Raw genomic sequence first — 121,896 nt, forward strand, 5'->3', positions numbered from 1 at the left:
TCGGGCTTTTTATTATGGCCAAGCTCGGAACCAAGTTGTAGGCTCGTTGGTTGGGGCCGAGTTTGGGCTCGAGCCTAACAAAATCCTATTTATGAAGAGTAAAAGCCCAGTCCGAGCTCAGCTTATCCCGGTCCATGAACAGGTCTAGTTGAGGGGATGAGGTTGAAGAGACCGAGTAGGCTGAAGTAGAAATCCTAGATGAAGAACCCGAAGTTCCCCTGAGGTTTAGGGAGTCTTTCACCATGGCTCCTTGTAAATTGGTGGCGGAGGACATGCTTAAGGGAAGCATATAGCATCTCTCCTGTGGAGAGTTTGATCGCGAGCCTAAGGTTTCCCCAAGATAGTGGCTGGTGACCGTGCTAAGGTGGCACCGCATCTTGCCTGTCTAGTTGATGCCGAACTGCTTCTGATACATGGTTGGGCTCCTTTGCTTCTGCATCATTCATGGCATTCTGATCACCTTACCCATGTTTATGTATTTTCTTTATCTAAAGAAGAACCAACCGGGCTATTAATATTTCTGAGCCCAACTGAACACCGAGGGGCTTGTCAGAATTCCCTCCTTGGTTAAGTACTAGAAGGAGGGGTTTTTCTTTATGAAACACAAGAATGGATGGCCTTTTGCTCCCAAGATGGTCATCCCAAGGACAAAAGTGAAGGCCTTGACAAAGGCTGAGTTGAAGAAGGAAGAGATAGTGGCCCTAAGGCGAATTACGAAGGTGTATGTTAAGTAGTACACCTCATCTACCATGTTGATCCGAGCTGGGATGATGTAGCCCTCGATTGGTCGGGCTTCACTTTGTAGGAGTTTGTAGCAATTTTCTTTTTATACTTGCTTTTTCCAAGTATTGATTATTTTTCCGTACCATGAAAACGCAAAGATGGACCCTCGTCATCGAATGCAGCCCCTTCCTAACGTCGACCTGAGGAGGTTACTCCTTGGCCATCGAAGAGGCTGAGGGATTCGAGGCATGAGGTTGTCAAAGTAGATGTTGAACAGGTGCTTCCATCACATGGCCACTCCTTGGCGACTCCCCAAAGGAGTCTTGAAGGGAAGATCCTTGTCATTGTAGAGGAGGAGGCCAAACCATTAGGGTGTACCATTGAATTGATGTGTCTGCCCTTGGGACATGATAGAGACTTAGGGAATGGTTGAGTAGCTTGCCCAAGCCATGTTGCTATCCGAGATCCAAAATGAGGTTGAGGATCATACAAGCAGGGCACTAGAGAGCTCAGCCATCCACAAGATTAAAGTAAATGTTTGTGTACTCATTTCTACTATCTTCAAGAGCTTGAACTGACGCCATTCTTTGCTTTGTAGGTCATCCGGTCAATTGTATATGTACTCTCTAGAGACTTTCCAAGCATAAAGAGATAGAGAATACCATGTTAAAGGCTGAGAAAGCCAAGGTGAAAAAGGTTGTGGAAGCCAAGGAGGACGAAATGAAGAAAATGAAGAGTTGCTTTCATAAGGCGAAGGAGAAGGTGAAGAAGGTTGTAGGGGAGGCCGAGGCGAGGCTTGCTCATGTGAAGCGAGAGGCCATGGCTGAGTTTAAGGCATCTAGCAATTTCAGGACTAAGTTGGATGACTTCGCCACTGACTCCTGGCAGATGGGCTTCGCGCAATGCAAGAGGAAGGTCATGCACCTATTCCTTAAGATTGCCCTTGGAACCACGGGGTGCCTAACAAGCGAGCTGAGGACGGAGGAGGAACCAAGGCTGCTAATCGGATAGGCATCTAGGAGCCTTTCAATGATCCTCCCCGCCGAGGAGTGACACCGGTCAAGGTCCTTAGGCATCTGCTTCATCTTTTTCTTTTTGTTGTCTTTCTTGTTGCATTTATCCTTTTGTTTTTTGTACAGCTCGGTATGCCAAGACCAAACACTTGTATAAAATTATCTTGTAATGAAAAGTTGCTATTTTGCTTTGGGTTACTATTTTCTTTGTGTTTAATTACATGTTTGCTTTGTAGCCTCAACCATTGGGTTACTGAGGTCTTTGCCTTCATGTGTTGATGATTAGGGTGTGGTCTCAGTCTTCGGGTAGCCAAGGTCTTTAGTTTCAAGACACAACTATAGCTTGAGTCGTTCCAAGCTGAACTGGCCGAATTGCTTCCAGGCTATCAGATGATTAGGGAGCTCAGCAGTTCCTGGTCACTTAGGACTTGGTTAGAGGTTCTTCAACAGGCCAACTGTGGTCCTCAGTCGACTCGGCCCTGGAACCAAGCAAGGTAAGACTTCATGGGTCCTCAGCCCTGCAAGGCCATGCCAATACCATTGGGCAGTGTTCATCGACCATCCTCTTGCCATGGGTGGCAAGGATGTCGTTCCCGCCATGCCCAACCCGAGTTGGGATAAGTATTAAGCCTTAACCATTGGTGATCAACTAGGTCCGAGCGTATTGTGCTCGGTGTGTAGTGTCATGGGATGATGCCACATGCTCTCTTATGAAAAAATAACTTTGTGGCTCAGTCAAAGAATTGCAAAATTCTCAGCCACCGTTTGCTGGTAGTACATTCTCAAATTACAAGAGTTCCAACTTCTTGGTATAGGGTTGTCATCAAGGTCCTTAAGCTTGTAGGAGATTGGTTCCAACACTTTGCTCACTTTGTACGATCTTTCTCAATTCAGCCTGACTTAGTAGAGTTGTAAAACAGGACATGTTGGGCTGGCATGGCACGACCCACATGCAGCCCATGCAAAGTGCGGGCCATGCCTTCCTCCCTTGGGATATTTTGGGGGTCAGCCTGGCATGGCCCATGGCCCGAGCCCGTGCAAGCTCATGTTGTGTCGTGTCGTGCTACAAGCCAAGCTGGTCTGTGGGCTAAGCCATGGACTAGGCCAAAGTTATGAAAGGTTTATTTAAAAAATTAAAAAAAAACTTAAAATTTTTATTTTATATGAATTTTGATGTATACAATTGTTTATATATACAATAATTATATAAAATAGTATAGTAAATTTGAGAATAATTGTTTATTTTATTAAAATATTATGTACTATATATTATTATATAATTATAATATATAGAAATATATACATATATATGGGCCACACTAGGGAAAGTCGACACGTGGACACAGCTTGGCGTGGTCCCATAGGTCTAGAGGATGTTGGCAAGCTCTTCTACCCACCTACCTTTTGCTCTATCCAATCGCAACTTCATGTCATGCAATAGAGTGTGGTTGGTGACTTCAGTTTGACATTTACTCTATGGACAGTGGACTACGGTGGTACAATGATCTATTCCGAGCTCAGAACAATACTCATCGAATTTCCTATCTGTGAACTAGGTGCCCTTGTTGGTGATAAATACTTGGGGAATCCTGAAGCGACAGATGATTGATCTCGAAAAGAAACCTTAGGCATTTTGGGTTGTGATGCACGATAGGGGCTCGACCTCGATTCACTTGAAGTAGTCAACAACCATGGGGAGGAATTTCTTCTGCCGAACTGTAGGAGGGAAAGTATTGAGGATGGCTATGCCTCTTTGAGCGAAAGGCCAAGGACTGGTGATCGATGTCATGGGGACCGCTAATAGTGCAATAGATTGGAATGCCTCTGACAACTGTCACACTTTTGCACGAGTTGCATAGTGTCTTGCTTCATGGTTGGCTAAAGTATCCTTGTTGGAGAGCTTTATGAGCGAGGGTCCAAGCACCGAGGTGGTCAGAACAAATTCCTTCCTAGATTTCCCTGAGTATGTAGTCAACTTATTTTGGGGGAGACAATTTAGATAGGGAAAGGTGTGTAATATTCACTAGAGATGTCCTCTAATGATGCAATACTAAGTTGCTCTATGTACTAGCTTCTTAGCTTTGCCTCGATCTTATGGGACAATGCCATCCTATAGATACTAAAAGATGGGATCTATCTAAGACAGTTATCGTTGTACTGGAAAGGTGGCTTGGGTTACCTCAACGATGCTCGAATGGGCCAAGGGTGTCAACTCAAATAGTTCTGTCGAGGTTGGCTTGAGACAAACTAGCAAGCTTTAATAAGGCATTGGCTCGAAGATTCTCGGTCCATGGTACCTGTTGTATAGCAAAATGCATGGAGCGATGAGTTCTTGGACCTTCTTTAGGTAAGTGGTCATATTGGGCTCCCGAGCTTCAAACTTGTTGTTAACTTGATTCACCACTAGCTGGGAGTCGTGGAAAATTTTGACACGCCTTACGCCGAACAACTGAGTGAGGCAAAATCTGGCTATCAGGGCTTCATACTCAGCTTCATTATTGAAGGTTTTGAAGTTAAACCTGAGGGTGTACTCAAGAATGTTGTCTTCTAATCGAAGTAGGAGAACAACACTACACCCCTACTGGTTGGAGGACCCGTCAACGTGGAATGTCCATGTTGGAGACTCTTTGGCTGGACCAAGGATTGATAAGGTGCACTCATGGATGAAGTTGTCCAAGGCCTGAGCTTTAATGGCAGGTTGAGGAGTGTGGTCAATGTTGAATTTGTTAAACTCCATGCTTTACCTTATCAAGTGACCTGATGTTTCTAGTTTTTGTAATACCTGCCTGAGGGGCTAATATGTGAGGACGTGGTTACTGTGGGCCTATAAGTATGGTTGGAGTTTATGGGTTGAGATTACTAAAGCTAGGGAGACCTTCTCCAGGTTCGGGTATCCGGTTTCCACATTAGCAAACACCTTGTTGGTGTAGTAAATGAGCCTCTATACTCTGCCTTCTTCTTTCACTAGGATTGAGTTGACCACCTCATTACCGACAAATAGGTACAGTAGTAATTGGTCTCCTAGGCTCGGTTTTTTCAATAAGGATGGCAGTGCTATTTCAACTATTGGAAGGCCGGTTACATTTCTAGATCCATTGGAATCTGTTCCATAAGACGTTGCATTGCCTTGTGCATCTAAGGAGATTGCATATCTAGGATGGCCTGGATCTTCTTAGGGTTCACTTCAATTCCACTTTGGGTCACCATGAATCCTAGGAACTTGCCTGAGCTGACACCAAAGGCACATTTGGTCGGGTTCAATTTCATTTTTTTCTGCCTAAGGAGGTCGAAGATTTCTTCAAGGTTGACTAGGTGCTGCTCGAGCTTCTTGTTCTTCAATAGCATGCCATCAATGTACACCTCCATGTTTCAGCCAAGCTGTTATCTGAAGATGTGGCTCACCAACTTTTAGAGGTCGTACAAGTGTTTTTGAAGACAAAAGGCATGGCCTTGTAGTAGTAGAGGCCTCAGTTAGTGATGAAGGTATCTTCTCTTGGTAGTTAGAGTGTAACTTTATTTGGTTGTAGCCTGAGAAGGCATCCATACAGCTGAGGAATTCATGTCATGTCATTGCATCGACGGGTTGATCTATCTTCGATAGGGGGAAACTATGTTTAGGGCAGGCTCGGTTGAGCTCAGTGAGGTTGATGCAAATCCTCCATTCCCCATTGGCCTTCTTCACCATCACCATGCTCGTAAGCTAGTATAGGTAGGTTACTTTGATGAAACCCATGTCGAGGAGTTTGTTTACTTCCTCATTTATCACCTACCACTATTTAGGGGTGAAGCTCCTCTTCTTCTATCGTACTGGTCGGTAGTGGGGGTCAGTGTTGAGTCAATAAGTTATAACCTAGGGGGTTAATCCCTAGAACATCTATTGTGGAATAAGCAAAGCCATCAGTGTTAGTTCTCAAAAATTGAACAATGTTATCTCAGAGACCGTCCTCCAACAGGGAGTTTGCTTGGACGGTTTTCTCTGAGTCACTGACAGAAAGAGGTACTTGAGCCAAACCCTCAATGGGTTGCCTACATTATGTGTGGAGATCGTCCTAAAGGTTTAGGTCATTGGTGGCAAGAGCTTCTCAAGAGGCAATTTTTCCTTTGCAGACCGCTATTATTACTATTAAGTAGTGCATTGATCTCCTCGGGTGATGTTGGTGCCACAGTTGATGGGGAACTTCACTGCCAGGTGATAAATGGAGATTGAGGCATGAAGTGCATTTATCATAGGTCGGTCGAGGATGACATTGTATGGTGACTGAACCTTTACCAAAGTCTACCATAAGTGTGATCTTCTAGGGGTCGTCTCCTTCCCTAGTGTCATTGACAGGGTAATCTTTCCCTTTGGTATTAATGAATCACTAGAGAATCTGACGAGGGGTGTTCATGAATTGTAGTTGGTCAAATCTGAGCTTCATTTTTAAGAAGACCTCTTTAAAGATTATGTATGCTAAGCTTCCTGTGTTTGAGAGCACTTGATGCACTTCAAAGTTGGCAATGTTCACCATTATCACCAAGGCATTATCATGTGGTCTCTAAATTCCTTTGAGATCTTCCTCGGCCAATGTAATGGGTGTGTCAACCTTGGGCTTCTTCGGTATCCAATCTTCTACCTGATTGAGGTGAGCATAAGACTTCTGGGCTAAGGAACTCTCTCCCCTGAAGCCATTCTTAGAGGTGTAAAGTGGGTCGTGTCGGGCCGGCACTGCACGGCCCATGGGCAGCACGCCCTAAAGGCGGGCCCTACAGTGCTGGCCCGCGGGCCGCCACAGGTCGTGCCGTCCTCCCTAGTGGAATTTTTGGGGGTCGGCCCGACACGGCTCACAACACAGGCCCAAGCAGGCCCGTGTCGTGTCGTGCCGGCATGTGGGCTTGGGCCGGGCCGGGCTGCAGGGCGTGCCGTGGGCATGGACCATGCCAAGTTGGACCACAGGGTGGGCCTTGGGCCTAGGCTGAATCGGACTGCATTGTTATTTTTTATTTTTTATTTTTTTTTGAAAATTTTGATTTCTTTTCTAAGTAAAATTGTAAAACTAAAATATTTAACTTTCCTATGAACTTTGGGAATTAGGAACTATTTAAAAAATTAAGAAATGAGAAGTCTAAGTTATTTAATACATAAATGAAAAAAATACTTAACCAAATTGAAATAAGAATGATGGAATAACAAATTGGAAGAAAAATAGGAATTTTATTTCATTTAAATTTGAATGGTACAAATTAGTGAATTACAAATACAATGATTGGATCATTGCATATTTGGATGAATGAAATATAAAAATGGAATAAATTAATAAAATATAAAAAATACAATATGGTTACAAATTGAAAACACAAAATTACAATGTTAAAAAATTTTAAAAATATATCAAATAATTTAAAAAAATGAAAAATTCTACTAGTCAAATTCATGAATCATCAGTCATGACTTTCATCATCTGATTCGGCTGAAATGTCCAGTGTTGTATCATGCCCTCCCTTGCCTTGTAATCTATCTTCTACATCTAGCCAATCCTTGAAGAAGATGCACATCTCTATGCTCTCATCGTTCTTGCAACTTCTTTTGTCATCTAGCACCTTTGTACCTGCACTAAAGCAAGACTCTAATGGAACTATAAACACTGAAGGGGTTAGTAGATCACGTGCCATGGCGGTGAGAACCGAATAATTTTTCAAGTGTTCACTCCACCAAGCTAAAATATCAAAATTATTTGATACTTCAATTAAATTAGAAAAATTTGCTTGCAAATAAAAATTAAGTTCAGTAAATGAACTTGTTGTAGAACTAGCAGATTTCTGCCAAAAGCTTTTTCTATTCTACTACTGGGCTCAAAGTCAGAAGGAGAAGAAGAAGAAGATGAACAAGTTGTAGGAATATTTCCTACAATTTCATATTCGTACAAACTGTACATTTCAAATAATAAATTATTAATTTCTTCTTTTCTATTTCCTATATCAATATTCATATTTTCATAATATGTTTCAAGTAAAATATCTAAATCATGTTTCCTAATCATAGGGTCTAATATTGTAGCTAAACAATAAAGGGGAGAAATGTTCTCCCAATATTTTTTAAATTTGCTTTCCATAATTTCAACAATACATTAAAATTGTGGATTATTTTTATATTTGGAAAAACAATCACTAATTACCATTAATTGATACGGTAAATTACAACTAATTGGATAATAAATTCTAGATAATTCATTTGTTGCATCATAAAAATGTTTTAAAAAATCTCTTATTACAGGCTACCATTTCCTAGTCTTCCTAAAAAATCATATCATTAGGCATTTTTAAATTATAAAAATCAGAAAGAATTTGTTTATGAGATATACAATTTTCTAACATAGCATAGGTAGAATTCCACCTATGCTTTACATCTAATATAAAATGTTTATATTTTAAACCATAATTTTGGCATAAATATTTAAATTCTTTTTTTCTTGTCCCTGAACTTTTTATATATATAATACAATTTCTAATTTTTGAAATATGATTTGAAATAATATTCAAGGCATCTTGAATACATAAATTTAAGATGTGACATGCACATCTAATATGAAATAATTTACCATTTAAGTATGGTTTTAATTGAGATTTTAAAACATTTATTGCAGAATCATTATTGCTAGCATTATCAAAACTAATAGAAAACAATTAAAATACTTGCAGCAATAGCTGGGGCCATTCAAGCCTAGTAAAACTTAAAATTCTTTTATTCAAAAGTCAATTTTCATCAATGAAATGGCCGATAACACAAATATAATTAATATTAAATTTGGATGTCCAAACATCCAAAGTAATTGCAACTTTAGAATTAAGATTTGCTAACAAAGAAATTAAATTTTGTTTATATGAATAAAAAATTTTTAAAGCATCAGTTCTTATAGTATTCCTAGAAACTTTTTTATATTGTGGGTTTACAAAACTACACAACCATTTTTCTAGCTAATATAAATGGTTGTTCTGCATGTATAATATACTTAGCAAGTTTTTGTTTCATTTTTTCTTGTGAATATCTAAAAGTACCAAAACTAGTCCCCCTCCCAATCTGTGTTTGGGTTGTTTCTCTCCCTTCATCTTCCTCTCGCTCATGTGTGAGCAGATGTCTATTCAAATGACCCGTACCACCCTGGCTACAATAACTAAAGTCTTTCCTACATTTTTGGCAAACGACCCTTTTCCCCTTCCCCTCAATATCCTCTACTTTGAAAACTTTCCAAACCGGGCTACTCAGCTTAGAAGCCCTCCTTTTCCCCCTAGTATCATTACTACTGGGGGTGAAAGTTCCATTTCCATCGACATCAAACACATCGGCATCAGTGCTAACACTAATACTATCGTGATGCTATTGAATGTCATCCATGCTGAACATGTTGGGGAATCGGTTTTGAGAAGGGCCAACCATTTTTTTTAATTCTAAAAAGAAAAAAATTAATCTAATTCGACTTACCCGGATTGCCGGTTCAAAATCCCAACTTGATTTCAATGGTTAAAGCCTTTCAATGTCCAAGCCTCCCGAATTGAAAATTGAAACTTCGATAAAGTTGAGACTTGAGAATTGAAAAATGCAGAATCAAATAATCAACTAATCAGAATTTCCCATATTGTAGATAATTTAGAATGTATGAGTATAAGAGAGAGAGAGAATTGAGAAAATTGTTGAATTGGTGTGATGAGAATGGTGGAGGATAGGGCTATTTATAGGAATTGAACATAATTCAATTGCCCAAATACCCAAAAAACTATCTATTATTTAGTTGTTGAGAATGGTATTTTGGTCATTGTAAAGTTACTTATAACTTTACCCAAAACGCCCCCTAAACTAGTTGTTATATAGCTGTTGGGGGGCATTTTCAACCCCCATAAGCAAAATATAGAAATACCCCTCTAATATGGCTGTTTATAGCTGTTGGGGGGGTATTTCTGTAAACCCCCCAAAAGATGAAACTAGCCATTGGACCCCTTTGGGAGGGGGGGCCCAACGACTATATTCCCGAGTGGGTTGAGTGCGGCTCGTTACGGGCCTGGTGGGCCTTACCATGCCGGCACGTGGCGGGCTGTGCTTCATGTCGTGCCGCGGGCTGGGTCGTGCCGGCACGCAGGTCATGGACGACACGACACGTGTTGTCGTGTCATGTTGTGCCGGCTTATAGGCCTCGAACCCCCGGTCCAACACGAAATGGACCTCCATGCTGGGCCTAGCACGGCCCGTTAGTCGTCGTGTCGTGTTGTGCTGGGATGGTTCATCATCTCTATCTTTGCATTTTAGGTCGCGTCGGTCCTCCTAATCCTATTGGCATTATGTTTGTGCTTCTTTGGCATTGATGTACTTTTGTGTATGTGCCAAGAGTCTGGTTATGTCGACATGGGCCTTTTTCTGTAGCAAGAAGCTAAAGCATGATAGCATAGATTGTTGAACCTTTCCAAGTACTTTCTTAGAGACTCCCCATCCTTTTGCTTCAGTTGCATGAGGTTGGTCGATGTCTTCCAATGTTGTCGACTACTAGTCAATTGTGCTAAGAACTTTTTCTTCAAACTCATCCGTTGTGACTATGGACCAGGGTGGTAGTATGGAATACCATTTCCGAGCTACTCCCTGTAGGGTGGAAATGAAGATTTTGCACATCAATGCTTCTGAGGTCCCACGTAGTAGCATTGTGGCCTTGAATCCTTCCAAGTGATTTATGGGGTCCAAGGTGCCATTGTATTTCTCAAACTGAGGCCTAAGGTGGTTATCACCCCACAGGAGGAAGCTCTCTCTTGTGTGAAGACGGGCTCTTTGTAGGGGTGAGTTCCGGAGGTAGGCGCATGGAAATTGAGATGACTTCTTTCAAGCTCTTTCAGGAATTTGTGCACGCCTTTAATCTCGTTTCCGATGTCAGTATGCTTGGACGGTTTCAGTGGTGCGTGTGGTGGTCCCTGACCGAGCTTGATTCAGCTTGTGAGCACAGTTGTTAATGTTATTATGGCTGTACCTGGGGCCCAATCTGCTCCTTGGTAAGGATGTAGGTGCCAGAGTGTTGGGATCCCCATGAATGAATGTCGTGGGCTCAACTCTAGGCTTGAGAGCAAGACCTCTGAGACAGCTGAGGCCGCTCACGTTCAACTTTTGGCCTCACTGGGTCTTTGGGGTCCTTGACTAGAGGATCGGCCTGAGGGGGCACACGGTTAACGGGCAAGGTTGTTGTTGGGATGCCTCCAGGCTGCATTATCGACTTTGTCATCACAACAAGCCAATTGACATGTCTTTATAGGGCCTTGAACTTTTCATGGGTCACAGGCTTTGGCTACCGAACCTCACAAGGAGGGGAGGTATGTCTAGATTGGAATCCTCGGGATGGGGATTAAGCACTAGAGTGGTCGGAGGTGTTCTTTAGAGACATGGTCGCTGGTGCACAGAAGAGTAAAGAAACTATAGGCTTTTCATACTAGCTTCCATAGATGGTGCCAATCTAATGCTATTTGAATCGAGGTGAACGCACAACAGATGAAGCTTACCAACTTGGACAAGCCATGGTGGGAGGACGATGAGGTGCACTTGGCAAAACCTACAATCAAAGCATGGTTAGAGGTCCCTGAGGAAGGTAATTCGATGCTCAAGTTAGTAAGTTGTGGGTAAAGGTCGGTCAGGCCGAGCTATTGAGGGCAAGCTGATCTAGTCCGAGGAAGGTAGAGGAAGTAGGAGAGCAAGGGGATTGAAGAGTAGGAGCGATTAGAGATAGTGTACCTTGAGGGGAGATTCCTTTAAATAATTGAGTGTTGTGGTGCACTTGGACCTGTCCCTTGTGGGGCTTAAGGGAGGAGACCACCCACTAAGGTCTTCAAATGGCTCCATGTTCCCAGATGGGGATGGGGATGCTTATCGGTGAGATAGATCATGTGTCATGGTTCCTTTTGAGGTTCTCGCTTGTTGGACCATCCGCCGACCTTGGTTCATGGTGTGTTGGCCCCCTGATGTGGCCCGAAGAGGCTAGATGAGCCTGAGACAAGATAACAGCCACATGACAACTTCAACTGGCTAGGGCACAACTCGAACAATTCTCAAGGGAGGGATGCGAATAACGATTCCCTCAAATGGAAGAATGCCATTCCACCAAGAATGAGAATTAAACTCTGATTAGGGATGACAATTTTCCCCTTCCCCACCCTGTTGCCATTCCTAATTCCCAATTCCATCCAACCCAACAGTAAGTCAAATTAATTAAAGCATATAAAATATGTATCATAATGATTCTTTTGATCTTTTGATCTTGTATCATAACTATTGGACCCATGGCCTATTTGGACACTCTGGGTGCATCACCATCTTCTAGGGTTTGGTGATTATTTTAGTTGTACGCATTTTGATTGATAACAAATATACATGCTCCTTCATTGGTTCGAGCTTGTCCCTTTGTCTTCACGCTTTCATCTCAAATGCATTTTTTATATGATTGGTAACCGGTGATTTAGAGGAAAAAAAAACCCATGCCTTCAATGGTGAAACAGTGAAAACTTGATCGTTACATTTGAATATTGTGGTGATGGAGAAGAAGCCAGTAATCGTATCAAGAGCCACCCAAGGGTTGGCTAAATCCGAATCGACTTCCCTAAAAAATCCAACTCCACGAGATACTTTACTCACTTATCAGAAATAGGAGAAAGTGTATTCCTTTAAAACAGGGGATTATCTTTCCAAGGCCACAACCATCCTCGTAGGTTGTCTATTTGTAAGCTCAGAGAATACTTGCGTAGAACCCACTATGGATTTGGACCGGGTTGGATTCCTCAAAGGCATGTTAAAGCTGGTTATAGCATTTTTCATGGTCTTAATGGCATTGGCTTCGGCGAGAATACAAAAATTGTGTTTGGAGATGGAGGTGATCTATTTGATTGCGAGGGCCTTTCTTTAGTTATCTGTCATCCGCTTTGTCCTTCAATTTATTTTCAATCAGAACAACGACAATTAGATTATTCTTACCTTTCGATCATACTTTTTCTCCTCTAATTCTCTAACATGCATGAATGTTTTAAGAGGTTTATCCAGGCAAGTGTTTTCCAGGTAAAACTTGCCTCGACAAAATTATTTAGAAATATAAGTTATTTAAAGGCAAGAGAGAGAGAGAACATTATCAACATGTGGGTAAGTTTTCTTAATGACCCTCCAATAGGGTTGTGACCCAACATGAAATGTTGAGGACCTGATAAGGTCTGTAATTTTTGGACCCGGAACCGAACAAATCGGTTATCAGGACAGTCGGGTCTGACCCTACAAATCCGATTATAATAAATAAAAAAAATAAATATTTATGTTCTTTTAGATGCATCGGGTAGAGAAAATCCCAACTCCATGAGAATTTTATAATTTCTGCATTTATTAATGATTATAAGAAATTAACAATTTGAACCAGACAGAACTTCTTGGAGAGATCAGCTACATGGCTTTTCAAGGCCCTATCTTCTATCTAGTTAGATGCCTTCTTTTCTCAACAGTGACGGGCTTAAGAATTTTAATTTGAAAGATTTTTTATTCCAGTGCTTGAATTCCAAGAGGTAAAAAGGCTAGAAGGCAAGTGATTTAGTGAAAATAGTTGTAACGTGCGAACCACCTCTGGATGTTGGTTTAAACTAAAAGACAAACTAGGGTGTCATAACTATTGTTCCTAACATATTTCACATAATTTTTCTTTTATGTTTCAACTAGCAGCAAACAGAAAAAAGGGTTTTGCAAATCCAGAGAGAATTGGTCTAATTCGATCAATTCTTGGGTAGATGTGTGAATGCCTAATTACCCAGTTCTTTTAGAGGTCTAATACATGCAATTGAACATAACTCAATTGAGCCTCAATTCCAAGATTTGGTTACATGAATCCTGTCCCACCATTGTGTTCTATCAAGAGTTAGCAATGTTTTCTAATGCCCTGTCATTGAAAAAAAAAAACAATTTAGGATTTGTGTTCATATTGGATTGGATAAAGGTTTTTATGTTGGTTGCCAACCTGACGTAGTCCTCTTTTACATGAGCTTGAACCAGTCCTTTCATGGTGGTTAAAATATAAGAAGAAGTCTAGAATGTCCAAACTGTAAATCAGCACCAAGGGGTTATCTTCATCTTGTTTTCTCCTTTTTATTTTTCAGTTAATAGCCATTTGAAAACCATGTGGAAATGCTATCACTTTATCCTAGTTTCATATCATTTGAAATCATAGGCTTGTGTTCATCCAAAATGATACCATGGACCAAATGCTAATGGAAAGCTTGGTAGAGTGGCTGAATTTGTTTGATCCTTCTATGCTTCAATCTGGAAAAGATATTCAAGAATGTTATCAGATTTAGACCAGTGAGAAAATTGGAATGCTCACTAGGTCATGGTTGTACCAGTTAATTGGCTGGTTAACAAACCACAAAAAAATGTCATTTAACCAGGACTTGGAAAGTTTATTGTATCACTGGTTCAACCATCTGGTCCACTCTGCTGGTTGGTATTCTGTTCTTCTCATCCTCACATTATTTCTTTCCTTGGTCTTTAGGTTTTGGATACAAGGAAGCTAATTAGGACATGATAATACTACATTACAGAAGAATACGTGCAGGCACAACTTCAGCTATTCTTTCACAGCAAGATATTCTGTCAAATCAACCTTACCATTATCAGCTTTACATTGATTTTCTTAGCAGAAAAGTTAGTTATATAGTATTTAATTATGAAAGTAAATGAAATCAATGATAACAAATGCCTGTACAAAGGTGCCATATTTTAGTATAAATATTATATCCAATACCAATATCCAAAAATACTACAAAGAGTTTTTTATGCACCTTGGAGGCTTGGGTAATGGAAAGTTGGTCTAGATATACTTATTTGTGGCATATGTTTAACATCTTTCACAGTTTGAGAAGTGGGTTGATCGGAAGTGTGGTTGATCAAGCCAAAAATCTAGGCCATAAGAGTCATCTCTTAAGATAAGTGCATTTATCTCAATGATTGGAATCAATTTGGGTGATGGGATACTGCACACTGTAGGTGCCTCTTAGGGAGACACAACCCCTTGAGAAGGGAAGAAGGGAGAGGGAGACAGGTATTAGGGTATGTATTGACTTTTTCTATTTGGATCAGGCCTTATATATAGCTAGCAGAGATAACATTTTATGTCACATGCTCATCATGTACTCTAAGAATCCACATAACAAATTGTTTCAGTTAGTTAATCCTATGTGGCTTTCTAGAATATACTCAAATAATGGATGGTTGGGCAGGGACTCCTAGAGTTGGAGCATCCATGTTGGCAAGAACTGTAGCATTTGTATGGGCTGTCCTACTATTGGGTTGGGCCCTATCAACTCCCCCTCCTCATGTTGATCCTTGTCCTCAAGGTCAAGTTATAGAAATTTCTGAGTTCTGTTGCAGCATTGAACAAGGCTTTTGAGTAGCATTTCTCAGAAAGTAGCTTGGACAAAAGCCCCTAAATCATTGCAAATTGTCTCTTAGGCCAATTGATAAAAATGACAGGTATGTCATTTGGGCCTTGACCTTCAAAGAGCTCATATTGAAGGTTACTTCTTTTACTTCCTCATAATAAGAGATGGCACACAACGTAGCATTGTTCATGTTAAAGATAGTAAGATGAACTAGTGAATCAGTAAATTGGATAATGATGGAACAAAACTCGTAAAGAAGTAATATAGGTACTGAGTTTATGTTCCAAAATTTGAGGGTCCAAGTTCCAATTGACTGGAGTTCTCTAAGCCAAGCAATCATGTTTCTTTTTCTTCTTGTGGTGGCTTTAAGGTGGAAATATTTTCTACTTCTGTCACCTTCTTTAATTTCTTGGCATTTCCTTATTTATTTCTAATAGACTTCAATTCCTCTAGGAGAAGGGCCCAGTCAAGTTAGCTCTTAAGGTTAATTCCTCCCTTTTCATTTTCCATAGTGGGGAAAAGAGATTAGATGAACTCAATCTAGGGATGTAGGAATTTGGTTTGAGATGGAAGGTTTGAACTTAATTTAGGGCCCAATAAAGTCAGCTCCTTAATGATGTAAACTCCACTTGCAAGTATTGCATTTAGAGAGGAAATCACCACTACAGCTTCTCTAAACTGAATATACATTGTCCTTATTGTAACCAAGTATCTTCGTCCAAGCAGCTTCAAAACGTTGGTTCAGGACCTCAGGTTGACCTTGCATGCATCCTTAAGTTGAGAAGAATAGGGGACTGATCACTATATATGAATGTCTAGCAAATGTTAGACATGTGTATGATGAAAAAATGTGAACTAGTGTGGACTGAAAAAATACTTAGAATGGAGCTACCATTACATCTTTAAGCAAATGTAAGTTGTTATCACAACCTGGCCCAAGCCTCACCATGAAATTAGAATTTGGAGCTACCCATAACCTCAATTAAGCTCCTTATCTATGATAGCTATATAACAGTGCATGGGCATCATATTGTGGCAAACAATTCCAACTTTAGTATATGTTTTATGCCTGAAATCTTGTCAAACTATGTCCTTGTCATGCTCAAGTTACTCAGCCCCTTGTACTATTCCAACAGTGAATGTCCCAAGTTCCATTCAAATCTACTCTTATCTATTCCATAGAAATCTGTAAATCTGGATTAGTATATCTATACTTGATACCCATGGAGATATCTAGTTATATAAATAATAAGAGTTCAGCTCTTGAAAAATCCCCTATGCCAACTAGTTTTGAGTCAGTATACACCATTTCTGTTCCAGAGAATATCTCCAATTTTCAGAGGTCCTAGATTTCCAAGGGAATATCCATCAAATATGGAACTTTTACCATGCAATTCCAAACAACCACTATGTTTGCCCTATGATGAGAAGAGTCTTAATCAAATGAAAAGATAAAAGGATGGCATTTTTCTCTTCTTTGAGAAAAAAGGTAAAGTATAGTATATCATTTCATTAAAATTCTACCCCTGTACCTCTATAATATTGGTCTAGCAAGTATTCAAAATACAAAAAAAAAAAAGGAAAAGGTCAGGCCTGTAAGATGTCAGATTGACAACTCTGCTAACCAACCAACCAACTAACCTGGGGCTTAATGGGTAAGGACAACAACTAAACCATAAAAGTATATAACACCCACCCATCGACTCTTTATTCATTGATTATGCATGAACATGAGTATATAAGATGTAAAATTTGAAATGCATTTACCTTTTTGGAAGGCAACTTAAACAATAAAAGATTTGAAAAGCCTTTAGTAAATTAAAAGCCGTTTCAATCACAACAACATAAAATAATGCATAACAAGAATAGTGATGAGAAAGTGAGCAACTAATAATAAATTAGTCATGCTGCAAAAGATAACAATGCTGCTAAAAAGACACAACTATGGTTATAATAAGTAGTCAGCCAATTGTTTCTGAAACCAGAACAATATACATCCTTTCTGGTAGGTAAGAACCCAAGCTTGGTGTTGTAGTAAATCCTACCTGAAAGTTAACATTATTAAAAATATCTAAATCTTTATGTACACTAAAAAGGTGAGAAAGGTGTCTGAAACCAGAACTGCATGTATCAACAACATTATCTTAAGTTGTGAAAAAGGTGAGCTCCATAGTCCTTTGGATTTCACTAAAAAGGTGTGGTCTACTCCCTCTTATATAGTTTCAATTGCAGAGGTTAGGAGAGAATCCATGGTGATCTCAAATGACCTCTTTCATCCCCATTGTAGTTGTGCATTAAGACTCCATGTGTGTTTGGGGATAACTTAAGCTTTGAAAGAAAAAGATGGTATCCTAGCATATTTTGTCCAAAAATCTAATTTGGTAATATAAATGATAACTGAGCTACATGACCTGTAATAATGCATATGGATTATCCATTAGCCATGTGTCCATGTGCAAAAATAACTAATGACTGCATAACAAATAGAGAGTAAGAAGCTCTAAAGTGAGAATTAAAGTAAAAGGTTCAATTCAATACCTTGCTGGTTATTTTAAATTTAGTTAGGAACAACGCTGGTGTAGGGTTTTAGAGTGTTTAGGATGAAGGTTAGGTTTAATGAAGGTTCTGATCTAATATCTCAGAAACTTCAGGCTTCCTCAAGAGAGAATATAAGAAATTTCATTGACTTGATTTCCAAAGGGAATTTTGGGCTGAAATGTTGTAAGCTTATTAGTAGAGGTGCTTTAAACAGACCAGGATCTGAACAACTGAAATGTTGGGCTGAAATGTTGCAAGGGCTTCAAGGAGAGAGTGAACAAAAGTTGCAATCTATGAAATTCTCAAATACATCTTAATTAGAATTCTTTTTTGATAAGATAACTTGTAATCAGATATCATAACAGCTGAAAACCTGAATTTTGATTTCTTTCATATCAAAACCTGAATTTGGATAAGAAAAAGTTGCCATTATAACTGATAAAAGACAAAGTAACTAAATTACTCAATACTTAACAATTCATATATAAGGCTCATGCAATCACCTCCCCTCAACTTTCTAATACAGTTGCAATTAGACCCCCCTTACTAGAATCTTCTAAAAAGAAGCATGAAAATGTTCAAAATACCCATGCAATTACTATTGAGGCTGGTTTCTATGGAAAAAAGGCAATACCAACTTTATAAACAACAAAAACAAAGAGAATTTAAAGTTGCAGCTTTACCTTTGAGTGATGATATGAAGTGCAATATCAATTTCGATCAAAAAAAGAGATTGGAAGGGTTTGGGGTAGTGATTCATATGAAGAGAAAATTTGGTAAACAAACATTTTTGTTAAAAGTAACTACATGGGTATTTTGGACATTTTCATGCCTCTTTTTAGAATATATTACCAGGGGGATCTACTTGAAACTATGTCAAAAAGTTCAGGGGAGGTTTCAGCAACAACTAGATACTTCAGGAAAGAGAAAGTAAGAGGGTGGATTTGATAATGAGCTCTTTAGAAGAGTAACCTTACCACCTAATGAAAGATATTTTGATTTCCATGAAGCCAACTTCTTTTCTAACCTCTCTAGCACAATCTCCCACACTAGGGATGATGTGCATTTAGCTCCCAAGGGGAGACCTAAATAAATAGTTGGCAAGTAGCCAACTTGATAGTCTAGGACCTCAGCTAACTCTTGAATATTTTCTACTTTTCCCATTGGGATTATCCTACTTTTTTGCCCAGTTAACTTTCAGGCCTGATACTACCTCAAACCAGCAAAGAACCATAGAGAGCACTCCAAACTGCTCCACATTAGCATCAATGAAGCAGAGGGTATCATCAGAAAATTGGAGTCATTGAACTTTCTCTCCCCTCAATGCGGTTTCAGATCCTTGCCACAAGCCCTCATTACCCACTTGATTCACAAAGGTTGTTAATATATCCATGACACAAATAAAAAGAATAGGAGAGAGGGGATCTCCTTGTTGGAAACCTCTAGAGCTTTTAAAGAAACCAGCCGGCTGACCATTCAATAGAACTGAAAATTTAGGAGAAGTAATGCAAACCTTTATCCAGTTCCTCCATCTTTGCCCAAAATTCATTTTTTTTTTCAACACAAAGTCCAAGCATCTCCAGTTAATGTGGTCATAGGCTTTTCCAATTAAAGATTACAGATCAGCCCTGGTTTTCCTTCTCTTTGCCTTGAATCAATCAGTTCATTTGCCACCAAGGCACTATCCAACATCTGTCTCCCTGGCACAAAAGAAAACTGGTTTTTAGCAATCATTGAACTCAAGACCTTCTTCATCCTTTCAGCTAGAATCTTGGATAAAATTTGTAGCTGGAGAATAGAATTCAGACTTTGGAATTAAAATTTGTAGCTGGAGAATAAAATTTGTAGCAATCATTGAGGTCCTTTAAATTTGTAGCTCCCTCTACCTTTGGAATTAAAGAGATAAAAGTAGCATTCAGACTTCTTTCAAGAGTAGTCATAGAATAGAATTCCTGAAAATCTTTCAAAAGATCAACTTTTACCACCTCCCAACACTTTTTATAGAAAATGTCAGATCCCATATAACCCTAGAGATTTATCAACTTCCAAGTTTTTTATCACTTGCCAAACCTCTTCCTCTGAGAATGGGGCTTCTAGCTCTCTTTGTTGAGCATCTGAGATCCTATTCAAGTGTAGATCAAGGGGGAGGGGTCTCCTTTTCCATCTTTCCTTGAACAAATTTGAAATGTAGTAAGTTGCTACACTTTTCAACTCAATTCAAGATTCAGCCACTTGGTCATCTAGCTCTACCCTTTCAATTTGACTGGCTCTTCTTCTTGCATTTGCCATCCTGTGAAATAAACCATAATTTTTATCCCCTACTTTCAGCCAGTTAACTTTTTCTCTTTGTCTCCACTTTAGTTCATCCTTGTAAGCTAACTTATCTAGGATCATCTTTACTTCAAGCCTCTTTTTCCTATCTTCTTCTGACAAAGGACCAATCTCTTCCGCCAAATCAAATTCCTTAATCAAATTCAGGCATTTCTTTTTTCTGATTCTGATTTCTCTTTATAATCTTGCTTCCAAGATTTTAGAAAAACTTTGACTTACTTGAGATCCTTTGCAAGAATATGCGAGCTGGAACTCAGAAAATCTAAATCTGATGGGGAAATTTTCTTACCATTTGAACGACGCTTTATTTGGAAGCTATGCCCTATTGGTATTTTGAAGGGACCTTTTACATGTCTTCATGGCAGTTACTTTTGGTCTTCTAGAGGATCTATTGGAAATACAGAATTCCAAATTAGAAGCAGAGATGAGGGAGCTTGCATTGCCAAGCCGGCCCATAGTGATGTAGATTTGCTGGATCCCTAGAGCGCTGAGGCTGAACTCTATAGAAAATTGTGTTGCTAATCTATGATCAATAAGGATCCTACACATAGTGATGGCTTATTTCCTGAGTAATTCTTCATGGTGGTTGAATTGTCTACTCGTTGATCTTGTGCAGCTTTGTGTATCTCCTCATTATAGTAAACTGAATGCTTTTGTATGCCATGATTTTAAACTGCTAACAAATCATGTATGCCATGATTTTTTACCTTATTTCAGGAATTGTACTTGTACTGCTAAGTTAAATTAAATGCATACAAAAGCCAAAAAAAAATCATGGCATACAAATGGCTTTTCTTTTCTACCTTATTTCAATTATCCTTGTTGGTACTCACTCAACCAAAGGAGATCTTCACTAAATGACCAAGACTAATGAGCAGCATAAAAAGTTTGGAGGTTCTTGTTCTAATTTTCTATGTTTGAACTAAGAATGATAAGCTGATATGTGGATATCTGGTGAAAACTCTGTACCTATGGGATAGGAACATCAGTGAACCACCAGCTTCCTACTAACCATCAGGAAATGGCCAATTGGATCACTTACTATTTATTTTGAAATTTAAAAATACTCTAGTAGCTTCTTAGTTTTCAGCTATTTAATTGATTAAAGAAACTTGTCTATAGTGGATCCAAATTTAAAAAAGTAACTTTCCAGCAAAAAAAAAAAAAAAAAACCTTTTACTTTTGATCCAAATTTAAACTTACAAAGAATTTAAGTACTTTCTACTAATAGCAACCAAAAGTTTTCCTTTTAACTAGGAAAATCCACTATTATGTTGCAGTTTTGGTTGGGTAATAGGAGATTAAAGATTTTCTTTCGGATCTGGAATTAGTTTAAGAAAGCAATAAAATACAGTTTTGTGGGTATTAATGATTGATGCATATCAGTCTTGGAGCCATGCATAAACTAAACAGGTTCAATCAGTCCCAAATTCAATTCTAAATCCATTCTCGAATGAAAAAGTTGAGTCAGAAAGAAGTGAAATTGCTCACAAACATGTATGATCCAAAACATATTAATAATCTTAAATGTATAAGGAAACACAAATATACAATTTCAATCACTTATGGCTATATGTGTGAACCAAAAGAACAGCTATAGATTTAAATCAAAAGTAGGGAAGGTACTTACCTTCTTTATATCACCTCGAGTTTTGATGTTGTGGCAAGAAAACCAAGCCAATGGGGGCATGCAACAGCAATTGAAGGAGCTTATTGCATTCAGGAAAAAAAAATCCATCAGAAATAAGGAGATGGAATCAATTGTCGGCAGTAATTTTCCGATTCATTGGTAGAAAATATTAGAAGGGAGAGGAGATAACTGCAAGTTGAAGAAGAAGAAGAAGAAATACCTGTGGAGTAAGAGATGATTAAGTCTGATACTGATCACGTGCCAGGTGATCCAACGCAAGGTGACTTGAAAGTAAGGTGATGTAGCGCGATTTGGCTACTCTCACGTGCCAGGTGACTGGACGCTGATTTGAGTGATACCTTGTCAGAAGCCGAGGTGTTTGTTATCTAAGAAAGGTAGAGTTAGAGTGTTTGTGCTGTTTTACTTGGGGTGGGCACTCTGATGCTTAAATCAGAGAATTGTTTTTGAAAGTTTTTTAGAAAATAAGAATGCCTGAGAGCCTAATCGCACGTATCCTTACTGGTAGGAATGAGTGCTTTATATAGATGTGAGTGACCTAAGCCTTGTTACAATTTGGTAATTTTACCACACATCATAGTGTTCGTTAACGATATTGGATTTGAATGTATACTTTTGAAAGTTCAGGATATTGATTGTTGCACTTGACAATTATCTGTAATTTTCCCAAAAAGAAATAAAAAGATTAGATGACAGGGATGTTGTTCAAGCTCTAAAGCTATAGGAAACAATTAACAAGTTGCTTTAGGCTTAAGATATGCTTGGTTTGACTTTGATAGAAAATAAGAGAAACAAAAAGTTAATATAAATTGTTAACATATCAATTTTGTGAAAATTTTTAATTGTCCCGTAACTTTTTGTTTCTCTCTTATTTTCTATCAAATCAAATAGAGCCTTAGTTACTTCTAATCCTAACCCTAATTGTATCATTCATAACCTTCAACTCTTCTCCCAGAGAAAACTAAAACACATCTACTTTCAACACGCCATATAGCATCATAGGCCATGTTTGGTTCAACTCTCATTCTTGTTCATTCTTTCCAATAATAAAATTCTAGAATGAACAAAAATAGTTAGAAATAGGCAAAATGAGAAAATGTTATTATGAACCAAACTCTTTTTTTTCCAAAAAAAATAATTCTTTTGTGATAAATATGATCAGAATAAATTTTGAATCCATTTGGTCACAAAGTTCAATTTTATTATTTTTTCATCAACTAAAATAATAATATAGCTATACATACAATACTCACTTGTAGATATATAGTGGAAACATGTATGACCTACACCAATAAAACATAAATCAGTCATGTGAGTCCCACATCCATAACACAAAATATGAAAAAAAATACAAAAAAAAACTAAAAAAGCTTTTGCATTTGTTTGCAGACAAGATAAAAAAGAAAAGTTAAAGGAAGCAACTAGCATCTATTTAAAATTAATTGCTAAATTGAGTAGAAAATTGTGCAAATGAAGAAAAAAGCTTGTAACTTCTAAATCGAAATGGAATTTAAAAATAAAAAATTAAAAATAAAATAATAACAGGCTAACGGTTTCATTAAATTGGTACATTCAATAAGCATATAATATACTAAGAAAGTCATAAAATACGATAAAACAATCATATAAACATGTTCCTCATGTGCTACTTGTTTTCATTCTTCAAAAAGCTCTGTAATGGCGATAATAAATTGCTGGCCTAGGTCCTGGAACTGGCCTAGGTTCAGTTTTCACAGTAGTCCACTAGTAAGTATTTACACTAGTGGTTATGACCGCCAGCATAGAGCTTCTTTACAGAAATTGACTAACATGGGGTACAGTTATTTTTCATGCTATTGGCCACCTCAATTTTGTGCCATAAGTTGAATTTTTATTCTAAAAAGAATCAGGTCCATGGCAAGAGTTTTGTAATCAAACGTTCTAATTTTATTCGTTTTTGTCCAAAATGAGTAAGAGTTGAAAGAATGAGGCCCAGCAAACCAAACCGGGGATGCAATTTGGGTGGGCCTAACCCGAGCATGGGCCGACCCAACCCAAAACTTTACATGGGCTGGGCTTGGGCTCAAGACTTCGGTCTTTTTATTTATTTATTTTTTTTTTTGAACTAGGCTTGAGCCTATCCCTCAAGTAACTTGAACCTAGCTTGAGCTTATCCCAACCTGAGCCCAGCTCGACAATACATATATAAATATGTATTTACATATATACAGACATATTTGCATAAATGCACACATGTATAATTTTAGAGTATGTTCATTGACCAACCCAACCCCGATCAGGTCCAAGTCCAACCTGAATACATCAAATTACATTTGGGTTATTGAGCTAGACCTCAGGCTTGATCTGAATCGGGCCTTATCCCCAAATCTTAGGGTTAGGCATGAGTAGATCATAAGCCCAGCCCAACTTGCCCAACTGGCTGGCTGTTTGTAGAATTACAACGAACCCCATTTTCTGTTTCATTTTAATGTACAAAAAGATGAGATTGGATTTGCATATTTTGGACTCGGGTGGGGTTCAGACCGAGATTGTTTTTATTATGGATATTGGATCAGAATCCGGTCCATTGACAGCCCAATGACTCGTGACTCGACCAAAGTGAAAGAAGTCACTCGATCGGCAAAACGCAAGAGTGGTTAATTGCCAATTTGCCATGACTCAAGTAGTCAGATCCCTCATGCTCACGAATTGAATCAAATCAGGGGAATGATGGAGTCGAAGTGGAAATCGGCAAGCTGTGGTTGTGACTTGAGAGTTAGAGAGGCTCAATTATAAGCTTCTTTTAATATATTTTTATAGTGGCTTAGTATAAGTCATTTGGTTTGTAGGAATAGAGGCATGGAATTAGAATAGGAATGATCCAATCTGATTCAAACTATTTGGTTGAGTGAAATTGTAATCTCATTAATTTCCATTCCTGTTGAAATGTCATTCCTCCATTTGAGGAAATGATCATTTTCTCTCCTTTTCTCAAGAATGAAAATCCATTCTAATCAATTCTGATTTCGATTTTGATTTCAACTGCAAATCTAACAGACCCTCCCTAAAGGGAAAAATTCTATTAATGAAGTAAAACCGACAATAGTTGTGCTTACAAAATAAACGTAAACATAGAGATACCACCACCACCACTACTACTAGTACTACACATGAAAGAAAGCTAAGCGATGACTCTTATTATGGAGTGAGATAGCTAGCTAACAGGGGCCGGCTGGTCATTGAGAGTTCACCACGCATGGCTCAGGATTTCGGGTGCCGTTGAAACTAGGGGTGACGTATTTACAAATGGATCTGGTAGTGTGTCCACCAGTAGCCAGGTCTAAGTGAATATCCTCAATCGTAACATTCTCACAGGGTACGTCCTTGCTGCATGCCAGATTCACCGCCACCAAAGTCGACGACGTCCCTCTGATGTGCTTGAAATGAACGTCACTCAGCTTCACTCGAGATGATCCCTGCGTATGCACATCATCAATCAATTTAGTAACCCTTAATCTTACGGCCCCATTCGTTTCAAATTATTACGTACCCTGGAAAGACAAGTAGAAGAGGGACACCGGGTCTGGTCGATTATGATGGGGTTGGCCACATTGTTCACCACAATATCTTGGAAAGTGAGGTTGGAGGCCGTAGTGCTTTCAGGCGAGTTTTTCCATGTCTTGATCCTAACGCCGTTGGATGTGCCGCTGAGGACGCAGTTTCTCACAACAATCCCCGTCAAATCTCCTTCGCCGTGGTATCTTCCCAATCCTCCAACACTGAAAAGACAAACCAGCAAACAATTAACCAGCCCGGAATATTGAACGGCCGGCAGGGCAGGGCAGGAGGGGGGAGTACCTGATGCCATGGCCTGGTCCGCAAGTGAGACCAGTGATGGCGATATGAGAATTGCCGGGTCCGATGGAGATACAATCATCGCCGGTTCCGATGACCGATTGAGTGATGGTGACACCAGTGGAATGCTCAATGTGAACGCCATCGGTGTCGGGGCTATTTGATGGAGCCGATATTTTGATCGCACTCCCGTGGAAGTTTCTGCAATTCGCCAGAGATAGGTGGTACGACTTGCTATTCAAAGATGTGATGCCTCGCACCACCGTGTTTGTCGTCGATATGAATTTCACATTCTGCTTCGTCATCATTCCCAACCCAATTAAATTAGCCACCTGGATTCAGAATAACAGAATATTGAAATGAGTTTGATACATATATTACCGATGGAAGATATTCGCAATCCATGTCGACGGGGCATTTGTTGAAGCGCCATGCACCAACTCCTTGCCCATCAAACGTTCCACCTCCCGTCAATGTCAATCTGTCAACCCATCCAATTTCTATCCAAGGCGACGTTCCAAACTTGCTCAGCTGGGTCAACGCCTTCAAGTAACCCTACAATGTATCCGTCCATTCATTCACTTATTCATCCAAATATAAAGCAGTTTGACAAGTTTTTATGGGAAAATCTTCTGATAGAAAAAGATTCATTGAGCTTTTGCACAAAAATCTGAATAGTTGAAAATTAATTGGTAGATATACATCTTTTTATGCGAGAATAAAATTCGAAAAATAAATAAATTTTTCGCATCTTTTCAGCACTCCAGCTTTTAACGGCTAAATTTTTCATAAAACAAATAGGAATAGACGGAAAATCGGTCTACCTGACTTATAAACAGCCAAAAGATCATACAAAAAAGCGCACCAAACAAGTCAATAGTAAAAAAAGCCTAAGCCCATAGTAGAAACGCCTTGGACTGGTCGGTGGTCATATTCATCCAGCCGTCCCTTAATTTGGGCCTTGATCAATTTGGGCCAAACTAAATTGCACGAGATTTTTTTTCCATATTAATTCACCTGCATGTCGACGGTGATGGATGTAACATGATGACAGGGTCCCGAAAACTTGATAGGGCCGAGTCGGTAAGTTGCTTTTGGAATCAGAAGCGTTACTGAACCCGAAGATCCGCATGCCGCCTCCCACGCTGCATTGAAAGCCTGTTTGGATTTGGATCAATCACACAGTTCTCAAAACCCAATTAATCTACCATTTTCATTCAAATGGCTAATCCCTATTTTCGCAAACCAAATGGACTAACCTGACTATCATCGATTCTGCCGTCTCCTCTGGCGCCATAACTAATCACATTGAAGATATTGGATTGGACTTCTCCAGATAGCGCTGTATCTGCTGCTATGCTTCTATCAACTGGTTTTGATCTTTCTCCCGAAACAATAACTCCATTAATGCAGAAAAAACACACAAACAAACACAATTTGATATCAAGCCTGGTCATGTTGGCACTGGCACTGGCACTGGCACTGGCACTGGGGGTTAATTAGGGTTTATGTCGTCCCGGATAGGCTTGGAAGACGTGGGCTTTATGTGTGTGAATTTATAGGTTTTAACAACAGATGAGGGAATTGTGGGATTCCTGAATTGTCGCAACTCCCTTCCCCACCGATACCAGATTTAGTAGGTAGTAGGTACACTCTTGTGAGCTTTCTGAGTATACTCAGGAAGAACTCAACAACCAGTTTGTTAACCGTGTGTTCCTGCTTACTTTGATTTGGACTTACTCTACCATATATGTCGTTCATTTTAACCGCCACCATTTCCTCATTCCTCTCCAACAATAAATTGTTTACCTTACATCAAGTGTTGCTTCTCCTTATACCTTACAAAGCAGCATCTAAGGGCCCCGTTTGATTCGTGGGAATAGGGGTCTGGAATCGAAATTGATTGTTTGGTTGGACAAAATTAGAATTTCATTCTCATTCCTATTAGAATGACCTTCCTTCATTTGAAGGAATGGCCATTCATTGTCCCTTTTTGGGGAACAAAATCTCATTTTTGTTGATTTCAATTTTCATTCACATTCCTTTCCGAACCAAATAAACTATGGGAATAAACCATTCCGATTCCGATTTTATAAAATTTCAATTCCAATTTTAACTACAAACCAAATAAACCCTACGACTTTTTTTTTTCTTTTTTGGTGTCAAAGGTGCCTTCCTTCTTCCAAAAGCTTTTTTGACTCAAATCTTAATTTTTAGCATAAAGAAAATGTATATTATATGCAATTAATTATATATTTCGAATATATCTATATAATTTATTTTCTAAAAACATATACTATAAGGGGGCGAGCCGAGTATAAAGTTGGGGTATATTTTATTAAAACCAATTTTACTTCTATATAAATTAGTGGGTCCTTGACACCCAAAATAAAAAAGTCCCATTAAAATGTTAAGGGCTGCTCAAAATCTCTAATGCCCTTAAAATGGTTCACTACCAGAAATATGACATATACCAACGGACAATAACCATCGATATCGATATAGGTCCGACGTCCACCCCAAACATGTGCAAAATACACCGATATCGTTCATCGGTAAAAGATATCCATCCGTACATGTGCAAAATACACCGATGGCTTGGTTTGTCAGTATAGATATACCATACCAATAGTTTTTGCCGTCAATATAGGTCTTATATACATCAAATTACCAATCATTATATCTTTAGGTACAAGTGTATAATTAGGGGTGAACATTATTCAATTAAAATTATAAAACCGAATCAAAATTTTCAGTTTTGACCTTTTTAGTTTGGCTTTACGGTTTATATTTTTAATATATAATATCTATGGTATACATTAAAATATAGATACTGTTGAAATTCGGTTTTAACCAACAAACGAACCAAAAGTTTTGATTTTGGTTTGATTTTCCATTTAAAAGTTTGGTTTTAAAAATTTTAATTTATTCAATTCTGTTTTTAACCAATAAATCCTATAATATAGTAAGGGTTTGTTATAAGTTTGTGATGTACCAACAATTCTGTCCGTCATTTAAGGCGCTATACCAATAAACAATCCTTATATTTGTTTTGATTGTTTTCCCTTTATTACCATTCGATCACTTGTTCCAATTAACAACATAAAAACTAACTAGGGGAGACCCATCTGATGGGCTTTGTTAAAATAATTTCAAGCAATAGAATTAGGGGTGCAAGTTGGGTGTATTCAATTCAACTCGATCCGATTCAATCAAAGCTTTTGTAAAGGTTCGGTTTGAATTTTTGAACTTTAAAAAAAAAAAAAAAAAAAAAAAAAACTCAGGCCTAAACTAAACTCAAGTTGGGCTTAGGTTGAGGCCTCAAGTACTGATTCAATGCAATTGAGCTACAAAGCTCAATATGCCCAAGCCCAAGCCTAGACCGAGTAGGAATGGCAACAGAGTGGATTTGGTGAGGATTTTGTAAATTATAAGCTCTACCTGCCTAGCGGGTTGGATTTGGAGAATCCAAACCCTCCTTGTACATGAAAATGCAAAACCCTCCCCATATTCAAGGGTAGTGGTGGGTTGGATTTAAAACCCACATTTAATTTCCTATTATTCCTTGTTATACAAAAGCAATAAATAAGTAAAATAACATAAATAAATAACAAAATTTCTAATTATTTGATTAAGATGTAAAAGAGCACATAAACTATCAATTATCCTTTACATCTAATTCAAAATATTATTAAATTCACCACCTAGTACATAAAGTTTATATGCATTCCAACAATATGCAAGTTGAAGGGCTCGAGTTTAGCCTAATACCATACCCTACCCGTAACGTACGAGTTGTAGAATCTCAAAACCCAACTTGCCCAAAAACCCATCCTTCAAACAAAAAACCTGCCCCGTCGAGGTGGGTAGGGATAGATACCCACCGAGTATGGTAAAAATTGGCATCCCTAAGCCTGAGATGTTTAGTTAAGGTTGAGTTGAACCTAGGTTGGTAAACTTAGGCATAACCTTGAATTGGACCAAGCTTAAGCTTGAGGTTTGAGACTTTGGATTGGATTGACCCTCAACCTGACCCAACCCACTCAAGTTGCACCTAGTAGGGACCTGTGTGATGCACATGCTTTGTTAAGTGAAAGCTAAGCAATAAAAGCACATAAATGGGAAATTTCTCATATTCCTTAGTCTAAAATATTTTATACTGTAAATTTAAATTTTTAATTTATCTTTTAATAATACCATTGTGATTTTTAAATTTAATTTTTTAAGTTTAAATCTTTTGAACCAACCAACCAAACTGGAAATTGGTTCAAACCAATATAACCCAAGTTGGTTGGTTTTCACTAATGGTTGGTTGGTTTTGGGTGACCAATTCCCCAACCTAGCCACGTCAATTTGGTTAGCCAAACAATGTACAACTAAATCGAACCAACCTGTGAACACTCCTAATTTTAGTTGAACTAATAGTTTAATATCTAATAAATAAAAATAGTTTAATGTCCAATAATTATTGAAAATTTTCTACTAAATAACAAAACAAAAATAGATTTATACATAATTATAGTAAATATATTTATCAATAATATAAGTTTTAGTATATAAGTTTATAATAAATATAGATTAAGATTTTAAAATTATCATTAATAAATATCAATTCCAGAAAGTTACTTTCTAGAATTATTAATTGATCTAAGTGAAATAATGTTTTTATTATTAGTACATTAATAATTGCAATTATTATTATATTTTTTTATATTTTTAAAATCTATTAAAAACATTTTTTGAAAGTAATTACCCATTTTTGTTATTTGAAAGCTCAATACCTTGAAATATTTAATCTATTTTTCATTATTTCAATAAAATTAAAAAAATAAATTATTTATATGTCATATTATTATTATCAAATATTATTAAGTCTATAATATTATTATTATCAACTATTTTGTGTTGTTGATAAAATTTTTAAGGTTATTACATGATTTTTTTATTTAATATATTTTATTTTTTAAATAATATTTAAACTATTATTTAGTTAATAAATTTTTAATATTTTAAATTAGTTATTTACAATATTATTTATCTATTTAATTAATATCATTATTTAGTTATTTCAGCATTACTTATTTATTGAATTTCATAATCCATAAAATTATAAGTTATACTACTATTACATAATTTTGTAAAATATAAATTTATTATTAATTCAAATATTATGAAATCTATGATAAAAATTTTCTAATTTTCATAAAAATTTTAAGTTTATTAATTAATTTTGTTCTTTTAACTATTTAAAATTTATTTATGTTAAATGTTTTGTTGTTTAAAATATTTAGTTATTTAAATATTTAAATAAAATGTAAAATATTTAAAATTTTTATTATTGAAATTGTACTTATATTAAAGTTATTACATAATATTAAATATTTTGTTACAGAACATTTAGCTATTTTTAATATTTTTTATTTATAATATTTAATTATTGAAAATTTTAAATAATTTTTTTAATTTTAAATTTTATTATATGAATAATATTTAAATTGAATAATTATAAAATTATAATTTATATCATTAGTACATAATTTTGTTATTAATTTCATAAAAGTATAAAGTTATTAATATTTTTTGTATTTTTAAATAATTTTATTATAATATTTAAATAGTTCTTATTTTTTTTAATTCAAACTTTCATTTGATAGATATAGATGAAAAGTTGGGGATAGGATAAATAGGAATTATAGATAATTTAGGATAGAAACTATCTACTAAATTAGAGATAATTAGGAATTATATATAATTTAGGAGAAAAATAGGAATTATAGATAATTTAGGAGAAAGTGGGGGATAGTGGTGCCACTTGGATATATGAGATTAGATTTTGGTAGAGAAAGATTTTAGGAATAGTTTAGGAAGGGATATCCAAAGGGATAAAGATAGAGAAAAGAGGGATGGGCAAGGCATACTGAGATGTCAAAATGAGAGTGGGAGAAGAGAGTGATGAGGTGGCTTTATGAGGGAGAAATGAAGGCTAAAATGAAGAGGGGTTGAGAGTTCTTGGTTGGGGTAAGGGAGAAAACTCAGGCCATGATGCTCCATGTTTCTACTTTAGTGTGTATGTATATATATATATACACAAATAAATTACATTTGTACAAAACACTTATAGATCATTTGCAAAGAATAAATAAATAAATAATTGTAATTCCATTAATACAAATAAATTACCTTTACTTTGAATCTTACATAGCATCACTTTATTAAAAAAAAAAAATTACATAGGCACCATAACTTGTCTAAACTCCCCAGTCATCAAATATAATTGCTTACGTTTCTCCAAGATGGGTCTTCCTGCTCGATTCTACCAGCCAACATATTTTGGTAACAGACTACACATTTCTCCTATAAAAAAATATCAATGAATACTAAAATGATACTTAAAATAGATTTCTACAAAATAAAATAAAATAATCATTTTTCTAATATTACCATCTTAAATTTCATTAGATAGACAACTTTCATTAGATAAAATGCAAATCATAGGAGGTCGTGTATGCTCTGGCAGTTCATTAAACAAATGTTGTATGCACATGTTTGATTAAACTATAGGAGAGGTTAAAAGTTGTCCATATAAAATTATTGAAAAGTTAAATACATAAAAATGAATTTTAATATTTTATCGATTATTCTAAAATAATTACTTACAATGTTGGAGAAACATTCAACCTTAGTCTATGTTCTCAGTTTGGAATAGAACCAATGTTACAAATCTAATCTAGGGTTTTTAGCATGTCAGGTTTAGGTTGAGATAGGGTGGTCTCTGTCCCAAATGGATAATTAACCGGGACAAAACCACAAACCCAAAACCATCCAATATGATGATAACACAAATTAAAAGGAAATGTATATTTATACTTTCATATGCACTTAAGAATGCATATTACAATATGTGAATGATTAGCATGAGTTCACCTATACGTAACACGTGTATAAATACACACTATACATTTTATTTGTGAACAAAATATATTTTATCAATTATAAGTACATGTATAAATATATCAAATATGTATATGAAAATTTATCAATGAAACATATACATATTTTTAACTCTTTTTACTCATAAATAAATTCCAATAAAAGATGGATGTCCTAAATAGATTAAAAAAACCCTTGCAAATCCAACCAATCCACCCAGGTCCAATTCGAGCTTGAAACCCAGCATGAGTTGTGTTGGGTTAAGTTTAGGTTGGGCTTGGGGTGGATAATCCAAGCTTGACCTCGAGTTGGGCCAAGCTTGAGCCCAAGGTTTGAAATTAGGGTTGGACTTGGTTTGACCCTCAACCCAAATCAACCCACCCGAGTTGCACCCCTAATGGGTTGGGAGATTTGGGGAGGCATGAATTAAATCCACAATTATTTACTGTAAATTAATTAATTAACAATTAAATCCATAATTATTTATTGTAAATTAAACCCATAGTTAATTCTACTTTAAACTAAATAAAGTTATTACTTTTAATTAACAAAGTTAAGTAAATTAAATACTATAAATTAAGTAATTAGTATTAATTAATCAAAAATTACTGTTAATTAACAATAAATTTTCTTTTAACTATGATTAGGGTTAGCAATTTTGACCCCAACCCATTTGAACCACCCAACCCACCCATCTTGGAACCCACCCATACTCACCCAATCTATTGGTGGGTCAATATGGGTCGAGTAGCCCATTGGGGTCAATGGAAAAGGGTCGGGTGGGTTGGATCGAGGGTACCCATTAGAGTCAGGATGGGTTGGGTCGTGCGGGTCAAAGTCAATTCTATCTTCACTTGCCAAATCTAAAAAATAAAGAAGTTGTAGTGATTCAAACTCAGGCCTCCTAATGTGTCCACATCTCATTATACTTTCAAATCACCATGCCACATTTCATTTTGTAATTACAAGTGACACAAAATAGATTTTATTAATTCTCGTGCTCACATGCAATTTTATAAAGTAATTTTATGAAAAGCACTTTTACAAAAGCACTTTTACAAAAGTACTTTTACATGAAAGTACATTTACAAAAGCATGTTTACACGAAAGCACTTTATGAAAGTACTTTTATGAAAACACTTTGATGAAAGCATAAAAACACTTTTATAAAATTACTTCTATGAAAGCAATTTTACAAAAGTACTTTTACACAAAAGCACTTTTATTAAAGTACTTTTACTAAAACACTTTTATGAAAGCATTAAAGCACTTTTATAAAAGTACTTTTACAAAAGCACATTTACAAAAGTACTTTTACACAAAAGCACTTTTATTAAAGTACTTTTACGGAAACACTTTTATGAAAGCAAAAAAACCACTTTTATAAAAGTACTTTTATGAAAGCATAAAAGCACTTTTATAAAAGTGCTTTTATGAAAGCATAAAAGCACTTTTATGAAAGTACTTTTATCATAGCACTTTTATAAAAGTTATGCATTTTTTGCATTTTCTGTCATTTTTCTGTTATTTTCTACATTTTCTGTAATGTTTTGTTATTTTTCTACATTTTCTAAAATTTTCTGGTATTTTCTGCATTATCTACAATTTTGGTGTTTTCTGCATTTTTTGGTGTTTTTCATGCATTTTCTACAAATTTTTGGTTTTTTTTTTTGCATTTTTTGCAACTTTCTGCATTTATCTACATTTTTTGCATTTTCGGGTTTACAAGTTGACCTGACTCATTTTTGTCATTATTCTCTCAAAATTTATTATTTTGGGTATATGGGCCATCTCGACCCATTTTTGTATTTATAAATGAGGGTAGGTAGATTAGTATGGGTGAGGGTGGTTAAGGGTCAATATGGATGGATCAAGTGGGTCAATATGGGTGGGTCAAGGTGGGTTAGAGTTAGGGTGGGTTATGACCCTTTAACAAGGATTAATGATGGGTTATAGTGGGTTAGTGGGTCAATATGGGTGTAGGGGTGAGCACTATTTGATTAAAACCAAAAATTTCGGTTTCGGTTTTTCAAATTAGATTTTTTGTTAACCGAATTAATCAAAATTTTTATTATTATATTAATATATAATATATAATAAGTAACATATAATATATAATATATTACATATTTATATATTAATATATAATATACTGAAATTTGATTTCATAATATATATTTTATAATATATAATATATATAATAGAATATATATTATTAAAATTCAATTTTAACAAAAAAATTGGGTTTCAGTTATTTCAATTTTTCTAAATTCCAGTTTCAATTCGGTTTTTATTTTTTTTAGTTCAGTTTTTAAAATTTCATTTTATTCGGTTCGATTTTTAACCAAATAAACTGAATGCTCACCCCTATATGGGTGGATTGGTATTCAACCCTTACCCAACCCAACCCAACCCACCCATTTGCCACCCCTAACTATGATGCCTGGGTTTTTAAAAATTTAGGAGATTAAATGGTTAAAACCACTCAAAAGATTAACATGATCAAACATGTCAATTGAATCAATCAAAATGTAAAATGTAATTGAATTAAGTAATATTACCTAATAGAACTCACTAAATACTTCATTTAGTTTTGCAAACGGATTGGTTTTGGTTTTTAATGAAAAAGATGTAGGTCAGGTCATCTAAACCCAAAGCAACTCATTAGAAGCAAATGCTCAACCATAAACCGGTGCAATTGTTAGTTTCCAACAACATTAAAAGGTCGGATATGTGTTAACTGTAAATACAATATGTCGTAAAAATAAGCAATTCATTGTGTAGCGGAATGTGTAGTAAAGATAAGCTCTATGTACAGTTACAATGTTCCAATTTGCTTAGAAAAGGTGATTATAACTCACATAATGGTGTAACAAAGAGTCTAGAAAATAACATTGAACCGCTTCTTCGGGTGACAAAAACAACAGTGGAGTTTTTGTCAAATAAACAAAAAGACTGCAAAATTTCACAAATGCATTGACTCACCTAGTTTGGCAACTTAGCTGAACTCTATTTTCCACTTGGTTTTGAGACAAATGTAATTCACAATAGTTAAGTCATGATATAAAACATCATTTCTATATGTAAAACAAGAAAAAATACAGAGTATTTTTGGGACTTTATCTAAGTGGAATTGCAAAAAGAATAGAGGCATTGCAATGGAAGAAAATCAGATTTACCAAGGACAGGATAATATTTTCTCATCTTATGTACAATCCAAACAATGAATGGGGCAAAGCCTTGTTTTGGACCAAATTTTTAAGTTTCTTAGTGTATTATGATGAAATGAACAATCTTTTGGCAAGTTTCCTACTATTTTACAATGTAGAATGGTGATTGAATGTAAATGAAGTAGCCCTGAGAAAGCAAGTGAGAGGGAGCAATATATGCTGAAGTGGCAATTTGAAAAAGGGAGAGAAGAAAGCTGAGGTGTCTTCATGAGAGAACATCTCTAATTTAGTAGAGAGATTCTCTACCAAACTATCTCTAATTCCTATTTATCCTCTCCCCCATTTTTCATCTAGACTTATCTAAAGAAAGTTTCAATTAAAAAATTCAGAACTATTTAAATGCTATAACGAAATTATATACTAAATTTAAAATATTTATTCAAAACACAAAAAACTAATAGATTTAATAATATTCATATTATTAATAATTCAATATTTTTACAAAATTCATCATGAAATTATGTAGTAACAATATAAATTATAATTTTACAATGATTCAATTTAAATTTTATTCAAATAATAAAAATTTAACAATAAAAAGTAAAACAATATTTCAATATTTCAATAACTAAAATATTAAATAAAAAACATTAAAAATAGCTAAATAATATAACAAAATATTTATTATTACGTAATAAAATTAAAATAAATAAATTTCAAATAATGAAAAATTTTAAATATTTTACATATTAATTAAATATTTAAATAACAAAATATTTAACATGACAAAATTTTAAATCGTTAAAATAATAAAAGTATGTAATAAATTTAAAAAAGTCTTAAAAGTAGAAAAATAATTATAATAGAACTCATAATATTCATATTAATAATAATTTAATATTTTGCAAAATTAATAACGAATTATGTAATAATAGTACATTAATTTTATGGATTATTAAATTCAATAAATAATTAATATTTTAAGAAGTTAACTAACAATATTATGTCAATAACTAAATAATATTGTAAATAACTAATTTCACTTATATCAATTAATAATTATAGAAAATAACAACCAACAAAATTATAATTTTTAGTAATAATTTTACAGCAATAGTGAATATTCATTATATATTTATATATACTATAATTAATACTTATTTCATTTTCAGTAATTATTAATTGTTTTTATAAATTTGCTTCTAATAATTATTTATAAATATATTTTTATTTTTTCTATTTAATAGAAAATTATCAATAATTATTGGAGATTAAACAACTATTATTTAGCTTTTGAAATTTAATTTATTGTATTTAGTGTATTTTTGTTATAAATTTATTTTTAGTAATTATATATTTTCTAGAAATTATAGATTAATACTTCTTAGAGATTAAACTATTATTTAAGATTACACTATTTATTGATTAATTTAGTATATTTTCAGTATTTATTATATTTTTGTAATTATTGTATTTTTATTATATCTATTATATTTTCATTATAAACTTATTTTCAATGATTGTGTATGTTTGCTATAAATTTTCAATAATTACTGGAGGTTAAACTAGTATTATTTATTAGAGATTATACTATAAATTTAGTTGAAATTAGGAGTGTTCAATGATTAATTTAGTTCAGTTGCAAACTGTTTCGCCGACCAAATTGATCTGGTCAAGTTCGTAATTTGTCACTTGAAACCGATTGACTATTAGTGAAAATCCAGCAACTCGGGTTGTATCGATTTGGGTCTATTTTCGGTTTAATTTGTTTGTTCAAAAGATTTAAACTTAAAAATTAACTTTTAATTTCATAAATTACAATGATATTATTAAAAAATAAATCTATGATATAAAATATTTTAAACTAACAAATATGGCAATTTTCCTACTTTCTCATATTAAAAAATTAAATTTAAAATATAATTTTTAGATCTAATTTTTTATTTTTTTTGTCAGAGTGGGTCATCCGTTCAGACCAAACAATTAGATCGTTCGACACCAAAACATCTCCCTATCTAGTCCAATTTTAAAAACTCTGGACGGGGAGTGGGTGCCTTGCCTTAAGCTTGGCTTGGTGTGCGGCATGGCCTGGCCCAAGGCCCGACCCATGGACCAGCCCGACCCACGGCACTACACGGGCCCGTGTGCGGGCTTAAGCCATGGGTCATGCCAAACCGACCCCCCAAATTATCCTAGAGGGAGGCACGACCTGGGATGCCTCGTGGGCTAGCACGACACAACTTGCACTTTGTGTAGGCCACATGCGGGTTGTGTCATACCGACCCAACACGACCTAATTTACACCTCTACTTGAACCTGCCCAATATTGGGGATAGGGCAGGGAGATTTGAGGATTCTCCTTCCTTGATGAAGAATGGGGTACCTTGCCCCTGAACTCGGCTAACATTGAGCCCTGAACCCGCATGACACTGGGGACGGGGTAAGGAAAGGGATGGGGTGCTATATAATTGTTAATTATTAGTGGAATTAATAAAAATGTTAATTTTTATAATTCTTTTTATTTATTTAAAAATTAATCAAAATTTTATTTAAAAATAATAAAAAATAAAAATTATTAAATTACTACAAATTATTAAAAAATATTTATTCATATTCAATTAACAAAAATTATTTTTTTATAAATAAATATTAAATGAAAAAATTATTAAATCTTTCAGGATTATAGCAAAGGGTCCAAAACTCTTAATAAGGGTAAAGGAGGAAGGAGAGGCTTTCTAATGTAGCCTAAACTACTATAGTATAGATGTAGATAGATTCAATAAACACTCATTTTTCAAATAAATACACCAAAACTTACCTCACCTCAACCCACTTCTTGTGACAAAGATTTCGATCACAACGTATGTATATGGTCATCAAATTCTCCACCACCATTTAGATCTAAAAGGAATGAACGAAGACTTGAAAGAGGAGGTTGTCCATGACAAAGGCCTAATTGACTTCTATCTTCTCTATGCCGCGACTCATAAATGGTGAATAAGAATGGGGAAGATGGATGGTGTGCATCTTAATGGGATTTGTGTAGTGAACTGAAGATAGTGTCTCTATCTTGGCCATTAAATGGTGAGGTTTCTTAACTTCTCCAAGCTTGGACATACAAATATATAGGTTAATGGATTTTCCATAAATTATTTACTAAATGGAATTTTTAAACAAATTAATTTCTTCCATAGCTCAGCTTTGTTTCTCCTTTTCTCCCTTCAACATCTACTCAAACGGAAGATAGGCAGCTTCCTTTCTCTATTTGCTTCTTTAACAATGTTAACTCTTGGCCAGTTTTATTTGAAGGCAGCTCATTTGAAGTCAAAAAACCAGACCATCCACATTGGTGTCATTACTGAAGCGAAAAAAAAAACATTGGTGTCATTACTCACCTCAAGTTTCTGTCATTTTCTATCAATGCAACGAATTTGTAAATTTATGTTCACAATTTAATTTCTCTTAACGCCATTCGTTCTTTGGTGTTACTTCTTTTTATTTCAAAAAATAAATCATTGAAACCTGGTGAGGTGTCAATGAACCGATTTTGGGTTGGATTCGGTCCAAATCAAAGTCCATTTAGATAAATTGGACGGATCAATATGACATTGGATTGGACCTGATTCATCCATAATGAATTTATATTGGATTGAGTCAATATCTGATCCATTGATAAAAAATAAGAACAGGTAGGTATCAATGGACCAAGTTTGAGTTGAAACCAATCTAAATTAACAAGAATTTGAACAGATTGAACGGTCTTTAGACTAGTCCAAATTGATCCAAAATATTCATTGGACTAGATTGGACAAGGTCCATCTATAATGGACTCACATTGGACTGAACCGAATTGGATAAAATCCAGTCCAATTGACACCCCCAAGTCGAGTAGCAATCCATTGAAACCTAACATTTATTTAATTTAATTAAGATATTAATTTATCTTGGGGTCATTAGTGCGGCAATAATTTACAAGGTAAATTGACGCTTAATGCTTTTTTATTTCAAGCCAAAAGAAATACCATAAAGTAAAAAACCTTAAACCCTAAATCCCCACTGATCTTCTACTCTGGATTTCATTTCAGCACTTAAAAAGACTGACTGTTTCAAGTTGAAGTATAATTTTATTTGCATTAATTCAAAAGCGAGTGCAAATGAAAAAAATGCAAATTCTCGTCAATTTTATTTTAGTTTCTACTTTATTATGCTTAATGTCTTAATTCGCTTCATTTGTTAAATAAAAATAGATCATTAGTTTACATTCAAATTATTTACTCTCATAGTTTTGCATCAATGCAAATTTATTTGAATCGCAACCAAGCTCAGCTTTAGAACAAAGAAACAAGATCAATACCGAATACCTCCCTTCATCGGGTTTCACCTCCAGGAAGTGTGATTCGGTTGTTACAGTGGAATTTAAATGTGGAGCCCAAATGGAGCAGGCGAGAGCGTAGAAGCATTAACTCGCCTGCAACGATGGACACCGTTGATTTACCAGACGCGTAACTGTATCAACCATTTGGATCATATAGATCTAGGGTGGATACCTGACTAATGTCTGGATCGCCGACCTAAATATCACTGAATATTCAAATAGAAGAGATGGAGCAATACACACAGAAATTAGCTTAAAAGAGACGCAAAATTGCAACCTTGAAAAAAAATAATTGGTATCCAAGTCTTGACAGGGACGACGCCTTTTCGGAGGGGCATCATCCGGGATAGGGGTAAGGCTTGTAAATTCGCTTTAGCTGGTTATGGGAGGTGTAGAGAAACCATAGAAGACCACACACAGAAAAGGAATGAATCCTCCGTCCTCCACACCACATCACCAGCCCAATCCCTTCCAAGTACGAACTACCACCACACAGAAGACAGAACAAAAATAAAAGAAACTGTAAAAAATGAAACAACACTAGTTGCATGAGCAAATGTATCAGATCGAGACAAAGGAGAATCCGTGAGACTAAACAAAGGAATTCACCTGGTCAGATGATCGAGCATTCGATTTGGCTGGCCTTAGGAAGCATTCCATCATGAAACGTATATACTCCGTACATACGCATCAAGACGCCACTTTACCAGCACTTCTTCGTTCTACACGCCAACGAAGAACGAAGAGTGAGGAAGTAACAGAAGGAAAACGAAAGCAAAATTCGTCGCAGAGTTAAAGCAGAGAGGACGTAAAGCTTGAAAAATCTCCTAGGGTTTTACTCCCAAGGCTCGACCGAGAACGAAAGAAGGCGAGGGCGGACAGGGATTTATATAGAAATTAGGATTAGGGTTTCACGGGTTATGGCTTGTGGCTTACAGGAACATGAAATGACGATTTTGCCTATGTGCTTTTCATTTTTCCAGGGTTGGGCCGGGTCAACTCTAGACCAACCGGCTGGCGAAACGGAAAGGTGTGGGTGAAGCCGTGAAGGTACTAAAAAGGAAAAGTGATAACATACACGCTTGCCTATCAGATTAGATTTTTTTTTTTCTGACTACAGCTAGCCATAGACCTTACCAATCAGCTGATTGGCATCTTGCAAATCTATGAGATTATATTAAATGAAAAATGTAAGGAATATAAGAAGGGTTAGGTACACTGCAACTAGACCTGTTTATGGGTTAGGCCGGGCTTTTACTCTTCACTAATAGAAATTTTTCAGGCTCGGGCCCGAGCTTGAAGCCCGACCAGGAGTTTGAGCACCGCCGATGCCCTCTGAGATTGAGAGAATGGTATCTGGGCTGAGTCTACTGATTCCAGGGAATCTAAGAGTGAGAATAGAAACTAAGAAAGTGAGAAGATATAAGATGAAAATAGTGTTGGCCAGAGAGAGAGAAAGAGAGAGCTCACCGCCGGAGAGAGAGAGACAACCTAGGCTAGATCTGGTGGCACCAGCCACTGGTGCCTAAGTTCGTAGAGTGAAAACAATGCGCCTGAGTTCTGGTGGCACAGATTGGAGAGAGAACTAAGAAGATAGAAGACTTAGTTCTAAGAAGAGAGAGAATTGAGAATGAGATGATAGAAGATGAAAACAGTGCCGACTGGAGAGAGAGAGAGAGAGAGAGAGAGAGAGAGAAATGATCTAGTTCTGGTGGCGTTGGTTGTCGGTGCCTAAGTTCGTAGGTGCAGTTGGGTTCGCAGATTGTGAGAGTTTGAGGGGGAGAAATGAGAGTCGATTGAGAGTATGAGAATGAGAAATGATAATGAAAAGAAAAGATTTTAAGAATTTAGGGTTAAGGTTAGGGTTAGGCAGTTTGGGAATTTAGGTTAACTTATACAAAGGTCAGGCCAATTTTTTTTAACAAATCCTGAGCCCGGCCCGCAAAATAGTCGGGCTCGGGCTTTTAGGCCCAAGGTCAAGTTTGCAGGCTTAAATGCATTCTCAAGCCCGTCCGGGGGCCAGGCCGGCCCATGATCAGGTCTAACTGCAGCCCAATGCAAAAATCTAAAATAACAGCCCCCATACTTTACTAGTACCCCCCCCCCCCCCCCCCCCAATTTGGCAGCAATTCGTGGTCCAGATTCATCCCCTATACGGTGGGGTTAAAAAATTCTAACTTGACTGATCAGTCATTCTTCCAAAAAAAAAATAAGTACATCAAAAATACCCATTCATGTCTAAACAGCTAATATTAAGAATTGTTTTATAATAGAATCTACGAAATCATATATAAAAAAAGTGGTATTGAAGGATAATCGTGTATAATCGTCAAAATTTATTTACTAGATTATGATAAAAATGGCATGCATAAATATATACGTCTTCATTCATCTCACCCTCTAAAGACCCTAATAGGGCCCTAATTGTGTGTTTGTTATGACGAAGATAACATACACACTTGTTATATCCCCTTGTAACTCCATTTCCTTAGTTTTGCTTTCCTTCTAATAATAAAAGAAAAGGAAGAAAATAAGAAAGGAGGTTTTCTTTCACTTGCTCACTAAAAGAAGGGTATTACACTTTTAATTCACCTATTTTTGTTTCAAATTTTAGCTTATTTTGTTTTATTGCAGTACAAATAAAGTAAATTTAGACATAAAACAAAATAAATTAAAATCCAAAACAAAATTAAACAAGAATTTTCATTTTTTACATTTGCACTCTCATGCATTTGTACTAGTGCAAATAAATTTGCACGGCAACCAAACATAGCCTTTGGGTTCAATATTCCCTTTCACTTGCTCACTAAAGGAAGGGTTTTACACTTCTAATTCACCTATTTTTGTTTCAAATTTTAGCTTATTTTATTTGATTGCAGTACAAATAAAGTAAATTTAGACATAAAACAAAATAAATTAAAATCCAAAACAAAATTAAACAAGATTTTTCATTTTTTACCCCCCCCCTCCCGCTCCCACCACCACCACCACCACACACACACACACACACATAACATAAATTAGCGGAGAAAGAAGCCTAGATAAAGCACACAATTACAACCAATGAAATGTTCTCTTTCCTCATAAAAAATTGCCTAAAATCTATTTCTCTCTCTCTCTCTCTCATTCCCAATAACCAATGTGCCATAGGCAAGTCTTTTTAGAAAGATCTTCTAGTAGCTTAGTTGGCCAAAAGACATTGAGCTTTTGGGGTCATGCCTTTAAAGACAAAGACTGTTTGGTAAGCAGCTCAGTCTACCGGGATATTAAAAACGTGTTTAGAGGCTTTATATCATGAAGAACGACTAGAAAGCTTCATTTTAAGCTTCTCAAAATTCGGCATTTTCAGTCTTTTAAGGTATTTCTCCTTGCATGCATCTTCTCGTCTTTCCGGTTTTTTGTTACCAAACAAAAAAAAAAGACCAATTTTTCGTCATTCAAGCTTGCTAAAGCCTAGAAGACCACACGGAAAGACTTGCCAAATGCCGCCTAGATAACATCATCTCCTAAAATGTCTCCTAAACTACCTCTTCCATTTTCTCCTAAATTATCTCTAATTCCTATTTATCCTCTCCCCCACTTTTTATCTCTATATCTATCTAAAGAAAGTTTGAATTAAAAAATTAAAAAATTAAAAAATTAAAAAATTAAAAAATTAAAAAATATTCTAACAAAATTATTTAATAATATTAAAATATTAATTAAAAACACAAAATATAATTATAATAGATTTAATAATATTCATATTATTAATAATTTTATATTTTTAGAAAATTCATCACAAAATTATGTACTAAAAATTTAAATTACTGTTTTCTAGATTATTCAATTTAAATGTTATTCAAATAATAAAATTTTAATATTAAAAACAAAATATTATTTAAAAATTTCAATAACTGAATATCTTAAATAAAAAATATAATAAATAGCTAAATAATTATATAACAAAATATTTAATATTATGTAAATAACTTTAAAATAAATAAAATTCAAATAATGAAAAATTTTATATATTATTTAAATATTTAAATAACTAAATATTTTAACTAACAAAATATTTAACATAACTAGATTTTAAATAGTTAAAATTACAAAATTATGTAATAAATTAAAAAAAAAGATCTTGCAACTAAAAAATAATTATAACATAATATTCAAATTAATAATAATTTAATATTTTAAAAAGTTAATATTTATTAATAATAATATTTAAACTCTTAATATATATTTATATATACTAAAATTAATAATTATATTGTATTTAAGTAATTACTTATTTTTTTTATAAACATATTTTCAATAATTATTGGAGATTAAACTATTGTTATTTGATTTTTAAGTTTAATTTATTGAACTTATTGTATTTATTATAAGTTTTTTATAATTTATTGATTAATATTTATTAGATATTAAACTATTATTTGATATTATACTATTTATTGACTAATTTAATATTTTTTAGTAATTATTGTAACTATTGTATTTTTATTTTTATTTACTGTATTTTTATTATCAATATATTTTCAATAATTGTGTATTTTTTGCTATAAATTTTTAATAATTATTGGAGATTAAACTATTGTCATTTATTAGATATTAGACTATTAATTTAGCTGAAACTAGGAGTGTTCATGGGTTGGTTCAGTTTGGTTGTAGGTTGTTTGGTCAACAAAATCAACCTGGTCAGGTTAGGGAGCTCGTCACTCGAAACTAACTGACTATTAGTGAAATCCGACCAACTCGGATTGTATCAATTTAGGTTGATTTTCGGTTTGGTTTGTCAATTCAAAAGATTTCAACTTAAAAAAATTAAATTAAAAAATTACAATGGCATTATTAATAAATAAATTTAAAAATTAAATTTATGACATAAAATATTTTAGACTAAGAAACATGGGAATTTTCCCACTTTCCTATATTAAAAATATAAAATATTAATATATATATATAAATATATGGTTAGGTCTTACAGTTTTGGTTAATTTGCAAATGACCAACATGAAATTGATCCAACCTAGTCAGGTTGGGAAATTGTTGAAACAAAGTCGACCAGAAATACTAGAAAAAACGACCAACTTGTCAAGTTGGTCGGGTTGGTCGGTTTCATCAATTTGATGAACAACCCTAGCTAAACTTAATTATTGTTATTTTTGTATTGTAAAATAGTTATTAAAAGTAGTATACAAAATATAAGAGAAAATCCATTATGAGGGAAAGATATGGTATCGAAAGAGTTTTGACTAATTAAAATCCACCCATGAATTTTGATAAATAACACATGATTGGCTACCATGTTTATGATACCAATTGATTGGTAAAAACTTTTCAGATATCATATCTTTCTGATATCATAGTCGAACCCTAAATATAAATAATTATTAGTTATTTAAAAAGTTAAATATAAAACAATTGCATACCTTGATGTGTTTCTATTGTTTAGCTTTCGCTTAACAAATCATGTGCATCACACGGGTCCCCACTACTACAAATATGTAAGGTGCAAACCTTATATTTTATGTTATTTTGTATGTATTTGTACTATACATATTTCTATTTGTATTCTTCCCAAACTTACATGTCAAAACAACTCGGAAGATAAAGCCAAAAAACAAGGTAAAGGATTAAACAAGCATGCCAACTCTAAGCTTAGATAACATAAATCATTAATGACAATAGTGTTACTAAAATTAGAACAAAACAATGTACTCTCTATTATTTCTTAAATCCAGATAAGAAAAAGAGTGCTGAAAGAATCGAAACGAGAGAAAAATAAAAACCTTGAGAGCTAAGAGGGCTTCTTCGGTCCATCTTTGGATCTCTCGAAGAACATCGATTGTATTTACTTAACCAACCACCCAACCTTCGATTCCATCATGAGCTCAAATAAACTCATCATCATTCTTCGCATGCTTCAGTGCTTGAACAGTCTGGAGTGCTTCAGTGCCGATCTAATCTCTTTGCAAGGGTTTCCTATTTTTGCTCAGGTCTCTAGTAGTGATGATCATAGTGCTCTTGGAGCTAGAATATCAAAGGAATAGAGGGTGAGATAAGGTTTTCAAAATCATTAAAGTAGCATTGAAAGATTTGGCACTGGATTTAGGTTTGAGAAGAATAGAAAGTAACTTTTGTTCACATTGTGCCCCTCACTCTTTGGTTATGGATTTTGGAGTCCCACCCCTCTAAGCTAAATGACTTGCTCTAGTTTAGTGATGTGGAGGAAGGAATTTGTATTAAGGAATGCTGCCAATGCCACACATTAATAACTTAACCTGATACCATGCTCTCCCTAATAAAGTAATACTCTATCAAGATTCAAGAGCAAAGAGCCCTATATTCTTTGGATATTTGCTACTTCACTACTTGAAGGGAGAAAAAAGATAAATTCCCACTCCTCCTATGCCTCGTCTTGCCTATTGTTCCTCTTGTCAGTCAGAGAAAAACAAAACCCACCTGGTTTATTCAATTACAACCATTGATAGTGGTCCAACATCTAATTCAATCTACTTTCTCACACTTTATCACTTATCAAGGCTAATCCTAGGTTCCAATATCGTATGACTTCTATCTCTAACCTATCTTTTCTAGTTTTACCATTCATCCATCTAAGCATTCACATTTCCGTTACAATTATTTTACATGAACAACATATCTGGCTTTGCAACTCTTTATAGAATTTTCGTTTTAATTCAAAGTAGTACTTACCTGTCACATAAGACTCAGGATACACCCATTCAATTCTAGTTCTATGGGCGACATCCACTTCAATCTCTCCTTTATTATGAATCATTGAATCAAAGTAATGGAACATGTCACATTAAGTTATCTCTTGGTCTCCAATCCCAAGTGTACCCTATTTTGCACTCCTATTATTATTAGATTTGCATTACATATATTCTATTTGTCTTACTAATTTTAAAACCTCTTGTTTTTAATGTAGTTGCTCATAAACCTATTTTTGCATTCAATCCTTTATCGGTTTCAATGGTTAATACTATATACATTAAGCACCATGGGACCTCTTCTTGAAGTCAAGAAGAGATTAAAGAATCCCTATTTCAAAAGCTTTGAGGCCGGAAGGCTTGCCAAATTTGTTTTTCCAAAAATGTTAGGATATTGTTGAGCCAAGCATGATTGAAGCATTTAAAGAATTCTTTATATTAGACCATTGTTTTAAAAGGCTCTTGAGGCGAGGCTATGAAAAAAGGCCTGGCCTCAATAACCTTAGATTCCACCAACAAGGCTTAGGCCTTGAATTATTTGAGGCTTACGCCTTTGGGCCTTTGGCTTCAAAATGTCTAAGGCTTAGGCCTCAACTATTCAACTTGTTAACGTGGAATATGAAAGTTTACATAGGGGCAAAAATAAATTTATGACAAAAAAAGCCTTTTTCTTACACATTCTGTATGCATTTGTGTATTTGTGTATTTGTATGTTTTTTCTTACACATTCTGTATACAAAAAAAAAGCCTTTTTCAATTTAAAGAATTCTTTATATTAGACCATTGTTTAAAAGGCTATTGAGGCGAGGCTATGAAAAAAGGCCTGGCCTCAATAGCCTTACATCCCATCAACAAGGCTTAGGCTTTGAATTATTTGAGACTTGCGCCTTTGGGCCTTTGGCCTCAAAATGTCTAAGGCTTAGGCCTCAACTATTCAACTTGTTAAGGTGGAATTTGAAGGTTTACATAGGGGCAAAAATAAATTTATGACAAAAAAAGGCTTCATTTGTATGTATTAATGTAATGAGCAAATAAATAAACATACAAATACACAAATGCATACATAATGTGTAAGAAAATTTGCTTTATTTTTCATGCTTTATTCTTACCCATTCGCCCATATTATTATTATTATTATTATTATTTTGATAATTCCCATTTCTTAGTTATCTCATACTTGATATTCTATTTCTTCTAAAGCACATGCATCATATATATGGTCACTCTTCACTAGTGCATATTAGTGCAATAAGTGAATAGGAATGCCTTGTTCTTAAAATAATGTTGGTTCGTATTCCTAAATTGAAAATTTTGATAAGGAAAACAGTACAAAACTACTTTGGTAAGATTCTAACCCAACTTGTATTGTATATTTGGGGTAATAATACCCCCTTTTGAGCTGTTTTTATAAAAATCTTTTTAAAAATCAGATAATATAAAGCTAACCTTGTAAAATTAAAAAAAAAACTGAAAAAAATTATGCATGGTTCAAAGTGTTGATAATAAATACACCTCTTTTAGCATATTGGGGTGTATGGATACTTTGAACCATGAATCCATGTCTAATATATCATACAAGCCATATAAGATCCTAATTTTATGTTTTCATGTCTTTATTGCTTATGGATTATATCTGATGAGGGGTAATTTGGCACGAGCTAATAAGTAAAGGTCACGTGGACGCGATCTGCCTGTAGAATGACAACTCAACAAGGGGAGCCTAGTCAGCAGTTTTCAGAGTTTGGATGTTCGGCCACCTCGGCATAAAACCACCTCGACATAGAGCCATCTCGGCATAAAGTCACCTCGGCATAGAGTCACCTCGACATAAAGGCACCTTGGCGCCTAAGCCAGTTCGGGGCCGCGTAACGGCATGCCTTATCCTCTCCCCGCTTGGATTGGGCGATGATGAAAAACTTCATTGACTGGTACGTTACCCCCCGACTAAAGCTGAAACGAATCTCATCCACTCAGGCTGAAGATCCCAGAACTGTTTCGCCAGACCCATGATAACTCAGCTATATAAGGGCATCAACCCCTCCAAGGTCCAACTTTGCGCGATTACTCACATTCAAGCTCTCTAGCATCCATTCTAGCTCACAAACACACAGACTACTAACTTAAGCATCGGAGTGACCTCACCGGGTCTTCCACCCCGGTCCCTCTGAGCACTGTTTTGCAGATTGATCCAGCTCACCACGCAAGTACGTCCAGGCGTCGTTTGTGGGAAACGATTGAAAGGTCATCCTGATCCCAGTTATAGTTCTAGTTTTCGCTCTAACCTCAATGGATTCTTCTAGCAACACCGGGAAAAGCATCGAGTTGAATGCAACCGGGGGGGGGGGCAAGATGAGCGATCAACCTTTCCCCAAGGCCCCACTGTATGTATTGGCCAGTTTACTACTCCCCTTATAGCTTTAGGGGTCCTGTCACTATCTGTATCGCAGGGCACCACGTAGGTGAGCGTCCCGCTCCCCCCAGTGGGCGTGAATTTCTCTGAGCCATCCGTGTTCCCCCTCGGAGTCGAGCGCTCCCAATTTCATGATCTTGTTCAGTGCGTCCGGACAATACAGATCCAAATGCAACAAGTCCAACAGTTTCAACAATATCAGCAGTACTACCTATACCAGTAGTATCAACAACAGTTCCCACCACTGCAGCTGAACCAATAGCCAATTCCACCCCGGCACCCAGGATTACGATAGGGCCAGAACCATAACCGGCCCAGAACCAGCCAGAACATCCGCCAATCCCCCCTTCGGGGTGAGGGGACCTCACAGGTGCCAGTCCCTCCAAGGGGTCAGACTCCACCTCATGGGAGGAGGGACGGTCAACATACTCCCCCAGTATCACAAGGAAACCTTAGAAATAGGCCTGAGGATAGCCAGATCTACATGTCCAACCTGCCACGACACTCCCAGTAAGAGAACAATTGATCGCGAGGAGATAACAACCAGCCTGGAGCCAGAGGCACGAACTCGAGGCCAGTCCCTTCCATGCCTTGTGATAGCTGGTGTGAACTCCACAATCAAGAGAACTCGACGAGAAGGAACCAAGACCCACCCCGCGACAATGTTCATGACAATGCCGGCATACCAGACCAGACCGAGGTCAGCAGCACCAACACCGAGCCAGTGAAGAAGCAACAATGGCGACGCCACAAGACTGACGCTCCTCAGCCAGAAATAGCCCGCCAGCGAAGCCAAGCCAACAAGCCGAACAAGTTAAGGAAAAGGAAGAATTGAGCTCGGTAGAAATGAAGACTGCGCCTCCCTTGCTTAGCCGGTCACCTCCTTTGTCTTCCAAACTCCTAGCAACCCCAATGCTGAAAGACTTTAAGGTTCCACCACTGGACAAGTATGGCGGGTCATTCGACCCCAATGATCACATAGATTCTTTCCAGTCTCAGATGCACCTAGCCGGAGCTGATGAAGCTTGCATGTGTGTGGCCTTCTCCACCACATTGGGGGAGTAGTTTGGACCTGGTATAGGAACCTTGCATCGGGCTCCATCAAGAGTTGGGCACAGTTTTCTAAGTTGTTCACTGCACATTTCATTACTAGTAAGAAATGTGCCTCCCTTGCTTAGCCGATCATCTCCTATGTCTCCCAAGCTCCTAGCAACCCCAATGCTGAAAGACTTCAAGGTTCCACCACTGGACAAGTATGACGGGTCATTCGACCCCAATGATCACGTAGATTCTTTCCAGTCTCAGATGCACCTAGCCGGAGTTGATGAAGCTTGCATGTGTATGGCCTTCTCCACCACATTGAGGGAGTAGTTTGGACCTGGTATAGGAACCTTGCATCGGGCTCCATCAAGAGCTGGGCACAGTTTTCCGAGCTGTTCACTGCACATTTCATTACTAGTAAGAAATGCCCGAAGTCACAAGAGAGCCTCCTGAACATGGTTCAGAGGGAATGGGAGTCAATCAGAAGCTACATCAAGCGCTTCAACGACACCTGCCTATAGATATTGGACCTCGATCCAACGGTGTGTCTCATAGTAGCGAAGAAGGGAATCACCCATAGAGAGTTCAAGTGGCATGTGGTAGCCAACAAACCAAAAGATATCACCGAATTTCTTAAATTGGAAAACCAGTTCATCGATACCAAAGAGGAGATTAACCAGAAGACTGATAATCCACCGGCTAAAAAGAGGAAAAGGAAGAATGAAGGGACGAGCAACGACGGGCAGAAAAGGAAGAAGAGTAAGTCCCTGAACATAGGAAGAAGCAGGTCCCCATCACGCGGCCACAAGTTAGGTCGGTGTTTCAAAACTTCGCTAGTAGAGAGAACGAACGACACACCTCTAAATGCTAAGCGATGAGAGATCTTAATGATCATTAAAGACTCCTCCTTTGTCAGATGGTTGCCTAGGCTAAGGGGAGATCTGGCAACAAGAAACCCGAATGTCTTCTGCCATTTCCACCGAGATCACGGACACAACACGGGAAATTGCAGGAATCTCCGTGACGAGATCAAAGAGCTTATTCACCACGGGTACCTGAAGAATTACATCTTGCAAGAGGAGAGAGGGCAGGCAGACCAACAGGGGGATCGTTAGAAGGACCAGAGGAGGAATGCCCCCAAGACTAGCATACAGAATGAGCAGCCACCTTGGCAGCTACCAGAGGAGAGGCCAGTTCGTGGAGTGATCAATATGATCACTGGAGGGTCCATCATCGCGGGATGTACATCAGCAGCTAGGAGGACTTCAGTCCGCAAATTAAAGAATGAAGGTGAAAACCCGGCAAAGCGACATCGACTCGAAGAACCTATCTACTTCACTAAGGATGACGCGCATGGGATCCAATACCCGCATGATGATGCTTTAGTAGTGAATCTAAGGATCAACGACTTCGAGGTGAAACACACTCTAGTGAACTCAGGTAGCTCAACAGACATACTCTTCAAGGAGGCTTTCAAAAAATTACAGTTATAGTAGAGTGATCTGAAATCAGCAGATAAACCACTGATAGGGTTCAACGGCGAAGAGGTCAAGCCTCTTGGTCGAGTCACAGTACCCGTGGAGGTAGGCACGTGGCCGAACATTGCCCCGAAAGAAGAAAAGGTCCACATACCGGTCTCTGATGCCAAACCAACCAGAACTCTTTAGATCGGTGCCTCGATCAGCGAGCCACTTCGATCTCAACTATCAGGCCAATAAGACAAAAGAAACGCAACCTCACCCCGGAACGATGGAGGGTAGTCGATGAGGAGGTCGGGAAGCTCCTCATGGTAGACTTCACCAGGGAAGTCCATTACCCGAGTTAGGTGGCCAACCCGGTTCTGGTGAAGAAGGCCAACGACAAGTGGTGCATGTGCGTCGACTACACCGACCTGAACAGAGCCTGCTTGAAAGACTGTTTTCCACTGCCCAAGATTGATCGTCTAGTGGACGCGACCTTAGGGCATGAGTTGCTAAGTTTTCTGGATGTCTATTCCGATTACAACCAGACTAGGATGGATCCTGCTGACCAGGACAAGACCGCATTTGTAATTGAGCTCGGGCTATACTGTTATAAGGTTATGCCCTTTGGCTTGAAAAACGCTGGGGCAACATTCTAGTGCCTTGTAAATAAAGTTTTTGAGTCATTAATCGGCAATAAAGTAAAATGTTATGTTGATGACATGGTCATGAAGACCCACTTTTTGAATTCTTTGTTAATCGATTTAAATAATGCTTTTCAAATTTTAAGAAAATATAATATGAAATTAAATCCGAATAAGTGTGTCTTCGGAGTCACTTTGGGTAAATTCCTAGGCTACATAGTCAACTGACGTGGTATCGAAGCCAACCCCAAAAAAATAAAGGCAATCCTAGATATGAGACCACCTCAGAAAATAAAAGAAGTCCAGAGGTTGACTGGCCGGGTTGTAGCCTTAAGCTGTTTCATGTCTAAATCGACAGACCGATGCATCCCCTTTTTTCAAGTAATAAAAAAGGGCAAGAATTTCGAATGGATCGAAGAGGGCCATTTCACCTTTGACGAGCTGAAAATGTACCTAAGTACCGCACCAGTTTTAACTCGAGTTGAGGAAGGGGACGAGTTAAAACTATACCTCTCCGCGAGTGACGAAGTAGTTAGTTCGGTACTAATCAAAGAAGTAGATCGGGTCCAATGACCCATCTACTATGTTAGTGAAGTTTTGCAGGATGTAGAGACTAGGTATCCGGAGATCGAGAAACAAGCATATGCACTGGTCATAGCAGCTTGGAAACTATGCCCATACTTCCAGGCCCTCACTATCGTTGTTCTCACCAACAGACCCCTGAGGCAGATTGTGCTCAAGCCCGAGGTGTTTGGAAGATTAACAAAGTGGTCCATCAAGCTGAGAAAATACGATATCCAGTTCGAGCCACGGCTAGCAATCAAGGCCCAGGCCTTGGCAGATTTCGTAGCAGAGTGCACGCTCGATGCACCAACCCCTAAATTGACCGAGCTCACTCACATGTCGGAGGCATTAACCAGCGTGGCACTGGACCCGATCAATGTAATACCGACCAAGGACAAGGAGCCCAGAATCCTTCACGTTGATGGCTCGTCCAACTATCAAGGAAGCGGTGCGAGACTGCTACTGTACGACCCAAGCGAGGTGAAACTAGAGTATGCTCTTTGCTTCAGATTCGAGACATCGAACAACGAGGCAGAGTATGAAGCGTTGATCGCCGGGCTAAACTTAGCAAAGGAAATGAGAGCAAAGCACCTAGTTGTATGCAGCGATTCACAACCTGAGGTCAACCAAGTCATTGATGACTATGATGCCTATGACCCAACTATGGCAGCTTACCTGGCCAAAGTTAGAGAGATCCTGCATAGCTTCAGTTCCTATTTCATCAGGCAAATTCCAAGGTTTGAGAACGCTGAGGCCGATGCCTTATCATTCCTAACGAGCACGAGCGACAACACTATGCGACTATGTACATAGAGGACCTACCTCGGCCCAGCATTCTCGGGGGGTAGAAGAGGTCGCTCCTGTGTTGCAAGCGAAACTGAGCTGTATCGACTCACTCGCCGATTACCTACTCCACGGGACCTTACCGGCAGAACGCAATGCAGATAGGAGGGTAGAGAGTTAATCAGCCGAGTACGTCCTCATAAACGAACGACTGTATAGGAGATTCATCACGCTCCCCTACCTGCGCTGCCTACGACCCTCAAAAGCTAAGCTCGTACTTCGCGACACTCATGAAGGATTGTGCGATGGACACTTGGGGGGCAGAGCCCTCACACAAAAAGTATTAAGGCAAGGCTACTATTGGCCCACAGTGAAGGTAGACGCACTTGAGCTCGTTAAGAAGTGTGACAGATGTCAGAGGCATGCCAATATTCACCATCAACCTACTGCCAATCTGAAGTACCTTAGCAGCCCGTGGCCTTTCGCGCAATGGGGAATCGACATCCTCGATCCTTTCCCATCGGCAACCGAGCAAAGGAAGTTCTTGGTTGTGGCAATAGATTACTTTACGAAGTAGTAGAAGCCGAGCCCCTGGTAACCATCACAACTCGTAACATACAGAATTTCTTTTGGAGGAACATAGTATGTCGCTTCGGACTACCCCGGGTGCTGATATCCGATAATGGGAAGAAGTTCGAAGATATTAAGTTCCAAAACTAGTGTGCCAAGATGAGGATCCAACAAAACTTCACCTCGATGGCACACCCTCAAGCGAATGGACAAGCAGAAGTAACTAACAGGGCGATACTTCGTGGATTGAAAGCTTGCCTAACCCGAGAAAATGGATTGTGGGTGGATGAACTACCCAGTGTCCTTTGGGCCTACCGAACTACTATCAAGACCGCGACAGGTGAGACCCTCTTCAACCTCACGTATGGTATAGAGGTGGTGATCCTGGTAGAGATTGAGGTATCCACATTGCGAGTTGAGGCTTATGACGAGGAAGCAAATGATGACGAGCTCCATACCAACTTGGATTTGGTAGAGGAGGTGCAAGACCTGGCCTACATTCAGATGCGACATACCAGTAGAGAGTAGCTCGGTACTATAACGCCCGGGTCAAGAAGCAACAGCTTCGTGTCGGCGACCTAGTCCTCCAGAAAGTTATGGTACCTGAGACCGGTATGGGTAAGCTCGGACCGAACTGGGAAGGTCTGTATCGTATAAGACATGTGTTCGGGGAAGGCACGTATGAACTTGAGACTTTGGAAGGGAAGCAGGTACCTTGAGCTTGGAATATCGATAACCTAAGAAGGTACTACTTATGAGTCCACGACTCCATGGTAAAATTCCTCTAAGTCCATGGGACCACCGAACTGGTCAAAAAGACGACAAGCTGGAGAGAGGACAATGAGTCACTCGCAAAAGCCTAACGGCCATGGTGCTGAGATGACAGAAGATTTTGACACTACAATAAGTCCTAGTCACCTCTTCGGCATAGGCAGACTTCGTCCCAGTCGCCTCTTCGGCATGGACAGAGAAGTGCTAGTCACCTCTTCAGCATAGGCTGTTTATGATCCAGTTGCCTCTTCAGCATGGGCTCATTAAAACCCAGTCGCTTTGGCATGGGTAGGGCAAAGTAGCCCAGGTGCAGACAGGTCAGGCATGCATACCCTACAGTGTCTGCTCACCCCGACATACAATAACAATTGTTCCTATTCGAGTTTGGGAGTAATCTCGAGTTTGGGAGAAATCTACACTTACGAAAATTTTTGCACACAAGGAGTTTTGCAAAGTATTTGTATTTCATTGATAAAATGCTTCAAGTACATAGTAAAAAAAAAGAGAGAAAGATTACAACTGTTTAGCCGAGCTCAGAGGCTCGGAACATCAAGTATTTACAGGGGGCCAAGAAAAGAGGCATCACTTAGTTCAGGGCTCCTCATCCACAATGAAGGCTTCAGTAGGCAGATTTGTCTCCATGCGATCCTCGGCGACATCAGCCTCCTCTCCCTCTTTCGTCGTCTCGTCATCGAGCAGGTCATCGTCACTTTCTGCCTCGGAGTCTAGATCCTTGGCGGCTTCAACAACCATCTCCTTGGTGATCTTAGACGTGGTGATGGCACTGAGGTCAAGGTGGGGAAATTCACGTCGGGTCAACCACCTACTGAGCTTGAACCCCTTGTGGTAGCCCACTGTCCCAGCATCAACCAATCTCTTTCGAAGTTCCGCCGAAGACTTGTACTCCTCAACCGCCTTGACTTTGGCCTCCTCCAACGCTTGAAGTAGGATTTCAGTCTGCTCTTTCACATGAGCCACGAGGTTCTCATTCTCTCTCTTCAGTGCCGCCTCGCGCTCCTCAAGCTACTTTTTCTCTGCCTCGAGTTCCTTCTTCTCCGTCATTAGCAGAGTCAATAGCTCCTTCTTAACTCACGCATCGTTTTTCAGCTGGTTGATCTCACTACTATATAAGTTGAGCTCGGAGTGGGCACTTCGAGAGGACTCCTCGGCTTCAAGAGCTCGCTTTAAGTTCACCTTGGGCTGATAGGCCAAGACGTGGATAGAGGAGTTCACCTGCCAAAAGAAGAAAATAAGCATCACTATGTAGAAAAATCTAAGGCAACTTGAAAGCTAAGTTTAAGTACATACCACCATACAATGCGTGGTTGCTCGGGCCCTGAGCTAAGCAACTGGCAAGTCAGCCCAATGAGCGACCTCCTCGGCAAACACCGCGTTCTTGCTCTTGAGAAGGCCAAACTTCGAAGTCAAAATGTTCCAGATCAAAGTATCGCTGCCCGAAGAGGTGAAGGTCGTTGGAACGGGCTCTGAAGACGTGGTCTCCTCGAGTACGTAGGGTGGAGTGGCCTTGCCCGGGTCCTCCTCAACCAAATCAATTATGAGAGGCTGTTCAGCGACGGGTGGGTGTTCGGGCGCGGGGGCGGCAACCTCAGTGGTGGTGATCTCAATTTGGAGGCGAGCCTTCTTGGAGGCCCTTTTCTTCTTCTTCCCCTTTTGCATGCTTCCAAAGAGCTCATCGACAGGGATGTCATCCATGGCAACTGCGGCAAATAACGAACTAAGCCAGATACAACACCGAAGTAAAACAAATGGAAAAAAGTACAACAAGTAGCGACCTACCAGGAGGGCTTAGACTGGCTTGGACGAGTTTCTCCTCAGTCACAAAGTTTTTGAACTTTAGGCTGAGCTTCTCCCAAGATTGGACCTCCTCCCTTGTCTTCGGGTCCAATCTGATGTCGAGGTCCTAGATGGCTGCCCTCCAGTGAGTCGGGAATGGCCACCCCTCGGTGTTACGAACCACGAAGTAGCGCCTCTTCCAGGCCGGGACCTTGTTAGGGAGCTCATGCAACAACTTGTACCCAGAGCGAGGAGACATATAGTAACTTTCCTTGTGCTCGGGTAGAACGCAAGCCAAGTTCTTCTTGATGGAAAGGATCGATGAGAAGATGTCAAGGTCTAGGGGACGATTGTAATCGTTGAAAAGGGAAATGGTACCTACGATGTTATGGATGGAGTTTGGGTGTAGATGGTCTATGGCAATGCCAAAGAATTTAACGATTTCGACTATAAAAGGGTGGAGTGGAAGATGCAGACCGGCTACGAGCTGCTCCTCGAAGACCACGATCTCGTTGTGACCATTATCCCAAGGAAAGTTGCCTAAGGGAATACTATATACAAAGTCATTGGGGGGTCTATACCGAGCTACTAAGGATAAAAGCCTATCCGCTGTCATTGTAGACGGACTGAAGTTATTTGGTAGGTGACCTCAATGTGAGGTGGAGGCTGATTTACCAGAAGCTTCTCACTTTCACCGAGGTTAGCCCGCCTCGGATGGATTGGAGTATGCATCCTATGCCGAGGTACCCACCTCAGCCCCAGCGGACTCACCGCTCCCATCTAGAAGGATATCTAAGATAGGGCTAGACATATTAATGAAAATGACAACGGAATCAAAAGCAAAGGGAGACACACTCACCAAAAGAAGACCAAAGAAAGTGAGACGAACTTGGACCCAGGAATAGCTAACACCGAACTGGGACACTTGAACGTAACCTCAAGGATTTTGGATTTGTAGTTTTGTGGTGAAGAAAGTAGGCCCTTTGGCCCTTATTTATAACCAGTATATCCGGGAATCAACGGTCAAGATCTACACGATCCAACGGCTCCTAGGAAAACCAGTTACACACCTCCCAAGGTTGAAATCAGTTTAGCGCGCGTTTTGGCATCCGTGGAGACTATAATCAGCTTGACGTCTGTGCGTACCTAATACACGATCTGGGTCACTTCCTGTTTGAGCCAACAGTCGAACAGGTCCAACCAACGATCCGCCCTCCACATCACCTGGACTTCGTGCCAAATCCACCTAGGCTTATCATGAACTCCTTGCGCCGGGTCAAGAGCCCTGGCACGAGGAGTGGGGGGGCAATTGATGAGGGGTAATTTGGCATTACCTAGTAAGTAAAGGTCACGTGGACACGATTTGCCTGTAGAATGACAAGTCAGCAAGGGGAGTCTAGTCAGCAGTTTTCAGAGTGGATGTTCAGCCACCTCGGCATTGAGCCACCTCGGCATTGAGCCACCTCGACGCTTAAGCCAGTTCGGGGCCCAGGATTTGAGGTGACACGTAATCGATTCTGAAAGCTTCCCAGCGAACTCTGAACATCATGGGATCACGCCGCATAATGGTAGGCCTTATCCTCTCCCCGCCCGGATCGGGCGGCGACGATAAACTTCATTGACTGGTACGTTACCCCCCGACTAAAGTGGAAACGGATCTCATCCACTCAGGCTGAAGATCCCGGAACCGTTTCACCAAATTGATCCCTCTAAGCACTATTTTGCAGATTGATCCAGCTCACCACGCAAGTACGTCCAGGCAGTTCTCCAGCTAGGAGCTTCCAGATCGTGCATCATCAATATCCTTTTCTTTTTGTTTTTTTTTTTTGCTCAAGGCTTACGCCTCAAAACGCCTTAAGGCTTACACCTCGCCCTTATGAGACACAACCGCCTCCCCTCCACCTTTAGCCTTTTAAAACCTTGTATCAAACTGCAACCGTCATGAAGCGTCAAATGTAAGTTTTGAGACCTTGTTTGTGTATGGGCGATGCTCTTTCTATTAATTATGCAGGTGTTGCATTGCTACTTTTTTATGAAAGAATAGGCTTCCTTGCCATTTCATGCAGGTGTAAGAAAATTTGCTTTATTTTTCATGCTTTATTCTTACCCATTCGCCCATATTATTATTATTATTATTATTTTCATAATTCCCATATTCTCAATTATCTCATACTTGATATTCTATTTCTTCTAAAGCATATGCATCATATATATGGTCACTCTTCACTAATGCATATTAGTGCAAGAAGTGAATAGGAATGCCTTGTTCTTAAAACAATGTTGGTTCATATTCCTAAATTGAAAAGTTTGATAAGGAAAAAAGTACAAAACTACTTTGGTAAGATTCTAACCCAAATTGTATTGTATATTTGGGGTACTAATACCCCTTTTTTAAGGTGTTTTTATAAAAATCTTTTTAAAAATAATATAAAACTAACCTTGTAAAATTAAAAAAAAAAATTATGCATGGTTCAAAGTGTTGATAATAAATACACATTTTTCAGCATATTGGGGTGTATGGATACTTTGAACCATGAATCCATGTCTAATATATCATACAAGTCATATAAGATACTAATTTTATGTTTTCATGTCTTTATTGTTTATGGATTATATCATTTTCTTTTTTTATTTTTTTTGCTCAAGTCTTACGCCTCAAAATGCTTTGAGGCTTACACCTCGCCCGTATGAGACACAACCGCCTCCCCTCCACCTTTAGCCTTTTAAAACCTTGTATCAGACTGCAACCGTCATAAAGCATCAAATGTAAGTTTTGAGACCTTGTTTGTGTATGGGCAATGCTCTTTCTATTAATTATGCAAGTGTTGCATTGCTACTTTTTGATGAAAGAACAGGCTTCCTTGCCATTTCATTTATGCCCTTAAAGCCGAGATCTCCTATTGTTGCTCAAGTTCATGCTATTTTGTTAGAGTTATGGTTGATCAAATCCTTGGGAGTGGAAAATGTTATGGTGAATTCAAACTATCCTCCTTTGAGTGACATTTGGGCATTTCTTTTTGGGGAAAATCTATGATGCGTGAAAGATATGGTATAGGAAGAGTTTTGACCAATCAAAACCCACCCATGAATTTTGATAAATAACACCTAATTAGCTACCAACTTTATGATTCTAGTTGATTGGTCAAAAGTTTTTCAAATATCATATCTTTTCCATATCATAGTCAAACCAAGTATATCTTGGCTGAATTAAAGTAATTTAAAATGTTTGTTTTGTTCATGTAACCAAGGAGTTAAACAAGATTACTCATTTTCTAGCCACTCAGAATTGTGAAAAAGGAGAATGGCTTGTGGTATTTCCCTCTTGGCTTTAGTTTTGTTCCAAATCTCTGATGTATCAAGGCATGTTTCTTCTAAATGAAAAACTTTCATTTGATTACCAAAGGAAAAAAAGAAGTTATTAAGGAATTTTACATTGTGTTTTAATTGTATATAAGTTTCCACAGTCAATTACAAATCAAAGATATATCTTCCTTCTCTTGTAAGAATTCCAGAGATCCACCATAATACTTCTTGGCTTCTTGTCTTACGATAGTTGAAAGCCCTGTTTCTCCTTTTGATTCTAAACCATTTATCAAGATTTTAAATGTCGATTTATCAGGTTCACATTCCACCACTTTCATGAGGTGGAAACACTCCATCACAAGTTCAATGATGCTAAAATCCATAAAAGTTTGCAATAGAGCATTGAATGCCTCAAGATCAGCCTCCAGATTGCTTTCCATTTTCATATACAAGAAAACACGCTCAACCATTTCAAACAAGCCATTATTTGCCAACACCTTAATCATACCAGCATACACTAGCACCTGAGGCTTATACCAATACTCCTTTCGAATATCTTCAAATACCTAAATCATGAAAAATAAATATCAGTCATTAATAATGTTAAAACTTATGGATAATGAACTTAACAAGAGATTCATTGTATTCACCAGTATTTCTTAGAAGTACTTGTTAAAAGAAGTATTTCTTAAAAGTACTTGTTAAAAGAAGTACTTATTTTAACAATCACTTAAGATTGTTTGGTAATCCACTTTTTAAATCACTTATTATGTTTTTAAACACTTGTTGGGGTGGGAATGTTTGATAAACTATTTTCTCCATAAATGTTTATATTGACACAAATGACAATTTTAGCCCTCACTTCACTCATTTTCAATTCAGAAAGATCAAATACGGATCTACTCCAGAACGTGTTCTCAAACATTTTCCTACTTAACACAAATGAATTTGTAAGTAGGAAAGTGTTCTCAAACACTACCAGGAAAGTGTTCTCAAACACTACCATACATTTCCCAAATAACACATCAACTCCAGAACGCACAACAAAAAACATAGAAGTAAAAATAAAATAAATACAGCACCAACAAATGCAAAACCAGGAAACGTTGTAAGAAATGTAAAATCGGAAAGATTAAAACACCAACCATCGATAAACAAACAGTTATCGAGTTTATGAACACAAATAGGGGATACCTTTTTCTCGATCCCCGGGGCGGCTTGAGAAAGCTCGGTGGGTTGCTGGGCTTGAAGAAGCCCTTCTCTACGCTTCTTGAGGAGATTGTCCTCCTGTTTGTTTTTTCTTATCTCAACGAGATTGTCTTCTCTCCTCCGCCAAGCCTCGTCTCCATCGACACCAGTTTTGTAGGATTTCTTGCGAACTTCGGTTCGAAGAGATATTGCCACTTGATTTCTCTACCTTTATCTTCTCTCTCTCCCTCGATTACTCTGTATTTGTAAAAATCCCTCAAAGAAATGAGAGAGTCGAGTTGGTGTCTGATGATGCACAATCCGACCGATCTTAGCTGTCAACGATCTTGCCTCTGAACCGGGTGGCAGGGACCTGAAACAGAGGGAGAAGAGAAGCTCCGGGGAGAACCCGGCGTAAGGGCTCCGAAGCTCAAGTTAGAGTTTTTCAAAGGCAAGATAGATCAGATAGCGCAAAAGTTAGCATACCTCGTTTCTGGGGGGTAGGAGCCTTTTATAACCACCTCGCGCACTCACTTCCAGGCTTCCGTCAGATCAGGCATGATTACTTCTGAACTCCTGCTAGTTCGGATGTCATTTCCTCCGGCCGGACAGAACCGCCACTGCTCCTTTTGTCGGAGCCGTCTCTGCGGCTAGTAACGACGGTGGCAGGTGGCGGTAGCAGGAGGCCGTTTGAAGTGCGGCTGTCAGGCGTCAGATCCAAAATCAGTCAGGTGCGTCACCCTTGGATACAGACGTCCTTGGCGTCAGGTACGTTTGGTCAGCCTGGTGTTTCGGAAGCGAAGTGTTGGAGTGGGCGAGGCGTCTTGAGTTCGGTTTGGGGAGTGTTCCGAGCTGCCATGGGCCAGCTCGGGTCACAGCTTTGCGAGGCTTGGGGCCCAATATAGTTTGTGCTCCTTGCAGGGAGCTTGGGTTCTCAGTAGGGAGCTCGGGCTCTTAATAGGGAGCTCGGGCTCTTAATAGGGAGCTCGAACTCTTAATAGGGAGCTCGGACTCCCAGTAGGGAGCTCGGGCTCTTGGTAGGGAGCTCGGGCTCTTGGTGGGGAGCTCGGGCTCCTAGTAGGGCGGTTTGGAGTTCGGGCTCAGTAGCGAGCTTGGACTTGCTTTCGGTGTTTGCTTCGGGCGCTCTACTGCCCCGAGTTGCTTGTTTTTGCCACGTGTCGGGTGATTACGAGGTCGGGCCAAATTCCCCTTCATCAATTGCCCCCCACTCCCTGTGACAAGGGTCCTGTCTTGGCGCGGGGAGTTCGTAAGGTAGCAGAAGAGTTTTGGTTCGTGCTGAGGGCGCTCGCTTTAATTTGTTTTTCAAAAAAGGGCGCGCGTTTGGGAGACGTGACGGCAGTCATTCGAGAGTTGGGCTGCGGACGCTTTTATTGCGAGGAGACGTGCGCCGGCACCCCGTCAGTTTCGAGAAGACGTGCGCTGACACCCGTCCTCTGATAGGACGTGCGCGACGCCTCGTCAGTTTCGGAAAGACGTGCGCTGATTGGCCTTGGAAGACGTGCGGTTTTAGCGCGGCTGTGGGCCGTTGGATTGGCTTCGATCTGGGCCGTCGCTTTCCGGCCGCTATGGATATAAATAGCGCGCGGGGGGGGGGGGGGGGGGGGGGGCGTCCTTGCTACTGTTGTACCTCTTGAGCTTGCGCTTAAGTTTTAGTTCGCGTCTAGGCTCTTCAGCTCGCGTCCCAGGTTCTTTGCTTGTTCGAGCTTTCGTGGTCTACTTCAGTCTTCTTCCCGGGTGAGTGCTTTTGGAATCCCGTTCCATTTTCTGATGTCTAGTTCGGAGGGTTCAGACTGTTCAAGCGGGTCTGACGTAGGTTCTACGAACCGATTTGCGTCCCCCGGTAGTTCAAGTGAGCTCGATGTAGGTCCTGAGGAAGGGGTTGAGCCTACAGCCCGAGGTGCTTCGGGTAGGTCGGCGTCCACCTCCCGTCGTGGCCGGGTTGTAGATCAGTTCGGCCCTTCGACTATGACCCCTGAGGGACTTCAATCCCTCATAGACTACTACGACTTGCCCGGGGAGCACGCCTACTTCATCCCTACGGGTAGCTTCCCTTGGGAACATGGTCCTGATGAGATCGTGATTTTCCGGGAACAGCTTGCTGCAGGGCTGCGACTGCCTTTTCATCCTCTTCTCGTCGAGGTTTTAAACCACTTCGGTGTGACGGTCGGCCAGCTTCACCCGAACTCCATTAGGAATTTAGTGGGGACGATCTCCTTATTTTGTGACGAGAACTTTCCTTTGGATCTGGAGATCTCCTCTATTTTAATGCTGAAAAAGCAAGCGGGTCCCCTTCCTGGGCGTAGGCGGGCATACTACCTGTCTCCTCGCCCTGGCTTCAAGCTCTTACACGGACTCCCTAATAAGGTCCCGGCATGGAAGCGGGACTATTTCGGGGTGCGAAGTGCGCTGGGGTGGCCGTTTCAGACCGGCTGGGGGATGGCCGCTCCCGACTCCGGCCTCACACTCGATAAGGAGACGGCGAAGGGCCTCCGGTAGTGGGCACGGCTTGGGCTGGAGTGTCAACGGTATCTGACGGAGGCCAAGCTTATTGCTGCGGGCCTGAGTTCGGGTAGGTTCTTTCCCTAGCGACCCTGTCTTGCTCTTCTTTTATGTGTCTTACTGATGCCGAACTCCTTTTCGCAGGTACGATGGACTCTCGAGGGACCCGAGGTGGGCACTTGTTCCAGGGCATGAAGAGGAGAAAACGGGTGGCTAAGCGAGCTCGTGCTGAACCGCCCAGGGTGCGGAGCCCGAGGTGCCAGACTATCCGGCGGAGGAGCCCGAGATGGTTCCTCCTATGCAGGAGCCGGTAGGGGCTCCTTATGCTGAAACCACACACATAGGGGCTCCCGCTTACTCCGAGTCTGCCCACACGCGAGCTAGGCCGTCGGGCTCGGAGGCCCCGGGGGGCTTCAGGAGCGTGCTATCGCCTGTTCATGCTCTTCAACGGAGTAAGGAGGCGATGTTTCCCGAGGAAGTTGCGGCGTGGACCGAGCTCCCTCTGCACCAAGTGGCCTGCCGTGCCATTACTCATGCTATGGTGGTAAGTGCTCCCTTCTTTAGAGTTCTTCGGCTTTTATTCTTCTATTCGTTCCTTTAATCCCGTTTTCCTTTGATAGGTGAACTCTTCTATTCACGCCTTAGCGAACCAGGTGGAGAGATGCTCGAGGCAGGCGCGAGCTGCCGAGGAGGCTGCTCGAACTGCCGAGGAGGCTGTTCGTGCTGCTGCTCACCTCGCGCGGTCTAGGCAGGCGAGGTCTCAGAGAGATGCCGAGGCCATGGGAGTGGTGGTGAAGCATATGGCGGAATTGAAACTGGACCTGTAGCACCAGGTCGAGTATCTTCGGGAAGATATCAGGGAGAGGACTCAGATCTTCTCTCAAGGCATCGAAGACGCGAAGAAGAAAGCTGTCAGTGATTATATTGCTTCGCCGGATTTCGATGATCTGATGGTGGACTCCTATAGGAGGGGTTTCAAGCTAAGCCGGTGGATGATCCGAAATACATACCCCGAGCTCGATACTAGCGCCATATCCACTTCGCGCATTACTCAAGAGATGGCTAACGCTGCGGATGCCGAACCAGACTCCGAGGGGGAGGTAGGTCCTTCGGGTGTTGTCGAAGTGGCTTCTGATAATGATGAAGTGGCCCCTGGCTTGTAAAATGAAATGTACACATCTATCTGAAATAGATCTTTTTTTTTTGAATGTACACATCTATCTTAAATGAAATGGCTTTTTGTTCAAGTGCTAGTTGTCCTGTCTTCGAGCTGCGTTTTTTGCCGAACTGACCATTTCGGTCCTTCAGTTCGTTTTGTACCTAGGCTTCGGGGTACTTGCCTTGGTGGTCTATAGGTAGTATCTTCTTAAGTTGACGACGTTCCATGCTCGGGGTACTTGTTTTCCTTCTAGGGTTCCGAGCTCGTATGCTCCCCCACCGAGTGTTTTCTTTACTTTGTAGGGTCCTTCCCAGTTTGGTCCAAGTTTCCCTACGCCGGGTTCGGGAACCATGACCTTACGGAGAACCAGGTCGCCGACGCGGAAGTTCCTCTTCTTTACTCGCGCGTTATAAAACCGAGCTACCTTTTGTTGGTAGGCCGCAGTTCGGATGTGCGCGAGGTCTCTCACTTCGTCCAGTAGGTCGAGGTTGGTGCGTAACTCGCCCTCGTTTGTCTATTCGTCGTACGCTTCTAGTCGCAACGTAGGCACTTCGATTTCCGCTGGGATCACCGCCTCGGTGCCGTAGGTGAGGTTAAAGGGGGTCTCTCCTGTGGCGGTTTTTTCCGTGGTTCGGTGAGCCCATAGAACACTTGGTAGTTCGTCTGCCCACAAACCTTTGGCTCGGTCCAATCGTGCTTTCAGTCCGCGGAGGATGGCTCTGTTCATTACTTCTGTTTGGCCATTTGTTGCGGGTGTGCGACCGACATGAAGTTCTGACTAATTCCCATACTTTGGCACCATTCTTGGAACTTGATATCTTCGAACTGTTTGCCGTTGTCGGAGATCAGTACCCGAGGTAGCCCGAAGCGACATACAATGTTCTTCCAAAAGAAGTTCTGTATGTTTCGGGCTGTAACTATTGCCAAGGGTTCAACTTCTATCCACTTTGTGAAGTAATCTACTGCCACCACTAGGAATTTTCTCCCACCTGTCGCTGGTGGGAATGGCCCCAGGAGGTCGATGCCCCATTGGGCGAAGGGCCATGGGCTGGTGAGGTATTTGAGGTCAGCAGCGGGCTGATGGTGGATGCTAGCATGCTTCTGACACTTATCGCATTTTCTAACGAGCTCGATTGCCTCTGTCTTCATCGTTGGCTAGTAATATCCTTGTCGAAGTGCTTTTTGGGTGAGGGCTCTGCCCCCAGGTGTCCGCCGCACAAGCCTTCATGGGTGTCATGGAGTACCAACTCGGCTTCGGCTGAGCGCAAGCATCGCAGGTAGGGGAGCGTGTAGGATCGTCGGTACAACCATTCGTCTATCATGACGTATTTGGCTGCCTGGCGCTGCACCCTCTTGGCTGCATTGCGGTCCGTGGGGAGGGTTCCGTCTAGCAGGAAGCTCGCGAGTGGGTCAATCCAGCTCGGCTCTGCTTCAGTGACGGGAGCGACCTCTTCTGCCCCACCGAGAATGCTGGGCCGAGGTAAGTCCTCTACGTACACGGTTCTCCTGGCGTTGTGGCTCGTGCTAGCTAGTCGGGACAGGGCGTCGGCCTCAGCGTTCTCTGACCTCAGGATTTGCTTGATGAAGTGTGACTGGAAGTTGAGCAGAGCCTCCTTTACTTTTGCCAAATATGCAATCATTGTGAGCTCGCGCGCTTCGTATTCGCCTGTAACTTGGTTGACTACGAGCTGGGAATCACTGCAGATAACCATGTGCTTTGCTCCAACCTTGTGTGCCAGGTTTAGCCCGGCTATCAGCACCTCGTACTCCGCCTCGTTGTTGGACGCCGCGAACTCGAAGCGTAGTGCGTATTCCAGTTTTGTTCCGCTCGGGCCGCGTAGCACTATTCCAGCCCCGCTGCCTTGTTGGTTCGATGAGCCATCTACGTTAAGGATCCAGGGCTCCTCCTCCCAGTTCGCGCTTGGTCTAACCAGGAGGGATGTCACACTGGCTGTTACTTCACGGGGTTCGGACTCGTTTGGTTTGGGAGCTCCGAGTTCGCCCGAACTGGGGATCTCGGGCTCGACCGGCTCGCGGGCTTCGGGGCTAAACGTGCATTCTGCGATAAAATCTGCCAAGGCTTGGGCCTTAATGGCAGTTCTTGGCTTGTACTGGAGATCGTACTCGCTGAGTTCGATGGCCCACTTCGTCAGTCGGCCGGAAACCTCGGGTTTGAGTAAAACTTGTCTCAGAGGTTTGTCGGTCAGGACGATGACGGTGTGAGCCTGGAAGTACGGGCGGAGTTTCCGTGCTGCTATCACCAGTGCGTACGCTAGCTTTTCTATCTACGGGTACCTTGTCTCTGCTCCCTGCAAGATTTTACTAACATAATATATGGGTCGTTGGACCCGGTCTGCCTCATTTACTAGTACCAAACTGACCACCTCGTCGCTGGCCGAGAGGTACAGTTCTAAGACTTCGCCTTCCTCGGGCCGAGCTAAGGTTGGCACACTGGCGAGGTAACCTTTTAGCTCGTCAAACGCGAGCTAGCAGTCTTGGGTCCATTCAAATCCTTTGCCTTTGATTGCTTTGAAGAAGGGTAAAAAGCGATCTGCCGACTTGGACATGAAGCGGCTTAGAGCGGCTATGCGGCCGTTTAGCCTCTGAACTTCTTTTACTTTCCGATGCGGTCTCATATCTAGGATGGCTTTTATCTTGTCCGGGTTGGCCTCGATACCGCGCCGATTGACAACGTAGCCTAGGAAATTGCCCGAGGTGACGCCAAAGACACATTTGTTGGGGTTCAACTTCATGCTAAACTGACGCAGGATTTAGAAGACATAGTCCAAGTCTTTTATTATTTCTCGTGAAAACCGTGTCTTGACGACCATGTCGTCTACATAGCACTCTATCTTTGTGCCGATCAGGGGCCGAAATAGCCTATTTACAAGTCTTTGGAAGGTCGCCCTGGAATTTTTTAACCCGAAGGGCATGACCTTGTAACAGTATAGACCAGACTCGGTTATGAAGCAGGTTTTTTCCTCGTCGGACTGGTCCATCCGGATTTGGTTGTAGCCTGAGTAGGCATCCAGGAAGCTTAGCAATTCATGTCCCGAGGTCGCGTCCACTAGGCGGTCGATCCTAGGAAGGGGGAAGCAGTCTTTCGGGCAAGCTCGGTTCAGGTCAGTGTAGTCGACGCACATGCGCCACTTGCCGTTCGCCTTTTTCACCAGCACAGGGTTGGCCACCCAGCTCGGGTAATGGACTTCCCTTATGAAGTCTGCCGCGAGGAGCTTCTCGACTTCCTCGTCGACCGCCTTCCAACGCTCTGGGGCTAAGTTCCATTTCTTCTGTCTAACGGGTCTGACTAAAGGGTCAGTGTTAAGTTTGTGAGTTATAAGACCAGGGTCAATACTGGGCATATCGGCCACGGACCATGCAAAAATATCTAAATTTTGGAGTAAAAAACTTACCAGTTCGGTCCATAAGGGTTCTTTGACGAAAGCACCAATCTGGAATGCGCGAGCTGGGTCCGTAGGCGAGGTTGGGATCGCGACTGTTCCTTTTGTGGGCGAGGCTCGTTCTTCGCCTTGTTCCGCGGGCCGCCTTGGTCTTTCCCTTTAGGGCGGCAACGTAGCACTTGTGGGACTCGAGCTGGTCGCCCCGCGCTACCCCCACACCGAAGTCCGTAGGGAACTTCATGGCCAAATGGTAGGTGGAGACCACCGCCCGTAGGATATGCGTGATTGGCCGCCCTACTATGGCATCGTATGGGGAGGGGGTCGCGACCACCAAGAAGTCGTGGTTGAGTCTGACCGCACAAGGCCACGTGCCGACTTCCACAGGCACCGTTATTTTTCCAAGGGGCATGACTTCCTCTCCGCTAAAGCCCACCAGGGGAGTGCTTGCGGGCCTTAGTTCGTTCCTTGGCAGCTGTAGCCGATCAAACGCCAATTTGAAGAGGATGTCCGCTGAGCTGCCTGAATCTACAAGTACGCGCCTAACCTCGAAGTCGCTGATTCTTAGTTTAATGACAAGCGCGTCATCGTGAGGGTAGCGAACTCCTCACGCGTCGTCTTCTGTGAAGAGGATTGGCTCCTCGGTCTTTGGCCTTTTCGGAGGGTTCCGCTCCTCGAGGACCGCTTCGCGAACTGAAGTCCGGGCTGCCGCCGATGTACACCCCGCTACCACCGAACCTCCCACAATTACATGGATGGTTCCCCGAATTGGCCTTTCTACCGGAGGCTGTCGCTGCATCGGTTCGGCAGGCCTGCTACTAGTTTCGGGGGCGTCCTTTTCGTGTTCGCCTGGCCGATCCACTTTATTGCTATTATTGTTGTGCTGTACAAAGTTTCTTAAGTATCCGCGACGGATGCGCCCCTCTATTTCGTCTCGGAGGTTATTGCACTACTCGGTACTGTGACCATGGTCCCTATGGAAACTACAATACAAATTCTTGTTTCTTTCGTTCGGATTTCCCTTTAGGCGAGGTGGCCATTTCACGTACGGGGCGTCCTTAATCGTCATTAGGATCTCGATCCGCCTCGTGTTCAGTGGCGTGTAGTCCGTCCGAACTGGCAGGGGAGCTCGGAACGACTGGTTCGGTTTTGGGTCCCGGGCCGGGATTTTTCGGTCGACTGAGTTAGAGGGCTCGCCATCCCTCTTTCTTTTCTCGTTTTCGCCCTCGATTCGTTGGTTGATTTCCTCCTCAGTCCTCATGAACTTGTCCGCGAGCTTGAGGAACTCGGCCACGGTCGCGGGCTGGTTAGCTACCATGTGCCATTTGAACTCCTTGTGCGTCACCCCTCTTTTCGCTGCGGCGAGCTGCACCGCGGGGTCTAACCGTGGTATCTGTAGGCATGCTTCATTGAATCGTTTGATGTAGCCCCGTATGGGTTCTCCTTCCCTTTGGACTATCCCGAAGATGCTTTCCTCTGCTTTGGGGCACCGTTTGCTGGTGACAAAATGTGCAGTGAAGACCTGCACGAACTGGGCCCAACACTTTATCGACCCGGGGGCCAGGTTCCTGTACCAAGTGCGGGCTACCCCCTTAAGGGTGGTGGTGAAAGCCACGCACATGCATGATTCGCTGGCTCTGGCGAGGTGCATTTGGGACTGGAAAGCGTCCACGTGGTCGTTGGGGTCGAAGGACCCGTCATACTTGTCTAGAGGCGGGAGCTTGAAATCTCTGGGCAAGGGGACTGCCAGGAGTTCTGACGCGAGGGGGGAAGGAACTCAGAGAATCGGGGCAACTCCTACCTCGTCCGAGCTCGTCTCGCCTTTGCCTCTAAGCTCTGACAGGACGCAGGTGGCGGTTCGTCGACCTCGACGGCGCCTTCGCTGCTGAGTGGGCCTTGTACTGGCGCTGCTGGCCTCCGTGTTGCCGAGCTCGATGGGCCCGGAGTGCTGGTAGTCCGCTGCTGCCAGTGCGCCGAATCGGTTTTCCACCAGTGGGGACTCCGGTTTGGAGCCCCGAGGTGCCGATCTCGCGGGCGAGGTTCCCGATCCGCCTGCGAGCTGCGAGGCGGGGATGACTTTTCTTTCTCTCCGGCCTGAGGACGAGGCCTGGCCGTTTGGGGGATTTTGGGGCCTAGAGGCCTTTCCTTGGTGGAGGCGCCCATCCTGCAAAGAGGCCTTGACCGACTTCGGAGCAGGGTGGCGAGGTGGAAGTAGTGGTTGGTTCGGTGTCAGTTGGGGGAACTGCTATTGATAGTGGTACGGGGAGAGGTTGTGCAACACTTGGTGCTGGTGAAGCTAGTGTTGTTGGAATTGTTGCATCTGGGCTTGCATTGCCCGCATGCACTGCATTAGGTCGTCCAACCGATTTTAGCTAGATGCCAGGGAGACGGCGGTTGGTTTAGTGAAGGTAGTCTCGATGGGGAGAGGAAAGGGGGTGTTCGCGGCAGGTAGGTTTACAGGCGCCACTGCTTGTGGCGTATTCAGATTGGGAATTCCGTCCACCGAGAGGGGGATGGTGAACTGCCCAACACACACCACGGGAACTTGAGGCTATTCCCCGGTGGTGTTTGTCTCTGTGCCGCGCCCGGCGTTGCTGGAAGAGGCCATGAGTATTGAGTTTTTTAAAGAAGAAATGGGTATGAGAGTTTTGGAGGGAGGCCTTTTGAAGCGTTCCCACAGACAGCGCCAATTGATGATGCACAATCCGACCGATCTTAGCTGTCAACGATCCTGCCTCTGAATCGGGTGGTAGGGACCTGAAACAGAGGGAGAAGAGAAGCTCCGGGGAGAACCCGGCGTAAGGGCTCCGAAGCTCAAGTTAGAGTTTTTCAAAGGCAAGATAGATCAGATAGCGCAAAAGTTAGCATACCTCGTTTCTGGGGGGTAGGAGCCTTTTATAACCACCTCGCGCATTCACTTCCAAGCTTCCGTCAGATCGGGCATGATTACTTCTGAACTCCTGCCAGTTCGGATGTCATTTCCTCTGGCCGGACAGAACCGCCATTGCTCCTTTTGTCGGAGCCGTCTCTGCGGCTAGTAACGACGGTGGCAGGTGGCGGTAGCAGGAGGCCGTTTGAAATGCGGCTGTCAGGCGTCAGATCCAAAATCAGTCAGGTGCGTCACCCTTGGATACGGACGTCCTTGGCGTCAGGTACGTTTGGTCAGCCTGGTGTTTCGGAAGCTAAGTGTTGGAGTGGGCGAGGCGTCTTGAGTTCGGTTTGGGGAGTGTTCCGAGCTGCCATGGGCCAGCTCGGGTCACAGCTTTATGAGGCTTGGGGCCCAATATAGTTTGTGCTCCTTGCAGGGAGCTCGGGTTCTCAGTAGGGAGCTCGGGCTCTTAATAGGGAGCTCGGACTCTTAATAGGGAGCTCGAACTCCCAGTAGGGAGCTCGGGCTCTTGGTAGGGAGCTCGGGCTCTTGGTGGGGAGCTCGGGCTCCTAGTAGGGCGGTCTGGAGTTCGGGCTCAGTAGCGAACTTGGACTTGCTTTCGGTGTTTGTTTCGGGCGCTCTACTGCCCCAAGTTGCTTGTTTTTGCCACGTGTCGGGTGATTACGAGGTCGGGCCAAATTCCCCTTCATCAGTGTCGAAGAAGAGAGGGAGATGATTGAGTAACGAATTTGTAAGTAGGAAAGTGTGAAATTAAAATTTCAGCTCAGCTCCAATACGGAGAGATCAAAACTTATTTATTATACCTTTCTCCTTGGTGCCATGGCAATGATTTTTAGGATTCTTTTTGATGAATACAGACGAGAAATTCTAGATCTCAAAGCCCGCAGACTATTCTCAAATTTCTACAAATATGCAGCTGGAACAACTGCTGTTAATCCCGCCATTGAAGGAGAAAAAACGCAGCACAACAGCGACAGAGATTTTCTATTTTTCTCCGCTCAATCTACTATGTTATTTGTCTCAAGGTAGAGACGATCAACAGTAGCTTCAATCTGAAACTCAGATCTCCCAACCTACAATGATGGGCTTAAAAATAGGGAAAATGGCGCTTAAACAATGTCAAAAAAAATACCCTCGTGCAGGGGTATTTTGGATATTAAAAAAAATAATAGGGATTGGTTCGTCCAATTTTTTTGGAGCCAATTTGAAGTCACTTTTTCAAAGAAATAATTTTTCCCCACTTTTTTACCAAATAACCATAAATACACAAAAAACCACTTAATGTGTGGTCTCATGTCTTAAAACAAGTACTTCTCTTAAGTGTTCTCAAACACTACTTAAGGCCCTGTTCGCTTTTCAATAAGTTATTTACCCAGGTAAATGTACTTACCAGGGTAAGTGTTTCCTAAGAAAGACTTATCCGGGTAAGTGCATTTACCCATGTTCTTTTATTTTTCATGTAAATAAAAAAATGACCATTTTAGCCATAAAAATCCATTATTAAAAGGAGCATTTTTGTCCCATTCAAGTGTTGACAGTTTTCCTCTCAGGTGGGAAAGTTATTTACCCACCTAGGAGATGGGTATCACTTACCCGGATAAGTGGTACCTAGGAAAATAAACTTTTCTTGGTCTCCACATAAATATGAAAAAAGAACATGGGATTCTTGATCAATGGAAAAACTTCCCCGTCTCAAAATCCAAAAAAAGAACACACCCTAAAAATAGAAGTAAAAAAGAAGAAATTCATCAGTGTTACTATGGAAATGTCAAATTAGTAAGGAACAAACACTTTGATACATCAGCACCTCAACCAAGAAAGGGTGATATAATGCCATGGGCCCTAAGAAAGGGTGATGTAAACACTTCTCACATGCCCCATCAATACCAACTAGGATCTTTTATTTTTTTCTTTTTTAAATAATCAATGTGATTGGCGCTTTTAAGTTGCTTCATCCCCATCCCTCAACACACGCGACCAAGGGAACATGTCCCAATGATAAATACAAGAAATATTTTCAATGCATGCTGAGATATGCATGTGGGGCGCTAGTGGGGGCCGTGGGGCATTGGTGTGATCTCAAATTAGTATGGCTTTAAGGAGAAATGAACCTAGATAAGGAGAGGTAAAATTAATACATATTTCCTCTAAGAACAACTAAAATTGGAAAATGTTAAAGTTGAACCATGAAAAGGAGTACCATCTATTTCCAACAAAAGTACTAATTTGCATTTAATTAAAGAGTAAATAAGTATGTAAGCATCATAAAGATTTCATTTATAGGGGATGCAAATGGATCGGATTGGATTTAAATTAGAGTATATTTGAATGCATTCAATACTGTTCATATGGGATCAGATATGATAGGATTTGATTTGATTTGAATTCGAATCTAATTGATAAGTCGAATCTTCAAATCTGATCCAATCCAGTTTGTTTTCTTTAAAAATTAATAAATTATTAAAAAATAAAGTATACTAATTTAAATAAAATAAAAACAAGAATATAAATATTTTTAATTATTTTCATCATATATACATATATACATGTATACATGTTTTTCATAAAAAAATAAATAATATAAGATGGCAGAGGAATTAAAACGAGAGAAAAAAGAAAAACCTTGAGAGCCAGGAGGGCTTCGTTCTGTCTCTGGAGGTCCCGAAGAACAGCGATTATATCCTGCTTGACCAACCGCCTGACCTTGGATTCCATCACGCTCTCCAATAAATCACCATCGTTCTTCGCACGCTTCAACGCTTGAACGGCCTGGATGGCTTCAGTGCTGATCCGACCTCTCTGCAGGGGTTTCCTGTTTTTGCTCCGGTCTCTCATGATGACAATCATAGAGCTCTTGGAGCTAGAATATCGAAGGAACGGAGGGTGAGCTAAGGTTTTCAAAATCGTAAGAGTAGCATTGAAAGATTTCTGGCTGGATTTAGGTTTGAGCACAGTAGAAAGAAAAGGAATTCGCACTGCAGACGCATACATAGCTTGTATTGACATTGTCCCTCTCGCTCTTTGGCTGTGAATTCCGGAGCCCCACCCCTCCAAAGTCCAAACTAAACGACCTGGTGGACGAAGGAATCTGTATTGAGAAAGCTGCCAGCGCCGTAGATTAATAACTCAAATAACGAAACCCACCTTGTCTGTTGATCTTCTTGCCAGTCAGAGAAAAACGAAAACCACCTTTTTTTTATCCGACTACGGTCATTGACAGCATTCCAACCCTTAATAAGGTTATACCAAATTAATTTAGTCAGATGATCGAGTATTCGATTTGGGTGGTCTGAGGAAGAATTCCATCATTAAACGCATATATTCTGTACATACGCATCAAGCCGCTGCTTAACCAGCATTTATTCCTTCTATACGCCAATGAAGAACAAAAAACGAGGAAGTAGTAGAACGAAAAGAAAGGAAATTTTGTCGCTACCAAGAACGACTAAGGTTTCAGGTTGCTAGAAGTAAGTTACTATATCAGAGTAGGGAGAGGGTAATCATGGACGACGGGTGGTTTCTATGTTGCAGAGTTAAAACGGGGAGGAAGTAAAGCTTGAAAACTAGGGTTTCACTCCGAAGGATCAACGGAGAACGAGAGAGAGAAGAGAGAGAGAGGGCGGACAGGGATTTACACAAAACCAGGATAAGTTTACGGGAAAGTGAAATGACCATTTTGCCTATGTGCTTTTCAGGTTTTTTCCATGCATGTCAACTCTAACTCAGCTTGGCGGAACGGATGATTGTACTTGTTATACTTGTTTTAACAATTACTTAATGTTATTTGGTAATCCATTTTTCAAATTATTTATTATGTTTTTAAGTACTTATTGGAGTGGGGATTTTGGTAAGTTACTTTTCTCAAAAGTGTTTATATTGACACAAATGACAATTTTATCTCTCACTTCATAACCTTATCTTTTGGTTCTTGTTCTGATGCATCTAACAAGTGTTTCTACTTCTTTCTTACTAGTAGAATTGTGATTAGAGCTCTTTACAAGAGCTTCTTCAGCATCCAGCAATCGTTCGCCTCTTCACCTCCATTTGAGTAAAACACCGGCCTGAGATGAAACATCTTCTCTCTATGTTTAAGTAGTGTTTGAAAAGGAAGCAAAATTTCAACGTTCCTGTAGGTTCGAACATAAAGGCTAAAACATCTACTAATGAATCAAGAATAGATGGAATTCCATCAAATTCTTCTTCCTTTTCACCATTGTTTCTGTTGTACGATCAGAAACACATGAAAGAAAAGAAAAAAAAATCCATAACCCAAGAACAAAATAAACCCGCATTCCCCCATAGTGAAAGGACCCATCTCTCTGATGTACCGTAACTGTTCTTTCAATTAACACTTCCATTCCTAGACCAAATCTACCAAAGCCCATCAACCCTAACTACAGATTGGGGGGAGAGAGCACAAAAAATTCTAAGTTCACCAAGTAAAAATGAACCCCTTTTTTGTCTTCCTTTTTCAAATGTAATACTGCATTGTAAACCAAATCAACGTAACCCTAGAACTCTAACCACAAAACAAAATGTCGATAATAGAAAAGCAATTAAAAAACTCCAAAATCAAATACCCACATCTGTAACTCAAGCAAATCAATATAAATATATTAAGCTGAAATGTGTACGTAAGAAGGCTTAGGATGAGGGAAATGGAATCTAATAGTATCTTTTGCCTTTTTTTCTTTCAAATTATAAGAATGCCACTCTCTTTCCTACTAATTCCTTATCTCTTTTTCTTACAAATTACAAGAATGCCATCTCTCTCTCTCTATAAATTACAAGAATGCCACTCTCTCTCCAACTAAGGGAGACCTCAACCCAGCATCTTGGCTGTTAGGGGACCTACAACCAAAGGTAGTTGAGTTTGAGTCGAGCCGAGCTCGAACTTTTGAGCTCAAGCTCAAGTCTCTAATTTGAATCGAACTCAAGCTAGACGACACCTCGACCATTGAGGGAGACCTCGGCTCAGCACCTCGGTCACTGAGGGATATATCAGCTCAACACTTTGACAACTACGGGAGACCTCAGCTCGACACCTTGTCAACTAAGGGGGACCTTAGCTCGATACCTCGCCTGCTAAGGAAACCTCAGCTCAACACTTCAACAACTGAGGGAGACCTCGATTTGGCACCTTGGCAATAGAGGGAGACCCCGGCTGCTTGAGAGACCTGCAATCAAAAGTAGCTAAGATTTTGACTCAAGCTGAGCTTAAGTCTCTAATTTGAACTGATTTGGAGCTTGATAGTTTATGAGCGAGCCCCTACAACATAGGGCCCCCTCCACTAGTCTATAGTTAATAGAAAAGGGAAAGAAGAGAGAGTAGTTACCTTTTTCTTCGGCATCACTGTCCTTGCGCTTCAATATCTTCCTCACATCTTTCTTTATAAAAAGGCTAAACATTTTTTCGGCTACATAGCATATCTCTCTCCCCGAATTGCTCCAACACTTTAGACCCAACAATCTTACGAAACAAAAGAAGAGAAAGTAGCAATTGAAAGGGATGAGAATAGCACTCAAAACTCAAAGAATGTGTTTCAAGACAGGGTGCCATGTGTTGTCGTAGCCCACTTGCCAAACGACAGGTTTGCTGGCCACTGTTCTTCACCTCCAATTGTCACCGGTGGACCTGCAACTGATGCGTCACTACTTGGATTTGAGGTTCGAATGAATGGAGGAGGTATAACTCTCACAGAGATAATTTTAAGTATTTAAAAAAATTATCGAGGAATGGTTCATCCCATTATTTTTTTTAAGTACTTAAAAAAAGCCAAATTGAGGTCACTACTTCTTAAAAAAAAGGTACTATTCCTCACTTTTTTATCAACTACTATTAAAAGAAACTTTTTTATCAGGTACTATTCTCTAGCCCCAAAGTACAGATTTTTTTTAAGTGTTCTCAAGTCTCAACCACTACCGTAGCCGAAGTACGTTCCGTGGATAAACTCAGTCTCTCAGTTCAGTCTCGACCCGTCTGAGCTCTTCGGGGAAAAAAAAGGAAAGAAAAAAGATGGATGTAATTCATAGAAATTCCTCCGTGTTTGCTCGCCTTCATTCACTGATTTTCCTTCTCTTGTTCTTCTTAAAGCCCTTAATCGTTGTTTCAGCTGCAGACGACCCAACGGGGGCGATCACCAGATTCCAGAAATACCTGCAAATCAACACAGCCCATCCGAACCCTGATTACTCCGCAGCTGCAAATTTCATCCTCTCCCAGGCTAAAGCCCTAGCCCTGGAATATCAAACCTTAGAGTTCATCAAAGGGAAGCCTGTGATACTCCTCAAATGGCCTGGTAAAAACCCGGACCTTCCTTCAATTCTCCTGAACTCACACACCGACGTCGTTCCCGCCGAACTTCAGAAATGGAATCACCCTCCTTTCGACGCCCACCTCGATCAGGCTGGCAATATTTACGCCAGAGGATCGCAGGACATGAAATGTGTTGGCATGCAGTACCTCGAGGCCATCCGCCGATTGAAGGATTCTGGATTCCATCCGGTGAGGACCGTTTACTTATCTTTTGTCCCCGATGAGGAAATCGGAGGTCATGATGGCGCCGAGAAATTTGCGGAGTCCGAGATATTCCGTGAAATGAATGTTGGAATCGTCCTTGATGAAGGTAACTTCAGTAGTATTTTCATCATTAATTAACATCACCGGTGATAATTTAATCGAATCTGATTAAACAGTTTTTTATTTTTGACCTAAAAAGGCTTTAGTGGAATAAGTTTTGCTTCTGTGTTCTTACATACTTTTGCGGTTTGACACCATTTGTTTTGATTGTTACAGGATTAGCCTCAACGAATGAGAATTACAGGGTTTTCTATGCAGAAAGGTGTCCATGGTGGCTTGTTATTAAGGCAACTGGGGCTCCTGCTCATGGTTCAAAGCTTTACGACAATAGTGCGATGGAGAACCTGTTGAAGAGCATCGAGAGTGTGATGAAGTTCCGGGCTGCACAATTCGATATGGTGAAGACAGGTTTGAAGGCTGAGGGCGATGTCATTTCTGCAAACATGGTCTTCTTGAAAGCTGGCACGCCTACTCCAACTGTAAGCTTTTGAACAAAGGACAACGGATGTATTGATGCTTTGGTATTGTTTTAGTTTTACTTGAATTGGATTTTCAATAGTTTTAGGTTGAATTTGTAGAGCTTAATAAGTTCGTCCACCTTCTCCAAGATGGGCTCACAAATCCATTTGGGAGCCCATCTTGGAGAAGGTGGACAGAAAATTAGCATTGTGGAAGACCAAATACTTGTCCAAAGGGGGCAAAGTCACTTTAATTAAAAGTGTGCTCTCCTCCTTTCTTGTGTTTTATCTATCTCTATTCCCAATTCTAGCTAAATGGGCTGCAGTGTTGGAAAAAAAGATGAGTGGCTTTTTGTGGAGGGGATGGAAGGAGGAATCAAAATGCCACTTGGTAAACTGGAAGAAAATTTGCTTCTCTAAAGCTAATGGGGGTCTAGGGATCAGATCAGTGAAAGATGTAAATACTGCATTGCTTGGAAAATGATTATGGAAATTTAATGAGCAGTCAGATAGCCTGTGGAGATGGTTAGTTGTAGCCAATTACGGGTCTAGTAGCAGGGAGTGGGAAACAGAAGAGGTCAAATTAATCTATGGATGTTCAAATTGGAAGGCAGTTCAGGAAATACAACCTCAATTTTTGAAGGGCATAGAATATAAAGTGGGAAAGGGCCGGAGGGTTCTCTTTTGGAAGGATCACTCGTGTGAAGGTCCTTTGATGTCCATATTTCCTGTTTGAAATAGCTACAAATAAGAATGCAACTGTAGCTGAATATTTGGATAGACAGAGTGGATATTGCTTGTGGAACCCCCAATTCAGGAGGAACTTAAACAATTGGGAGGTCACTTCTCTAATCAGCTTGCTCCAGATTCTATATGACTCAGAGACAACTGGTTTAGGGGAAGACAAAATAAATTGGATGTTTGAGAAATCAGGTAGTTTTTCTGTAAAATCTTTTTTCAATTATGCATCAAGGGAGGATAACACTTCTTTTCCAAGTGACAAGATATGGATCAAAGCTGGCTTCTTTATATGGTCAGCAGTGCTGGAGAAGATCCTAACCGAAGAGAATCTAGTCAGAAGAGGCTTAGAGATGGCGGATTTGGCTTGTACTTTAGCCATTTGTTGATTAACTGTGAGTATACTCACTGGATCTGGTTAAGACTGTTAGGTCTGTTTGGTGTTAAGCTGTGTTTCTCAGCCGATGTGAAGGGATTCATAAAGGCATGGTGCCTAGAAGGATTAAGTAGGGCCGGAAAGGTGGCATGGAACATACTCCCCTCAGCAGTTTTCTGGGCTGTGTGGTGTGAAAGAAACAGGAGAATGTTTGAAGGAAATCACACTTCAAAGGAAGCAATCTTAAGCAAAATTCTGGGGATGGCTCATTCATGGTTGGCAGTTCACCTTTTATTTAGAAATGGACATTATAGTTCTTTTTTTTTTTATTTTGATTTCCTTTTTGTCAGGAATAGATAGTTATTGTTTTGGGCATTGGGCTGTAATGGGCAGAATTGTATATCCTCTGTTCAGTTTCTCATTGTACAGGGGCTTCATTGTATTTTTTTCATTTTGATTTTGATGAAATACTTTACCTTACAGTTTAAAAAAAAATAATAAATAAATAAATAAAAGACAAAACAATAAGTCACTCAGTTCATTAACATCAGCCGTTATCAAACAGCACCTTGGTCTCACATTCCATCCCCCTCAATTCTCTCATTATTTCTTGGAAAATTCCATTTGACCTTCTCCTGTCCTTTTAAAACATTTAATTTGCACCAAGTCACTCACTTATCATTATTGGTAGCTTCATTGTTTGTAGTTGACTCTTTTATTTCCAGTTGGTACCTTCGGTAAGTTCTGTGCATACTGCATTGATTTATTTCTAATTTTACTCCACATTCCTCATAGTCATGTCAAATATTTCTATTTGTCTATTTCATCATCCTTTTCTTCTTGCTGTGATTTATATTTTTATTTGTGATGGTACATCGTTGATCAGGTATCTTATGACACATAGATTAAATAGTCATTGCAAAAAGTTGGAGCTAGGTTGACAACATCTACAGCTATTTCAATGGCCTTATGTTTCTTGTATTCTTCTTCCATCAGGGTTTTGTCATGAATCTCCAGCCATCTGAAGCAGAAGCAGGTTTTGACATTAGGTTACCACCAACTGCTGATCAGCCATCTCTGGAAAGACGGATTGCTGAGGAATGGGCTCCTTCTTCGCGCAATATGACTTTTGAGGTACTCAGGCACTAATAAAATCTTCACATGTTTCCGATTGCAATTTAGTAGTTGAAGATAAACAACTGTTTTAGTTCAATCCTTCTTATGATAGTTGATGACATAATGATGCTTTTACCATTTTCTATGTGAAAGAGTTTTAACCCCCTTCCCCCAAACCAAAATAAAAAAAAAGAAGGAAAGTCCTTAATATTATGAGTTTCTTCTTAACTCTGTTTTGAAGCTAGGTGAAAATGGAAGCCATCTATGCTGTTAAATGATAGGAAGTCTGTTACTGCTAATATCCATAATACAAGTTACCATTCAAAAGGAAAGTCCATTATATAAGAAAATAAAATTAGGTACTTACCTATCAAAACAAAAAAAAAAAAGAAAAAGAAAATTAGTACTTATAATCAGAAAACCATAGGATTCCTCAAGCTTGGAGGATGTCCAGAACTGTGGTGTTGTATTGCCACTTAAAGTCCATGTAAGCGCCATGTTAGAGTTTTGACTTCATATTACCAAAATCATTTTTGGTTGGGCAGGTTTCACGTTTAAGTTCAAATGTTTGTACTATCCTTTACATAAGGTTATGTGCATGGGCTTGTTGGGAGAAACATCCTTTTAGCATTTCCCCAACAGGGTGGCATTTCCACTTTGGTTGTCTTATGTGGCATCTAGTGGCACTTATATGTTTTAGACTACAATAAACAAATGTGCATTGTATTATGTGCCAAAATACCTTACTTTCCCAATTCCAATGCTATTATTCGGGTACAAACATTAAGACTTACAACACCAAGCAAAGGTACCAAACACCCTGTCAGTAAGCAGAACCATGTCAGCAGGGCATCATATCTGTTCTAAACCATGCTTTATGGGATTAAAGTTGGAATTCATTCTGAACTTGTGCCTAAAATTCTTGAAACATGTTTATTCTCTTAAGGACAGGGCTTGAACAAAAAGATGATTCTCATGGAGAAAATAAAGCAGGTGTGAGGGATTAATATAGTGAGGTTGCTGTTTAGTGCTTTATATTATAACCAATTTTGGGTTCAACCATTCATTCCATGAAAAAAATTCATTTATGTTTGATATTCCGAATATTAGGAACTTCTCTAGTTTGGCACTGCAATGTTACTGTTCCCAATTGTGGCAATATGCTGGAGCTATTAAGCCAATTTCCACCTCAGATCTCTCCTAGACTGAACACCATTAGATGTCTGTACAATCTAACCTTATATTTTTTGCATCTTTTTGACATTTAACATGAAAGGAGAAGTGGATTTAAAAAAGGGTAAACTATTTATTCCCCCTGGGGGTTGTTCAAATACTAAGACCCCCGCTGAAGTTTACTTATTACCCCCATTGACTGTGGGGGTTTGTGAATTAAAACAGACAGAACCAAGACAGAATCACAGAAATAGGTATTTTACCAAAATATCCTTAACAATAAAATATTGGCTTTGCCTCCAATACATACATATATATATATATATATATACACACACACACACACACACACACTAGTAAACATGTACGTGCATTTGCACGTGACAGTATCTCTAATACAATTCATGGACAGTTTTTAAACAGTTATAAGTGGGCAGTTTTTGGAGTGAGAGTAAAGGACATATATGCCCTTTTTTATGCCTGTTGTATGTTGCTTAGATAAGGGGTAAAAATGTCTAATGAAAATTCCAGAAAATGGGGCTATTCGCTCTTTATATATATATATATATATATATATATATATAGATAACCATTTCAATTTTTTTTGGGTAAAATGGACGTCTGAAAAGTTTTAAATGTCATGTTAACACTTCTGTCACCAAAACTGACACATCTTAGTAGAGAGGTGGAATAAGTAACTTACCCTCAAAATACAAGGGGTGAAATCTTAGTATTTGACCAAAATCCAAGGGGATCATAAGCAATTTACCCCTAAGAAATCAGTAGAAGTGGTGCTTCGATTTCATGGATATTGTTGTTATGTTGTAATCATATGACCAAGTGTCAATACATGTAGAATTTGAATTAGTAGATGTCTTATCAGTGGCTGTAATTTGGTCAGTTTAAACAGAAGGTTTCTGTGAACAAGCATGGGAAGCCAATCCTCACTGCTACTGACAGTTCTAACCCATGGTGGGCATTGCTAGAAGAGGCTGTAAAGAAAGCCAGTGGAAAACTCGGTAAGCCAGAGATATTTCCTGCCTCAACAGATGCTCGACACTTCCGTACACGTGGATTGCCTGCAATTGGCTTCTCTCCCATGGCAAACACGCCAATTCTCCTTCATGATCACAATGAGGTTAGTATCTACTTGGTTCTATGTTCTATAACTATACATGCCTTGGGTGTAAGCAGTGGTTTTCTTAAGCCTTTGGGGGTTTATTGGGGCTACTAACATACTTGTGGTGATATCTTATCACCCTATATTGTACTTATGCCCTTTTTTTGTTTTAATGGAAAATTCTCTTTATTCTTTACCAGAAAAAAGGGTGAAGCCATGTAATAAGGTGGGCTCCTTGCCCCCCCACCCCCCCACACAATTTTTTATAAATAAAAAAGCTCTCTCTCTCTCTCTCTCTCTCTCTCTCTCTCTCTCTCTCTCTCTCTCTCTCTCTCTTAAGGGGTCATCATGGGTTAGGCCAGGCTTTACACCTATGATATGGGCTATGGCCTAGGTCCAGGCCTACGTCTTTCGAACTACCTGTTTTTTGGTAAGCGGGTGGAGATGATGGAACTGTGTCATAATTGATCCAATTCGAACTACCCAAATGAGCAACTGGAAAAACCCAATACCCAACAAGTGTGTTTTTGGGTGTGTATTCACACCTAGCTTGTATTGGGTACAGTTGAATATTCCTGGCTCCGCCACTGTATAAAACACCTGCTTTATCATGCAGTGTAATTGCTACTTATGTAAGTAGTAATCTTGGTGTGGCATGTTTTCTCTTTTATTGTGCTTTTTTATCTCCTTTTCTCAATAGCATTTTCAAACCCTGCAAGTGTGGTGTGGAGAAAAAGGAAAAATAGCACCATTGCCTGTATACATATCATGATCCTGTTTCACCATTCCCTTCTCTTCAATGTTATATCTATTGATAAACTATGGGCCATTAAATCATTTCCCACTTGCCATATTCATTATGCTTTAATAAATTGATATGCAATTCAATGTGGACTTTTAAGTGCCTTATCGGTTTTATTTTGCAGTTTCTAAGCCAGGCCGAGTACTTGAGAGGAATTGAGATATATGAGTCAATCATCCAAGCATATGCATCCTACATGAATAAAGATGACGCAAAGGACGAGTTGTAAGAGAGCAGCAGGGGCCTTGTCTTTTACAAGAGCAAATGCTACATCAGTAGCTTCATTGTAATAATGTAAGGGGGGCTACAGATAATTCAAGTTGATAACGAGAGCTGTAAGTGTCAACTGTGTAAACTATGCTAAACAAGGAGGCATGATGAGACTTCTTTCTCACAATCTCCATCCAATTCAATTGCTAGATCATCTCTTCGATCTTGGTCCCTGAAACTTGTAGCTTAATGTGCACGACAATTTAATGCAATATTAGCCGAGTAGTTTTGAGAATATTTAGAAGCTCTTGCAGACTTTGTTTTCGTTGTAAGCTTATTACTAATTAGAATGGGAGTTAAAAAAAACATTTTAGGCTATGTTTGATTTGAAGGAAATAGTAGGTAAAGGTAAGCAAACCTTTACAAAGCTTGTATAGGTTCCCTTACCTTTCCCTTCCTGTCCCTACTTTTTTTTTCAAACCAAATACAACCTTATGGCCTATTCGTTGTTTTTTCGGATTTTGAAAGGGGAAAGTTGGTTAATAGGATTTTGGTTTCCACATATTAACCCTTATTTTTTTTTACATTTATGTGAGGTTTATGAAAATTTTATTTATTTTTTGGGTATTACTCGAGTAAATGATATACATCTTCCAGGTGGGTAAGTAATATTTTTACCTAAACTTTGAGGAAAAAAAGAATATGGATAAATATGTTTATCCAAGTAAATATTTCCCATATTTACCCTAATAAATAATTGGGTTTATAGCAGATAAGATAAGGGCAACTTTTGGCCCTTAATATCAATAAAAGTAATATATTTAAAAAAATTTTAAAAATAGGTTAACTTTTTAAAAATAATATCAATTAAGGGCAAAAACATTGGTCATCTTCTTCTTCTTGCAATCCATTCATTGGCGCCGCCTCTAACAACGTTGCCGGAGGTGGGTGGAGACAGAAGCGGTGGCGGCAGCACTGGTGGTCATTTCTCTACCCAATGCCGCCACCTTCGCCCACCTTCGCCTCCGTCTCCGGCAACATTGCCGGAGGTGGGTGGAGGCAGAGGTGACAGACGGCAGCACCGATGAATGGATTGCAAGAGGAAGAAGATGAATAATGCTTTTACCCTTAACTGATATTATTTTTAAAAAAATAACCTATTTTTGAATTTTTTTTTAAATATATTATTTTTATTGATGTTAAGGGCCAAAAGTTGCTCTTATTTGCTATAATCGCATAATAATTTCCTGAAAAGCGAATGAGACAAGGGAAAAATTTAGAGAATAAGAAGGTGGAGGGGGGTAGGGGAGCAACCAAGTTTGCAAATTCTGAACTTTGGTTAATAAGATGAGGATCATTGTCGAAGAACGAATGCTGTATCATATCATATCAGGCTATGATCGTCATCAAAACAAGTATTACTATGGGCGGTGGGCACAATATTAGCATGCATTAAACTTAAATCTACACATTACATGCCAGCCAACAGCACAAGGTCTAACTGCAACCATTCAGAATCAGAGCTGCGACTCATCCAGGGAGCAGACTTAGGTGATCGCTTATAAGACATATTATAAGATTGTCATTCAAAAGAAGATGAATCATTAATAGGACCCGTTTGGTATTTAGCGATAAGTAAGTAGGACAATCAATAAGTTGACCATGAATCCCGTATTTATTTTCTACTATATTGAGTCCTATGGTATTTAAGGATACCAGAGAATCATGTGGATAAACAATTCATCCCTGTTAGAGAATAAAATCTATTTAAGGATTTAACAGCTTAAGATTTTAGGTTGAACGGTTCTTTGAGATGGTATCAGTCACTTTGACCAGGTAGTCTACTATTGGATGTCATCGTATTATAATATAAGGGTAATTGTCCAAAATCCATTCACTTTTTCTGAATTCTCTTAAACCCACCACAACTTTTCAAAACGTCCAAAATTCACCATGTCATTGAGATAACGATAACTTGATTAACAGGCATCATTAATTTATCATTTTACCCTTCATCGGTCATTGCTTCCCCTTTGTTTGAGAACTTGAAGAAGAACAAGATGCGTCAGAGAAGAACAGTCTGCAACTTCTCACTGGTCGCTGCTTTCTCATACCTTCGTCTAAGAACGGTCAGATGCTCATGAAGACTGTCCCCATCGTCTGAAAAGAAGAGCAGTTGGAGTACAGCCCGCAACTTCTCACCGGCCGCTGCTTCTCTCATCGTCTGAGAAGAAGAATGGTCAATTATTGCCTCTCTCATGGTCTGAGAAGAAGAACATTTTGAATATTGCTTCTCATGTTTATGCACAAACACATACACTATTAAGGTTCCTTCACAGGATTTTTCGTTCATCTGACAAACCTTTTGACTGCCTAACCTTTTGAACTTGCTCAATTGGAGCTATTGCATCTGAACTAAACATCTCCAGGCTTTCCATGACCTTTCTTGTGCGATAAATCCAAAGATTTCAAGCTCCTTGGAAACCTCACGCTCGACAGATCAAAGTCTAGCTGGTTATTAGATAGATTGATCGACGTTGCTGTTGCATTCTCCCTGAACAAAATCGATGCGTCCCCGACGAGATTGTTATACGACAAATCGAATGAGTTGGGTATGTTTCTGGTGAGTCTGTTCCATCCTAGGCTAAGAAGCTTCAGTTCATTGAGGTTGACGAGGGAAGTTGGGGTTGAGCCAGAAAGCTGGTTGTAGGGCAACTCCAGCTCCCGGAGATTTTTGAGTTAGCTGAGGAACTCTGGGATGGGGCCGAAGAGAGTGGTGTTACGTCTGGTGAGGGATACCGGAGTCTGAAGCTTTGTGAATGATGAAGGGATGGAGCCAATGAGGTTGGGGATGTCATAGAATGCAAGGGCCAAGAGGTGGGAGAGGTCACCAATGGCTGCTGAAATTTTGAAGGGAGATTTGATAGAATCAAGGACCAGAACAATGACTTCACCGGAATATGCCCCGCACCTGACATGGCTCCAGTCACAACATTCCTTGCTGGAATTCCAGTCTGTCAAGTAGTCAGGGATGTTCAAAGATTCTTTGATTCTCAAGAGGGCTCCATTGTCAGCTGGGTTGCAGCGAGGAGTGGAATCATAGAGAGCTGGAGATGGGAGAGAAGATGAAACGAGGAGGAAGAGTAGGATGAAAGAAGAAGTAGAAGAAGAGAAAAACTTCCATGGGAATCCATTTTCATTGTTTGTTGATAATTAAGTCTGAAGAAAGTGCAACAAGTGTGCTAATTTATATGCATTTCGGTCGAAAAAACTTTCATGGGCAATTTAGTCATGAAATATGCATTTCGGTAAAAAAAAAAGTTTAACAAGCCAATTCACCATTCAGGGGCAGTTTAGTTATGAAATATGCATTTAGGTTGACGTGGACAATTTGGGTCATTCAACTTTAACCGTGTTGTAACAATGATGAGTCTTAGAAAATAAAATCTCAGTGAGTTTTAGATATTTTAAAAAATTGTGATAAATTTAAGAGAATTCAGAAAAAGTGAGAGATGGATTTTAAACAATTAATTATAATATAATTAATTAAGTTTCAGCACAAGATATAAATAGGCCTATACTGTTCACACTTCGTACCCAATGGACTTGTCTTCTATATCATTTGAATGTTCAACGAAGAAAATTGTCTCCATCCAAAATCCAACCAATTAACCTGACCCACTCCAGTTGAGATGGCAGAAAAGAGTGACCGCAGAGGATCACGTTCACGTTCACCGGCCAACCCAACATTCGAATTATTATTAACCAAAATCTAATTATCAAGCTGGAAAGTGGAAACTATTGTTTCACTGACTGAATTCAATCATCCAAACTGACCTCCTGTTCCAAGTCTTTTGGCTTGGCTGAAGAATTTAGTTTTAATTTAAGTTAAGCAACCTAAGCTGTCCGACTCCATAAAAGGAAGTGCTTCCCATGTTACATTATGAAGAAATAGAATATTAGAAAGAAGACTTAAGGCTTAAGTTAATCTTCATCAATGATCAAACACAAAAGCAGAGACTTAAACTAATCAAGCTTGCAATGATTTTTTTTTTCAAAAAAAAGAAAAAAAAGCAGAATCTCGCCATCTTGACGCAATTCTCGAGAAAATAAACCATTGAGATTCAAACCGCCTGCTGTGCTGATCCCAAGTTACTGGACTCCCATAGAATCTTCTCGAGGGTTCATCCTGTCTTGGATTTTTGTTTTGTTCCCTCATCCTTCCCTCGCCCCAATCCCACTCCAAAGACTTGCTAAAACAAAGAAAGAAAGAATCAAAGATGCGAGAATATCCGTACGTCGCCTTCCAATTTTTTGCATCTTTACTTTACCGGACCATCTCCGGATCAATTTTCATCATCAACGTCATCACCATGTATTGATGAAGTGCACCTTGTGACGAGCAGATTCTAATTTTCAAACAATTGATTCTCCATCTCATTCGGAATTGCTTTTTTTGTCAAAAACCATTAATTTAATTAGTAATTCACTGACCCAGGTGATCGAATTATCAATCCCTTTGGCTCGAACAACGATTTTAACTGTTTTTTACATTTTTTTTAAATTATAATGAATTATTCATTTAAACTGCATCGTCAAACCACTAACCCAAAAATCGATGGTCAAAACAGTCTCATTTTCCGATCGGTCATTAAATCAAATGCTCCTCTATGCTGATTCCTGAACTTTTATCAATAAATATTGATTAAAAGCCGTAAATTGCCACGTAAGCATAGATGCAATTGTAAGCAAGAAAACAACACTACCCAAAAAATACCAAACTTGTTCCACGGTTTATTTGGTGAGGCAAAATTCTCTTTTTCTTTTTTTTTTACTCTTTCCCTTTTGCCCAATGCGGTGCGGTTCGGGCAAAGAGATCAATCACATTTCATTAATGAGAACATCAATCACAGACGAGACAAGGCGTGATGAAGATAGAAATAAAAACAAACGGCAACCCTCCCCTCCCCTCCCTTTTGGCTGGAGAGGTGGGGTGGGGCCTGCCTCCATCAATTGGATTGGATGATCACAACCATCCGAACTGGAATTGATGATCACAAACATTTCCTGAGTCTCTCTTCTCATCAGAACCAAGGTGCATGTGTTAAGTACACTACACAAACTCCTCTCTCTCTCTCTCTGTATATTGGTTGTGTCTAGACTTGAAAGATAAAGATCCTGTCTAGAAAAGCAAAGTTGGACCCGTCAAAGCCCATCATTTCAAAAACTTGGAGACTCGCATTGCTTTCCATAGACGAGGAGCCTTGAAGCTTGAGCTCGTAAACCCCCCTCGAGATAACCGTTTTCCTGTTTTTTCTCGTTTTCATTGCTCTTTGAAAAAGCAAAGCAAAGCATATCAAATACTCCTACTTCTCTCTCAGACCTACCACCTCTCCACTTTTCTGTTTGTTCCATCTTTTCTCATGTCCCCATCGTCCTATATATGCCAACATTCCTCTCCTCTGTTCATTCCCTCCCCTCATTCCAATTGTTCTCTAATCATTTTGTTGTCCCTGTTTGTTTCCCTCCTCACACTCCTCTTCTCCTCAATATCTACATCATCATCATTATCAAATTCATCATTTCTCAATCTAGGCTTCTTCTTCATGGAGGTATGGTTTTCTTCTCTCTCTCTCTCTTTTTTTTTTTCTTATGGGTTACTGTAATTCTCAATCTCAAGGGTTTTGTCCACTCCACTTGAGTGAGATATTCACAATTTCACATGGTCAGAGAGATTGAATTTTCCATTGTCAAAGCTATATGGTTATAACCTGAGGGCTTGCTTCTAGAGGCCAGCAGCCTCATTGATTTAACCATTTTTCACTGCTTACTATATTTTCTATTCATGGCTACTACACAAAAGTGAATAACAATTAACCTTGATCTGAACAAATTTGCTTTTCCCGTTTACACAATTTCTTTGGTACATTGCAGACTGTGGAATTGAAGGTGGAGATGGTTGGCATACATGAGAAGAGACTCAGGAAATGCTTATCAAAAATAAAAGGTGTGATTGTTATTTTAGCATTAATCATCATTTAATGAACAAATCTCAGTATATATATATATATATATATATATGAAGCAGTTGAGTTGATGAATATCAAATGTTTTGGTTCATCTCTCTACACACAGGGATTGAGAAGGTTGAAGTGGATGTTAGCAGTCAGAAGGTTACTGTAACAGGGTACACGCATCGGAACAAGATACTCAAGGCTCTCAGAAGAGCTGGATTGAAAGCAGAGTTTTGGTCTGCACAGAATGAACTCCTTAATGCCTATGCCAGTGCAAGCTATGGAAGCTTGAGATTCAGCAATTTCAGCTTCTTCTAGTGTTTTCTTTTCTTCTTGACCATACACTAACGCTTGACGTTTTTTCATTGGTTTTATATGTTTCTGCTCTCATCTGTCCTGTTTTTGTTTTCTTTCTTTTTCTTTGAAAAAGGAAAGGGCACTTGTTCCTCACATAGAGTGAAATGACGAATATCAAGTTTCTTTATTTACATGTAAACATTAAAAATAGTGTTACTAGTACAACTTTTTCTTTTGTGTTTGTTTTCCTAGCCACGTGGCAAATAAATTTGAACCGGCCTTAAAATATGGGATCTTTATCGATTAAGGGAGCGCTTTGGGTTGGTGGGCCTCACACATCGGCTGTTACGCATCTTATTCTTACCCCCACCCCCGCACCAGTCAATGAGTCCCATCAGAGACATTGCCTTAATCTAGCCGTCCGATCATTGCATTTTTCTGATAGTCTTTTATAGAAATAGAACAGGTTTAACTCTAATTTGTTCAACTGATTTTTGGCTACTTCAGTGGATCTATTTGTTCTACCAAAAAATAAAAGACAATGAATCTATTAAGTGCGAGTGATCGGTGGTGGGTTCCGATTGCAAAACAGACTGACCCAGGACCAATCAGTGGTAGGTCCTGGAGCCACGGAAGCAAGATAAAAGAAAGACGAAGACGATATCATAGGCCCACTTTGGTATCTTTACTACATATTTTTGTTTTTGAGAAAATTATTGTTTTGGAACAGAAATCCTGTTTTTTGTTCCTGATAAAATCACTGATTTGTTTGACAAATTATTTCTTAGGAACATATTTCTGTTCTATAAAAATAGAAATGATGTTTGTTTGGATAGTCCTATTAATTTTTAAGATTTTTCTTTAGACCAATACACTTAAAAACGATTAAATGATTGTTACAAAAAAAAAAAAATACCACACTTTTAAAATCTTTACATGATTTACGAAATAATTAAAATTACGGAAAAAAATTTGGAGAATAATCAATAAGGAAAGAAATTACAAATCATTTAAAAAAATCATGCTTATCTTTGAAATTGTATATTTGTATACATACACACATAAGGCTGTGTTTAGTTGTACTAATACAAATGCATGGGAGTGCAAATAAAAAAATGCAAATTTTCATTTAATTTTATTTTATTCTATTTCATGTCTTAGTTTACTTCATTTGTAATGCAATCAAACAAAATAAGCTAAAATTTGAAATAAGAATAGGTCAGAATTTACACTTAAATCATTTGCACTGCCACAGTTTTGCACCAGTGCAAATTTATTTGCATTGCAACCAAACACCAAAAACAGCCTAAGAGACAAATACAAGCTCTTGGTAGCCTGTTCTTGTTCTAGAACAGGCTGTTTCTCCCTACAAAACACGTCCAAGCATGTTTCTGTTCCACAAAACGTCTGGAACAAGAGAAACGTTCCCATGAAAGAAGGGATGTCAATGGGTCGGGTTAATAAATGGTAAATCCGGCTTGACCCAATCCTATAGGGTCGGGTTAGGGTCAATTATATTTGGTTTAGGATCGGGTTAGGGTTTTGATTCTTTGAACCGAATTGGGTTCGGATTTTGGCTGACCCGCCCCGTTAGGTCATGATACTCTGCTTACATACCAAGTATTCTTGCAATTTTTTTACTTCTAACTTTATAGGCTTAAAGTTTATAATTTATTTATATGTTGATTTTGATTTTCTTCTTTTTTTAAATGGAGAAAATAACACCTTAGAATCTATAAAACAATTACCATACTTAAACTAATGTATTTCAGGTCTTTAAAATGTGTTAAAAAATACATTTGAAATTATACAAGTCAAGCCAGGTATTTTTAAGCCGAGTCGGGTTGGTTTCGGGTTAGGGTGTTGGAGGGTCAAGTTAGAGTTGAGGCAAACCTATGCCAAACCCGACCCGTTGACATCCCTACATGAAAGCGGTGCGGACTGGGGCCTTATAATCCTATCCAAAACATGGCTGAGCCTAGGGCTCCATTGCACGTTTGCAGTAATATAAGGGATTTGGGCCGATCCAGTATTGGCCCAATTAAGCACTCCAGGGTAAAAGAACTGGCTCAGTTGAGGATTATCAATCAAATAAGTAAAAGTTGTTTCACATGTCGTTGCTTGAAGTGCTAAAACCATTAAGCTTGTAGAGCCCTTTTGGAGTATTTAGCTTCGCCCACATAAAAGAGTCGGGTGTGACAATAGGGCTTAAAGCTAACCTAACCAGTTGGCGGAAGTCAAAGTTTATTGATCCCCAACATAAATTAAATGAATTAGAAACCTAGATAATCCAAGTGGAACAATCTACCCCCTGGGATCAAATAAGAATTGTCTTTATACAAGAGTTGTGATGATATACAATCACAGATTGAGAGTTTTTGGAGACAAAGATCTAGACAACTCTGGTTGAACTTGGGAGATAAAAATACAAATTATTTTCATAAAAGTACAATGTGTTGCCAAAGGAAAAATGAAATCCATGGTATCAAAAACTTTCAGGGATCTTGGGTGACAGAGCATAAAGACATTCTAGGAGTCTTCATCTCTTATTTTTCAAACTTTTTTACCCATCAACCATCTAATGATCTAACCTTTATTGACAATATTTTTACCCCTATCATTTCTAAGGAAGAAAGATAATAGGAATCTGACTGCCATCCCTTCTGAGGAAGAAATCAAATCAGCTCTCTTTAGTATAGGCAGTCTCAAATCTCCAGGACCGGATGGTATGCCTGCTCTAGTTTATAAAGAATATTGGGATCTGATGGGTACTGAAATCATAGCTTTTGCAAAGGAATTTTTCCAAAATAAGAAGCTATTGAAGCGTCTCAATCATACCTTTATATAACTTATTCCCAAAAAAGAAAACTATACTAAAGTTTAGGATTATCGTCCAATCAATCTTTGTAATGTCTTATATAAAATTATTTCAAAGATTCCAGACAATAGACTTCGTACTGTTCTGGATAAATGTATTTTCCCCAATCAATCAACTTTTATTCCAGGATGACAAATGGTAAATAATACCATTATTGCCCATGAAATGTTTCATTTTTTAAAACATCACAAAAAAGGTATAGGCTATGTGGCTATTAAATTGGACATGGCAAAAGCCTATGACCGACTGGAATGGTCTTTTCTCCTTGCAGTTTTAAAAGCTTAAGAGTTTTCCAAGGACTTTTGTCATATCATTCTAGAATTATCTCTTCTGTCTCTTACTCTATTCTCATTAATCAGCTCCAAGGCTTACGAATAGCACCTAGAGCCCCTATTATTTCTCATTTACTTTTTTGCGGATGACATTCTATTATTTTTAAGAAGCCATCAAGATGAACTTGATGCCCTTAAAATCATTCTTCATCACTTTCAAAATGCCTCAAAGCAACTGATTAATTTAAAGAAACCAGGCATTTATTTTAGCAAAAATACCCATCCTAGACATCAAAGAATGATTCGGAGACAACTTCAAATGAAAAACCTCCTTGAAAATTCTAGATATTTAGGTCACCCTTTGAATTGGGGAAGAAATAAGCATTCCCAACTTTCGTTCATTCTGGGTAATCTTAAGAATAAACTTAATAGTTGGAAAGCTTCCGCTATCAGTCAAGCAGGCAAAGGATTCTCATTCAATCTGTTCTTCAATCTATTCCTACTCATACCACGATTGTAGCCCAACTGCCCCAAAAAACTATTATTGCTATTGATCGTATTATAAAAAATTTCTGGTGGGGTAAATCAAATACTAATCTCCATCCTTATCACTGGTGTTCTTGGAGTAAACTGTCTCTTCCTAGATCTTCTGGCGATTTAGGGTTTAGGGAAATTAAATTGGTAAACTTAGTCCTTAAGAAATTCGCTTGGAGATACCTTAATGAACAACACAAATAGTGGGCTCAATTATGGAAATCTAAATATCTTCCCAATAATGTAATCTTCCCTTGCTCCATTCCTTGTTCAAGCTCTTATTTTTGGAAATCTACTGCGCCAAAAATTCAAAGTCTTCTTCAGGAGGTAGGTTTTTTAGTCTTGGAATCATCTACTGGTAAAATTGACTAATTTCCTTGGATTCAAAATGGTAACACGTTTCAAATGCTTAATCATCCCATTCTTGCTCATCTATCAAACCTTACCTTCATGGATCTCATCAGTAATGGAATCTGGAATATATCTATAATCCAAACTTATTTCGATAGCATCCAAATATCTCAGATTCTTAAAAGTCCTATCCTCCCACCAAATACTTCTTTTTCTTGGATCTGGACCAAACGCTCATCAGGTAAATTTATATCCTCAGTACCATACAAAGATTTACTTTAGGATTACATACCACAATTATCTGACCAATTCAAATTTTGTATTAAATGGATCTGTCGCCTTCCTTGCCCTCCCTGTTATCAACTATTTTTCTGGCATATTATTCATGGTTATATCCCTGCGAAGGAGAAAATTCTTTTTAGAAATCAAGATCAAACTTGTGTATTTTGTCAAAATCATCCAGAATCCTTGACTCATTTGTCTAGAATGCTCCTTTACACAATCCATCTTATTGGTTTCTCCTTGGAATATAAATTTAAACAACATATCTCATTCTACTTGGGTTAACTGCATTGTTGAACTTGATCATAAGATTTCTGTCAGATCTCTGTTTAGGAAAATTCTTAGCCGGTATGCCATTGCTCTATACTATATTTGGTTTGCGTGCAATGAAAAAAATTTTAAGGATTCAACTATTTCCAATGTTTGGGTTATACGAAAAGTTAATACTTTCTTTAATGATATTTGGATTCTCAAACTAATCCAAGTTCAACTCAGGAGTTACCCCCACAACTTTGTTTACATGTAAAATCATCTACTGATTGCCTCATATTCACTGATGCAAGGAAAACCTATCATTCTCTTTTTACTTATGGTGTTATCATACTAAATACCCAGTTGGAATGTCTTCAAGTTGCAGGAGGCAGAAAACGTTTAAAATCAATGGAGGAAGCTGAGTTTTTTGCTATCTTTCAAGGAATTTCTCATGCGCGTCAACCGGAAAAGTCCAATATTTTGATCTACTCAGATTCTCAATTAATTGTTCATGCACTCCAAAATAGAACTTCTTTACACTGATTGACTTTGGGACTGTTAACAAAAACAAAAAAATCTGTTTTCTTTTTTTCGTTCTATTCAATTTTTAGCTATTAATAGGAGGTATAATGTTCCTATGCATCAAATAGCCAATTGGAGTAAACATATTACGCAGGATCATATTTTGCTATCTCATTATCCTCCATCTATATCATTTGTACAAAACTTTGTATTTTGTTCCTTCTATTAATACAATGCTTTTATCTTTAAAAAAAAGGGTGTGACAATAGGGCTGTTAGCGGGTCGGGTCCAGCTAAAACCTGAGCTCATCCAATAAGAAATAATGACCCAGAGTCAAATCAGATCCGATAGAATATAATTTTAGACTCAGAATCCAATCAATTGGTTTTTGAGACAATCTGGTATGATCCGATGGACCCGATTATAATAAATTTACTGAAAATATCATATATATATATATATATATATATATATATATATATATATATATATATATATATATATATATATATATATCTGATCTAGGTCTTCGCGAAGGGTTCTTCCCCTCTCCCTCACTTCTTTCTTTTCTTCTTTTCCTTTTTTTTTTGACTGACCGGTCTTGCCTTTGTGCAGGTGAACTCCATCGTGCGTGCCTTGACCTTTCAGTTCGATCGGAACTTGAGACGGGCTCTGGATGCTGAAGGGTCGTCCCGCGAAGCCCATATCAAGTTGAGGACAGCTCGGGGTCAAATCCACCGCCTTCAGAATGACGCCTCAGCTCAGAAGAGCTTCATTGAGGTGCTATTGGCGGAGAAGAACGAGCTGGCCCGAGACAAGGACAGGCTGAGGGTCGAAGTAAACGGTTTCAAGGTCGGCCAGGAAGCATTGAGGACTAGGTCTCACCGCTAGGACAAACGCCCTTCTCGCCAAGGAGAAGCCCCCCAAAACCCTCCTAAGAGCCAAGCCTCCTCCCGCGACAAACAGGAAAGACCAGCCACCCCGGTCTCGCTGCGGGTGGTCAGGTCGGGAGGACCCCAGCTCACCAGGTCTACATCACCTCGGCAGTCGAAGTTTGAAACCCCGCTCCTGGAGAACCGGTTTGAGATCTTGGCTGCACAAACCATTCCTAACAACACGGAGGTGAGCAGCACGAATCTGGAGCCCGCCAAGAAGCAGAGACGCCGCGCCAAGCTTGCCGATCTGCCACCCACAACCTGCTTGAGCTCGGAGGCAAAGAAGAGGTAGGCTCGGGCGAAGCTAAGGCTCCCCTCCTTTCAGTTCCATCCCCCCTATCTCCCGAGCTCCTAGCAGTCCCAATGCCTAAAGACTTCAAGCTCCCCCCTCTTGATAAGTATGACGGGTCGCTTGACCCAAATGACCATGTAGACGCCTTTCAGTCGCAGATGCACCTAGCAAGAGCCAGTGAGTCATGAATGTGTGTGGCCATCACCACCACTTTCAGAGGAGTGGCCTGCACGTGGTATCGGAACCTGGCACCCGGATCGATAAGAAGTTGGGCGCAGTTCGCGCAAGCCTTCACGTCCCACTTCGTCACCAGCAAGCGGTGCCTGCGAATTGAAGAAAGCCTCCTCAACATAGTGTAGAGAGAGGGAGAGTCTATCCGGAGCTATATCAAGCGGTTCAACAATGCGTGCATGCAGATACCGTGCCTAGACCCCGTCGTGCACCTCGCAGTAGCCAAGAAAGGCGTGACGCATAAATAGTTCAAATGGCACATGGTTGTCAACCAACCAGCGACCATAACCGAATTTCTTAAGCTCGCAGACAGGTTTATGGCCACAGAGGAAGAGATCAAACAGAAGGGTGAGGGCGCGCTCGAGAAGAGGAAAAGGGAAGGAGAGCCTTCCAGCCAAGGGGATAGCCGAAAGAAAAAAGATGCAGCTCGGGGGGCAAAGTCGGGTCAGTCGTTCTGAGCTCCTGTAGCGGACCGAACTGATTACACCCCACTGAACGCGAAGTGGGCCAAAATCCTGATGGCGAACAAGGACGCCCCGTATGTGAAGTGGCCACCCCGTCTGAGGGGAAATCCCAACGAGAGAAATAAGAACTTGTACTGTAGTTTTCACAGAGATCACGGTCACAGTATCGAAAATTGCAAGAACCTTCGCGACGAGATAGAGGAGCTCATCCGTCACGGATATTTAAGGAACTTTGTACAAAATAATAATAATGATAATAATAAAACAGGTCGGCGAGGGGAGCATGGTAAGGACGCTCCCGAGTCCAGCAGCAAGCCAGCCGAACAGTCACAGAAGCAGCCTCTGGAAGAAAGGCCAGTTCGGCGCACCATCCACGTGATAGTGGGAGGCTCGATCGTCGCGGGTTGTACTTCAACGGCAGCTTGGACGTCAATTCATGAAGCTGCTCGGGAAGAACAGAATCCTCTGAAGCGGCCGAAGACAGAAGAGCCAATTTTCTTCACAGAAGACGATGCGTGAGGGATCCACTACCCTCATGACGACGCACTTGTGATAAAGCTGAGGATCAACGACTTCGAGGTCAGGTGCGTACTCGTTGACTCGGGCAGCTCGACATAAATTCTCTTCAAAGCCGCGTTCGACCAGCTTCAGTTGTAGGGAAGTGACTTGAAGCCCGCGAACACTCCTTTGGTGGGCTTCGGCGGAGAAGAAGTCCAGCACCTTGGGAAAGTAACAGTACCTGTGGAAGTTGGCACATGGCCCTGCGTAGTCAGACTCAACCACGACTTCCTGGTGGTCGCGACCCCCTCCCCATACAATGCCATAATAGGTCGGCCGATCACCCATGTCCTATGGGTGGTGGTCTCCACTTATCATTTGGCAATGAAGTTCCCTACAGACTTCGATGTGGGGGTAGCGCAGGGCGACCAACTCGAGTCCCACAAGTGCTATGTCGCCGCCCTAAAGGGAAAGACCAAGGTGGCCGATGACCTCGAACTGGAGCGGCCTACAGAGCAAGGCGAAGAACGAGCTACACCCACGGAAGAAACAGTCGATGTTCCGACCTCAGCCGCAAACCCAATCCGGACGCTTCAGATCGGTGCTTCCGTCCAGAAACCTCTACGATCCGAACTGGTAAGTTTCTTACTTGAAAATTTAGATATTTTTGCATCGTCCGCGTCAGAGATGCCTGGTATAGACCTTGACCTTATAACTCACAAGCTCAATACTGATCCTGTAGTTAGGCCTGTTAGACAGAAGAAACGCAACCTAGCCCCGGAGCGGTGGAAAGCGGTCGACGAGGAAGTTGCGAAGCTCCTCGCAGCTAACTTCATAAGAGAAGCCCATTACCCGAGCTGGGTAGCCAACCCCGTTCTGGTAAAGAAAACTAACGGCAAGTGGCGCATGTGCGTCGACTACACCGACCTAAACCGAGCCTGCCCAAAAGACTTCTTCCCACTCCCCAGAATTGACTGTTTGGTGGATGCGACCTCAGGGCACGAGTTGCTGAGTTTCATAGACGCCTATTCGGGCATAACCAAATCAAGATGGACTGGGCAGACGAAGAAAAGACTGCTTTCATCACGGAGTTCGGTCTATACTGTTACAAGGTTATGCCCTTCGGGTTGAAAAACGCAGGGGCAACCTTTCAAAGGCTTGTAAATAAATTGTTTGAGCCATTAATTGGCAGAAAAGTAGAATGTTATGTAGACGACATGGTCATCAAAACCCAATTTTTGCATGAATTAATACAAGACTTGCATTCTGTTTTCGAAATTTTGCGTAAGTTTAATATGAAGTTGAATCCAAACAAGTGTGTCTTCGGCGTTACCTCGGGTAAATTTCTAGGGTACATCGTTAACCGGCACGACATTGAGGCCAACCCGGATAAGATTAAGGCCATCTTAGATATGAGACCACCGCGGAAGTTGAAGGAGGTTCAGAGGTTGAATGGCCGCATAGCCGCCCTGAGCCGCTTCATGTCCAAGTTGGCGGACCGCTGTCTGCCATTCTTTAAGGCAATAAAGAGTAAAGGGTTCAAATGGACCCAAGACTGCCAGCTCGCATTTGACGAGCTCAAGAAATACCTCGCTAGCGTGCCGATCTTAACCCGGCCCGAGGAGGGCGATGTTTTAGAACTATACCTCTCGGCGAGCGACGAAGTGGTCAGTTCGGTACTAATAAAGGAAGTAGATCGGGTCCAACAACCCATCTATTTTGTTAGTAAAATATTGCAGGGAGCAAGGACGAGATATCCGGAGATAGAAAAGCTAGCATACGCACTGGTAATTGCAGCTTGGAAGCTCTGCCCGTACTTCCAGGATCACACTATTATCGTCCTCACCGAAAAACCTCTGAGGCAAGTCTTATTTAAGCCTAAGGTCTCTGGTCGGTTGACGAAGTGGGCCGTTGAGCTCAGCGAGTACGACCTCCAATACAAGCCGCGAATTGCCATAAAGGCTCAAGCCTTAGCAGATTTCGTCGCCGAATGCACATTCAGTTCTGAAAATCCCAGACTGGTTGAGCACGAGGTCCCCAATTCGGGTGAGTCCGAAGCTCTCAGGCCGATTGAGTCTGAGCCACGTGAGGTAGCAGCCAGTGTGGCATCTCTCCTAGTTCGGCCAAGCGCGAGTTGGGATGAGGAGCCCTGGATCCTTCACGTAGATGGCTCCTTGAACCAATAGGGCAACGGAGCCGGAATAATCCTGCACGGCCCAAGTGGCACGAAACTGGAGTACGCGCTACGCTTCGAGTTCGCGGCATCTAACAATGAAGCAGAGCACGAGGCGTTGATAGCTGGACTAGCCTTAACCAGAGAAGTAAAAGCCAAGCACATCGTTATCTGCAGCGACTCCCAGCTCGTGGTCAACCAGGTCACTAGCGAGTACGAAGCTCGCGAGCCGACCATGGTCGCCTACTTAGCCAAAGTCAGAGAGGCCCTGCTCAACTTCCAGTCACACTCCATCAAACAAATCCCTAGGTCGGAGAACCCTGAGGCTAACGCCCTGTCCAGGTTAGCCAGCACTAGCGACATCACCATGAGAACCGTGTACATAGAGGACTTACCTCGGCCTAGCAATCTCGGGGGGGCAGAGGAGGTCGCTCCCGTCGTTCAAGCAGAGCCAAGCTGGATTGACCCGCTCGCGAGCTTCTTGCTACACGGGACCCTCCCTGCAGATTGCAATGTAGCCAAAAGGGTGCAGCGCCAAGCAACCAAATACGTCATGATAGACGAACGGCTATACCGGAGATCCTACACACTTCTCTACCTGCATTGCTTGCGACCTACTGAAGCCGAGCTCGTACTTCGCGACACTCATGAGGGTCTATGCGGTGGACACTTGGGGGGCAGGGCCTTCGCCCAAAAGGCACTTCGACAGGGGTATTATTGGCCAACAATGAAGGCAGATGCCATTGAACTTGTTAAAAAATGTGACAAATGCCAGAAGCACGCCAATATCCACCACCAACCTGCTACCGACCTCAAGTATCTCACCAGCCCGTAGCCCTTCGCACAATGGGGCATCGATCTACTTGGGCCATTCCCGCCAGCAACGGGTGGGAGGAAGTCCTTAGTAGTAGCAGTGGATTACTTCACCAAGTGGGTAGAGGTTGAACCCCCTGTAACGATCACAGCTCGGAACGTCCAAAACTTCTTTTGGAAGAACATCGTGTGCCGCTTTGGGTTACCTCGGGTACTGATTTCTGACAACGGCAAGCAGTTCGAGGACATCAAATTCCAAGACTGGTGCCAAGAGATGGGGATCCAACAGAACTTTACTTCAGTCGCACACCCTCAAGCAAATGGTCAAGTAGAAGTCACAAACAAAGCCATCCTCCGCAGACTGAAGGCACGGTTAGACCGAGCTAAAGAGTTGTGGGTAGATGAGCTACCCAGTGTTCTATGGGCCTACCGGACCACGGAGAAGACCGCCACGGGAGAAACCCCCTTCAACCTCACCTACGGCACCGAAGTACCTACGCTGCGACTAGAAGCATACAGTGATCAGACGAACGAAGATGAGCTGCGTACCAACCTCGATCTACTCGACGAAGGACCTCGTGCACATCAGGACCGCAGCCTACCAGTAGTGAGTAGCTCGGTACTATAACACCAGGGTCAAGAAGCGGAACCTCCGCGTTGGCAACCTGGTCCTTCGTAAATTTATGGTACCTGAGCCCGGTGCTGGAAAGCTCGGGTCCAACTGGGAAGGACCTTACCGAGTGAAACGAGTGCTCGGGAAAGGAACATACGAGCTCGAGACCCTCGAAGGAAAACAAGTACCTCGGGTATGGAATATTGTCAACTTGAGACAATACTATCTGTAACAACCGATTAGGCCACGAGCCACTCCCCGAGCTAAGAACCTCATACGCGAGCTCAAACACTGACACTGGAGACTTTCTGGCGAAGAAATGGCCAAGGGTCCCCCACTATTTATAGCCGTAGTGCCCAAGCATCAACGGTCGCGATCAAAACGATCTAATGACTCTTAGAAAAACCGGCTACGAGTTCCTCGAGGCGAAATCAGTTTAGCGCGTTTTTCGCGTCCGCGAAGTCCAAACCGTGTGATGTCCGCGCGTAAGCTGAACACGACCCGGGTTCCTTTTAACCGTGTTAGGAACTAGACTGGTCCAGCTGGATGGAACACGTGACGAAGCGGTATATGTGCCGAAGCCAAATCCACCCAGCGCAACATGAACTCCCCGTGCTGGGTCAACACCGCCAGCACAGGGAGTGGGGGGCAATTGATGGAGGGTGATTTGGCCCGACCCGTAGCCCGAGTACACGTGTGTGTGACCTTGCTCAAACGATGACTCAGTGCGACAGCACAGCAGGCGCAACCGCAACTCGGAGGGAAGGTCCCACCGAGTTGAGCCTGACAACTCGACGAAATAGACTACTCGCTAGGAGCTGCCTGGCCTGCACCGCCACCCCGGGGGCTAAGGCACCCCATGCTACCTCCGAGCTCGGGGCCCCCTAACCTTTCCTAATACCCGAGCTTCTCCCAGTGGATTTCGGACCACTCCCAGACAGGAACACACCGATCCACCTATAGACACCCCGAGGTGAAGACACCTTGGGCCAGACAACTCGGCTTAGCTTGCCACAGGTAGCTCGTCTCTTACGAGGTAGTCCGGCACAGGGTAACTCACGGAAGGGTAGTTCTGCATATCGCAGGAAGACCTCCTGCCCAACCACCATACCCAACAAATCTGGGGACAACAGCCATATCCCTCGTCAGACAGCGTCATGCCTGCCACCTTTAGAGGGTGCCTCACACTCAACAAGCACGTACCCTGCGATGACGGCCCCGCGCGTGCCACCTTAGCCCCTGCCAGTAACGGTTGCGGCAAGCTGATAGTGGCGGTTATACTTGTCCTGTCAAAGGCTAGTGGGCCTGATGCAACGGATTTCTGTTATAAGGAGCTTATTATCAAGGGAGAAAGGGATGATCTTCTACTCTCGCGCTATCTGCACTCTTAGCCTTCATCTTCTCCTTGCTTCTCCTACAAAATACTAACTTAAGCATCAGAGTATTCCTGTCGGGCAAGCCCCCGGGGATTCTTCTTCTTCTCCATCTCAGGTACCTTTCGGGAGCCACGTAAGTGCCAGATAGGAGTGACTGGGTCGCGCACCATCAGATAGCCCCCCGCAAGCTAATGGAAGGAGAAACCACCATGACCATGAGCTTGTCATGTAATAAGACAAAACGGGTAGAAGCCAAGGGCTTCGGAAAGACATCGGCAAGCTGGTCAAAGCTGAATATGAACTGAATAGAGATAGGTTAGCCCAAGAATGTAGGTTATCTTTATCGAAAGATAAAGAGTTCCACTCTTAAGAATGAGCCAAGCTCTCTTTGATAACCTTGAGGACAAATTCTTTATCTTTCGATTATTGTTCAACGGAATGAACTTGGGTGGTACCAGGAATGTAGGTTAAATAAGGTTGGAGTGGGTAACCATACAATGCCTGGAATGATGTTGTCTTAGTGGTTGAATGGTAAGTAGTATTATACCACCACTCAGCCAAGGGTAGCCAGCGACACCATGTGTGAAGTTGGGAGCTACAGAAGCATCGTAAATAGGTTTCTAGGGTTCGATTGAGAATCTTAGTCTGCCCATCAGACTATGGGTGGTAAGAAGAGCTCATGTTGAGTTGTGTACCCTGAAGCCTAAACAATTCTCTCCAGAAGGTCCCGATGAATGCAGAATCCCAATCATTAACCATGGTCCCAGTTATGCCATGTAGCTTAAACACTTCTTCCACAAAAATTTGAGCAACTTCTAGTGTTGTATAGGATGATTGAGAGAAAGAAAATGACCATATTTAGTCAATTTGTCCACTACAACCAGAACCACAATTTTCTTGTTTGGAACTGACAACCCTTCTATGAAGTCAATTGAGATATCAGCCCAAGCCTGTTCAGGAATTTCCAGTGGTTGTAAAAGCCCAGGCATGGGCACATTTTCTATTTTGTTTCTATGGCAGACTTCACATTCTCTGACCTAGCTATTCACCTCTCTTCGATACCCCTTCTAGTAACTTATTTGTCTCAATCTCTAAATAGTATTACCATACCTAGAATGCCCTCCTGCTGGACAAGTATGAGCTCCATCAAATAATTTCCTTCTGAAAGAAGAAGTGGGGTCCCAACACCAGTCTACCCTTCTTCCATACTAATCCATTATAATACCGGTAGGTTGTTTTGTTCTCCCTTCCTTTTGCAATTTCCAAGATCTATTTCTACAAATAAGAATCTGTAGCTACTTCCTCTTTGAGTTTTGTAGTCCAATTAGGCATTGGAGATGATAGACCCATAACCTCTGTGTCTTCATCTTCCTTCCAAGACAAGTAGGCTTGTTCATGGGCTGGGCTCGGGCTTGGCTTTTGCCAAAATTTGAATGGGCCCAGCCCGAAGCCTAAGCCCAACACAGTGTAAAGTCAGGCCCGAAGTTCAACCTTTGAGCAGGTCTAGAGACAAGGCATTTGCAATTATGTTCTCTTTCCCCTTTACCTCATAGTCATACCCCATAAGTTTACTCAATAGTCTCTACTGAATTGGAGTGTTCATCTTCTACTTCAATATATACCCGATGCTCCTCTGATCGGTCAAAATCCTGAATTTATTTCCCAACAAATATGGCCTCCATCGCTGGACTACTGAAACTACAACTAGTAATTCTCTGTCATAGGTAGACATATTAAGAGCTTGACCTTGTAAGGCTCTTCTGAAAAATGCAATCGGCCTTCCTTCTTGTGAAAGGACAGCACCAATCCCTCGTCCACTGGCACCACTCTCCACTGAAGGTCTTGCTGAAATCTGGAATAGCTAGGATAGGTGCAAATGTCAAGGCAGATTTTAGTCCTTGAAGTGCAACTTCTGCTTCTTCTCCCCATTCCCAATTCCCCTTTTTGAGTAACCTAGTGAGGGGTCTTGTAATGGCTCCGTAGTTTTTGACAAACTTCCTATAATATCCAATCAATCCTAGGAACCTCTCAGCCCTTCTACTGTGGTAGGCCTAGGCCAGGTCAACATCCCTTCCACCTTAGTTGGATCCATTTCCACTCCTTGACTAGAGACAATATGTCCTAGATACCCTATCTTATCTTGTAAGAAGCTGCACTTGCTCATTTTTGCATGCAATTGGTGTGTGTATAATATGTTTAATACCTACCTCAAATGATGCAAATGTTCTTCTCTGGATAGACTATATATTAGTATGTCGTCAAAAAATACAAGAACATACCTCCAAAGTTGCTCTTTGAAAATCTTGTTCATGAGTGCTTGAAAGGGGGCAAGAGAGTTGGATAGTCCAAACAACATCACCAAGAACTCGTAATGACCTTCGTGAGTTCTAAAATCCGTTTTGGGAATGTCCTTCTCCTTCACCCAAATCTGGTGGTACCTGACCTATAAATCCAGATTTGGGAACACCTTAGCTCCATGGAGTTCGTCAATAAGTTCATCAATGACTGGCATAGGGAATCTGTCTTTAACAGTCTATTGGTTCAAGCCTCTGTAATCTACACAAAGCTGATGGTTCAAGCCTCTGTAATCTACACAAAGCTGCCAACCATCATCCTTCTTCTGCACTAGTAAGGCTGGAGATGAAAACGGGCTCTAGCTGGGACTAACAACTCCTTTCATCATTCCTTTCACTATCTCAATCTCTCTTCTGGTTATAGGGGTACCTGTAGAGCCTGATATTAACTGCTACTCCCTCTTCGGTAAGGGGAATAGCATGGTCACAATGGCAGGTTGGTGGGAGTCCACTAGGCTCTTTGAAGACTTCAGCATACTCTTCCTGAAGAGCTCGTACATCAACATCCAAACTCTGGGTATCAACCAATTTGTCAATTTCCAAGAGTTGTAATAAGTAAATATGACTCACCTTTTGTAGAGCTTTTGGGGCTGCTTCAGTAGTGATGAACTTTGATTCTGGCTTCTTAATTCCCTTCAACAAATGAGTGCCTTGCTTATCTCTGAATTGTAAGGACGAGGCCTTGAAATCCCAAAGCACTGGTCCAATAGTTCTAAGCCACTGAGTCCCAATTGTAGCAAGTGGAAGTCTTCCCTGATGGTGGTTCCTTGTGTTCGAATTGGTAACCCCAAACACTTGCCATAACCTTGTAGGCATTCTCCACTGGCCACCTGAACCTCAAAATTAGGATGTGAATCCACTTGCAAGCCCACCTTCTCCACCACCTTGGGGTCTAAAAAGTTATGTGAAGACCCACTACCTAACAGTATTGTAAGGGGATGTTGGAGAACTAGCACCTGTAATTGCATGGAGGGAAATTTCAGGCAAAGCCTCTTCTAACGACTTTTCTAGTTCCTTCTCCAATTCCGACTCCAGTTCTTCATTTCCCTCTGGTAAGGTGATCTGTTATGGACGCATTCCTCGGACAGACATACCATCGCTGCCGGCAACAACAGGAACCTGACCCACCGCCAGATTAGATTAGATCATCTTGCTTGTTCTTATCTTATTCTATTGCTCTTATCTTATCTTGTCAGTTATCAGATTATGATTAGTTTATCTTATTATCAGATTAGGATTAGCTTATCTTATCCTTAGCAAGATAGTATTGGAAGTCTCCCTATTCAGCAAGGAGACTCCTTAAGATTAGGACTCTTGTAATCTCCTATTTAAGGAAACACCATTATTGAATGAGGATATCGAATATTCAGTCAAGAAAGAGAGTAAAGGAGAGTTAGGTGATCTCTTGAACAAATCACCATTAGGGCGCCTAGATAGGTCCATCAAGAGTAGGGAGGAACAAGGGAAAACAGAGGGTTTTCCCCGTGGACCGACCCGTGACGAGATCCTATTCCCGGGCCCATAACATGATCCAGAAGAGTTTTTGCTTCTTGCAGCAATGTTGAGGGGTCTACTTTTCATCACAGTGGTAGCAAAGCCCTTGTTCCCTTTGCTCCCTTGCCTCGACTGGTGATATTTTTTTGGATCTCCAATAGCTTCTGTGTTGAGCTAGAAAGAGGAGATACAACTATTGGCTTCCATTTTGGATTCTCTAGCTTTGTTAGTCGCTGCTTATACAACCATTCTTCTTCCTTCAACAAGGCTAGACGAAAATCCCAGCCGAGTGAAGCTGGTTCAAACATCTCGACTCCCGTTCGAATCTCTTGTTTCAACCATGCGATAAAGAACCCAACCAAATATTCTTCCGATAGCCCTTTTATTCTGTTAGAGAGTCTCTAAGATTCTTTCATATAGCTCTGCACTAAGGTCGACTAGGTCAACTTTGAGAACCTTTTAGCAATGTTTGCTCTGTGTAAGCCATTTAAACGATTGTCTAGAGCACTCAAAAACGGATTCCATGTAAGCTAAGGGTGGTGGGTGGTCTTTGATCCAATAGTACCATTCAACGACCGACCCATCAAACCCGAGGATAGCAACAAAAAATCCACTTGTCCTCCGGAATCTCCAGGATCTGAAAATATTGTTGGATTAGTATGATCCAACCATCAAGGTTACCCCCAACAAATCGAGGCAGCTCCAGCTTTAGTTGTCAGTGGCAACTCCCTATAGATCCCTAAGATTGTGATGGTCCTTTCACCTCATTGCAATGATCGCTATGGCTCCCTGGCATAGCACGACGGCTACCTTCAACCAGGTTGCTATTCTGGAACTGCACCGCCCCGAGCTTCTCCAAGATCTCAGTCAGTTTGGCATCCATGCTGTCCTAATGTCTCTCCAAATAGCTCATCCTCTCGTCCATGGGTTTAGAACCTCTAGGGGTCTAGGGGACCGGGTTGTTAGTTAGTGTATGCCCTTAGTTCCAATGTACATTATGAAATAAAGTACATGTTTGATTTATGTTATTATGGTGTGTTTGTATGTAATACCCTTAAATTGGACACATATGAGATTCGTGTTAGTTTAGAATCTTCACACCTGTTGGATAAATTTGGGGAAATTTATCCTACCAAGGCTAACACTGATGTACCACCAAGTTGGTTGGGGTGACTTGTCTAAGCTGCCAGGGTGAGACCTGAGGTACATGCAATGTGGGTTTTCTTGAAACCCTGAATCAAACCAAAATTCTAGTATTGCCCTGGACCTTGGAGATAGATGGGCAAAACTGAAATGTTCCACCTGACCCCTAGACTCGATTATGACATTGCACTAGGTGTCGGATTGGGTTGTCTTTGATATGCCAATCAGTGAGATCCTTAGAGGGGGTCAAAACCTGGGTATGTTGGGACAGTCCGAGAATTCATCTGAGTGGGTGATCATAGTGACAGGATCAACCCCTTTGTCGGACAAAGTGAATGATCGGGTCTCTGATGGAAACCTAAACTGTTGGCAGTTGATTTCAACCGTTGAAATTTGTTTTTTGAAAAATATATTTATATAGAGATACACACACACACACACACACACACACACACACACACACACATATATATATATATATATATATATATTATGGTTTCAAAATGTTTGTAAAAGGTTTTAATTCCCAGGATCCATGTGAGTAGAGAGTGCAACACTGTTCCTTGCAGACGAGGGAGAGATCATCTCTTGTCGGGCAGTGTTTGATCATTATGGGCTGAGAGGTTAAGTGTAAGACCATTGAGGGTAATACCTGATGGGCTAATCTTGCATCTACCCACAGTCCTTGGGTTTTCATAAAGTGGTTGGACCCAATGATCATTTAGTGTAAATATTGGGCCCATTAAGAGCCCATGGTGATGGACTCAGGGGTTCACTGTCTCCTACAGTGAATTCGGCCAGGCCTTGTAACAAAGGTTGGGTTGAACTCATGTGGCTGATGTGTAGATCAATGTTTGGGTCCCACGCCATACAAAGAGAGCCAACTGGACAACGAGTTAAGAGGTTAAGTGAGCACATAAACTTAATGGGCCTAAAGCCCAATTCAAACTGGATTAATTAGATTAATTAAATAGGGGCGGATCTGGGTTTGGATCAGTAGATAAGGATAAGTCTTATCCACTTAAAGAGTCCAGATCCAAATAAAGATTTGGATCAGGAAACTCCTAATTTGATTAGGATTAAGCTAATCTTATACTACAGATAAGATAAGGGATTATCCTTATCACATAAAGAGTCCGGATTCAAATAAAGATTTGGATCAGGAAACTCCTAATCAGATTAGAAGGTTGTTTCTTTAAAATTATAAATAAGAGAGCAGGGCGGACATGCAAAAGACACCAAACAAGACACAAAAAAGTGTAGAATTCTTCCCTGTTCTTGTCGCCCCTACCCAGTTCGATCTCCACTTGTGGGAGTGATCAAGAATTGTTCTTGGTAGAATAAGCAATCTGAACTCGTGCTCACCAGCCCTCTACTCCATTCTTGCTGAAGAGTCATCCTGCTGATCCTGCTTCACCTCACACTGTGTCATCTTCAGTGGAAGCAGGTTTTGGTTTTCTCCTTGGGCATAAACACCTTCATTGGGAGTTACTGCTACTCCGTATCAAGTATATCCCTCTCCTCCCTTTTGGTTTCAGATCTGATCCAGTTTGGTTCAAGATTGATCATTGAAAATGTAGTTTTCTAAAATAGGGAATGCGATTCCTAGATGGGAGAGAGAAATTTTTGAAATTTCGCCCAACCTTCCACCAGGGCTCGACCATCCATATGATGGATCTCTCATCCCTTCACGGGTGGCTCTGATATCAATCTTATATTAGACTCTTCTCATCTTCGAGAATGTTTAGATTTACCTCGTGGATTGGTGCCGGTTAGCACAACCACTGAAGTAGAGGGAGAAATACAAGGGATCAAATTCAGATAAAGCTCAATGCCTTTATTCACCTTATCAATGATAATTTATAATCGTATTTACAACGGCCTTTGATGGCCAAATGATTACAATCATTGGAGAGGATGGGGATGGAGATTGCTTTGGCGGAGCAGGGAAGGGGACGGGGATTAATAGGAATCCCTAGTCAAGGTCAGGGTCGAGGATAGGTCCCTACCCCTCCTTGAGTATATTATTTATATTATATTATATATATCAAAACATATTTAAAACATTATTTATAATTTAGATTTTTTATTTATTTTAAGTAAATTTATTTAAAAAATATTGTTATCTAAAGACATTTTAGGGATTGAGGTCCCCATGGGAAACCCATCCCCGATGGGGATGGAGGACAAATTTTATCCCCAACGAGGATCGGGGACGGAAATGGGGTTAATTTCAAAATCGGAATTGGGGTCGGGGACGACAAATATGATCCCGCCCCGTTGCCATTCCTATTATGAGGCTAACAATCCTGCGATTTGGTGTGATATGGATAATGGTTTGTCAGTAGGCACGAGTCTTCATGATTGACTGCCATGTTTCCATCAGCATAATCGAGTTGTATCAGATTCGAATCAGATTCCAGACTTCATCGAGACGAGACTTCACCCAGTCGTCCCATCCCCATGACCATTTTACACTTAAAGCGTTTAAAATGAATTTGCACAAGACTTAAAGGCTAATGTTAACCAAGGTTCAAAATTTCATCACGTATCGGCCGATACGTATCGTGTCTTAAGGCTTTCGGCACAGGGAACGGTTTGAAATCAATCGTACCGTTCCTTTTCGACGTGTCAAAGGCGTATCGACGCCATATCGGTGTTGTATCAGTGAGTTTCGGTCGTGTATTGGCCGATACGCAACACGGCCGATACACAACGATTTTATTGTTGTTAAAACACAAATAGAAGTGATTTCGAAAGAGGGCTTCTAAACCCATTTCAGAAGCCCTCTTTCTTTCCCAAACCTTCCAAAAAGCCATCTTTCTAAAGACTCAAATCTTGTAAAAATTTTCCAAAAACATTTATAAATTTGCAAGATGCCAAGATTCAATAAGTTTTTCAAGGTTGTGTAAAAAGGAGTGAAAATAAATGTTTTTACAATTTTTTTTTTTACATTTTCAGCCAATGTTAGAAAAGATAAGGGGAAAGAAAGTGGTTTGCCCCCTGCTCGCCCCCCTGACCCCCCCGTCCCCCTTTTCGATGTAGCCCAATTTTATTTTTTAGAGTTAGGGGGGCCTTGCTCCGCTTCGGCGAGCTCGCTTCACTTCAACAAGACCCCCCTTTTAACAAATGTTATGCATTTTTTTTTAATATAAAAGATTTTTATTAAAGATAAAGAAAAAAAAATGAAATCCCCCCTTCCTCCTTCCTCCTTCTTCCTTCCTCCTCTTAAGGAAGCTTATGCCTCTTGCATTCTGAATTATGCTTCACGCCTCTAGTGGAACACCTCTGTGTTTTAAAACATTGAATCATTGATATTTTTTTTTTAACTTTAGTTTACTTTTAGAATAAAATATGCAGACTAATTATTTCCTCTATTATGTCCATAAATCCATTCAATTTTTTGTTACATATTTACTTTTCTTAATTTTAATTTAATTTTTAAAATAAAACATGCAAAATAATTACTTGATCTATTATGTCCATAATTAGATAGCATGTTTCTGTTCCCGACTTCCTGTTTATTAATTATAATATGTTATTTTTCATGAAACCCACTAAAACGTGCTATTTCTTTTGCATAAATAACTCATTTATGTCTTATATTTAGTGATATTGATATTTATTTATATTTTATTAAAATATTTATTACATTTCCATGTGTTTCCATATCCAAGATGTATCCTGATACGTCTCTTAAATTTGACTTTCCGATACACATAGCATTTTCGATACTTTGAACCTTAATGTTAACAATTGCTTTCGTTTCACAATTGCCTGGATTATAACTAGGATATGATCATATGACACCACGCACGTCAGCCAAGTGCTATGTGTACGTGAGTGGATCACCGAGAGAGAGAGAGAGAGAGTAAAACTTTCGTAGAATACCTAGAAGAAAAAATTTAATAGCCACCTTTTGTTTCTAAAACAATGACCTCATTCAACACAAAAACAAAAACCAAAAAAAAAAAAAAAAGAAAACCTCTGATCCAACTTCCCAAATAAGAGACAACGCCAACCGGTGGGGAAGGATGGCTAGAGCTAGTATTAGTCTCACACCACCACGGCACCTCCTAGGGGCTAGGCTCCTATATTGTAGTGAGGGGAGGAAGGCCTCTATGGCTACAAAGAAACCAACCTTCCTCCTTGTTCGTCAGCACACCTACAATTTTACATTAAGTTAACACAAAGGGGGCTTTCTCAATTACAAACAAAGTCTAGTCTTTCTTGGTGATTAGTAGTACAGTCTGGTTCTGGTAAAGACGCTGCTCATCTACAAATGCCCATCTACTTCCATGGCATGTTTGCCAATCCTTGTGTACTATTGTTGTTGCATGCTCCTGTGCTCTGGTTCAGTGGGCTTCCAGGCCCACCAGATGACTCACTCAGTGTACCCCTTGACGGCGGGCTTCCTGCGGCTGCTGGCCCAAGTTTGGTTGCAGCAGATGATGGTTCTGATTGATTCAATGATTTAGACTCCTTACGTCCTTCCGCAATAAAACTACCAACTACCACCTGCAAAGAAACATCATGTCAACCATCTGTGTACCTGGAAACAAATCTCTATGCTGATAGGCCAATGACACATTTCGTGCAAAATATGCAATTAGCTTATTGATTTCACGGTAAGGGAAATATCACCATTTTAAAAGACAGCATCTTTTTCATCATCCTGTCCCTCCATCATGCTCACAAGGACTGGCTATGAAACATGAATGGCAACCCCACAGTGCACCATAAAGTCAAAAGGACCTTCCACAGCTGCCTTGGTTGTCCAGTGGGATAGGATTTCCCATCCAGTTAAGCTGCCCCCCCTAGAATCTCACAAGGCTATATCTAAAAGACTGAATTGTTAAATATTTTCTCACAAAGCAAAGCTGAGGCCTTTTCCTTTTGGGGGGAGGTAATGTTCAACCCTAAACTTTTTAAATCCTCCAACCTGCACTAACCACCAAAACAGTAGACTTAGCTACCTTTGTCCTTCCCAGTCAATCTCTACGTATTCTTCCTTTTTTTTCCTTTTTTGATCGGTAAATTGCATATTCTTCCTTTCTTTGTCGTAGAAACCTCTACCATATTCATATTGTCAGGCATACAAGGGCCATCTCATTTTTTATGTAGAAGGCATGTTAGCTTTAACAAATTAATGCACATGTATCTTGTATAGATTTTAGCTTTTATGAACATAGGCATTCTGCTCTTTGTAGAACATAGTGCAGTATTCTATAATAAAGCAACACAAGACATTTATGGACATCTACAATACCATATGACATATTTTTGGCATTGGAACTCATTTATAGTCAGGTCCAACCTATTTAGGAAATAAAAGGTTTCATAGGAATAATAACCTTTTTGATAATAAAATAAAAATTTTAAGCTGATAAATTTTGGAATTTTTTGGTCAGCCAGATAAAAAATTGGAATTAGTTACAATGAAATACTCTTTCCACTTTTTAAGGATAAGCATGTATGATACTGGTAAATAAATTAAAAATAAGAGTTTCCAACAATTAAAAAAATGAGTTTAAACTTTTGGGAACACCATGACAAGGCATTACTTTTCTAGTGAATTGGTGAAGTAGAAGGCTCTAAAAGGAAAAAGACAAACAAAACGTGGTCTGAAGTGGTAAAAAACAATTTAAGGGCTTCAAATTTGACAGATAACGTTACCCTTGATTAAGATGGCAGAATGGCTGAAGAGAATTTATATAACTGACCACAAATAGTGCTGAGTTGACTTGAGTTGAATTTTACTTACGTCACAAACATTATAATACAAAGGCCAAAAAAAAAACTCAATGCAGTAAAATAAACAAAAACTAGAGGTATTAACTTAGGAGTATAAAGATAAGCATACTTGGACAGGGGATGCTGCAGTTAACAGCCCAGCTACACCACCACCTAAAACACGACCATCTGGACCAGCAAGGGACACACTTAGTCCACCAGTTCTGCTACGCTGACCACCACTCTCCGAGAGAAGAAATGAACCAGAAAGTGACAATATCTCAAATCGTCCCTGCATTCAAACATGTAAGAGAATCTCAGATAGGTGCAACATTTCAACATTAACAACAATATCTTTTGATCAATAACAATGACATTTTTATCAGCAATAATCATAATCGCCACCTTTATTTTTTTTTGGGCAACACCATCCAAAGACCAGTGCATATATTAACTTCTAGGGTGTGTTTGGTCATGAAATTATCAAGTGAATGCAAGGTGGAAAAGACAAATGCCAACTTGTCAGATAATAATAAGTTTGTAGTGGAAGGCTGTAAAAGGGGCTGTTAAAGGGCCTACCATTTTGCTGCACTCCCCCTCATTGCGTTACTCTTTTTTAAATGGAGAACAAAATGTCATTACACAGAAAATGAAGATGGAAATTTTCCCTGCCCAGTTTGGTACATAATTTGCGCTTATAAATTATAATTTAACAATGGATATAGCATTAAACAGAACAGAATGGTGAAACAGGATTCATGTAGCCAAACTCTATATAGTTGGGATGAGGCTTGGGTGATGATGATGATGAGTTTAGTACACAATTTCCATGACTTTCTCAACATAAGTTGGAGCCTTAGAAAAGGATTACCTTTGTTGGTTTGAAAAGAACATGACCTTGACACAACCTGGATTTAATCCATATCCATAATCGAGGTAATGCTATTTTAGCAATACATGGAATTTCATCATTTTGAACACAACTATCCCGCTGAGATAAGAACTTTCTGCATGTTCATCTTTTCTCTTTAATGAGGTTCATACCGAAATAGATTTTTTAGAATCTCAACACTTTCTCATGTGCAAATGTCTTGTAGATGCAATCATGTATTTAGTATAACCATATGAACTTTATCAGTTCTATGCCAATAAATAGATTTTTCTACCGCTTAGCATTTTCACTCTGACACCATAAGATCCATAGCATATTGAAGGATAGTTGCTTGGTGTTATGGTGTTATGATAAAACCTCTACGCTGACACATTTAAGTTTCAGAGTGACCAATTCATGATTAAATTCAAGAGTTTGGTCCATATCCACTCTATGCCACAGAAGACCCTGAATAACCTAGACAAAACATGATCAAATACCTAAATAAAATACATATAAATAAACTGCTATAATAGAGAAAGGCACATTTAGATGCCCATTCCCTTTTAAATTTCCTGTAGTATCATGTATGAAATTCATCAAACTATAATTATTTTCCTTTTAGAAGTTCCTGAGCCTCAGTTAAAAAAGCAAATATTAAGAGTAAATTTTATGAGAAATAAGCATGTTTTTCCACTATTGAACATATATTTGAAACATCTAGTTATTACTTATTAGACAATGGCAGATAAAACAATAAACAATAATCTCACAAACCTCATAAGTTACAGTTCCGCCAGAAGTTGCTGCTTGACGCAGTGTTACATTAGATATAGCACCATTTGCGGAAAGAATGCAAACAGCCCGTGGACCATGTTGAGAAAATGACATTATTTTAGAAGAAACATCCTGAAAAGCAGAAATAAACTGTGGTTAATAATCCAGCTGCAGAAACCATCTCATATGATCTTCAAGTGGAAAATAAGAGCATCTTTTTTATTTCAACATCAAGAGATTTATTGAATTATAGGAAGACAGATCAGTCGAGGATAAGCTTCAGCTTGGCTGAACTCAAATCAGCTCTTTGTTATACCCTAGAAACCAGATACAAATACACCTACAGCTAGCTTTGAATGGCAGCCCCTCAGACAAATTGTCCCATTACACCCCTTCCCTATCTTCAATGGAAGCTAGTTTAAAAATAAGAACATCTGTAGGAATATATTAGCATATAATAACGCCAACAATAAAAGAAGCTTAGAGATAATGCTACGAGCATGGATAAACAATCAAAGACAACTAGCTTGTAGACAGCCTTTATCACATAAATACCATCTGGCTACAATGGTCATGAAGGTACCTACTTTAACAGGCAAGTCATTTGTGACTTACCCAAGACAGGTTTCCTAGTTACATTGCTTCCTCCATACCATATGAATGATAACTCTAGAATAAAAGGAGCATGCCCAAGTACAGTTTATAGAGGCAACAATGGTACAAGTATATGGACTCAGGTCCCATAGCGATATCACTGAGGACACTCAAGTAAGTGACCACAGCGCACTCACATCACACTCGCAAACCCAGGCTTCCACCTGTGTCAAAAAATATCCTGTCACAACTAATGTAGCCTAAAAATTCCCATAATGCAGTCCTACTCAAGCCTTAATCACAGCAAACAAGCATCCTCATGATGACAAAGGAACTGTGCCTATTGGCCTGTTAGCGCAGTGACACGCACTGCAATGACATAACACTAAAGTGCTGCAGCGCAACAGAACACAAGTCTACAATGCTTTATATAAGCACCACAAAAAGAACTTTGATGATACACCAGTGCATCAATGCAAATGCCTAAGGCGTGAGAGTTTTCCAAAAGTAGGGCTGTAACTGAGCTTGTGCTCACATGCACACCACGAGGAGAAGGGCGGGAACCTAGACCCCGGGATCTCCGCATTGACAAATCATGAAACCCTGCTTGTGACCTCCCTGTCCCAGATCAAACCAAACAGACTTTCCCGCTTTGGGTAAAGTTCCCTCTAACATTATGTAATTTCCTACTTGGTCGGAGGAGCCTTCTCTATAAATAGAGAAGGCCCAAAACCCCCTCTCTAGGATCCTCTCTCTCTCTCTCTCTGCAATTACTGACTTGCTCCATTGCCATTCTCTACAGACTTTCGGAGACCGACCAACAGATTTGGAGTCCAAAGAGCCAACAAATGAATATGTACATTGTCCACGAAATGGAGCAGTTACGGTCTCTATTGCATAATTATGTGTCATTAAGTATGGGACCAATTTAAAGGAGATCCTTTCACCCAGAAAGGCCCTAGTCATAAGCTTAAATTTAAATTCCAGATAGAAATATAAAACAGAAGGATGGATAATGCATAATAGATGTGCAGGAAAAGGTCATAAGAAGTCACACATCCTTATATGGAGCATACCTGTCTGCAATTCATAAAGGGACGGGAACAATGGTATGTAATTTGTCCACAAAATGGGGAAGCTAAAGGTCTACTTCACATAATGATGCATCATGGTGTAAGCGTGCAACCAATTAAAGGAGATCCTTACACCTAGATAGGATCCCAGTCATAATTTTAAACTAAACTTCCAAATGAAAATGCAAAACAGAAAATGATCACTGGTTCATATTAGATGTACAGGAAAAGGTTACAAGTCACACATCCTTTTAATGTTGCACCAGGGCTTTACAATTCTTGTCTTGCCATGCTAAATCTTAGATGTCTTGGCATGGTATTTGATCTTGATGAAACATTTATAGTTGTAAACACAATGCGATCATTTGAGGATCAAATTGATGCCTTACAGTGGAAAATAAATATAGACGTAGATCCCCAACGCATTGCTGGCATGTTAGCAGAGGTTAAGCGCTATAAGAATGACAAGATTATTTTGAAACAATATGCATAAAATGATTAGGTTGTTGACAATGGAAAGGTGATTAAAGTTCAATCTGAGATTGTTCCAGCTTTGTCTAACAACCATCAACCAATTGCCGTCCACTTATAAGGTTACAAGAGAGGAACATTATTTTGACTCGCATAAATCCTGGGGTATGTATTCACCAAATCCAAATCCTTTACTTAGGTCAAATCCATAACCCAATTGTGGATTTACGATTTCAAAAGGGAGAAATTCGACCAGAAGAGGGAACTCGAAGGAGATAAGAATGGGTAACGAGGATTCAGTAACGGATAGGTTAAAGAGTGTTTTAAATTTTAATTTATACATAAAAAAATAATTACCAGTTACTTAAATAAATTTGGTAACTGCTGTATACGTAGCAGTAATAGAGGTTTTAGATATGATATGGTTTTCCATATCATAGTCGGACCCAACAGGAAAAGAGTATTCAGAGACTCTGCAGACCAGATTTATCATTGACAAAAGTTGCTGAAATTTTCACACTTAAATTAAAAAAGTGCAAAACTCCATTGTGCGGCAGAGAGCCACTGCACTGAAAAAGTGAAAAACTTGCCACATGGGCAGAGAATAAGGTAACCAACTTTAAGATCTCTGGCCCACATGGCACCATTATACAAACATTATTAGTACCAAACCTTAAAATATAATAAAAAAGAATTAAGAATATCCAAAGCTCTAAAAGACAAATATAATAATGTAATTCAGCGAGTAAAGATTCAGTTTATTAATTTGTAATATTAAAATTCTATTCTTACAATACCAGTATGCAATTGTTTGAAACAAATTATAAACTTTTCTTCAACATCTATCATTTAATTTGCAATACTATTGTTATTATCAGTTTTTGGTTCGAATAATAGACCAAGGGAGTAAGGGATCATTTGATAACAGCTGTAGTTCTGAACTGAAAGACTTACTTTCTTGTCCTTTAGTTGTTAAAATAATTAAATAAAAAAAAATTCAAGGATATAAGGATCAACCAAACTTCAGTTTCGGCCATTAAGTAGCCCCCAACTTCACTAAAAGATAAAGTGTAAACTTTTCAGTTCAGCATCTTCAGCTGTTATCAAATGGACCCTAAAACTGGTTGAATGAAATGTCCAGTAGGACTCCACCTGCAAGATGGCAAAACATAGCCCATTTCTGGGACCGGAGCTCTTAAAAATATTAGCAGTTAGCATTAGTTGCAGAAAGGTACAACTTATGGTGGGGTACAAGAAGAAACATCAACAATGGAGTGGATGTCAACAAGTAGAAATTTCATGGACAGCACCAATCAAGTGGACATCAATCAAACCAAAACTGGCCATCACTATCAAGTACATTTCATGTTTTCAAACATAACAGTAGACACCCCATTCACAAAAGCAATACATAAATAAAATAAAGTGGTACAAATTCAAACCCAGATAATCTTACAAGTCAAGCCATACATACCTCTCCAGCTTTAACTGTGATAACATGTGGTGTAAATCCAATGCCTGCTGAACCTGCAAGATTAGCCTTTAATTAGAAATTTGTAATACAAACTGTAACTAAATAAAAAGAACATGGCAGCAGCAAAACCAAGAAAAAAGAATAATCAAATCCAAAAACAAGGAAAGAAAGAGATCCACATGCCATTTGCATTCCATATTTGAATTTAAGTAATCTCAAAGAAAAATGTAATTCAATATAACTATAATATCCAACAAAATCTTATAAAATTAAATTCCCCCATTTCCCTGGGTAGTCAATAGGTTTGGTAAAAGGGGAAAATAAAAATTTGTTTTAACTGAAAATTGAGATCTATTAGATCTGTCTGACTCCTAAAGTTTTATTTGGAATATTACCTTTATGTTGTTCATTATTATATTTATTAGAGTTCACTATTGAACATTAATGCCACACTGTTATTGTTACATGCCTTTCGTCAAATACAGGCTCAGTGATTAATTGTAAAAGGACCCCATTTAACTTTGTTTGTTTTTTCTTTCTTTTCTCCTTATTTTCCCTTCCAACATTTTGGGAGGAATTTTCTTGTTAATATTGTATTATTAGGTTAGTTGACCCTATTATATTTTAAATGATGGTAAATAATTTTAAGAATAAAAGATACAAACAGATAATATTACTGACTCTTTTCCTTTTACATTTTCTTATGCAAAATTATTTAGTACTAATGCTCAACCCAAACTAGCAAGTAATAGAAAGCAAGCATAACTACAAATGATCAGAACATTAACTGTAACTCAATTTGCATAAGGAAATAGTAAAGAAAAACACGGAATCAGCAAACTTTTGTTTTGTTGAAATACAGCAATATTTTATTTTTAGAACTAGAGCTCATAATCGTCTGACTGTATATTCCTAAAAATCTTTCAACACCATAAAAGAAAAAGAATAGAAACAATAGACTCAATTACGTGCCTATCTTTAGTTTATTTCAAAAAAGAAATAGAGTTAATAATTTTCTACCCACAAATAAAAATAAATAAAGGACAAAATTACAACATGACTTTTCACTATTAATAGATCAACCTGAGTTTTACATGAGACGTAACAGTAGCAGTAGAGCAGGAACAAACAATCAACCTACCATTGTATAAGGGCAAAACAGTAATTTTGAAATAGCATTTGAGAAATCAGATCTAACAGCTCCAAATTTCCGGCAAAGCCAACTTGCCTTCTTTCCTTTTTACAGAGCCATCTATTCATCTCCCTATTATCCATCAACCCCACTTGCCATCACTACCCAAACTAATAAACAGAAAATAAACAAAACCTAGATCAACCAAGCCTTAAAGTCAGGACCCCTGTTGCAGTAACATCTCAACAACATCAAATTTCTCAAATCCCGATTCTCCATACATGAACCAACCCAACACGTGATAAACAAAAATGACGAGAGAAAATAAAAAAAAAAAAGGAACAATCAAACTAAACCACAGAAACAACAAAGAACCAAAACCACATGTATCTGAAAGAAAGAGAGGATACCCAAAGCAGCCATTTGCTGCTTCTTGCCCGAGCCTGGTGGGCGGCCCCTTGCCTTCTTCATTGACGATGAGGACGGCGAGACCGCCGAAGGAGAGAACCCACCGCTTGGAGGAACAGCAGGAGTAGCGGGTGTCAGTGCAAGAGACATGGTGCCATCGGGACCATATTTTCTGGGCCTCCCTCTTTTCCGCTTAATGGGCTCTCCCATGTTCATATTAAGGCCGTGCTGCATCACTGCACTGGAAGAGCCATCACCACCACCAGGTCCACCAGCAGTAGAAGCTCCACCGCTGGTTTGGTACGCCGGAGTGCCTCCAGTGACAGGTTTGTATACCGCAGTCCCATCAGAACTGAAAGCTAATCTCATGTTGGGCATTCCCGAGGCCTGAGAAGGGACTGGAGTCACTGGACTTTTCTGAAGACCTACCCCGAACGATTCTCTTCCCGACATGATTCCCGGTTCAGATCCGGACATCATAAATAGAATAAGGTATGCCCAGAAACCATAACAAATCTCTAACCAACTTAATGCTTAGACCATCAACAGAATTTTGTCCTCAAGATTTCTTCGGATGCCAAGCAAACCGAGCTGCGATATTTCCTCTGCTACTACGAAACCTCAATTCACGACTGCTGAGTTGGAAAAAAAAATCCCCAAAACAGCAACTTCACTAAGAATATGCTCTGCTACTAGGAAACCTAAAGAGCAAGCAATGAAGACACACCTTACAACGTTGAATTTTACCGATAAAATCTACTGAATAGAAACTTACGGCAAGAACTTTGAAAAACCCTAAACCCAAGATTAAAACCCTAAGCACACAATAAGAAAGCCCTGACCTCGCAAACCCGGCCTTTCACAGAGAAGGCAGGCAGTGGATCCTGGAACTGAAAGCCACGCAAAACACAGAACAGAAACCAAGAATTAAGACAAAAATCCTTGAGAAACCTGGAGAAGAACAAACTCAGATCACCTCACGAACCCTAATTTACATGAATTTTTTTTAATTTTCCAATTTCCAAGACAAGATCCTGCAATAAAATCCAGCACAGTCTAAATCCCCGTCATTAAATCCGCCCTCCAAAGAACAAAAAAATCCCTCTTTTTTCGAATTTTGTCGAATTAAAAAACTGAAAAATCGTCCGAAAAAATAGCAAAAAAAACAGAAAATTAGAAAAAGAACGAGAAATTCCCCATTTTCCTACCTAAAAAAATGAAAAATAGTCAGAAATAGAGAGATCGCAATGATAGAAACGAGGAATTTTAAGGGTTTCTGAGAGAAAACACAGAGTAAGAGCTTCCAAAGCTTTGTGAGAAATGGTTAGAATTTAAGAGTATTTCAATATTTTTTAATTTTTATTTGTTCCTTTTTTCATGCCTTGCTCTCTTTCTTTGTGGGCTTTTACTAAAAAAGCAGTAAAGCAGGCCGAAATTGCTTTCGTACAAAAATATTAAAATAAAATCAAATTAAATATAAATGCATTAACTCCAACGCCCTCGCCGTAGCTCTCTCTTTTTTTTTACCACCTTTTTATTAAATATTTATTTTTCTTTCTTTCTCTTGGCTTCTAGCTTTTCCCATGAAAAATAAAAATAAAAATAATGTTTTGTTTTTTCTGGTCTTTTTCGTATTATGTTGAAGACCGAAATACCAGATCAACAACCGTGTTGTTCTTATAAAGGAACTCACGTGGGAAAGACTTCATCAGCGTCAAATTCGTATCCGTCAGAGACATCAATCTACTGATGATGAAAACTTACCACTATCGGATTAATTATTCGAAGTGCAAATATGCGCCTGATTGCTTAAAAAAATTTC

At 40.0% G+C, this 121,896-nt stretch overlaps 6 protein-coding genes and 1 long non-coding RNA gene across 10 annotated transcripts; 3 read left to right on the top strand and 4 right to left on the bottom strand.

Moving 5' to 3' along the window:
* Positions 1-24,562: 24,562 nt before the first annotated feature.
* On the bottom strand, positions 24,563-27,102 carry LOC104606848 (exopolygalacturonase-like). The gene is made up of 6 exons (XM_010272246.2): positions 26,751-27,102; positions 26,509-26,649; positions 25,873-26,046; positions 25,495-25,784; positions 25,187-25,415; positions 24,563-25,112 (listed from the first exon to the last, which is right to left on the bottom strand). Exons 1-6 carry the CDS (start codon positions 26,946-26,948, stop codon positions 24,873-24,875), a joined length of 1,272 nt encoding a protein of 423 aa, XP_010270548.1. The 5' UTR covers positions 26,949-27,102; the 3' UTR covers positions 24,563-24,872.
* Positions 27,103-39,083: 11,981 nt separating this feature from the next.
* Positions 39,084-40,845, bottom strand: LOC104606849 (uncharacterized). The gene is made up of 2 exons (XR_736844.2): positions 40,576-40,845; positions 39,084-40,448 (listed from the first exon to the last, which is right to left on the bottom strand). It is a non-coding gene; the product is annotated as an uncharacterized LOC104606849 (long non-coding RNA).
* Positions 40,846-53,140: 12,295 nt separating this feature from the next.
* On the top strand, positions 53,141-53,617 carry LOC148791157 (uncharacterized). Its single transcript, XM_088890408.1, has one exon. The coding sequence runs from the start codon at positions 53,141-53,143 to the stop codon at positions 53,615-53,617; it is 477 nt and encodes a 158-aa protein (XP_088746534.1).
* A 6,489-nt stretch (positions 53,618-60,106) lies between these two features.
* Positions 60,107-74,904, bottom strand: LOC104606850 (vacuolar sorting protein 9 domain protein). 4 transcript variants are annotated; one of them, XM_088889223.1, is made up of 4 exons: positions 74,325-74,904; positions 74,170-74,251; positions 73,803-74,040; positions 60,107-60,591 (listed from the first exon to the last, which is right to left on the bottom strand). In XM_088889223.1, the coding sequence occupies exons 2-4, from the start codon at positions 74,184-74,186 to the stop codon at positions 60,187-60,189; spliced, it is 660 nt and encodes a 219-aa protein (XP_088745349.1). In that variant the 5' UTR covers positions 74,187-74,251; positions 74,325-74,904; the 3' UTR covers positions 60,107-60,186. The 4 variants fall into 4 exon arrangements, with proteins under 4 accessions (XP_088745349.1, XP_088745348.1, XP_010270550.1 ...); XM_088889222.1 differs by having other exon boundaries at positions 74,170-74,903; XM_010272248.3 differs by having other exon boundaries at positions 73,803-74,251; positions 74,325-74,896.
* Positions 74,905-77,020: 2,116 nt separating this feature from the next.
* LOC104606852 (uncharacterized) lies at positions 77,021-84,048 on the top strand. Its single transcript, XM_010272250.3, has 5 exons — positions 77,021-77,806; positions 77,977-78,239; positions 80,329-80,466; positions 82,523-82,759; positions 83,668-84,048. Exons 1-5 carry the CDS (start codon positions 77,197-77,199, stop codon positions 83,770-83,772), a joined length of 1,353 nt encoding a protein of 450 aa, XP_010270552.1. The 5' UTR covers positions 77,021-77,196; the 3' UTR covers positions 83,773-84,048.
* A 4,965-nt stretch (positions 84,049-89,013) lies between these two features.
* LOC104606853 (heavy metal-associated isoprenylated plant protein 24-like) lies at positions 89,014-90,345 on the top strand. The gene is made up of 3 exons (XM_010272251.3): positions 89,014-89,365; positions 89,688-89,760; positions 89,889-90,345. The coding sequence occupies exons 1-3, from the start codon at positions 89,177-89,179 to the stop codon at positions 90,083-90,085; spliced, it is 459 nt and encodes a 152-aa protein (XP_010270553.1). The 5' UTR covers positions 89,014-89,176; the 3' UTR covers positions 90,086-90,345.
* A 21,074-nt stretch (positions 90,346-111,419) lies between these two features.
* On the bottom strand, positions 111,420-121,640 carry LOC104606854 (AT-hook motif nuclear-localized protein 10-like). The gene is made up of 5 exons (XM_088889891.1): positions 120,077-121,640; positions 118,535-118,587; positions 114,923-115,054; positions 113,405-113,566; positions 111,420-112,059 (listed from the first exon to the last, which is right to left on the bottom strand). The coding sequence occupies exons 1-5, from the start codon at positions 120,552-120,554 to the stop codon at positions 111,832-111,834; spliced, it is 1,053 nt and encodes a 350-aa protein (XP_088746017.1). The 5' UTR covers positions 120,555-121,640; the 3' UTR covers positions 111,420-111,831.
* Positions 121,641-121,896: the final 256 nt, after the last annotated feature.

This window comes from Nelumbo nucifera, chromosome 6, assembly GCF_055504915.1.
Source record: "Nelumbo nucifera cultivar China Antique chromosome 6, China Antique-T2T, whole genome shotgun sequence".
Lineage (NCBI taxonomy): Eukaryota > Viridiplantae > Streptophyta > Magnoliopsida > Proteales > Nelumbonaceae > Nelumbo > Nelumbo nucifera.

Excerpts from the sequence above, each read along its gene's own strand:
- LOC104606853 (XM_010272251.3), top strand. The coding sequence starts at position 89,177 with ATGTCCCCATCGTCCTATATATGCCAACATTCCTCTCCTCTGTTCATT. Across the intron at positions 89,366-89,687 it reads TAGGCTTCTTCTTCATGGAG|ACTGTGGAATTGAAGGTGGA; the intron begins GTATGGTTTTCT and ends GGTACATTGCAG. Across the intron at positions 89,761-89,888 it reads ATGCTTATCAAAAATAAAAG|GGATTGAGAAGGTTGAAGTG; the intron begins GTGTGATTGTTA and ends CTCTACACACAG.
- LOC104606850 (XM_010272248.3), bottom strand. The coding sequence starts at position 74,186 with ATGTCAATACAAGCTATGTATGCGTCTGCAGTGCGAATTCCTTTTCTT. Across the intron at positions 60,592-73,802 it reads AAGCCCTCCTGGCTCTCAAG|GTATTTGAAGATATTCGAAA; the intron begins GTTTTTCTTTTT and ends TTCATGATTTAG.
- LOC148791157 (XM_088890408.1), top strand. The coding sequence starts at position 53,141 with ATGTCGGAGGCATTAACCAGCGTGGCACTGGACCCGATCAATGTAATA.
- LOC104606852 (XM_010272250.3), top strand. The coding sequence starts at position 77,197 with ATGGATGTAATTCATAGAAATTCCTCCGTGTTTGCTCGCCTTCATTCA. Across the intron at positions 78,240-80,328 it reads CTGGCACGCCTACTCCAACT|GGTTTTGTCATGAATCTCCA; the intron begins GTAAGCTTTTGA and ends TTCTTCCATCAG. Across the intron at positions 80,467-82,522 it reads CGCGCAATATGACTTTTGAG|TTTAAACAGAAGGTTTCTGT; the intron begins GTACTCAGGCAC and ends TAATTTGGTCAG.
- LOC104606848 (XM_010272246.2), bottom strand. The coding sequence starts at position 26,948 with ATGACCAGGCTTGATATCAAATTGTGTTTGTTTGTGTGTTTTTTCTGC. Across the intron at positions 25,785-25,872 it reads ATTGCGAATATCTTCCATCG|AATGTGAAATTCATATCGAC; the intron begins GTAATATATGTA and ends ATGACGAAGCAG. Across the intron at positions 25,113-25,186 it reads CTTCTACTTGTCTTTCCAGG|GGATCATCTCGAGTGAAGCT; the intron begins GTACGTAATAAT and ends GTGCATACGCAG.
- LOC104606854 (XM_088889891.1), bottom strand. The coding sequence starts at position 120,554 with ATGATGTCCGGATCTGAACCGGGAATCATGTCGGGAAGAGAATCGTTC. Across the intron at positions 118,588-120,076 it reads GCAGCAAATGGCTGCTTTGG|GTTCAGCAGGCATTGGATTT; the intron begins GTATCCTCTCTT and ends CTAATCTTGCAG. Across the intron at positions 112,060-113,404 it reads CTGCAGCATCCCCTGTCCAA|GTGGTAGTTGGTAGTTTTAT; the intron begins GTATGCTTATCT and ends GTTTCTTTGCAG.